General features: G+C 45.9%; 1 protein-coding gene across 1 annotated transcript; it reads right to left on the bottom strand.

Moving 5' to 3' along the window:
- Positions 1 to 56,034: 56,034 nt before the first annotated feature.
- LOC138259375 (microtubule-associated proteins 1A/1B light chain 3C-like) lies at positions 56,035 to 112,200 on the bottom strand. The gene is made up of 4 exons (XM_069207068.1): positions 111,520 to 112,200; positions 100,650 to 100,705; positions 73,576 to 73,682; positions 56,035 to 56,746 (listed from the first exon to the last, which is right to left on the bottom strand). Exons 1-4 carry the CDS (start codon positions 111,581 to 111,583, stop codon positions 56,587 to 56,589), a joined length of 387 nt encoding a protein of 128 aa, XP_069063169.1. The 5' UTR covers positions 111,584 to 112,200; the 3' UTR covers positions 56,035 to 56,586.
- Between the last annotated feature and the right edge of the window lie 31,979 nt (positions 112,201 to 144,179).

Below are 144,179 nucleotides of genomic sequence, written 5' to 3'. Positions count from 1 at the left end.
AATGACATCAACACCCTATATCAGGTGTGCATAATTATTAGGCAACTTCCTTTCCTTTGGCAAAATGGGTCAAAAGAAGGACTTGACAGGCTCAGAAAAGTCAAAAATAGTGAGATATCTTGCAGAGGGATGCAGCACTCTTAAAATTGCAAAGCTTCTGAAGCGTGATCATCGAACAATCAAGCGTTTCATTCAAAATAGTCAACAGGGTCGCAAGAAGCGTGTGGAAAAACCAAGGCACAAAATAACTGCCCATGAACTGAGAAAAGTCAAGCGTGCAGCTGCCACGATGCCACTTGCCACCAGTTTGGCCATATTTCAGAGCTGCAACATCACTGGAGTGCCCAAAAGCACAAGGTGTGCAATACTCAGAGACATGGCCAAGGTAAGAAAGGCTGAAAGACGACCACCACTGAACAAGACACACAAGCTGAAACGTCAAGACTGGGCCAAGAAATATCTCAAGACTGATTTTTCTAAGGTTTTATGGACTGATGAAATGAGAGTGAGTCTTGATGGGCCAGATGGATGGGCCCGTGGCTGGATTGGTAAAGGGCAGAGAGCTCCAGTCCGACTCAGACGCCAGCAAGGTGGAGGTGGAGTACTGGTTTGGGCTGGTATCATCAAAGATGAGCTTGTGGGGCCTTTTCGGGTTGAGGATGGAGTCAAGCTCAACTCCCAGTCCTACTGCCAGTTCCTGGAAGACACCTTCTTCAAGCAGTGGTACAGGAAGAAGTCTGCATCCTTCAAGAAAAACATGATTTTCATGCAGGACAATGCTCCATCACACGCGTCCAAGTACTCCACAGCGTGGCTGGCAAGAAAGGGTATAAAAGAAGGAAATCTAATGACATGGCCTCCTTGTTCACCTGATCTGAACCCCATTGAGAACCTGTGGTCCATCATCAAATGTGAGATTTACAAGGAGGGAAAACAGTACACCTCTCTGAACAGTGTCTGGGAGGCTGTGGTTGCAGCTGCACGCAATGTTGATGGTGAACAGATCAAAACACTGACAGAATCCATGGATGGCAGGCTTTTGAGTGTCCTTGCAAAGAAAGGTGGCTATATTGGTCACTGATTTGTTTTTGTTTTGTTTTTGAATGTCAGAAATGTATATTTGTGAATGTTGAGATGTTATATTGGTTTCACTGGTAATGATAAATAATTGAAATGGGTATATATTTTTTTTTGTTAAGTTGCCTAATAATTATGCACAGTGATAGTCACCTGCACACACAGATATCCCCCTAACATAGCTAAAACTAAAAACAAACTAAAAACTACTTCCAAAAATATTCAGTTTTGATATTAATGAGTTTTTTGGGTTCATTGAGAACATGGTTGTTGTTCAATAATAAAATTAATCCTCAAAAATACAACGTGCCTAATAATTCTGCACTCCCTGTATAGCTACAGAAGACATGTCTTTTGTGAACAAATCCAAGTGAGATGACGTGATAAAAATATATTAATATAGCCCATTGTCATTAGAGTAGTCCCATGTTCCAGTGCATTTCATCTCTTCCTCAGGGGCAGAACAATTGAGTAGGTTTGCTGTTAGTATTTAATCTCCAATTTTGTTTTTATGCATCATGGCGTTCTACACCATGGTTTTGCACCTCGTGCCCGGGAAATCTTTTCCATCAAAATCTATTCACATTACACCAGAGCAAAGAGCATCACTGGTATTCTCTAGGCATGTTCCTATCAAAGATTTTCTGGAGAATTAAGTGTGCACACCTGATGGCATTTTACAAGTACTATGCTTTTTGTGCTTCTTTTAACCTCTTGACTGTTGTGACTTTTCCACGCACAGTTCTGAGCTATTTTTTGTGGTCAAGTCTGCGAGAGCATGCACTAGCTTATCCGTCTAACTTGCAAGACACTGTTGTTAACTTAGAAGGGCTTGAAGCCCAACTGTTGCTTACCATTTGTTGGATTGCATAGCTCTCTTCTTTACAGCCTCCTAATTCATCACTGCAGGCCAAGCATTATTTCCGTTCCTGTCTGTGGAGCAGGAACCAAGCACTGATTGCTTCAACTTGATCTGTGCTGCTACTCCCAACGTTATTGAGGTACTTCTTTTTGATTTCTAGGACCTGCAAACAGAAGGCATATCTGGGAAAAACATGCCCAGCAGGACAAACAAAATTGCTAAGTTTTATTTTCTGTAGTTAACTCTTATTTTGCCAAGTCTCCTTTTCTCACTTTGCACTCATGTATTGGTTTGGTTTTGCTCAGGGGCGCTGGTCTCATAGCATGACAAATATTTTGTTCTAAGTATTGAATAGCAACATTTGCTTCTTTAAGATGTGTAATTTCCAGAAGTAGGCTTTAATACCCCACTCAATCCAGTTGACCCCCAGACCAATCCAGTCAACCACACTCCAATACCCCACCCCACCTCACTCCAATCTGCCCCACCCCGGTACAAAACAACCTGCTCCAGTCCCAAAAAATCTGCTCCAGTTAAAATCAATCTGCCATGCTCCATTTAAAAACAACCTGCAGCACCCCAGTTAAAAATAATCTGCCCCACTTCTCTCCGCCCCATGCAAATCCAAAATAATCTGCCCTACTCCCATCTAAACTAATCTGCCCTACTCCCATCTAAAACAATCTGCCCCACTCCAATCTGTCCCACTCCAATCTAAAACAATCTATTATTTTCCTATCTAAAACAGTCTGCCCCACTCTAACCCAAAGCAATCTACCTCCCTCCAATCCAAAACAATCTGTCTCACTCAAATCCAAAACAACTGGCCTCACTCAAATCCAAATCAATCTGCCCCCCTCCAATCCAAAACAATCTGCCCCCTTCAATCCTAAATAATCTTCTTCACTCCAATCCAAAACACCCCACTTCAATCCAAAACAATCTGCCTCACTCCAATCTGCCTAACTCCAATCCAAAACAATCTGCTCCACTTCAACCTGCCCCAAGCCAATCCAAAACAATTTGCCCCACTCCAGTCTAAAGCAATTTGCCCCACTCCAATCCAAAACAGTCTGCCCCACTCCAATCCAAAACAGTCTGCCCCACTCCAATCCAAAACAGTCTGCCCCACTCCAATCCAAAACAGTCTGCCCCACTCCAATCCAAAACAGTCTGCCCCACTCCAATCCAAAACAGTCGGCCCCACTCCAATCCAAAACAGTCGGCCCCACTCCAATCCAAAACAGTCGGCCCCACTCCAATCCAAAACAGTCGGCCCCACTCCAATCCAAAACAGTCGGCCCCACTCCAATCCAAAACAGTCGGCCCCACTCCAATCCAAAACAGTTGGCCACACTCCAATCCAAAACAGTCGGCCCCACTCAAGTCCAAAACAATCTGCCACACTCCAATCCACCCCACTCCAGTCCAAAACAATCTGTCCCACTCCAATCCAAAACAATCTGCCCTAATCTAATCCCAAACAACATGCCCCACTCCAGTCTGCCACACGCCAATCCAAAACAGTGTGCCCCAATCTAATCCCAAACAACATGCCCCACTCCAATCCCAAACAGTTTGCCCCACCCCAATCCTAAACAATCACCCCACTCCAATCTGCACCACTCTAATCCAAAACAATCTATCTGCCCACTACAATATGTTCTACTCCAAACCAAAACAATCTGCCCCAGTCCAATGTGTCCCATTCCAATCCAAAACTATCTGCCCAACTCCAGTGTACCCTATTCCAGTCTAAAACAATCTACCCCTCATTAATCCAAGACCATCTGCCCAACTCCAATATATCCCATTCCAAATCCAAAACAATCTGCCCCTCTCTAATCCAAAACAATCTGTCCAGCTCCAATCCGCTACATTCCATTCTGGTCCACTAATCCAAAACAATACGCTCCACTCCAGTACGAAACAATCTACCCACTCCAATTCAATCCACCTAGCCCCAACCAGTCCACCACACTGCATCCCAGTACACCCCACTACAATGCAATGCACCCCACTACAATCCAGAACAATCTGTCCCACTTCTGTCTGCCGCACTTTAAACCACCCCACTCCAGAAACCCATCCCACTCCAGCACACCCCAATCCTGTCCATCCCACTCAATCCAATTCAATTAACTGCATTCCAGCCCACTCCACCCCATCTAATCCACTCAATCCAGCCCACCCCTCTGAACTCCAATCTAGTTCACCCCACTCCAGTTGAATCCACCCCACTTAAATCCAGTCCACTCCACCCGACTCCCATCTACGCCACACCACTCCAATCTACCCCACACCACTCCAGTGTACCTCACTCCAATCTACTCTAATCCCCCACACTGTAGTTCAGTCAATCAGTCCACCCCACTCCAATCCAGTCCAGTCCATCAGCCCCCACTCCAATCCACTCAAGTACAATTCACTCCACTGTAATGGACCCCACATTAGTCTAATCAACCTCACTCCAATTCAGTCAACCCCTCCACCCTACCCTACTAAAACCACCCCACTTCACCCATTTCCAATCCACCCCAGTCCTATCACTCCAGTTCAACCCACCCACACCAGTTCAATACACCCACACCAATTCAGTCCACCCCAACCCAATCTAATCTACCCCAATCAATCCAATCCACCCCACCCCAATCCAACCCACTCCATTCCAGTCTACACCAGTCCACTTGACGACACGGCACTCTGTGACACCAAACTCTTCTCCCCTCAACTTTACGACACTCTACGCCCCCTTACTCCACTCTACAACACTACTCCACTCTATATGACTCCATGCACCACGTTTTACCCATGCTAAACAGCAGCCAAACTGGTGTACAACATGGCAAAAAATACATTGCCAAGCCAATGGCTCTTGTGTAGGAGAGACCTACTGGCTCTGCCAATGCTTATTGCTATCTAAAGTACTTTGCACTTACACCTCCATAACATTTGTTTCCACATAAGGTATTCACAGCAAATTTGTGTCCTTTTTTCCCAACATCATAGGGATTCTAAAGGAGCCAGGGTTTGGAGATTCACCTGGAGGGGGCTCAGAAATAGCCAAGATATAACTACATTTTGGGTTTTTGGGGGTAAAATGGGAAAAAGTGGCCTGAAAAGGCCTGTTTTTATTTCCATAAAAATGCCTTCAAATAAAAGGTGAGCTGTGCTAAAACCACCATCTTGCCAGCTTTATTGAACATTCAGGGCTGCATCAAACAGAACACTTTTTACCACAGTTTTGGCATTTTTCTGTTGTCTATTTTTTCCTAATTTTCGTGATTTGTAACCTACTTCCAGTTTTCCCCCAAAAACTGTTTAAATACAAAAGTAATTAAAGTATAAAAAAAACACATTTGTGACTACGTTCTCATCTGTAACTTCTTGCCACGAAGGCCAGTTTACAAAAGCAATAAACTGTTATGTCTGTTAGACCCTTCTGGCCGTGTGGACATATATATATATATATATATATATATATGTATTTTTTTTCCAACAAAATGTTCTCCGCAAAATGTTCTTTGATTTTTGCTTCCTTCTTCTGTGTAGACTCTGATTCTGTGACTTGACCGTCTCACTTCTCCCACTGAAGAAGGAACTACTTCCTGCACTGAGCGACAATAGTACTCAACTCAGGGGAGTTGATTGCATGACACACCTTGTCAGGGTAGGCATCAATAAGTGGGTACCCATAAGTGGAAGATTCCTTGACTTCACAGTCTAATTTTTTGGACTGCCTAGAGTACATTCTAATCAGTTATATGACAGTATTAAAATATGACTACTGTAATGAGATTATTGTTTGTGTTTCAAAACAAACTTTTAACATGTTATAACAGGTTTATAAGAAAAATGTCTGCTTAATATTAAATCTGAGAGACCCCATCAATGCATGAAGAAACCTTATTGGTTACCCTATGGAATGTGGGAGTTGTAAAACCAATGTATGGGCCATAGACTCTGCTATAAGCACCTAGTGTTCAAAACAAATGTAATATCTGACATCAATTGTAGATCTTCAGATCCTTAGAGTAACTGTAATTCTCTACTCCTGTGCTCATATTCTTCAGCGAATAGAGAACCCACTCTGTTCCTGTAAGTAGGTTTATGATTCACAACCATCTCATCTTATTTTCCCAAAATCTAACTTAAAACAGAGATGTCCTCATCCAAGAATTTCAATTAAATCAAAATATTTATTGTAATCACTGTGAATTAGTCTTGCTCACAGTAATGCAAAACACGGTTCAACATAAAATGGCTCTCTCCATACAACCCCAGTATCTTCTCATCTTCAAAGCCCTTTTCTGGATGCATTCTTATTAATTGTTAAACTGAGTTTACACTAGACTAACACATGCCAAAGATCTGTTGAGTACCTTATGAGGGAGTGACATCTCTTACTAGCAGAATATGGAAGTCTAATACAAATGGATACGGGCAGACACATTCAGAAGGCTGGCATTACATCACATGTATCCTCAAATCTATAAAGGGTCTGAGACTGTTCTATAGATCTTCAAGATGCATGCTTTCATATCCCAATAGCCAAAAAGCACAGGGCAGTGGCCTGTTATCATCTCAGAAAACTCAGAATATTCATCTATCTGTAACTAGATGAGTGGCTTATAAAGGCGTCAACGCACCAACAAGCTCAACAACAAAATTATCAAGTTGCTACTTCTACTCTGAGCCGATTAGCTCTACACATCAATCACTTAAAAGTGACCTCATCAACAGTATAGTTTCTTCATTACCTAGGAGCAGCTATCAACACCATAAAGGCAAAAGTGTATCCTTCGGAGGAGAGATTTGTATCCGTATATCTGAAATATCAGTCTCATGAAAGTTTTCCATCCAACAGTGAGACAACTTTCATCTCTTCTGGGCTCAGTGGCATCCTGCATACTTCTGACAGCAAATGCCTGGCTCCACATGAGACTCCTACAAGCATGTCTGGAGCACCAGTGGAGTAAATACTCAGGCAATCGGGAAGACAAAATCACCTTTTCTTATCAGTGAGACAGTATCACAAATGGTGGTGTCATTCAAAAAACCTCCTACGAGGAATACCTTTTCATCAGGAGCTTCCATTCTAAACAATAATGGCCAATGCTTCTCTGTGAGGTCAGGGAGTGCACATAGTTCACTTTTGGATGCAGAGAATGCGGTGCATGAAGCATCTCAACCTTCTGTAACTAAACTGTTCATATGGCCCTGAAGTTTTTCTGGCCATCCTTCAAGACAGTCTCCCTCCTTGCTCAGACAAACGACACAACAGTGTACTTTCCACCTAAAAATACAAGGAGGGATATGGTTCAGAGCCTAAACAATATGGAATTGGTTGCTGGCTAGGAACCTAAGGACCACTGCAGCCCATCTACCGAGCATTCAGAATACACAAGCAGATTCCCTCAGCAAGTTTCTTCAAGAAAACCATGAATGGGTACTAAACGGAGTGGATCAGTTGTTCACAACGTATTCTGCGGATGTGTTTTTTTACTTATATAGCTCTCATTGCAACAGCAGATAATAAAAAAAAGCCTGGACTTAGCATCGAGGTTTTGCCAACCAGGGACAATGGGAAATGCCATATGGATTGACTGATACTGATTCTTTTCCACCGATACCCTGATTCCAGCAGTGATCATCAGGCTGTCTTACTCAAAGGTCAGAATGATAGTGATATCTCAGGAGCAGCCCCAACAGTGGTGGTTCACAGATCTGCTTCACTTGTCTGAACAACCACACAAGACTGTCGTACACACCAGACCTCCTTATTAAACTCAGAGGCCAAATGGTTCATCTCAACATTCCCTCTGAGTTTGACAGCATGGCTTCTGAACTCATACAATATGGACATTTACATTTGCTACAAGAGTGCATGGAAATTCTGAAAGAAGCTAAACGTCCATCCACACAAACTTTATTATTCTTTCAAATGGAAAAGAATGTTAATCCAAAAACATGCCAAAAAGAATATTAAATTCCATACTTAATTTGGCCAAATCAGGTTTACAATTTTCTCTGTTAAAATCCATTTGGCAACTATTACCGCTTACAAAAAAATGTCCTTCACAAATCTCTTTTTTCAAAGTCCCAATTACTAAGGACTTCTTAGAGGGCATCAATGTGCTGTCCTTCTCCTCCTTGGCAGTTGAACGTTGTGCTTTCACATTTCATGGCAGCTCCTTTCGAACATCTCCATGAAGCCTCATTACAAAATCTATCTTTGAAAGTAGCTTTTCTAGTCGCCATCACTTCGGCACATATATTTAGTAAGATTCAAGCTTTATGCTGTAATTAACTATATACAATGTTTCATAGCAATAAAATAGTTTTGAAAATTCATGTGAAATTCTTGCCCAAAGTAGTTTTGGATTTTCAAATCAGTCAAATCATTACCATACTGATTTTCTTTCAGAATCCGTCAACTCCTGTGGAAAGATCCCTTCACATATTGGATGCGAGACAGGTCTTAATATTTTATTTGGACAAAACTAAAGATATTCTTAAAGCAATACAATTGTTTGTAAATTATGGCCCTTTAAGTACAGGTTTTGCTGTGTCTAAACAATCTATACCTAAGTGGATAGTTTCTTGTATTATGCTGCGCTATCGGAAAACTAACAAAGCTCTGACCTGTAAACCAAAAGCTCATTCTACCAGAAGTAAAGCAGCTACTGTTGCTTTGATGAGGAACACTCCTTTTGCAGAAATCTATAAAGCAGTCACATGAAAGTCTGTTCCCACATTTATGAGGCACTGTAGCCTGGATTCAGATGCTAGAACATATGCTCAAGTAGGGCAAGCTTACTTAAGGAATCTCTTTGCTTAGCTGCTTCTTGGATTATATTTTTTGCTTCAACTGTGCTTTTTAATGACAGGCTTGCTACTGTATTCAGTGCTTATAATTATGAATGGAGATCCCCTGAGAGAGAAGGAATGGTGTCTTACCTGTAATCCTAATTTTCTTTCGGGGGAATGCCTTTAAAATCATAAGCAACCCACCCTCCTGTCTGGTGGGAAAGACAAAGATGCATAATAGACATTCTAAATTTTATTATTGAACATCTCTTTTGCTCTGTAAAAAAAGAACTGAGGTAACTGGAAGACTGTCAGCCCTTAACCCCTTCGCTGCCGGGCCTTTTCCCCCCCTCCTGTGCCGAGCCTTTTTTTTGGCTAATTGGGGCAGTTCACGCTTAGACTCTCATAACCTTTTGTTCACATAAGCTACCCACGCCAAATTTGCGTCCTTTTTTTCCAACATCCCAGGGATTCTAGAGGTATCCAGACTTTGTGGGTTCCCCAGTAGGAGGCCAGGAAATTAGCCAAAATACAGTGAAAAATTCGTTTTTTTTTTAAAAAATGAGAAAAAGGGGCTGCAGAAGAAGGCTTGTGTTGTTTTCCCTGAAAATGGCATCAACAAAGGGTTTGCGGTGATAAAATCACCAGCTTCCAAGCTTTCAGGAACAGGCAGACTTGAATCAGAAAACCCAATTTTTCAACCCAATTTTGGCATTTTACTGGGACATATCCCATTTTTAAAAAAATTTTTGCTTTCAGCCTCCTTCCAGTCAGTGACAGAAATGGGCGTGAAACCAATGCTGGATCCCAGAAACCGAAACATTTCTGAAAAGTAGACAAAATTCTGAATTCAGCAAGGGGTAAATTGTGTAGATCCTACAAGGGTTTCCTACAGAAAATAACAACTGAAAAAAAGAAATATTGAAATTGAGGTGAAACAAAACTGCAATGTTTCTCTACGTTTTACTCTGTAACTTTTTCCTGCAATGTCAGATATTTGAAAGCAATATACCGTTACGTCTGCTGGACTCTTCTGGTTGCGGGGGTATATAGGACTTATAGGTTCATCAAGAACTCTAGGTACCAAGAGCCAATAAATGAGCTACACCCTGCAGTGGGTTTTCATTCTATACCGGGTATACAGCAATTCATTTGCTGAAATATAAAGAGTACAAATTAGCTATCAAGAAAACCTTTGTATTTCCAAAATGGCCACAAGATAAGGTGTTGAGGAGCAGTGGTTATTTGCACATCTCTGAATTCCGGGGTGCCCATACTAGCATGTGAATTACAGGGCATTTCTCAAATAGACGTCTTTTTTTTACACACTCTCTTATATTTGGAGGGAAAAAATGTAGAGAAAGACAAGGGGCAATAACACTTGTTTTGCTATTCTATGTTCCCCCAAGTCTCCCGATAAAAATGATACCTCACTTGTGTGGGTAGGCCTAGCGCCCGCGACAAGAAATGCCCCAAAGCACAACGTGGACACATCCAATTTTTTGACAGAAAACAGAGGTGTTTTTTGCAAAGTGCCTACCTGTAGATTTTGGCCTCTAGCTCAGCCGGCACCTAGGGAAACCTACCAAACCTGTGCATTTTTGAAAACTAGAGACCTAGGGGAATCCAAGATGGAGTGACTTGTGGGGCTCTGACCAGGTTCTGTTACCCAGAATCCTTTGCAAACCTCAAAATTTGGCTAAAAAAACACATTTTCCTCACATTTCGGTGACAGAAAGTTCTGGAATCTGAGAGGAGCCACAAATTTCCTTCCACCCAGCGTTCCCCCAAGTTTCCCGATAAAAATGATACCTCACTTGTGTGGGTGGGCCAGGTGCCTGCAACAGAATAAGGCCCAAAACTTGTAGAGATAGAGGGGATAGCACAGCGAGTTGATAAGGACATATTCTTCTTTTATACATCTTTAGGCTGACTCTGCTTTGGGGACCCACACAAGTGAGGTGTCATTTTACTTGGGAGACTGAGGGGAATGCTGGGGAGTAGGAATTTCGTGCTGGAGCGGTGATCGTACAAACGAAAGTCAGGAAAATATGCTTTTTTAAGCAAATTTTGAGGTTTGCAGCGGAGTCTGAGTAAGAAAATGTTGGGGGATCCACGCAAGCCACACCTCCCTGGACTCCTTGGGGTGTCTAGTTTTAAAAAATGTCTGGGTTTGGTAGGTTTCCCTAGATGAAGGCCACACCAAGGACCAAAAACATAGGTGCCCCCTCCCCCCCAAACACAGGTAGTTTTGTAATATATCATTTTGATGTGACCACATACGTCTGTGATGTGCCAAACACTAAAATTGTGAAAAGAAACGCACTTAGGTTATGTGAAAAAGACCCCTCACCCACCAACCAAGTTGGTGGCATGCTTCATCATCGGGGTCCCACCCGAGGCACCTAGCGTGTCACAGGTGTGCTGCAATGCTTGATTACAGCGGAGCAGGTTTTGTCATTTTTACCACACATACTGGTTGGATTTGGCACGAGGGTGAGTGTTGGTTCAGTGGATCAAATTGTATTAACAAGAGATTTCACAAAAATGAAATGCACTGTTAATAACTGAAAGGCAAAAAACTGAACCAATGACTCACAGTTCGTGAGCTGTAAAGCCGCGACAAGGCACCAACCGCTTTACAGTCCATTCACACACCTTTCATACATGACATGCACAAGACCATTCACACCGCCAGCCATGGGCCCAGCACATTACAACACTCACATCGACAGACAGCGCCACTCAAGGGCCCATCACTTACATACGCCCACATGCCTGATACAACAATCACACCAGCTGATGGGAGTGGGTGGACTGGTGTTTGGCTGGCAGTGTGTTGCAGTAGCCAACAGCAAGTCAATATGTACACTATGTACACCCTCAGCCAAGCCCCACTCCACAAACAATGGCATCACTTTTTTTTTTTTAAACAAAGAAACCCCTAACTAATTAGAAATAATTACAAAACTACAAACACAAAAGCTCTAAGTACATGACAGAAATGCTAACCATGAAACTGAACACATGAAAATACAAAACAGACATGAGTTTACACTCATGGTTGTTCCCAGTAATTCTTCTGCGTGTGGTAATTCTTAAAACAACCACCCACACACAGCCCAGGCTTTGAAGGACAATCTGGGCAGTACATTCGAGTCTCCCTCCAGATACCTCTTCGAAAACACACTCTACATTTCTTAGCTGGAAAGTCTTTTTTGGGTGTGGGAGGAATGTGCTCAGCAAAGTGGTGATCTTTCAATCTAGCCACATCCTCCACCACTGCTTCTCTAGGAACTCTGGCCTGTTCCACCACAATAAGTCTCTCTATCACTTACTCCTGAAATTTCACAAATGTCATCTTTGACTCTGGAGACCTATCCTTAAACACAATAAAAGCATTAAAAGTTGCTAAGTGGAAGGGGTGAATTGCTAACTTCTTATACCAAACGTAAGACTTACGAATAGCAGTATAAGGTTCCAACCTCTGATCAACTCTATCTACACCTCCCATGTGCTTATTATAATCTAAAATGCACACAGGTTTGCACACTTCAGCAACCTGGCCCCAAACAGTCACGGGGGAAGTACTCTCATCATGGATGGTACTTAGCATGTAGACATCCCTCCTGTCTGAAAACTTCAAAGCTAGCAGCTCATCATTCCGCAAGGCACTGCACTGTCCCCTCTCAAGTTTTTTACAGACAAGCTCCATTGGATAGCCTTTCCGGTTACAACGAATTGTGCCACAAGCAACAGTGTCCACTCTAAATAATTCCTTGAACAACTGCACTCCAGTGTAAAAGTTATCTACATACAAATGGTGACCTTTGTTGAACAGTTGTCTACCAAGTTTCCACACAATTTTCTCAGTAAATCCCTACCAGTGTAGACACAGAAATTATACACATATCCTGTACTACTTTCAGACAGCATATACAATTTAATTCCACATAGTGCCCTCTTGCTAGGAATGTACTGCCTAAAAAACAAACGACCCTTGAAGAGGACCAAAGACTCGCCCACAGCTATTTCTTTGCCTGGAACATAGACCTCTGAAAACCGATCTACAAAATGATCAAGGACAGGCCTAATCTTAAAAAGATGGTCAGAATCAGGGTGATCTCGTGGCAAGGCTAATGCATTGTCAATAAAATGCAGCATCCTAAGAAGAAGCAAATACCTATTACTACTCATTGTTGCAGGAAATATAGCTGTTGCCATCAAGGGACTAGTAGACCAATAAGAAGCCAGTGACGGCTTCCTTATCAACCCCATCAAAAGAGTCAAACCTAAAAACCTTTTCATCTCCTCCAACTTTGTGAGAATCCACTGGGAAGCTCTAGAGTGCGGCCTAAGTCTAGCACTGTTGTCCCTCAAATACTGCTCCGCATACAAATTAGTCTGCTCAACAATCTCTTCCAAAAACACATCATCCACAAATAACTCAAAGAAATTGACAGTCAAAAAGTTCTCAGTATTGACTCTACACCCCGGGAGACCAGTAAAGGCAGGCAACTCTGGCTGCTCCATGTTTGGGGCAACCCAGAGTTCAGGTCTTCTAACGGGAAACCTCTCAGCCCCAGGTTGCTGCTCTTTTGGCACATCAGTGTCATCTGAAACAGGCCCTCCATCTGCACTGAGTGTGGGTTCCTCATCAGAAGATTCCTCTCCGGCAGAAACTTCACTGCCAGAATCTCTCACTTCCTCCTCTGCCTCAGATGCAGAGTCCGTCTCATAATCATGATCAGACAATGACTCAAAAAACATACCAACCACCTGCTGAGCGGTCATCCTGCGGCTAGCCATGATCTTTCCTACGAAAATTAACTGGACAAATGCACCACCAACAACCAGCACTGTGTAAGATAAGTAATAAAGTGTAGCTTTATTAGTAAGAGTTATAAACTCAAAAACTATACCGCTCACTTGCCTGAAAAAGCTTGAATCACCAGCAACTACTCTGCACAGACACAGCAATCACCAATGATATCCCACTGAAAAGAAAGAAAGAAAAGCAAATTAGAAATAAGACAACACAAATATAATTGTGCACAAATCTAAGGACAATTTCACACAAACCTGCATTTAGTACACCACCTACAAACATGTCATTCATGCATGGCAACAATACTCCTTTGGAGTAAATTGTTTTTACTTACCTAAAACATGCAACTATGCAAACCGCGGGTCAACCATTGCCAAAACCGCAAGGAGCCACAGCAAAGAAAGCAAAAGCTTTGAACTAGAACAAAAAGGAGGAAATAAATTATCACAAATGCAAATACTTCGTCAGTTGACAAACATCCCACCATCAAGCATTTAGAAATTGGTGCCTAAGTGGATTCTGCCATAGGGGCAGATGGGCCTACTAAAAAATAGGCCTATCTGCCCCAAGGAGGGCAGAAAATACCTTTAGTAGTGTGTCCCCAAGGGCCCACCCCCAAACAAAACAAAAACCACACACACACACTATCCCTGGTGCCTACGTGGCTTCTGCCCCCCTTGGGGGCAGATGGGTCTAAAAGAAATAGGCTCATCTGCCCACAAGTTTTTAATAATGGTTCAATCTTTTTAAAATATAATTTAAAGTAATTGGCCAATGTAGCCTACTTTGTAGGCTGCAAAACATTTTAATAAATGATGTTCTAACCTTGGCCTTCCTGAAGTAAGGTGAATGTCTAAACTTAGAGAGATTTATTTTAAAGAAGTGCTCTGGGATCTCTGCATGTGAGCAGAACTATTAATTGCTTATGATTTCAGTGGCGATTTCTCTTAGAGAGAACTAGGTTTACAGGTAACAATCCATTACTTCTAGAGCAGAGGTCTTCAAAATGTGGGACGTACCCCCCCACCAGGGATACGTAGATGGTTTCCCAAGGGAGGGCGCAAATGCCTCTGTAAGTACATTTAAATGAAGATGGTCTGGAAGTACAGCCCTGTTTATTTGGCACATTTCTAGGCTGTCTTTATTTACATGCAGCTTTTGAAATGCATTAAAAGGTATGGGGAAACTGTGATCCTGAGTGCTGAGGGTGTAGTCAGTGAGTGGTGGTAGGGTCAAAGAAGTGGCTAAAAAGAAAAAAAGAAAATAGTCCAAGTATTTCGTTTTTTTCAAAGTTAGGTGAAGGTAATGAAAATAATGTGCAAACAACTTAAATGAAAAATAAATGCAAATTAAACTAACTGGTGGTAAATGTACTCTTTTAGGTTATGAAACCTCAGTTGGCAAATACCATCACTGCAGATGTCTGTCTGTGTGTGTGTGTAGGAAGCCTGAGAGACACATAATTGAACTGTAGTTGGCACATGCAGGAATAGTGACCTTTGTATTTATAGTGCTACAAGGTCCTATCCTGTGATAGAAAGAACTGTTGATGTCATCATTTTAAAATAGCATTACACACAGTCTAACCTAGGCTGCTGCAAAACGATGCAGTGTATGAGATAAAAGTAGTTACAAATATAGTTTTTAGCAATAAGTATTCACAGTCTAATTAATGTAAACATTTTTATAAGTATCTCCATTATTCCAGAACTCAGCTGACAAAATCCCTACATTACCTCAAAAAGCTTTAAGCAGGGTCACAGGAATTATGCAGCAGGAGAGGACCAATTTATGTGACAGCGTTCATTAAATTATACAGCAAGAAAAGGTAACTTTTGCAACGTATGGGTTACATTTTGTGGTCAGTATTTCTTAAATATTTTGGTATGTTTACTCAGGGTAATACTGTCATGGGAAATATATCCCGTCGTTAATAACAGTTAACACACAAATATAGCAATAAGCAACTAAAAGATAACCACTCGACCTTTGCGAAGGGCCTTCCACTGCTTCTGAAGACATCGCCACATTTTTAGTAAATTTGATCTGTTTGAGCTCTATTGATTTTGTCAAAGGGATGGCCCAGAAGAGGGAGCACAGTGTGGGGCTCTTTTTTTTTGTTTTTGTTTTTTTGGTTAAGGCCAGGTGGGAAAGAGGTGAAAGCGATAGAGGAGATAACTCCAGACTCGAGTGGCAGGCTCTCACTATTGCAGCAGAAGCAGATGGATTGGGGTCTAGGATTGTGAGGGGCTCACAACTCCCCAATTATGGAAAGCAACATTTTGGGTCAGTAACTGTTTTTGTTGATGCATTTGCTGTTTTACACGTCTTGTATTTAGTGTGGTGTATGAGCTATACAAAAAGTACCCTGAAATGATCGGCAGCCATGCCTCTGCTCTCAGCCCTTTTTCTCCCGCTACCCCAATCCATGGCATAAGGCTTTGGAGGGGGTAGGGGTGGTGGGGCAGGGGGCTACTTCAAAACATTTTGGTTAGGGGGATTAGAACAAAAATGTGAAGACTTCTGTTCTGGAAGGGTGTTCAAACAGACCCTGGATCTAGGAGACCAGCTACAATCCAGGCATCTTTGTGCTTTTCTACTGCTGCCACCTCTCGTTGTTTGATGCTGCTTTGCTTTTGCAAATACTATTTTGGCCAGATGGATGGCAGGGATCTCATGGGTATTTATCTATGTAACTATTGGCTTACTAGGTTAGGTGAGGCTATAGCCATGTAGCTTTGAAGTCAAATGTACTTTTAGTAGGCCTCCTAGCAGTCAGGAGTCAAAGCGCCACTCATCTGATCTTGTCACAAAATCAAGATATAACAGAATCCATGTTTTGCTACCAGTCGGTGTCAAGATGACAGCAATTAGCAATATCCTGTTTCTGATGGATACAATTACCTGTGGACTCCTCACCTTATGAATTAACCCAGTGCGCCAGCATTCGGCGGAAACTTTCTTCCAAGCTCTTTACGTCAATGAGGATGTCACAATTGCACGGCTTCGCACACAATTCGGTTTGACTTCATCGTAGAAATAAGAGGTCCTCGCCGGCGTGCTGACGTCCATTCCCTTTTTTCCATGCCTTCGATACTAATGGTTTTCCCTAGCTCTCGAAAAGCTACTGTTTCGAAGGTGTCTTGTTGTACTTGTTACAATGTCTCCACCTAAGAAATCAGGTTTTAAGCCTTGTCGTGAGTGCGGGGGTCGTATGTCAGTCACGGACCCTCATGAAGACTGTTTGTGGTGTCTGAGTTCGGACCACGATGTGGAAGGGTGCGTGTCTTGCCAAAGGATGAATCCAAAGGTGTTAAAGGAAAGAGAGGCTAAGCTTTTCTTAGCAAAAGCGAAGAGAGGACGCAAGAGTCATCGGAGGTCCAAGACAAGGGACTCTTCATCTCATAAATCGTCGAGATCATACAAAAAACGGCGCCGGCACGATTCTCAATACCATTCTTCTAGAGATCGATCTCTATCTCCTTCGAGACGATGTCGTACGGTGTGGGAGATCTGCCCGACTGTTACTCCCCAACCTCAGAGTCCTCAAGCTTCTCCGGTGCCATCACTGATCGAGGTGGTCGAGTCCCCGGCGAGTCCTCCGACTCACTTATCACCTGTGTTGGTTCAGGAGCCGGTGGCACAGGTTTTGGATCAGACCCAAGCGCTGCAAAAAGAATAGAGGTTTCCTTCCTTCCAGACTACGGGAGCAGATCCAGCGGCTTTTCTAAATGCTATGTTCAGCATTTTTAATAAAGCTATGGCCCCTACTGGTGCACCGGCTGGTCCCACGGGTCTGTTAGCCTTCTCCTTGGGTTCGCAGCCCCATAAAAGTCGTCTCTGTTTGTGCCTTCCTATCAGGCTGAGCGTGCTGGTTCGGCGCCGAGGACGTCGCCTCAAAATATGCCGACGCCGCAGATGGAGTCAATACCAGTGACGGATGGGTCCAGATCGGGACGGAGTGTATCTTCATCATCTCCTAGGCCGCGTCCATCTGTGTTGAAGCCGGCATCGACGACTTCGGCTAACTGTCTCTCGATGCCGAGACTGGAGGCCAGACTGAGATCAAGGAGGAGAGCATTGAGGCTCTTGGAAGAGCAAGAATACATGCAACAGTTATTGTAGAAAGCTAGTGGACTGGATACCTCCCCTGAGTGGGATCTTTCATCTCCGGGTGAATTTACGGAGGAGACAGCATCCTATCACTCTGTCATAAAGAAGGCTGCAGAATTTTTGGAGATTCCTTTGCCATATTCGGAAGTAAAAACAAACATTTTGACTGAGGTATTACATCCTTTCGACGGAGCCCATGTGCCCTTTCAATGATGCTCTTACTGAGCCTATTTTGGACATTTGGAGGAAGCCTGTTTCGTCTCCAGTGGTGTCCAGGACTGTAGCAAGGAGGTACACAGTTGCTGCTGGGGATCCTGAATTTTTATCCCAACATCAGACTCCTGAGAGCTTGGTGATAAAGCCTTCTTGTTCTGCACCTGGCTCCTTTCCTGATACTCCATCGGAAAGGGAGTCCAAGCGAATGGCCAAGCAGCTAAAAAGACTTTCTCCTCTTGTAGTATGGCCCTTAAGTCAGTAAATGCTACCTGTGTGCTGGGTAGATATGTTCATGCCCTGATGGACACAGCTAGAGCTGTGGTGCCTAACTTGCCTCAGGATATGCAGGGGCAGTTTGATGAGCTCCTTTTGGACACCCAAGCTGCGGCCAAGCAGGTCATCCAGTCTGGTTACAGCTAACTCAGTAGCCAGAGCAATGGGTATGTCGGTGGCCACCAGGAGACATGCGTGGCTAAGGTCTTCTGGGTTTTCAACAGACATCCAAACAACTTTATTGGACCTCCAGTTTGACGGCAAAATGTTGTTTGGGTCCAGGGCTGAGCTTTAGAACATTTCAAGGTCAGGATGGCGACTGCAAGGTCATTGGGGCTACAGGCTTCTGCATCTACTCCCTTCAGATCCTTTCAGAGATTTAGGGGGTTTGGTCGTGGATCCGCTTATCATGGAAGGCCTCAGACCAGCACTCAACAGCCTGCCAACCAACTCTATAGATCTTTTAGATGGCAGAGGAGGGTTAGGACACGAGGAGCCACCCAGCACTCCGCCTTGTCCTTTTCCTCTGGGGGAATCAATCAATCAAACAACAGGGAAAGCAGCCCTAGTTTTCCATCCATCTTAAGTCATGCTTCTCCCATAAGGGGCAGGATATTTCACTTTCGCCACGAGTGGGCGTTAGTCACATCAGACTCTTGGGTTCTAAGTATTAAGGGGAAAGGTTATTCCCTCCCTTTTCGGGAGTTTCCCCCCTCCTATCCCTCCCCGTCATTTGTTTTGTTCAGAAGAACATCTCCTGTTGCTGCAGCAAGAGGTTCAAGTCCTTTAATCAAAAGGTGCAGTGAAGTTGGTTCCAGAGCTGGAAAGGGGTCAGGGATGTTATTCAAGATATTTCCTGATTCCCAAGAAGGATGGTCGATTGAAACCTCTCCTGGACCTGATGATTTTGAATTGGTTCCACAAACAGGAGAAATTAAAAGTGCTGACTCTAGCGCAGGTGCTTCTGGCGTTGAAAAAGGAAGACTGGATGGTGTCTGTCGACTTGCAGGATGCTTATTTTCATATCCCCATTCTGAAGTCACACAGGAAGTATCTCCGGTTTGTGGTGGGGTCGCAACACTACCAGTTTGCAGTCCTTCCTTTTGGTCTTACTTCCGCACCTCGAGTCGTCACGAAGGTGATGGCGGTGGTTGTTGCAGACCTCAGAAGAAAGGGAGTATCTGTATTCCCTTACCTGGACGATTGGCTGATAAAAGCCAATTCCCCAGAACTTGTGCTGCATCACCTGCAAATGACAACACAGCTGTTGTTCAACCTGGGCTTTACGGTAAACGTGCCCAAGTCTCACCTGGAGCCCTCTCAGCACCTCCTGTTCATAGGGGCAGTACTGGATACAACATTGATTCTGGCCTATCCTCCGCCTCTGCGGATTCAGGACATTCAAGCGTTGATTCCAGTGTTTCAATATGGAGCGGTTGTTCCAGTCCTCAAGGTCCTGCGCTGCTCAGTTTGTTTGCTTCTTGCATTCTGTTGGTCACTCATGCACGTTGGCACATGAGGGCTCTCCAGTGGTGCCTCCGCAAGCAGGGGATCTCGAAGAGTCAATAACTATCTCCAGAGATGCTGCAACGGATCTACGATGGTGGGCTGCAGATGGCAACCTTTCCCAAGGAAGGCCGTTTTGTCTACCACCTCCAGTGGCCACGATCATAACGGATGCTTCCACTCTAGGGTGGGAAGCTCATCTGGGGGACCTGGAGGGCAAAGGTCATTGGTCTCCAGTGGAACAGATGTTTCATATCAATCTGTTAGAATTGCGGGCGATACGTCTGGCTCTCAAGGCCTTCCTCCCATCCCTTCGCAGTCAGTCAGTTCAGGTCTTGACGGACAACACTACCGCAATGTAGTATATCAACAAGCAGGGAGGAGTAGGGTTGTACTTTCTCTGCAGAGAGGCTCTACGGCTCTCGTCCTGGGCTCAGGACCATCGGATTTGCAGAGTAGCAAACCATCGGGCTGGGGTTTTCAACGTACGTACGGTCTCAGTAGGCATTTCCCGGCCGATCACGAGTGGCGTCTCCATCCAGACCTGGTTCTTCACATCTTCCGGATGTGGGGTTTTCCACAGATACACCTGTTTGCCACTCGAGAGAACGCACACTGCCCGTCGTTCTGCAGCCTCCAGGATCCGGTGCAAGGAGCATTGGGGGACGCGTTTCAGATGTCTTGGTGCACCCATTTACTTTGTGTTTTCCCCCCATACCCTTGATTCCTCAGGTTCTGAGGAAGATTCACCAAGACCGGGCCCAAGTCATTTTAATAGCTCTGGATTGGCCAAGAAGGGTGTGGTACTCCAGACTTTCTCCAAATCCCATTGTGCTCTCCGCTCCATCTCCCTCACAGGGCAGACCGCCTCTCGCAGTCGCAGGGGCAGGTTGTACACCCCCACCTCCAGGGCCTGCACCTACATGCCTGGAGATTGAGCAGAGCAATCTGAGTTCTTTTTCTCTCCCTCTAGGAGTGGTGGATGTTATTTTATCAGCCAGGCGATTCTCCACCAAAACTGTCTATGCCAACAGATGGGCAAAATTTGTTAATTGGTGTGGAGAGAGGCAAATTGATCCCTTAAAGGCCCATTTATCTGATGTTTTGCTTTTTGCACTTTCTTTAGCACAGAAGGGTTGTGCAGTTGCGACTGTGAAGGGTTACTTATTGGCGCTGTTGGCCTTTCTGTGCCTTCCTGATCAACCTTCCTTGTTTAAATCTCCTATAGTTGTCAGGTTCTTGAGAGGCCTGACTAACATGTTTCCTCCCACTCCGTTTCTCATGCCTTAGTGGGATTTGAATTTGGCTCTTTTTTAATGGGTTCACTGTTTGAGCCTATTCATTCTTGTTCATTGAGGCTGTTAGTCTTGAAAACAGTCTTCTTCATAGCTATCACGTCAGTTAGGCTCCAGGCTCTTAGTGTCAAACCTCCCTTTACATCCTTTTATGCTGACAAGGTGGTGTTGAGAACCAGGGTGGCTTTCCTTCCTAAGGTTGTCACTCCCTTCCATATGGGGCAGTCTATTACTTTTTCATCCTTTTTCATCCTTCTTCTCCACCCTTCAAAGGAGGAAGAAAGACTTCATCGCCTAGACCCGAGAAGAGCTCTGAGTTTTTATATTGAAAGGACAAAAGACTTTTGTGTGGATGACCAACTCTTCGTTGGATATGTGGGCAAGATAAAGGGCAAAGCTGTCCACAAGAGAAAAATATCCAGGTGACTCATTTGTGGCATAAAGATCTGTTATTCACTGGCAAAGAAGGTTCCTCCTGAGGGTATTAGAGCCCATTCCACCAGGGCTAAGTCTGCCACTTCGGCCTTGGCTTCTCTCAACACTCTCGCAAAGCATTATTGCTTGGATTCGGAAGTTAGGAGGAACGGCCATTTTGCAAGTTCTGTGTTGCAGGATTTCTTGGTGTGACTGGTCAGGCACCCACCTCCGAGTGTGATACTGCTTTCAGACTTTATTCATTTTTTTTCTCCCTATTTCTTTATTTTGAACTTAAGAAGACACATCCATGTTATACATTAAATAAATTGTTCAGCTGCAACACATCAATGCTTATACGTGGGAGTTGTCACATATTGCGTTACACATGATATCCACTGTAATAAAGTTGTACATATCAAAATGACTAGTGTATACCGATTGGATTCCTACACTGGTATATGTTTTAGAAGACACTGGATAATATATTTATTCCGTATTATGACCAAAGAATAAAATAGCCTAAAACATAACTAAGCTGAAATTAGCTAGGTGTGCATTTGGGGCGCGAAAGCAAAAGAAAGAGCATTCAGGGCTTGTGCCAGTCCGGCGGGCAGGAAACCCAAGAGGCCCCAATATAGGTGGCAAAGGGGGGGGGGGGGGGGGCGGCGGGGACAGAGGCAGGGAGAGAAACCCCCACCTCAACTATCAGATTATACAGCCGGCTGTGGACCGAGCAGGCTCTCAACACCTTCAAGAAGTGCCGTCCAGTCTGGGGGGGTCGTGAAGCCGGCCCACCCGACTATGAGACGATAATAATAAGCGTTGTTCTGCAAGTATTCCGTTGCGAAGAACCACAACAACCCATCTCGACACCGGGGGAGCCAACGCAGACTTCAGCACATTGCTAGGCATCTTTTTGCTAGTATGAGTGCTAAGTCCAATATTTTATTCATTGATTTGTTCTTAGGGGTTCTATGTGTTACTCCAAGCATATAGTTTGCCTTGTCGCGCTGCGTGTTTCTCTTTGTTATTTTGTTTAGCGTCCCAGTTATCGCTTCCCAATATTCAACTCCACGGGGGCAGGTCCACACCATGTGTAAGAAATCTGCATTCCCATTGTGGCATCTCGGACATCTATCTGCTGCCGAAGGGAAAATCCGTGCCAATCTCGTGGGAGCGAGATATGTGTGATGTAAATAATTAAATTGTATGTACTTGTAACGGGCATTCACAGAGATAGTTTTCGGAACCATGCGGGTTCCCATTGTGTATCTGTAAGTTCCACACGGAGCGCATCCTCCCAATACGCTCAGAGCGATGTTAAGGGACATCTAGCCTCCATAGGTAGAGCTTTATAAATGTTTGTAATGGCCTTCCTCTCACCCTCATGTGTCAGCAGCGTCTGAAGCAATATCGATGTACCCGGTTCCCTAGGCAAAGTATCCCAATGGACTGCCGCTTGTCTGGTCACCGCCGCGTATATCATGAAAGTCCCCGGTGACACACCGAAATCGTTCACTAGGTTGTCAAATGCGACCAGCATGTTATCTTCAAATAGGTCTCCCCATTCCACTATACCTGCTACCTCCCAGGCTCTCAACGACGAATCATGCAGAGAAATAGTGCTACCCGGCACAGCCCGCAGCGATAGCTGTGGTGCATATGGAAATTCCTGTCCTGATTTACGCATGAAAACAAACCAGCATCTCCTAGCAGTTTTCATTGATAAATTACTACCACGGACAGACCTAGTAGGGTGTGGTGACATTAACCAACCTAAGAGACTACCTGAGCTTTCTGTTTGACATGTAGAGGATAATTTGTGCAAGTTGTGCCCCGCCAACCACTGCATAGGCCACTGGAGTTGGGCCGCCATATAATAGTGCTCGAAATTCAGGGCCCCCAATCCACCCTCTGATGTAGGTGCATAGAGCTTGGACAATGCCACCCGACTTCTACCTCTGCCCCATATCAGTGCAGTAAGAAGCAAACTCATCTCTGTGAACCACTTCCATGGGAGGTAAACAGGGAGAGCCGAGAAGTGGTACAACAGTTGCGGGAGGACCAGTATCTTAGCAATGGCTAGTCTACCGTTCGGCGAGAGCGGAGGGAGTTCCAAAATTGTAATGACGATCTCACCCCCTCCAGTACCTTGCCTATATTGGCATCTAGTAAATCCTTTTCATCATGGAGTATCCTAACCCCGAGGTATTTAATAGTGTCACATTCCCACGACAGTGAAGTGTTGGGCAGTTGTACGTGTTGGGCCATAGTCAGGGACGTAAGAGGGAACAAGCAGGACTTCTGCCAGGAATTAATCCATTCTGGTTAGAGTGCACCAGGCCAGAGATTATGGCAATAAGTCTCTCTGCTAGTATACGATTTAAGATCTTGTAATCAGAGTTAAGCAATGATAGCGGACGATAGGATCCCAGTAGTAAGGGGTCCCTGCCCGGCTTGGGGAGTACCACCAGCGTTGCCTCCCTCAAAGAGGCCGGGTGGATCCCCCCCATCGTAAGCTGCATTATACATTTTCAACAGTTTAGGAGCCAATGTTACCTGATATGTGGCATAAAATTCAATCAGCCAACCTTCCGTGCCGGGCATCTTCCCCCGGGCCATGCCAATGATGACCTCCTCAATTTCTGAAAGCTGAAAGGGAGCCTCAAGTGCCTCTGTATCTGCAGGGGACACTCTCGGCATATAAAGGGGGCACAGAAACTCTTCTGCCACTGCGCCTCCCCCCCCCCCAAATCTCCGAGGCTGCGTACAGAGGAGAATAATATTCATAAAATGCTGCATTGATGACCACCTGTGTGTTCAGTAATTGACCATTCCCGCCCCGTAGTGCTGTAAATGGTGTCTGGGCACGCTCTGAGCGAAGCAGCCATGCCAACAGTTTGCCTGCTTTGTCACCCTCTGTGTGTTTGTGAGTTTGGTAGTCTCTGTAATTTAGCTGGGCCAATCTATCCATGCCTGTCTATGGGCGATTTGCACTTGCGCCAAGGACACTACAACCCCAGACCCTTAGGAAGAGCTGCTCATAATGTTTCAGCTGATTCTAAGTCTCGGAGCTCCCTATGCAAGAGCAGCGCCGTTCCATAATTTGTTTTAATTGCATGGTCTCTCAGTACAACCTTAAAGGCATCCTACTCGATCCCTGTGTCCAACGCAGTATTCTCATTAAATTCATAGTGGGTTTCGATGTGCCCTCTCAAGCTCTCTCTGTAAGCAGTGTCTTATAATGCCATAACCGGCAGTCTCCAAGTTGGTATACTCGGAGGACTGTGGCTCCATTGTATCCCTACCTGCAGGGGTGAATGGTCGGATAAGGCCTGCCCAAGGTATTCGGCACTGGAGACCTTTAGTAACGCTTCTGGATTACATTAAACTAAATCAATCCTAGTGTGTAGAGCGTGGAGGCTTGTGTAAAACGAGTATACCCGGTCGGCCGTATGCAGATTATGCCACGCGTCGTGCAAATATGAGTGGCCAACAGGCGCAACTAATGTGCAAGCACAACTGACAGGGCTCCCCGCAGCGGAGGGTGAGACCTATCTAATTCAATGCAAGGTGTGCCATTAAAAATCGCCTCCCTAGTAACATGGTGCCGCCGCATTAAGGAGAAGGGACATGGACAGAGCCTGTAAAAATAAGGCCTGGTTAGCGTTGGGGGCGTATAATGAAACTAGTGAAATCTGTGACCCATCCTGTGTCCCCTCTAAGATGACCTAATGCCCGTCTGGGTCTATCTGAGGTCTTTGTATCAACAACAGTTCCCCAGGGGCCACCCATATCAGAACACCCCTAGCATATTTGGAATATGTGGTCCCAACCAATGTCCCTCGCCATCGCTTGCGCACTTGTCTCATGTCCGGTGCCGTGAGATGTGTCTCCTGAAGCAAAGCTACCTGTATCCTGTGGCGACGCAGGAACTGATAAACCCTGTGACGATCGCCAAAGCCCGCCAGTCCCCCAACATTCTATGTTATAAAAGAATATTGTGCCATTTAATCGGGAGGTAATATTATGGGACGGAGCCAGGAGGTGCGACCATGTAATCAAGCAACACTGGAGAACAAATACCACCCCATCATACGCCGCCCCCACCACAGCCCCCCCCACCCAGCCCAGAATCCATGCCGCACACTCATGCAATTCCAGAAATCCAACCAACAAACCCATGAAAAAAAATATATATATAACATTAAACAACTCTTCCCCAACTGAACCAAGAACTGAAGGTCAGCCAATAGCACTGAAATGCTTCTACCAAACAAAAACATTATTGTTCACTTATGAATACACAGAGGTGTAAAATGGGGGGTGGGGGAGGAAGCACAGTCAGTACAAACAAATTGCAGTAACCTGTAGTACTATGACTAAGACCAACAAAGTAGCTTAATCCAACCCTTAGTGAAGCTGAAATTGACAAGCCTTTCAATTTATCTATGCGGGTTCGTACCACGCCACCCAGGTGCCGCATGTTCTAGAGCACTTCTTCTGCAGTCTGCGGAGTCACCTTCGGGCCCCCGCCCAAGGCCGCCCTGAGCTGTTCCTCGTCCAGACCTGGAGGGGTGGGTGGGTGGTCTTATTCTGCTGCCCAGCACTTTCCAACGATGACGATGCAGGGGAGCCCACTCTCAGTTCCACTTCTGCGCACAGAGGCTTCAGTTCCATAGTAGCTTGCTCCACGGTAGGGACCGCATGAATACGCCGGGCTCCCACAGGAGGATTCCCCCTTGACCTGCACCTCCGTGGTTGAGGGGGTAATGAAGGTGGTATTGGGTCTACACTGCTGCTTTCTAACCATGCCCAGGCCTCCTCTGGTGTGGCACAGAATATAGTGTTAGTGTCTGCTATGATTCGGAGAGCCGCTGGGAACTGCAGCGCGTATCTAATGTTATGTTCTCTAAGCAAGAGCTTCACCGCAAGAAATGAGGAGCATTTGCTTTGCTCTTCAAGAGTATAGTCAGGATAAATGTGTACCTGTGCATTGTTGATTCTCCAGGGTCCATCAGCGCGCGCTCTCTGCAGTATGTGGTCTCTGTCCCTATAGTTAAAGAGTCTAACCACCACCGGGCGAGGGGGGCCCCAGGCAGAGGGGGACCACCAGGTACCCTATGCGCTCTCTCCACTTGTAGGGCTGATTGGGACAGCCACTGCTCCATGTATGGATCCATACTGGGGCCCCCCTTCTGCTCCGGCAGACCCACCACACGGATATTGTTGCGTCGGGATCTGCCCTCCTGGTCCTTGAGCCGTTGGCGCAAATGCAGAACCTCCTTCTGCAAGTCCCTGAAGTGTTTGGTGGCGGTCTCCAGAGAGGGGACAGCTCAGATATTGTGCCTTCAGCGGAGGTGAATTGTTCTTTCAGTTTCTTGTGCTCCTCACGCATGTGGCCCACATTGATATTCAGGGCATCTATTTTAGGTTCCAAAGTGGATTTTATACTCTGTACTGCATAAAGGATGTCCTCAAATTTCTGTATATGTGCCTCCAGTATAGCTGTCACCAAAGAATCCGGAGGGGCCCCTGCACATGTGGATCCCGCCCCGCCAGGCATGGTCCATCTGATTTATTGCGCCCCATTTCTGTGAATGGTGATGATGATCCAAGCCACAGACCGCTACTCTTGTGGGGCAAGGCATGCGCCGCACATCCGGGCCCTGCCCTATAGGCCAGCAATCTGTGCTCCGTGTGGCGACTCGTGCCCTTGTCTCAATCCCAGGGATCTCTAGATGACAGGGTCACCCCCCTCCACGGCACGCTCAGCCCCAACAATCCAAGCCGTATTGGGGGGGGGGGAGGGGAAGGAGTGCAGTGAAGACCCTGATACGCTACCCGCAGAGAGCGCACCACTTAACGGTTGCTGCACTCGGCTGCAGGCCGCCCACATGGCCTGCACTCTCCTCACCGCAGGCTGCAGCACGAGCCAGCACCCAGGCAAGGCGTCCCCGGCGCACCGAGCGCTCGCACGACACTGGGGCAGGCCCCGGTAAGTTCCACTGCCTTCAAAGGCCCCCCCGGTCCCTCTTTCCGTGGTCGGCCTCCTCCTCCAGGGGCCGGCTCGCCAGTCCGCAAAGCCCGACCCAGCGTTGGCGCGCAGGCCCGAATCCATTCTCCGGTCCGGATTTCCCTTGGCAGCGGCCGCACAACTCAGGAGCCGCGGGGCAGTAATCTAAGCCCCAGGAGACATGTGCCGTGCGGCTGCATAGTCCGGCTATCACGATCTTTACAGGATAGTAATCGGCCTGGCGCGGAGACGGATTAGACGTCCGCTCCGTCCGCCATCTTGGCCATGCCCCTTCGGACTCTATTCATAAGGTGAAGAATCCACAGGTAGTTGTAGCCATCAGAAGAACAAGTTACTTACCTTCGGTAACGCTTTTTCTAGTCGATACAGTAGCTACCTGTGGACTCCTCACAGTCCCACCCGCCTCCCCGTTGCCTGTCTGGTCATACCAAGATTTCTTTTGTTATATATGTATATACGTTTTTAAGTGTTGTTATGTAAGTAAATATTGTGTTTGTATTGTATTTGGATTGGTGTATATATATATATATATATATATATATATATATATATATATATATATGTGTTGTTTTTGTGAGGTCGGTTTTCACCTGCTTGCCTCAAAGGCACTTAAAAAATGGTGAAACTGACATCAGCACACCAGAGAGTAACTCTTATTGCTATGATGACATCAGACGGAGTCGCATGCAGAGCCATGCGATTGTGACATCCTCGTCGACGTGAACAGCTGGGAAGAAAGTTTCCATCGAATGCTGGCGCATTGGGAGAATTCATAAGGTGAGGAATCCACAGGTAGCTGCTACTGTATCCACCAGAAAAAGCGTTACCGAAGGTACATAACTTGTTCTTCAGGTAACTGTCTTGTCAGCATTTCATCACTGGTGTGCCTAAGTACCTTGAAGTCTGAAGTACGAGTTACTGGCTTGAGGCGGTCATTTTGTGTCCTGATTTGGGATACTTGCAGAAAACCAGAGCCAACCAAAGTGCAAGCTCGGTTTGAAGTTCAAAGTTTTCCCTGGTCTTTGTCTTGATCTTGTCCGTTGTTTTGAGGCACGTAGGGCGGATCAGTCTTGTCAGAACTAGTTAAGGTCATTTGTGTAAAAGAACGAGACTGGCCAAGCCGCACTGGTATTTATACCAGTTGACTTCTTACACAACACAGGGAAGAGGATGTGCAGTGAAGGCTTTTCCTCAGTAGGGATGATGGCCCGCCCAGGCCAATCAAAGCACTCCAGTTTCCTGGAGAGGGCACTGAGCTAGTGACGAGGCAGGATATTTCACGTACCGTGGATGAAACAAGCCTCCCATAACCCTGCCATTTAATGTACATCTCTCATAGCATTTCGAATGTATACCAATGCCTCTGACCCCACAAGTTCGAAACAAACTACATACATGAGAAAAGGCAAAGACTCCATACATAGGGCACTGCCTGGACCTTCAGAGGGCGAGGCCAGTAAGCAGTTTCTACCTGCGATGCAGGTACAAATGACTACTGATAAAATATAAACAGTTTCCACTAACCTTTAGCTCCATCATAACTGGCGGGAGGGGCCTCTACAGTTCGGAGGGGGGGTGTACTTTTGTGTTCATCCTTTCAGCACAGAAAGTTAAACTTGCATAATTCTACCGAGTAAACGACAGACTGGAAAGCTTATTAGAATAACAAAGTAGGTCAGAACAGTGAGCAGGGAAGGGTGGCACGACTTTTTCAGGCCAAGCAAACGACCTTTATCCCAAGTCATAACATTTGCCGTCTACTTTCTAACCCGACTGAGGGAAACTTGCACATTGCATGGTACATCACAAAAGGGAATGTCATTCCAGAGAGACTGTTGTGAAGGAGCTATAATGGAAGTATTCCAAGCTGCAACAGAGAGTGCTGAAATAGCTACAAAGTCACTCAGTCGGCTCAGCTTCAATTTAAAATGATCAGACTAAATATCTCCCCAGCAAAGAATACCTTATACAATAATTACAGACGAAAGAATGCATTGTCAGCTTCTTAGCGTAACTCAGAAAGCCTCTAAAAGACCAACCAGCCTGTTTCCCTGTTGCAAGCAATATTTACTGACTGCAAGGAGAGAGACATATGAGACCTCCTCCCTGTCTTTAGATGACTGTACCTTATACCTATCCCAGAATCCAGTCTTTCACTAAGGCATTTAATTTCGGGCATGGCAGCCCTTTAATCCGTTGGTTGTGGTTCGATTTTTGCTTGTTTGACAGTGCATCCTGTGTCGTTGTTGTGTTTGTTTTGTCTTTTTTTTCTATCCACAAGCTCGTTGAGGAAATGGGCTTAGCTGTCTGTTCTTTGCTGTAAGCTCTACATCACTGGACTCTGTAGGAATCACGCCTCCCCATTCATCTATCCCTGGTTTCTTTCCCTGTTGCAAGCCATCTTCTGAAGATATTTCACTAATGAATTGCTTTCAATATATTCTAATCCTGTAATGTTTTGGTAGCACCTCCCATTTCTGCAGTGAGCCCTACTAAACTTGTTGGTCCTGTTAATGGGGCAGATTTTAAGGATGTTTCCTGTGGTATATTCCCTGATTTGATCAGTGGTCGGAATTCCCACCCAAATCTTACCCTCTAATGCATCTCAAATTTCTTCCTTTCTTCTCGCTTTCATCTTACTTATTCTTTAACTACTTTATTGTCAACTGGATTACTGCTCCCAGGTGGGCACCATAGACTCTTAAGAGTGGTTCTGTTGATTTCCTAGGTTGCAGCATCACTGCTCTTGGGTTGACACCGTAGACCATTCTGAGAGTGGGGTCTGTGTGGTAGTAGCATCACTGCTCTTGGGTGGACTCTACGGTCCTGTTTAAGTTGGCATACTGTGCTCTTAGATGGATACTATAGCCTCCGTATACTGATGTCACAATGGAGCGGTGCCCAAATGCAGCCTGCTTGTTGACAAATGCCTATTAATTCAGTGGTTGTTCGTGAAGTTGTAGTCAAAAGTAGCTTGCATGCCAGCCCCTCCATGATGACTTCATAGAGCAATTAGTGGTGGTCATGTAGCACTATTTCTCAATATGGTTTTAACTTAATTTTTGCAAAATGAATCCAAAGATTTCTATCATACAAGTGGTTTTATTGAACCCCAATGGTTTTGGTATTTCCTGACTGATTGACGAGTATTGTATCTGTGGGTGGAATCAATCTACTCTTGTTAAGTTGTTTACTGCCACTCCTAAGCCTACAATAAGCCTACCATTAGAGGACCAGAGCTTTCCACTCTTTCAAGCCCTACTATTAGATCAACTTACAAATCAACATTTACTCACTATGTTTTATCATAAGAAAAGCTTCACATGCATGTAAAAAGGAAAGTATCGAATGAAACTGTGTCTCTGCTTTGTGAAGTGTACAAGTGCATCATGAATGTGCCACAATATGATCAGAGGACATCTCTGAATTATATAACCCCAAAATACTTCTCACATAAACCTATCTATAAAACACACTCTACCAATCGTGCATGACGAATTGAGTAGCTACCTTCTCGCCTCCCTGAAAGTGATGTTAGGAACATTGGTGCAAGAAAGGGCTGTAGAAAAACCTACAGTTTACTACTTAAAACCAAAACCTCTGGTCCCTTTTTAGAAGCTCAACTCTGAAAGTCCGTTGCACTGTTCTTCACGCTGGAACAACCTGGATTTCATAATAGCTCAGCAGGCCGTTGTCTTCCAATTTGCAAACAGCATCTAGATTCCTCGATTACCCAAGACATTTTTAGGTCGAAGCCTATTAGAGAGCACAGCTGTCTGGTTTCAAAGACTTCTAGAGTACATTCTGAAAGCTTCCTGAGAATGCATTGTGCCCATTGCCTTTGTGGTTTGTAGCTCATATTTGGTTGCTTTCTTTTTGCTGTCTATTTGTTTTAGGCTTTTCAGCAGGTCTTTGTCCGTCCTGTGGAGCATAGTTTGTTACCAACTCTCCGACTCACTTTCTGTGAATAGGTCTTTACATTTTGTTCTCATCTGTTCTCACTTGCTGTGCATTTAAAGACTGAGGTCAAATGTCAGGCTCTGTTTTCCAAAGAAACTTGGGCCCTCATTATGACATTGGCGGTAAATCCCAGTTACCGCCATGCTGACTGCCGCCAACATACCACCGCCTCAGCGGATATCCGTTCACCATATTATGACACACACACACACACACACCAATCCGTCACTATTCAGCCACACATACAATTCCGCCACACCAAAGGTCAGTGATAAACTGGCGGTATCAAAACCCACACAGCTACGCCAACAGAACGCCCACCACATTATGACCCACAAATCACCATGGAAGACATTCAATGGCGGTAAACCATTGGCGGTACATACCGCCACGCTCAAAATACACACACACATACAAAACACCACCACATTGGACAATTCAAACAACACACACCTGACACCCATACACACAACACCCCCCCCACCACTATAAAACACACACCCACATTGCACACAACCCTTTACAACTACTAACCATTGGCACAAGACAGACACCACGACCACAGACAAGACCAGAGCCACACACCACCATCACCTGCACACCACATCACACACCCCAACACATCATCCTACACACCCTCACCCACACAACACCCATGGCACCACAAAGACACCCCCGATTCTCAGAGGAGCAGTTAAAAGTCATGGTGGAGGAAATCATCAGGGTAGAGCCACAGCTATTTGGAGCACAGGTGCAGCAGATATCGATGGCAAGGAAGATGGGGCTATGGCGGAGGATCGTGGACAGGGTCAGCGCCGTGGGACAGCACCCAAGAACCAGGGATGACATCAGGAAGAGGTGGAACTACCTACGGGGGACGGTACGCTCCATTGCAGCAAGACACAACTCGCTATACAGAGGACTGGCAGTGGACCCCCACCTCCTCCCCCACAACTAACAACATGGGAGGATCAAGTCTTGTCAATCATGCATCCTGCGGGCTGGCGGGAGTAGCAGGTGGACTGGACTCTGGTAAGTAAACTCTTTACCATCACCCCCATTACCTGCATGCCATCACATACCCTCACCCTCACTCCCATCACTCCACGGCCTCCTACACACCTCACCATCAAATATCAGTCATCCCAATGCCAAGCCCTGAATGCCATACCAATGCATGAACACCACTCACAGACCTGCATGGTCACCTATCACTAAAGCATGCATACTAGAAAGCATCAACTAACCCACCACATACCAACTTACACAAGTGAAAGCTGCCAGGTCAAATACAACCAAACAGGGCAACCCACTGATGCACATTATGTCACACACAGAAACAATAACACTGTATTTACATCTCCACAGCAACTCTGGTCGCCTGGATCTGGATGACCAACCTGGCCCATCAGGGACCTCTGGACAGTTGGTTACCCAGGCCCAGTCACACACCACCACAGAGCCTCCCCCATCAGGAAACACCACCACAGCACCCACCCAGTGTACTCATACCTCTGTCCCCAGGACACGTCAATCAGCAGTGTATCCACCACTACAAGGACCCCAGGCTACACCTCGTACCCAAGACAATGAGAGACCTGGGGGGCAGTGGCAGTGGGCACAAGGTTCAGGGGTCAGAGGCACAGGACAACAGGGACACTGGGAGGACTGCTGTGTGCCAGGGGGAAGACAGGCCCAGGGAACAGACTCTCCAGGAGGCACTCACGGAGATCCTGGGAGCATACCAACATTCCCAGGATATGCTGGGCCAGATTCTGGCCAACATGCAGAACAGGCAGCTGCTGGAGGGACCGTACCAGGGGATCAGGGAGGACTTGCAGGCCATTAACACCACCCTGGTCTCCATTGCAGGGGTGCTGGCAGACATGGCCAACATCATGAGGGAGGCAGTCTTACAACAGCGGGCCCCTGCCACTAGCCAGACATCTGAACTGCCTTCCACCTCCGCTACCTCTAGTGGACAGGAGACGCTGCCACAGGACCAACAGGCTACCAGCACCCCTCCCCCTGCAGAAGGAGAACCACCCTGCAAACGTTCCCTGCTATCCAGATAGAAGCCAGAGACTACTGCCAAGACCTCGCAGGAAATGAAACTCTCCTGATTGTCACACTTGTGTCTCACTCTGTCACCCTTTCCACCTTGAACTGCCATTGCTCCCCTTCCTATGTCCCCTTGGAAAATGCACCTGTGCTACAAATAGACTGGAACAATACCCGGGACTTTCCTCCATCATCACCCCAGCCCATTGCACTTGCCCCTCTACTTCGTAGCACTTAAATAAACACCCTTTGAAAAAATACAAGTATGGAGTATTTTAAACTTATTTTATTATGTATTCGTTTAACCAGGTTCAAACTTTGCAATTCAACTGTACAGTAATGTTCAAATAGGAAAGACCTGTAGTTGGTTGCAGTGATCACACCAGGAGCGATAGTGGGCGCATCAACACCTGCAAAATTAGTTTCCAAAGGGTACATTGAGTGGGCATAGACGTGGGAAATAGCATGCCAGTGACAAAGATAAACCATAAAATGACAATGAAATATGAAGTAACACTGTCTTACCTGTGTGTCATTGGAAGTATTGTAGAATCACTGCAGTTCTGTTGTCCTCATCCTCATTGTCCACAGGGTCCACTGCTGCCACATGGCCATCTCCAGCCTCCTCCTCCTGCAGAAAAGGCACATGGCGTCTGAGGGCCAGGTTGTGCAACATGCAGCATGCCACGATTATCTGGCAGACCTTCTTGGTTGAGTAGATGGAGGCACCAAAACCTGGCCTTCAGGAGGCCAAAGGAACGTTTGATAATCCTTCTTGTTCACCCATGTGCCTCATTATAACATTCTTCTGCCCTTGTCCTGGCATTCGTCACAGGGGGTCAGTAGGCATGATAGGTTTGGGTAACCAGAGTCACCTGCAAATATCGAGGGGCAAAATTTAGCCCACACTATCCCATATGTCCCACATCATAGCCATACCCCAACATATACTGGGTGGGAACCAGGGCTCCTCACCTATTAGCCACACCCTGTGCCTCTGTAGTTGGGCCATCACATTTGGGATGCTGCTACTCCTCAGGATAAAGGCATCATGCACCGACCCGGGATACTTAGCATTGACCTGGGAGATTTACTGGTCTGCCAAGCACACCATCTGGACATCCACTGAGTGAAAACTCTTTCAATTTCTGAACACCTGTTCATTTTGCCACAGGGGTAGACAAATGAAATATGTGTACTATCAATTGCCCAAATGATGTTGGGGATATGTCCAATTGCATAGAAGTCAGCTTTTACTGTGGCCAAATCCTCCACCTGGGGGAAAACAATGTAGTTGCGCATGTGTTTCACCAGGGCCGACAACACTCTTGTTAGCACTATTGAGAACATAGGCTGTGACATTCCTGCTGCCAAGCCCACTGTCACTTGGAAAGAACCAGTTGCCAAGAAATGGAGCAGATAGGACTTGCACAAAAGAGGGGATCCCAGTGGGGTGACGGATAGATATTAGATCAGGCTCCAATTGTGCATACAGCTCCGTGATTATGGCCCTGTCAAGTCTATAGGTGAGGATGATGTGCCTGTCCTCCGTTGTTGCCAAGTCCACCAGGGGTCTGTACACAGGAGTATGTCTCCATCTCCTATTCATCCGTGGCGGTTGGCAATCTAATGGGCAAAAGAGTGAGGAGCTGGTCACAAACTGTACATCGTAGCCACAACAATACAGTGCATGATGTTAAATTTTAATGTATAAGTGGCATTTGTCGTGTATGTCCAATTTTGAACTGTGACACACTTATTATCCATTACCCCTCCGCCCCCGAAATGGTGTCCGCCTGTCCTGTGTGGAGGTACAGGTGGAAGTGAGGTAATTCCACTGACGCTCGCTGTGCGCCGTTGTGGTAGGCGGTCGGGGACCGCCGTGCAACTCCTCATTGGTTATTATTGGGCCCTATGGGGTACAGTGACCAATGGTGATGTACGCAGGCGGTGACGCTATGCACTGCCGCAGACGTGACCGCCATTTCCTATCTGATCACTCACTTGCTACCGGACCTTCAACAGGAGAGGACCTACACTGCATGTGCTGCTGTGAGCTGTGTCTGGAACCTACCATGGCTTGTGTGACTGGGGAAAGGGCCCCTGCCTTCACCTCGGCGGAGTTGGAGCGACTGGTGGATGGGGTCCTACCCCAGTACAGACTGCTGTATGGGCCTCCAGACCAACAGGTGAGTACACTGTGAACACGATGCATGGGGCGTGAATGCATAGAGTGGTGTGTGTGAAGGCCTCGTGTAGGAGGGGTTGGATCGATGTCCCCTGTGTGGCGTGCAGCTTGTGTGCTGGGCCCTGTGTGTGTGCAGATGGAGATGTGAAGGGGTATGGTGGTCCATAAGTGTAACAGGCAGGACGGTCTGACTGATACCTTTTCCTGTGTGTATATCTCTGCAGGTCAGCGCCCATCAAAAGAAGGGTATATGGCGTGCCATCGCCAAGGACGTGCGGACCCTGGGGGTCTACGGCAGGCGGAGCACCCACTGTAAGAAACAGTGGGAGGACCCCACCCACTGTAAGAAACAGTGGGAGGACCCGAGACGTGGGCACGGGGGACCGCGGAGGCCCAGCTGCAGATGGCCTCCCAATGAGAAAGTGGTGCCCGTCAAACCCTGACCCCCCTGAGGGCCCGCATACTGGCAGTGGCCTATCCGGAGCTGCATGGGCTCTTGAGGGCATCACAGCAGCCACAAGGGGGTGCGTACAGTTCCCATCATTACAACTTAGGCATGGTAGGGGGGTACCGGGGTGGGGGATGTGTGTCAGTGGGTGCCCCTAGGCCAGGCCTGAATTTACAGAGTAGGCCCCATGCGGGGCAGGGTTCTGAAGTGATAATCCTGCTACCTAGCTTGTAGGCATCCACTACTGGTCAGGGCAGTGTGGGTCCCAGGTGTGCTGCAGTTGGCAGTATGTGTCCCTCCCCATGCCCTTGTGGCTAGCATTATTACTGGTAGTGCATTGCTTTGTGCGTAGGGCTGCTCCCTGTGTGTGACTGTGGTGTGTAGGCCAACTGTGGTGTTGGTGCAGCCATTGACCAAGTGTATCCTTTGTCTCTTCCCCCACTTTTTGTTTTGTCACCCTGTCCTTATGTGCATTAGCATCATTTGGCAGAGGAGCAGCGGCACTGGCGACGGAGGGAGCTGCATCCTACAGGACCCAGGAGGCAGAGTCCACCGACGGTGAGGGCACCAGTGGGACGGAGGGCGATGGAAGCTCCCTGGTGGTGGCAGACACTTCTGTGACTACCCCAGCTACAGCTACAGCCACCACCCCCGTACCAGCACCGCCCTCCAAGCAGCCCCTCAGCGAGTTGCCCGTGTCCGCTTACCCAGGTGGGTGGGCTCTCCTTCGCCCCAGGCACCTCAGGCTCTGCCCCAGTTAGCCCTGAGTGAGGAGGCTATTGACCTCCTGCGATCGATCTCTGTAGGGCAGTCAACCATTGTGAATGCCATCCAGGGGCTAGCAGCCCAAATGCAACAGACTAATGCATTCCTGGAGGGCATTCATACTGGCTTGGCAGCCCAACAGATCAATCCAGGCTCTGGCCTCCTCTCTGATGACAGCCATTGGCCCGGTTTCCCCCTTCCCCCTCCAACTTCCTCTTCCCAATCCCATTACCCTCAATCCCAACCTATCCCAAGTACACAGGCAGACGAGCATGTACACAAGACAACACACAAGTGGCACAGGCAAACACAAGCACCACACATCATCCCACAGGCACTCACACAAACACCATCCTGATTCAGAAATACCAATATCTACTGCCTCCACTGTGTCCCCCTCCTCCTCCACCTCCCTCCCAGTTCCATCTACACTCATACCTGCATGCACTACACCATCATCCACTACCAGCCTCACCACCACACCTAGCAGAACACACACCTCAATTGCAGACACCACTACAACAGCCATGCACACATCCCCTGTGTCCTCTCCCACTGTGTCTGTCCCCCCCCTCCCAAGGTACACAAAGGCAAGCACTCAGACACCCAACAGCCATCCACCTCAACACCATCCAGCCCATGCACCTGCACCCAAACACAGCAGACAGACACCTCCTACAACCACTCTTTCTTCCTCCACTCCAAAGCCTTCTCCCTCTTCCCGCCCCAGTGTCCCTAAGAAGCTTTTCCTCTCCACCATTGACCTCTTCCCTACCCCTCCCCCTGTCCTTAACGTCTGGCCAGGGTGCCAATAACACAGGCAAGCACCTCAGCCACCCAGTCCATTGGACCAGTAGTCTCCACACCCATTTGTGGTGGGAAAGGATCCAAGGCACCAGGCAGCCTCATAGAAAGTGTGCTTGACCAAGCTGCTGCCCGGAAGGGTAAGTAGCCTGGCCCAAGTGCTGCCAGTAAGGGCAAGGAGCCTGCCCCAAGTGCTGCCAGTAAGGGCAAGGAGCCTGCATCAGCAGGCAGGAAGGGCAAGGGGCCTGGTGCAGGGACTTAGTCGGAGCCCCCACCACCAACCATGGTTGTGCAGCCAAACGAGGCTGCAGGGGATCGGCTGGAGCTCCCCCCGCCACCACCACCACCAGCAGTTGGCAGCCGTCCGAGGCTGCAGGGGATGGGCTGGAGCTTCACCCACCAACAGCAGCAGCAGCACCACCACCAGTGAGCAGCCAACCGAGGTTGCAAGGGATGGGCTGGAGCCCCGAGCCCCCCGCCCTCCAGCAGCTGCAGCAGCACAACTACCACCACTGAGCAGCTGTCACCACCGGCAGATGGTCCGTAGTTCTGCCTCCATGGGCTGCTGTGCGGCCTGCCCCATGCAAATCCTGTGGGAATGACACCCAGCTGAGAGACTGTGACCTTGCACTCCCCAGGATCAGAAGCGCAGGGCACGATGCCCCCTCCAGAACCAGTGGGTAAGCCACCCACTCACCCCATCCTCCCCAGGAACAGAGGCACAGTGCACGATGACCCCTCCAGAACCAATGGGTAAGCCACCCACTCACCCCATCCTCCCCAGGATCAGAAGCACATAGCATGTGGGCAAGTCACCCACTTGAGACTGTAGTCTTGCACTCCCCAGGACCAAGCACAGGGCATGTGGGCGAGTCACCCACCTGAGAGACAGGAGCTTTGCACTCCCCTGGACCAAGCACATGGCATGTTGCCCCCTCCAGAGCATGTGGGCAAGTCACCCACTTGAGAGACTGTGGCCTTGCACTCCCCAGGACCAAGGACAGGGCATGATGCCCTCTCCAGGATCATGGTGGTGTAACATCTGCCGGCTGAGGTGTCTCTCCTCCCCATCCCTGTCCCCCTGAGGTGCCTGCCTATTTTCCAACTGATACCCCTGCAGTGTTCTCTCCGTGTTGGTGCCGGTGACAAGTGGGGCCTTGGACTTCGGCCTGTGGCCCATGCACATTGAGGACTAGGCAGTGTCCCTTGAACTGTACATATGTATGTACCATTAGATAGATTTTTCGTATTTCTACTGTATTTATATTATTACACTCACTTTCATCAATTCCTGTGGTCCTTGCGTTATTACTGAGGGGTACAGGGTAATAATGTTTCATAACTGCATCTGATTGTGTTTATGGTTGGGGGGGGGGGGGGGGGGGGGGTGTTGTGTGTGTGTGTGTGTCACTTCTTTTTTCCTCCCTCCCCTGTGTGCTAGGCAGCTGTACTCACTGGGTCGTCTTCGCCATCGTTGGTGTTCGTGGTGGAGCAAGACGTAGAAAATCATTAGGAGGATATGAAGTTCAGGCTCCATGGCAGCGTGGTTGTTCCCTGTGTCTCCCAAGGTGAGTCCTTTCCCTTCTGTGTTCTGTTTCCGCCAGGCTTTTGATGTAGTTGGTACTGCTCCGGAAAAGGTGGCGGATTCGTGTCTCTTAATATGGTGGGCAGAACATTGACTTCCGCCTCGTTGTATGTGGCTATTGCCGTGGTGGCTGTTGTTTCCACCCTGGCAGTCGGTGTGGTAAAGTGGCTGTCTATTTGAGTTCGCACCGCCACGGTCATAATTTGGCAATAGTTACCGCCAACCTGTTGGTGGTATTACCGCCACTTTATCACCAACTGCCAGGGTTGTAATGAGGGCCATGGTGTTTACTTTTCTTTCTCTAACTTCATAGTGAGAGGATTTATGTGACAATCTTGCTGGGTACTGAAGGTGTGCGAGAGGTAAGGCTGTTATTTTTTTCAAGGACATGCTAACATTTAAATGGCTGTAAATAAAATGGGCAAATGTTGGACTATATCAGAATTTGGAAAGCAAAAATTAAACTCTTTTTGTAATTCTGAAGTGTGTTGTAAACACATTTTAATACAATCAAACCAATACACTAGGTGATGCCCTTTCCACACATTGTTTGTGCGCTGTATAGTTATATCAGTAACATTGTATGTCTGTGCAAATGTAATGGTCATTTAAATTGAAAATGTGTTGTCTAATGGCAGTGCGCTACCATGCATACTTCACTCTACGTAATTCCACAACACGCTACTCTTCTATTCCACTCTGCTTCATTTTACGCCACAACTCTATTCTGACACTAATCCACAATCTACTCCAAACTACGACTCTCTAAACTACTTGACTCCACGCTACAATAATCCACTCTACGATACTCTCCTCCATTCCATTCCTCTCTGCAACACACTACTCCACTCTGTGCCACTCTATGGTACTTCACTCTACAACTTGCAACTCTACACCCACCCACCCACTCTATAAAACTCCACACAATACACCACTCTACCCCTTTCCACTCTCCGCTACAACACTAAGTTTTAGCCTGTGTAAACAGCAGTCACACTTTTGTAAACATGGCTAAAACACATTGGCATAGCTAATTGTTCTTGCATAAGAGAGACCTATCCACTTTGCCAATGCTTGTTTTACTTTTCACTCACTCGCTTGGTGACAGGAGCAGCCTCACAGAGGTTGAATTGCTCAAAAGGAGCACAAATACATTGATGCCTCAGGCCCAATCTCGTCTCCTGGTAGAGGGTGGCGTGTTATGAAAGTAATTAAAATGTCTTCGCCTGCAAAGAAAAAAAAAAAAGATCTCTGGAGTTCTTATTAACACAAATAGTAGATGGGCTCCTCAGATCCACATGAAAGCCAGTGCTGGTGAGGTGGTAAAGAAAAAAAGTTGTACATCCTATAGAGAAGGCTGTAGTTAAATTGTTCCCCTTTGAACAGCTGCAGAATTTACTCTTGCATGTTTTTCTGTTTGATAGCTTCCTGGCTGGCTGAATGAATTTCAGGTCTTATTCTAAGTTAAATCATACATTTGGGTCTAAAAAAAAAAAAACAGATGAACGGTAAGGAAACTGGCCTTACCTGTGATCTGGGGATCTATTTGTTTTGAAAGAAACAAGTTAGGCGGACTACAAGCTTGAGTGTGTCCAACTGTCAGATCTGGTTGGGCAAAAGGTTAACCACATGGAACATAGAAGTAACCATAAGCGCACGGTCAGAGTATTAAAAACCCAACCATACTGCACCTTAGTGGATTTAAGTTACTAATATTAAATACGTTGTAAACAGAGTTGAGCTCAATAACCAAGCTGTAAACAGATTAGTTCATAGCTCCATTATGACTGACTCACTGGACCTGTGTAAAACGTTTGTATCACTTGCCTAAATTGCATATAATTTTCGGCATTTCGCATTGTGACTTATATGTGAAATTTTCCTAACTATGCCTTTTTTACATGGTCGCCTAATGAAAGGCCATTCAGGTAAAAAAAAAAAAATCTGGAACAAAGCAAACAAAATATTTTGTTTAAACAAAATGTATCCTTTCACCAGAAGAGACTGGGGGAGACCATGGCGGGCTGCGGCGTCCGAGCAGCGCGCTAGGGCACTTCCGGTTCTGGTTCCTGGGGGGCGTGGCAGGACGGGGCTGCCGATCGGACTGCGGTGACAGGCACACGGATGTGCGCACCGCGATTTTTTGGGCCGGAGGCAGGCTGGAGGGCAGGGGGCTGTCTGGTGGTACCGGGCCGCACTGGAGCTGCGCCAGGTGCGGAAAGGAGCGGCGCGTATTCCCCTTCGGGGGAATAGCGGTAGCCGCAGCTACATTAGCGGCTCCACTAGCGAAGTCACAGAGAAGGCAAGGAGCACAACCTAAGGGGACATTAGAGAAGGGGACCAGGAAAAAAATGGTGAGGCAGAGTGGGGGGGGGGGGTGCTGATACCCCCTCTCCCCCTTTTTAAAAAAAAATTTTTAACAAGAGTGGAGGGGACTGACCAGCTTCAGGTGGACAATTTGGAGGTGACATCAGTTGATAAGGGGGGTTTAGGCAAAAAAAGGTCTAAATCCAAATCTGGTGAAGGAGGAAGGATTGTTGTGAGGAAGGTGGGGGAAAGTAAGCTTAAGGGGAGAGACAAGTTGATTCCCTCCCTAAGGTCTTTTTTTAAGGTAAGACTGGAAGTAATCAAGCTTACCTCCGGTCAGGCTAGAGCGGTAATGGAGGTTACCACCTTGCAGTCGGAGGATGCTTTTGGTGAGGACAGGGGGCGGGTGGACAATAGTATGGTTGCGCCATCCCAAGCAACTGGTGGAAGCAAAGAAGGAGCAGGGATGGAAAAGTCCTTCCCCCCGCCATTGTTAGGGAAGGAACAGATGGCCTCATTTCAAGTTCAGAGCCCAACCGTAGCGGCCTTAGAGGCACAAGATCCTTTGCCTAGGGTGGTGGTCGAGGAATCCGCTCAAGCCGTTCCTGCCCCCTCGCTCTCTCCGAGCTCCTCGCTGGAGGCATTGATTTTGTCCATCTCTGGGGATGTAAAGAAAGGTTTTGCGAACTCAGAAGTAAATCAAGGGGAGATAAGAGAGGTTTGTGCAATTTTAGAAAGAAAAATTGATGGTGTAATGGAGAGAACTCAGGCTCTTGAAGAAGCTATGGGTGGCATGAAGGAGGAATTGGCTCAACATAAGGGTGAGATTGATGCATTGAAGGGAAGCGAGCAGGCATTAAAAAATAGGATTGAGCAACTGGAAAATTACTCAAGAAGAAACAATTTAAAACATTTGAAAGTGCCTGAAGGTACAGAAGGCAACGATCTCAAGGCCTTTGTGGTTTCGTTAATTAAATCGGCAGTCGGACTGGAGGAGACTGAGGAGGAAATTGGAAAGGAAATACAGAGAGTTCATCGGGACCCTTTCAAGATGCGGATGAACAGTAGTAGACCTCGAAAATGTTTGATAAACTTTTTGACATATCAGATGAAAGAAAAGATCTTATCTAGAGCATTGAAAGAAAAATCTTTAAAAGTGAATGATGTTGTTTTTGAGATTAGGTCTGATTTATCTAGGGTTACTATGGACAGGCAGTGGGAGCTCGGGAAACGTTTGGAGATTTTTAAGTCTCTGGGGGTCCCGGCTCAGTTGAAGTTTCCAGCCTTTCTCCGGGTCATGTATAACAACAAAATGTATAATATTAGAGATAGAAGTGAGGCGGATGAATTATTGGAAGTAGTTAAAGTTGGGCAGCCCCCAAAATAATGTTGTTTTAGTGGTTTTCGAAGTTTAAATTCCCCAGGAGCACGGGAGCATTCTAAAATCTTGGACCAATATGGTCCTTAGTTGGGGGGGGGGGAGGAGGTGGGGTAGGGTGGGGGCTGGGTGGGGAGAGCGGAAAAAAAGAAAAAAGTAGTGCCTCATTCAACCCAGTTATTTGTTTCGTAAGATTTGAAAGATAGCTAGTAGGGAGAGAAGCCAGGAGGGCGAAGAACATATCATTGCAAATTCTTTCTTGGAACGTTAATGGCCTGAGGATGAGAGGGAGAAGGGAGCGAATATTACAGTATTTGCATGATTCAACTGTGCAAATCTTAGTCTTGCAGGAAACGCATTTAACAAAGGCGGAGTGTATTAGCATAATACAAAAGTTGAGGTGGGTTCAAACGTTTACATGTACAGAGCACAACTATCATACTAAAGGTGTGGCTATTTTAGTTAAACAATCACAACAGGGAAATGTTGCAGTTTTGGAAGTAAGATCAGATACAGCGGGACGGTGGGTGATAGTTAAAGTACAATTTGGTGGTCGTAATCTGGTTTTAGCAGGGTACTATGGCCCCAATTGCGATGATCTAGAACCCTTAAGGCGTCTTTTTTCTCAGCTTCTTGAATTCTCGGACCCAGTTATCCTGATGGGTGATTTTAATGTTGTGTTAGATAATTAGCTGGATAGGCATAACTGTAAGTCACGAGGCACGCCTAAATCGCAACAATATTTAAGGAGGATGATGAAGGAATTTGGCTTGTGCGATATTTGGAGACAAAGGGTGGGGAATAGCAGGGAGTTTTCATTTTTTTAATAAGAAATATAGGCATGCCTCTCGAATTGATTAGTTTTTATTAGATTTATGTTTGAGAGAGGACGTGAAGAACATAGTGTATTTGCCCTCTCACTTATCGGACCATTCTGCGGTTGTGCTGGATATGAGTTTCCCGCAGAGAAGTCTTAGTAATCGGTGGACGATTGATCGTTCTTTATTACTGGATCAGGAGGTGCTGGCAAAGTTGCGTAAGGAATCAGAATTCTTTTTTTGTGTAAATATGGGATCCACCCCAATATCAGTTGTATGGGATACGTTCAAAGCGGTTATTCGAGGGGAGATTACGAGTAGCTCTATCCAGAAACGTAAAGTGTTCAGAAATGAGATTAATTTGATAGAGCAGGAAATGCGAAAGTATAAAGTCGAAATAATAGAATCAGGTGAGACAGAGGCTTTGAGGGCTAGCTTGGATGGGTTGAGAAGACAGTTGGAGAAGGTATTACAGGGAAGAATTCAAAGGAAATGTGAGGCAAGCAAATTGGCACATTTTGAATATGGGGAAAATGCTGGGAAGTTGTTAGCCTGGAAAGGCAAAGCAGATCGTGTTAGGAACTTTATCAAGGAGGTTGAAATGGAGCAGTCAGGAGAAAGAAGAACGGATGATGCGGCAATAGAATCGGCTGTTCAAATTTTTTTTACACAATTGTATTCGGAGGAGTTAGAGGTGGGGGAAGGTATGGTAACGGATTGGATGGGGTCCGATCTATCTTTAGGTATATCATCGCAGGAGAGGGAAGCATTGAATGCCCCAATTACGTCAGAGGAAATTAGGAGAATTCTGAATAGTAATAAGTCTGGGACTGCTCCGGGTCCGGATGGTATCCCAGTGGAGGTATATAAGGTAATAGGGGATTCAATAATCCCCGTTCTGACAGAGCTGTTTGGGGGGGATTTTGGAACATGGCAATGACATCCTTCTTTCGTGGAATGAGGCGGTTATTTCATTAATTTTGAAACCTGATCAAAATCTGGCGAAATGTGCTTCTTAAAGGCCTCTATCATTGCTGAACTGCGATTATAAATTATTCGCTAAAATCTTAGCGGATAGGCTGAGTAAGATAGTTAATAAATTGGTGCAACCAGATCAAAAAGGTTTTTCCAAAGGTAGATATTTGCATGAGTTAACTTTTGAATTGATTGGGGCAATAGATATGGCTACAACTTTTGGGGCACCATTGGCAATTATTATCTTAGACGCAATGAAAGCTTTTGATCAAGTAAATTGGAATTTTTTTAAATCAATGTTGAGGCGGGCCAACTTAGGATCAAAGTTTTGTGGGGTTATTGACCAGATTTATACAGCACCTTTTGCTAAGATTTTGGTGAATGGGAAACTTATGGGTCCCATTACAATTTCTAGAGGTACTAGGCAGGGTTGTCCCTTGTCCCCTGTATTGTTTAATTTGTATATTGAACCATTTGCCAGAAAAATCAGGCAAAATCTCCTCATCCCTCCCTTTTGTTGCAATGGTTGGGGAAAAAAAATCTCTTTATATGCAGATGATCTGCGGATATATACTAATAACTTGCCATTGGCCTTTAGTACAGTTAAAGAACTGGCTGAACAATTTGGAAGGATATCAGGTTACCGGATTAATGTGGGAAAAACAGAAACTATGCAATGGAATATGGAAGTAGAGTCAATACCAAGTAAGCAGGAAATACGGTATTTAGGCATTTTAGTGACCCATAATCTTAAGGATTTAGTGGAGAGGAATGCACGAAAACTGTTACTTGAGTGTAAAGCTATGCTACAAAAATGGGCATATCTCCCTTTGACGATTTTCAGGAGGATAAATTTAGTTAAGATGTTCATTCTGCCTAAATGGAATTTTGTGTTTGCAGCAATTCCTCTGGCAATGCATAAAGGATATCTGGATAAAATGCAGCAGGCGATAAGTAGTTTTATTTGGAGTTCAAAGGGGCCAAGGATATCTTGGAAGAAATTATGCAGAAGAAGGGAAAAGGGAGGATTGGCTTTACCAGATTTGGCATATTATGCTTGGGCTTTCTTATTCAAGAACTCAAGGATGCTGTTTGTATGCCCAGATGGTTCAGCAGTGGGCGGAATGTATAAGGCAATGGTTTCATCTGTAAAAGGGGCCTCAAGGCATTTTCTTTTTAAATTTGGTGACCCTAAATTTTTCAAAAAAGTTACATTGAAAGTGCTGCAAGGACTGGCAAGGAGTTGGTATCAGCTGAGACAACGTCTTGGTGTTCATTACTATAGTTATCATGCGCCTATTTGGGACTCCCCGGGCACCCCAGAGTGCTGTAAAGATATTTTAGCACTACCACTCAAAAGGGCAGGGGTGGATAGTTGGGGTGAGCTCTCTCGAGAGGGTACTTTACTTTCATGGGAAGAGTTGGTACGGATAACGGATGGATCCCTGTCTAGGTTAAAGTATTTACAGATAAGAGAGTGGGAAAAAGAAATTAAGGGGGGTCTGGGTGTGGTAAGTTCATTGGAGGATTCTTTTCTAGAATTCGCGGTCTCTGCCCCTGTAAAGAAGTTGGCGGTTTGGTATGGGAAATATTAGAAACCCTTGATGGGAATTTTACCCTACCGACCAATCTATGGGGTAAGGCCGTGTCTGGTGATAAGGTTGGGATATGGTGGAAGAAGTCGTTGTTTACTCTTTATGAAGTAGTGAAGCCAGCCCCATTAAGGAAAAAACATCTTTATACTTTACACAGAGCTTATATCTCGCCGGCAAAACTTTCTAAGGTTAAGAATGGAGAAGTGATCAAATGTTTGAAATGTGGTGGGGTAGGAGCAACGGATATTCATATGTTTTGGGATTGCCCTGTTATTCGGTTGTTTTGGGAGGAAGTCTTTGGGGCAATATCATCTATGTTAGGCAAGAAAATTCCTGTATCTCTCCCGTTGATTATATTCGGGCAGCTACAGGAAGAGGGTATATGGAGTAGGATGAATAATGTTAATCGTAAATTTTTGTTTTATGTAATTGTGTTGGGCAGGAATGAAATTTGCAAAAATTGGATGAAGGAGCACCCCCCGAGTTATATGGATTGGCCTAATGCAGTTCTCTGCACTTCGAATATGGACTTGAAATGCAGAACTTTGGTTGCCTTTATTAAAATATGGGAGAGTGGTTTGAATTTTTTTCTTTTTGAGAACTGGCTGTCTTGAGATTATTTGAAATTGGTTTGTTGTCCAATGATTATTCACCGCTTGCCACTCCTGCTGGTTTGCTTAGGCGAACCAGGAGACATAATGGTGCACCCCCTGGTTAGGGTCCCTCTCTTATTTAGAGGGTGAGAAGGTTGTACAAATCAAGAGGTGGCTCAGAATGCGGGGCTGAATGAGGACAAAAAAAAAAAAGTCTCCTTTCATCCAAAACGAAAGTGTAGATACAATTTTCACTAAGACATAGCACTAAACACTATATTTCCATTTTGCATATTTTTTCCATAATTAAAACAAACTGCGCAAATTTCACACACCCCTACTTGTCACATATAAGATATAGTTTGGGTAAAGACAACACACTATAACACACCTTAGTCTCCACACTAGGCATGTATACCAAACCTGTTACAGAACATGAAACCTCACAGTATTCAAAACCTAGGAGGTGCCACTGACCTCTACAAACCACACAAATCTGCAGCCACATCTGAAACATAAGAGAATAACAACCTCCATTAGGTCAAAGCCATTAGGTCTCGCCTACGCAAGATGTTTTAACCATGTTGTTCACCGGCGTGGCCACTGTTCAGCATGGCTAAAAATGAGTGCCATAGAGGAGAGGGGAGTGCTGTAGAGTGGAATGGCAATGAGTGTAGTAGAGTGTTATAGACTGACATGGCAGAGAGTGTAGTGTATTGGAGTGGCATAGTGTGGAGTCGCATACAGTGGCAGAGAGTAGATTGGACTGGTGTAGAGTGCATTGGCATAGAATGATGCAGAGTATAGTGGCATAGAGTGCATAGGCATTGAATTCAGCGGCGTACAATGCAGTGGCTTAGATTAGAGTGGTGTGGAGTGGCGCAGTGAAGTAGTGCAGATTTCAGTAGCGGTTAGTGCAGCGTTGTAGAGTGTCAGAGCGCAGTGGTGCAGAGTAGAGTGGCGTAGAGAGCAGTGGCTGTGCAGTTGTGTACAGTGCATTGGCATAGAGTGCAGTGGTTAAGAGTAGAATGACGTAGAGTAGATAGTTTCTGAATAGAGTGAAGTGGCTTAGAGGGGAGTGGCGTAGGGTAGAGTGCTGATGCATGGTGTAAAGTGGTGCAGAGTAAATTAGAGTGGCGTGCAATGGATTGGCATAGAGTGCAGGGGCATGGAGTTGATTGTTACAAAATAAACTCCACTGATGTGCAGCGTATTGGCAAACAGTGCAGAGCTGCATAGTGTACAGTGGCGTAGAGTGGGGTTGTGCAGAGTAGATTGGTGTGGCCTAGACTGGAGTGGTATAGAGTGCATTGGAATGGAGTAGAGAGGCATAACGTTAAGTGGCGTAGACTGGTGCAGAGTGCAGTGGAGTGGTGGTATTCATAATGTGGTTGCTCACTGCCATTACAGACACCACATTTCCAACTGAAGTGACCATTACATTTGCACATACAATGTGTGCTGCTGTGGCACGCCCAAAGCAACACCCATTGCACGCCCCTGCCACGCAAAGTGCTGTGTGTGAAGAGGCCATATTTACAAGGTGGCATTAAGCCACAAAAAGTGGCTTAACACCACCTTATAAATATGGCGCAGTGCATAGCACCACTGGAGCATTGCTAAAAGTGACGCTCCAGTGGCGATAGGGCCTTGTAAATCTGGCCCTATGAATGTATACCTTTACAATTTGAAGCTTGCTTGTTCTGCTGAATATTTGAATACAATGTAGATCATCTTTAGTGAGCGCTCAAATGTAGTCCACTGCGGAAAAACCTAATGCATGTCACAAGAAGGTTTAAATGTGCAGGGTGTGTTAACTTTTCCAGCCATATGAGGATTTTAGGGCCATATGTACAAACACATTTTCCCATAGACACAGAATGGGTAAAACCCTTTGCTACATCTGGCCCTTACTCTCTACAATGGGTACTAGTTATGGTACAAACTGAACTAATTAAGTCAACACATTCTAGTCAGTTACTGGTTCTCTGGGACCTACATATTCCATTTCCTTGGTACCCAGGATTAATAATTTTCCCTCAGTACTCCAAAGCACCAGTGCCTGCGCAGTGACCTATTGTAAAACTTGTGAGGGACAGCGTGACTTAAGGATGGGCATTCTTTCTTATTTGATATCCATGGAATTTATGTATCCCATGTCAGTACTGAAACGACAAGCTGAAGACCTAGGCAAAGGTTTACTATGAATTATTATGGGTGCTCGTGAGACACTCAAGCGCACATTTACTTTTCACTTAATGCAGCACAACTAGGGAACTTGTTGCATTGTGTTAAAGTGAGCAAGGATAAATGCTCCAAATTTACAAAGATATGGAGCACTTCTGCTCTCATTGTGCTGGTGCTCTGTGTGCTGCCTAGTGCCAACGCAGGCATTTTTGCACTATAGTGGAAGGGTGCCTTGTGTTATAGGCAGGATAGTTTTTGTGCAGGAAGGGATGCTTTCCTGCACAATAACAATCCTCGGAGACCTATTCCTCTTTCCATGCAAAATGCAGCACACATGGAAAGAGAAAGTAACTAAAAGAAATAAAGACATTTCTCCTCGTTATGCCTGTTGGGCAGGCGCAACTCTTAGGTGCTAAATCAGGTTTACAACTCTTTGTAAATCTGCGGGAGTGTCAGAATACATGGGTTGGTGCCTAGGAAAGTCCATGCTCCACCCATGTAATGCCTACCTGACACAAACACAAGGCAGCGCTATGCGCCGTGTTACTTTGTATTTACTGAACCACACAAAGTGGTTTTGGTAATTGACAAAAATGATTTTGCATTGAGGCTGCGCCACAGGAGTGAGGCAACCCTAATACAAAATCGTTATATCTTCTCTTACAGTAGTATTGCGTTAAGAGCCTTATCCCAGTGGCTTCAAAAGAATGTTCCTCTTACTAGTTTGTACATTTGTTTGGGTTGTGGAATGTTCTGAAGCGTTTATGTGGATTGAATCACAGTGGGGTGAGAGTAACGCTCTCAAACCATTGGATCCTTCTTTACCATGCTGCATCACTGTGGATGTCAGCAAGGTAGGCTTAGAGGCAGTACCCACTCAAAAGAAGGGGGAGTTGGAGTAAACTTTTGCATTCGCCTGGAGGGTTTTGTGTTTGATGCTGAATTACAATATTCAGTAATAGAGAAAGAGTTGCTCGCATGTTGGTGGACAATTGAAAAGTTCCGCTGTTCTGTCTGGGGTAAGTGACTCTGTCTACAAACTTATCACAAACCTTTGGTATTAAATCTTGGATGGTGGTAAATGTTGTACGCCAAGGATTTTGAGGTTATCTACTAAACTACATTACCAGTTTGATGTACTCGTTGCTGGTGCAAGAATGTCACAGCTGATTTTCTTTCCTGGTTCCCCAGTAAAACCAATGATTAGGATAAAGTTGTTTTGGCAGAACGTATGGATGAAGATTTTGAGGATTGTTTAGTAGCATCCATTGAGGTACCTAGGGTGAGAGTGTGTTCTGAAGAATTATTGAGAGTTACTTTAATGGAGGACCAGGCATTACAACAAGTGTTAGATTTTCTCAAAAATAGTTGGTCAAGGAAGAAAGTATTACCTCATGCTTCAGCCTTTTTTTCAAAAGTTTGTGAGGAAGTTTCCACAGAAGGCATCTTAATAGGTTCGACCACTTAGGTTGAGATGTGGCATAATTAACAATGTTTATGAGGGACACCTCGGTTGGACCCTCACCAGACTGCGCATTTAAGATTTTTTGATCGCCTAGGATTGACGCAGACATTGAAGATGTGCAAGAAGGTTATGGTGTAGGTGCTTCAGCAGACAAAGGTTAAAGAGGTAATCCCTCCTTTGACATCCATTGAGGCTCTGATAAGACCTTGAGCAAAATTGGGAATTAATGTTATGGGCCCCTATGATTCTTTACCTGGAAGTACCAAATTTATTCTGGTACTAATAGATCACTGTTCCAAGTGACTGGGGCTTACATTTGTAAAAGAACTTGGTCAAGCTCTGTGGTGGAGTTTCTTAGAGCTTTTTTTGAGGGAGGGGTTTCCAGCAGTTCTGATTTCATACAATGATACCCAATTTGTTAGCAGGGAATTTCAGAATTTCCTGGAATCATGTGGAATTAAACATCTCAAAAGCTCCTCATGTCATTACCAGTCTAAACTGTTTAATTAAGAGAACGAACTGAGTTGTTGGGGAATATATTAATGGGCAAAAAGTGAGAACTAGGATATGATAAATGAGCCGAGGACATCAGCGGCACAACGCACAGTAAGTTAGGTGCTGAGCTGTTCGAGCAGTGCAACAGATTTCTGCGTAGGATTCCTTTGTGCAGCACTACCCAAATGTTTCTAATGTCTCCAGATAGAGGGATTATGGTATTTCGAAACTCATAGTATGTTGAGAAGGCCAACATACCCTTTAGTTAAAGTCTAGGACACACATGTTCATTATCTGAATGCAGTAATCACAGGTCCCCATGAAGTAGTGTTATTTGAGAGCTGAACATAGGTCGAGAAAAAAAAAAAAAAAAAAAGTAGGGGCTTCTGGGGGATAGAATCATGTTTTTGTGAATGTTACAAGAGTGTTTATGCGCCTCTAGAGTCTTGACTAGTTCACTAATACTTATTGTATGTTGTTTTACATGAAACGTTAAACAACAAATGTTTTATTGCATATACCTTTCTCAGTTCCTACAGTTATGTACAATATCCAGTTAATGTACACTGTCCTGTTCGTATGCCATATCATCATATAATGACACGTTACCCCAATGCTCCTCACCTAAACTGAATCACCAGTAGACTGATTAACCTAAACCTTTGGTCCACAGAATGCAATCTTCAGTAGCTCTTCCCTCCTAGTGGCACCCTATGCTCCTTCTCTGTGTCCTCCTGTGGCCTCCACCGCTCTATATAGTCCCTGCAGGTTGGGATATGGGCTTTTCATACTGTTACACCCATTTTTTAATTTCGATCTTCATTCTTCCTCATGTTAACATTTCACTCAACCCAAGACCAACAAACACTCATTGGCTGGGCAACGTCGAACTCCACAATAAGCAGTACCCCCTGCAACAATACCAGTAAAGAAACCATTTAAGGCACAATCACATACACCTGATCAAATTGACACTCCATCTCTTAATAACGATATTGTCTACTGCTAACACTTAATGAATGGAGTATGTAGATCAAGATACTTCTTCCTTGTATATATCTTCACTATTACTCCTACACCAAATCATGCAGAAACACTTAACGCCTATAATATGGCCAAAAGCTCACTAAAAACATCCTGTCCCTCATTACAAAAGGTATTAATCACAATGTTAAACGCAGGAAAATCCCTGACTATTGTGAAAAACTCAAGGGTGACATAATCCTCCTAGAAGAGACCGAAATAGGATCTGCTGAATTCAACACAGTACATCACCACTGGATACATAGCTCTTCCTTCTCCCCTGCCTCCAAGGACAAAAACCTGAGTAGTTACCCTCATGCCAAAAAAGCTGGGCTCTCAATTATAGACAATCAACAATACCAAAGAGAGATGTAGGATTGTTCTGTACTTCAGTAATTAACCAACAGTTTACATAATTAACATTTATGCCCTGACTGCTGACGATCCACAATTCTGGATAACCTTGAATAAAATACAAATAAAAAACTCAGCTAACTACCAAACAACTCCGGTATAGTACTTGCTAGCGACTTTAATCTATCCTGAGAACCCATATTAGATATAAACTCATCTTGCCCTCATAAACCAAACAAATCTCACAAACAAATGATATCTTTGTAAAAAGCATTGTCTTGCTGATGTCTGGCACCTCCACAACAGATAATTTCACCTTTTATTCCCACCCACACAACACGCTATCAAGAATCAACTACATACAAATACTTATATTCACACCTAATACCTCCTTCCCAGCCATCAAACCCATACTTATGACTTGTCATGCATGCATCTCCCTAGAACAGCTAGCTTATAACAGCCCCAAAATGAAACAATGGGGAATCAGTCAAGAGATCATTCAAGATCAGACCCTCGGACAAAATAGAAACAGCCATTGACAACTACTTCAGTGAATCCAACATCCAAGAAACCCTCATGAGATCAAATGGGATGCAACGAAAGCCACTATAAAGGGTCAAATAATGAATATCATGTTGAAAAACAAACAAGAGATTACCAGCAAGAGGAGGAATCACTGTACCTCGTGACTCAAAAGACTTTTCGAAGAAGAACAACTTGCAACCTTCTGGACCCAACACTATATGGCAGACGTATGCAGAGCAAGTGTATCTACAACCACACATGCCATCAAACAAAGAGTTGTGAACAAATCTTTTCCAATTTGTTTCAGAGCAGGCCCAGATTGTGGGCAACTGGGCATCCTTTAAGTTGAATATACTTTCCTGAGGAAGACTTAGGTACCCAGATTGTAGGACACAAGTTCTCAATCACAAAGATGAGCTGCCTGGGATCTGGATAGCTCACTGAAGTGAAAAGGTCCAGACTGATGGGGGAGTCCATTGTGCGGACGGACTGACATCTCCAGGAGAGTATAGTACCAGGGTTGACAGAATGACCATCAGTGACCTTTGAATCCTCACCATCTGTGGAAGCAGTGGGAGAGGTGGAAAAGCATAGGCAAATGTACTGGACCATTTCATTCCTAAAGCACTGTACATTAACTGTAGGAATTTGGCTGTGATGTTTAAGCATGTAGTGTTTTCTGGAATGGTGAACAGGTCTATCTGTAAGGGTGCACTATGTTGCAAGGGCCTCTGTGAGGCTTGGGGTGTATTTCCAACTCATGGACTTGTTGGCACATCCTGCTGTGTGGGTCTGCAATGTTATCCACCCCGAGAGAGATATGCTGCCATGAGGTTGATGCCAAAAGGCCCAGACTAATGGAGGCAGCTGAGGGCAGTGTGTTCTACCCGGCTTCTGTAATTCGTACATGGCAGTCATGTTGTCGGTCTTTATGACTATTTCTTTGACTTCAATAACCTCTAAGAAGGCTTTCAGCGCTAAATCGGATGGCTAGCAGCTACAGGTGGCAACTCTGTTGGCACCCTTTTGAAGGAGGCATGCATTTCTTCCTGAAGGAAGGAGAGCTGTTCTTTGCTGAGTGTGTATGTGTGGGGTGGGATGTTGGCAGAAGGGTTGTGTGTAGTTCAAGACAGTAGTTGTGTTCCACTACAGTTAGGACACCCTTGTTGGATGCAATCTCCACCTCAAGAGAAAAAAAATAGTATATCCTGACCCCAGGAGGGGACGAGTGGGGCAAGTTAATTTTTGGAGCTGGCATCTCCTTTGCTGGAGCCACCTTTACCCTTACCCCTCTTGACCTTGTAGGGGTCTTTATTGTACCCCTACCAGCTTGCTTGTGCATAGAATGCTGCTCCCTCTGGTATGAGTGCAGCTGCGTGAGCAAAGTAGTATTTGCTTCCTCTCTGGGCTGCTATTTGCACAAGGAACCCCTATACAGATTGGTTTGAGGCACCTCCATTGACTTCGGTATCTCCACATCTTGAGTTTTTCCATCATCATGTCAACCTGGTGCTGAAAATGTGCTCAGTGTCAAACAGGATGGTGAAGAGATTCTGCTGAACTTCAGACTAGAACCTGGAGAATTGGATATGCAGTAATCGGTTGCTCTAACTGCCACCCTTTTGCCCGCTGTCAGTCTTCTTGCTTTCCTTATCTGAAGTAGAAGCATCACTGGTGACCAGGGCAGAGGCACGCTCCCCCTGGGTGACATGCATGTCAACTTTGTGAAGGGCTAAAGCCCTCTGAATCACCTCATGATAGGCTGTGTTGTCAGCCAGTGAGAATCTCCCTGGGGTCACCTGGGGGGATCCACGTTATAGTTATCCCAGGGATTCTCAGTAGGGCCTTAGCCTCTGTGCTGGTTTTAAGAGCAAAAAAGGTGCAGGGGCTACTTGGATCTAAGCATAAAAGAGGGGGCTCCTGTGATGACTGGTGGAGACAGTGGAGGTGCTGTGCACGGGCATAGTGGGTGAAGTGGGGGTGTGGTGCAGAAGGCAAAGGTAGACAAAGAGGACTGGTTGCCTTGTGCTTCTTAACTGTCAGACCAGGGGTGGGATCTTCAGAAGACGGTTCCCACTCAAAGGCTAGTCTCCTGTTTTGAGAAAGGGTTTCCAGAAGGCTGTGGTGGAGGTAGTTGCACCATCATTTTGACTAACTTTGTGGCTAAACAGGGTGCTTCTGCCTGGAGTCCAGTTCTTGTTGGAGTCTTTCGAAGATCGGAACTTTGATGTCCTCATGCTTCAACGGAGGTCGGCTTCTGAGTTGAGGCAGGTTTCAGCATCAACAGGGTCTTGTGCACTGGTGTAAGTCCCCTACAGCCTGTCAACATACTAACAACTATTTAAGGTCCTCCAAGCTAACAGGCAGAACATGGCAGTAGTGAAAGGAACTGGAGGCAAAAGGGCTGGGAAAGAAATTAAGTGTATTGAGTATACATACTAATGTACCTAAATAAATCCAGCAGGGGTGTAGACTGCTTTGCAGACACTGGACCCCCACCCAACCTTTCACAAAGAGCTCCCATTGGAAAGTTTAAGGAAGTATTTTACAGCTGAAAAGTACACTCATTCATGCGATTTCTCACATTCAATCCTTTATCTCATGTAAGCATTCTATATAGACAGCAATACTTGGTGATTTTCTTCCAGGTAGGTAAAGCCAATATGACCGGCTTTAATGTAATAAATAGCATTTGTGCATGCAATGCAAATTACAAGTGTTTGAGAATGTCGGTGTGTAAATGCATTGGCTTATTATAGCCAGATCTATTGGCTTTGCGATCTTTGCTTAAATGAGCAGCGACGTAAGTCTCTCTTGAGCATTGCTCCAGGACAGACGTTGTACTCAGAAAAAAAGTTGTGAATCTGCACTTTACCAGAAACATAAGCGCAATGAATGTAGTGTGCCAACCTGAACATCCCACCAGTCTGGAGGAATGGTGGATAGAATGAAACAGTAATCGATGCAAAAAGCAGTGGCAACCCACTACAAGAAAGCTATTTCTAAAGAGCTCCTCCTCACCACAATTCCATCATCTAGAACCCCCTCAGTGAAATGAAGAATGAGGGACGTATGAAAAACAATTTATTCAGCAAAAACACTTGATTTAACATTTGCATTTTATTTTTAAAAAATCATTTTATCCTCAAAATGTCCTAAAAAGAGGTGTTGAAAGTTGGTTCAGATACATGACATGCCCCACTGCGCTCCAGCAGGGAGCAAGTGCTCCTGCACAGAAGGGGCAAGACGGAAGATTACTCATGATAAAAGGCAACAAAACCCTGTTAATTCCACCCACTCACACTCTTCCAACCCAAACCCACTATTTGTCCGGCAGACTTCCACAGTTCCTTTAGAGCCAGCGCTCATGCCAAAAAACCAAAAGGAAAAAAAAACCAACAAAAAAAAAAACAGTCCAGCTGTTCTGAATATAGGTCCATCTTATTCCACGTGGCTCTTGGAGGGTGGCGAGTGTGTTCTCTCAATGAATGGGCAGGGAACTCCCGCCTCTCCTGTTCCTCCATCAACTCACCATAAATGGCGGATGGGGAAGGCGTACAGGCAACGACTCTGCTGACACAAGAAAGCTGCTTTGTGCCCACTGGACGATTGTGCATGGCATGTTAGCCGAATACTTCCTGCGAGGCATAGGTGAGGTATAGGAAGCCGTCCTCGTCCCGGTGGGAGGCGTACACCTCTGCCATGCTCATGCTGACTGTAGGTAGAGTGCGGCCATCCAGCAGGAAGTAGAAGGCGTGGGCGTGGCCGAGGGGCATTCGACTCCTGCAGATAAAGTAAAAGAAACCATTACAGAACAGGAGTTAGAAGGGCATCAGTACTGCAGAATCGCGGCAGAGGCAAGACCGGAAATGGCGAAAGATGTTAAAACATCAGCACGAGAGGGCACGGGAAACAGTGGGAGCCAGTGAAATTATTTAACTGCAAGGAGGGGACTGCTTGTTTATACTCTACTGGTCATCTGCCCTTTCCACAGTGAAAAAGCCACCGTGCTTTTTCTTAAGTGAAAAGCGCTTCTTCATCAATTAGAGAGTTTGTGTGGATGGCTGAGCGAGTGAAAAGTCAACAGTAGGGTGGGAGTGACATAATGGATGTATGAAGGAATGGGGAGCGCTTGCATGAATTGAGATAAATACAAACAAAAAACGATCCAATTATCTGTATTTTTTTTTTTTAAACAAGAAAAACATGGAAAGTGGGTCTTCTTTTGAGTGATTCTTGATGGTGTTCGTCATGAGGCTGGGTCATTCGCTGTGTAGACTGACAAGCAAGGAGTTAAAGGCACGCTTTCCTAATTTACCTTCAAACAGTTGCAGACGTGCACTGTACTAAAACGTTAATGTCATAGGAGTGTTTTGCACATGAACGTTGCATTGTATATGTATGTTTTTTTCTTTTATCACTAAAACCCGAGAGGCTTTCAATTTTAACTTTGTTAAATAAATTGCAGGTGCATCTTGGATGGGTAAATAAATGTGGACAATTTACAAGCTTCAGGTTAATCTTTTATAATACACAAAACAAATACAGATAAAAGAGCAAAATATAAATATGGATAATTACAGAGAAAAATGTATAAACTTACATCACCACAACAGCAGGAACTTTTTTTTGTTTTATAAACATGGCAAGAATTACCATATTATGACAGTGCAAGCCTGGGTGGACATCTCTGCTTCACAAATACACACAATTGCTTAAGAATTATCACTATGTCTGATTACATTTGTTTTATCACTCCGTAATCTGTAGTACACTCATTACTCATAACTAAGTTTTTCATATATTTGCCTCATTGCACAATGATTGTTACAGCAAATTTAGACTTTAACCCATCACTCACTGATCTTTATAGAATGTTCAGAATTGCACCACTGGTCACTAATCTTGAATTTATATTATTGTTTGCAGCCAGAAATCATCAATGCCGGCCAAACTTTGCACAGTCACAAAAGTCTAAAGCTGGTACAACATCACATGTACATTTAGGGAGGTACGGTTAACACCATTGTTCGCAGCCTAGTGTCCAGACACTTCTATAATCTCACTGACTAAATACAGTACACACTGGGTATCAGTTGATGTCATTTAAAATCTGGTAGAGCCCCTCCTGTCACAAAAATTATCAGATTGTGACAGTTTATGCTTTATGCTACTTAATGTATTAACAGTTCAACAATGAAGCTGCACTGACAGTCAATTTAATTGTGCATTTGCTTGTATTTCAGAGCTCGCCTTAGGTGGTATTTGATTTAAATTATGCCTTGGAGGGATAAAACTGATGTATTAATATCATTTAGACTCTAGAGCATATAGAAAGGATATTAAATTTCTAACGAGTAATGAATTTAAAAAGTGTGCAAAACTAAGAAATGCACATCTCTGTTGTATCAAATGAAATGCCTTAAAGCTTTTTGTTTAAAATTAAATGTATTACTCATATTAGGCAAACTTATAAATTCAACATTAATAATACTTCACTATTACATGTGTTTTAATAAAACATTAATTTATTATTATAGTTTTCTTGTGTTAGCATGAGTGAGGCCTGTTGAGGTTTATATTTAATGGCTATGCAGGAAATGCTGATTAAATTTCATAATGCACGTTTTCTTTCAAACAGTTTCCCCTTGAGGAGGCTAGAAGTTGGTAATTGGCTCTATTGTTTAAGGATAGAAAGAATGTAGCGCAGTGCCCTTGAAAAAATGCGTTGTGGAACATGGACTGATATTGTATACAATTTGATTCAAACTTGTGGGGAGTCACACAGATGGAAGATGTTCCCTTGACAGACGTGGGAAAGTATTGAACTGTTTCAACATGGAGTTGTGTGATCGATTTCTATTGGATGATGCCCCTTCAACGTGACATGGACTAATCTCTTCGACAAATCAGGATGCGTTGGGAATTCTAATCAACAGATGGACATTTGGATATTTGTCAGAGAGATCTCCTGATGATAGCAGACACCTTTGCTGCCACCTGATACTTTCCTGAAGAAGAGTTCTGGAATACTGCGCCCCTGAGAAAGGTATCTTCCTCTCAACCACTGCCTTTTTGAGATGCTCATTTAGACTTTTAAACCTTTTTATTTCCCCTTCAGAAGACTCTTGATCGAGCTTCTGATATGCGGATGCTTTCCCTTTTTACTTATTTTTTGCCTTTCTTAGTTAGTAGATTACAATGAGATTATCTTTTTCCAAATTATTTTTGCCCTTTTTATGCTTTTTGTCCTTTGCCCGCATGTGTTCCTCTCCGCACAATGTATTTCCCTGAATTTGTTATTTGTAGGGTTGACCTGTGCCAGCCAAAGATTATGGACTCTGCTAATCTGAAATCGCCTGATTGTTAAATATGAGCAACAGCCACCTTCCGTTGCTCAGATATTCTTGCTTACGATATGTATCATTCTTCTTGAATGCTTAGTTTTGTTAATGTTAGTTCGCCTGAACTCAGTCGCCTTGGACGACCCTTGGTGATTATCTATCTCTATAATTTTGTTTTACGAATAGTCAACATGACTGAGCTTATGTTTATAATAAAATCCCTTAACTTTATTTCCGACTCAAGTTTTCTTTCCGTGGCCACATTGGTCATGGAATTTAAATTAATTGGGTTTGTACTGAAATTGTGTTGATGGTTTCTACCACACTATTTACTGGGTCCAAAGATTAAATCAACCTTATAAGAGCATTAATTCCTGTACAGGATGAAAATGCTGCAGCAGAGTTAAGAGCTTTCTTGGCTCGTTATAAGTGGTAAAATTATATGATTTATTTCTTTTAAAAGAAGTGCTCCAGCAGGGGAAGGGGAAAAGGGGACACTAAAAGCAGACTGAAATTAAATGAGCAACATAAAGTCAATTTCTTGCTCTCATTAAGAAAATCTCAGCATTGGTTCAGGATTAAAAAACAATTCAAACCATTAAAAATTTGTTCTGGAAAAAAACAAATCGTTTTCAAACCAAGCTTGTTCCGCCTCAGGTACAAGAGCAGTGCATGCTGGCAGAAAGAAGCAAAGGCAGACAAGCAGCGGGAGAAGCCCAGCTGATGCTGCTACTTCTGTTGACACCCTCTATGCCAGAAATATCCCTTCAGGCAATCATCACATTTAGGCCTGTCGCTCCCTCCTTATACCCAGACCGTCCTGGGTCCTAACAGTGGTCATGGACAGCGCCACAAATGTTACAATGAGACACTGTATAAATAAGATGGACGTGTAGGAAACTGGCCCCTTGTTTTCAGTAACCACCCCCCTCCCCTCCACCCACACGTTTTGCCTGGGATTCCATGCTAAATTGTAGAGTGTGCTGGGACCCTGATAAAAAAGGCTCCAGCACCAGTGGTACCAAGGGCTCTGACCAGGGAAGGCCCCTATGGGCTGTAGCATGTACTGTGCCACCCTAAGGAACCCCTCACCAAGCACATGCACACTGCCATTGCAGAATGTGTGTGCTGGTGGGAAGAAAAACGTAAAGTCAACATGGCACCCCTTCCAGGGTGCCACGCCCCCAAACCACTGGCGGTGGTGTAGGTAAGTCACCTTTCTAGCAGGCCTTACAGCCCTAAGGCAGGGTGCACTTGTACCACAGGTGAGGGCATAGACACTGTAGGGGCATATTGCTCATGCAGCTAAGTCCATTCTTTGACATTGTAAGTGCAGCTTGGCCATATTAAGTACATGGGCTGGAAGTCTGTCACTACGAACTCCACAGCCCCATGATAGCTTCACTGAAGACTGGGGAGTTTGCTATCAAACTTCTCAGTACAATGAACCCACACTGATGGAAGTGTTGGATTTATTGTAAAATACACACAGAAGGCATCTTAGAGATGCCCCCTGTACATCACCCAACCCTTTGGTGTAAGGCTGACCCAGTCTATGCCAGCCTGCCACTGACAGACAAGTTTCTCACCCCCTGGGGTGAGAGCCTTTGTGCTCTCTGGGGTCAGAAATAAAGACGGCTCTCAGTGGAGATGCTTCACACCTCCTGCCCCCACCCTCCCTTGCAGGAGCTATAACACTTGGCGGGGAGTCTAAAAGGCTCAGGCCTCCTGTTAAGAGTGTCCCAGGGCACTCCAGCTAGTGGAGAAGCCCACACCCTGGACCAAGCCCCACTTTTGGCAGCAAGTCTGGTGGGAAAATTAGAAAAAACAAGGAGGAGTCACCACTTCTGCTGGGTCCACACCTAATGTGTCCAAAGCTAAAGTGACCCCCCCCCTTTTTTGCAGAATCCTCCATCTTGTTTTGGAGGACAGTGACTAATAGGGTTAGGAATGTGCCTCCCTTCCCATAGGGAATGGACACAAAAAGGGTGTAGCCACCCACAGGGACAGTAGCCATTGGCTACTGCCCTCCGACCCCTATAAGGCCCCTAAATATAGTATTTAGGGGCACCCCTGAACCTTATCAAATTCCTAGATTTTATCTAGATTCCTGGTAACCTCAATAAGAAACAGAAAGAAGCAAGAAGGTGGTTTGTTAAGCCAACCTCAGCAGAGAAGACTCCAGACACCAACGGACTTGGCCCCAGCCCTACTGGCCTGTCTGCAGCTTCAAAGACTCCTGCACAAAAAAGGAGACGCATCCTGCAGGATCTGCTACCTCTACAAACCCACAGAAGATTGCCTGCTCAGCAGAGGACCAAAAACTCTTGAGGACATTGGCCCTGTCCACAAGAAACTCCAACAAGGACTCACTCCAGAACCGCCACGGATCTGAGAGTCCTGCCCACTCTGCACCCAATGCCCACGGCCCATGTCCAGGTGGCCCAACGGCCCAGAGCAGGTCTCCAGGCGATTCCAATCTTGTGTCCGCATCCTTGTCCAGCCTGTGGTTTTCTGGAACCGACCCTGTGGATGCAGTCTGCAGCATCTTTTGTGACACCACCACTCCCTCTCCCTCCCCCCCCCCCCCCCATTGAAAAGTATTGGGTGCCCAGACTAGTGTTTGCACCCTGCACCCAGCACCCCTGTGCCTCTGAGGGTGTGTGATTGGTGCCTATCTTTGGTCCCCCCCTGGTGCTCGCCTACACACCCAGGTCTGCTCTCCGAAGACTTAGGTACTTACCTGCAAGCAGATCTTTTCCAACCACCCCCAGTCCTCATAGGATTCCATTGCAAACCTGACGCCAACTTTGACATCTGCACCAAGCTGGCCCCATGTTGCTAGTGGTGCATTTTTGGGGACATCCTAACCTCTGAAGGATAAAGTCATATACTTACTTGTTTTCTGTGCTAACACTCTTCTCACCCTCCCATCGCCCCCGGACTCCTATGGAAAATTCCACTGTTAACTTCTGAATTAGAAAATTGCTAGTTGTAAACGGTCTTATCTGCTAAAACCAGACAAGGTACATTTTATACATATGCTTAATACCTACTTACAACTGTACTTACCTGCAACAAAGTTCTTCTGGTTCTAGTAATAAAAAAATATATATATATAATAATTGTTGCCATATAAATACAATTGGCCTGAAGTTAGTCATTGAGTGTGTGCCTCATTTCTTGACTGTGTGTACAACAAATGCTTTCCACTACCTTCTGATAAGCCTAACTGCTTGACCACACTACCACAAAAGAGAGCATTGGTATTATCTACTTTAGCTTTTATTAAGCTTCTGGGTAGCCCCTGGACTCTGTGCACAATATATCTCATTTTGATATAGTATATACAGAGCCAGCTTCCTACAGGATGCATTTGGGTAGAAGACAAGAAAGACCTGCAGCTAAGGCTAAGTTTATGGGTGCATGCTTATTATATTACTTTCAGGAAAAACTGTCCAATGGACCTCTAAATTTGACACCACCATAGAGAAAATATAATCATAGTACCCTGAAGAAGGCTGTTTTCTGGTGCCTGTTTGTGAAGGCCATCTCGCTCGTTAAGTGGACCTGGTAACATTGATTTGTTTACCTGCATTTCCTCAGTAACACAATTTGTAATAATTGTTATATACAAGAGGAAATGAACCGAAGCAGAGAGCATACACATTACCGTATTTGTCCACAACGCTAAGCATTTGTAGTGGAGCTGCAGACTGGTGTCCATTTTCCAATAGTTTAACCCCTTCTGTGTGTTGGACGGCCAGGAGCCGTCCGATACTACAGTGCTCAAGTGTGTCAGACGGCTCCTGGCCGTTCGACCTCATGCCACTTGAAATCTCTCTTATGCAGGCCCCATAGGGACTGCTTTTAGAGAAAAAAAGCCCCTGGAGATGGGGGTGGGGGTTTGGGAGAGAGAGATTCCCAATCTCACAAGACAGTTTCTTTTGTTTTGGTGGAATGAAAGATAAGCGCACACGTCGCACCAATGTCATTTCACTGAAACTGAAAGTAAAATAAGCCAATTGGCTAATTTCACTTTCCCTGCCTCAGAGCTCAGGGGGCTATCTCAGCCCCCTATCCCGCCCCCCCGTCCCCTACCTCAAGCACAGAGCCAGATGAGAGAGGGATCATTGGAAAGGGGGAGAATCTCCCCTTTCCAATGGTATTCCTCTGTAGTGGATACCTGCTTGGGCTATTGTCCCAGTAAAAAGCCAAAACTGTGTTGAAAATGTTGGTTTTTCAGTTCTAGTCTGCCTGTGCCTGAAAGCTGGGAAGATGGTGATTTTAGCACTGCAAACCCTTTATTGATGCCATTTGCAGGAGAAAACAAACAGAAGCTTTCTTCTGCAGCACTTTCCCCCCATTTTGCCAAAAACAATGTTACTGTATTTTAGCTAATTTCTCAGTCCCCCACAAGGGAAATTCACAAGCCCTGGGTACCTTTAGAATCCCCACGGTGTTGGAAGGAAAGGACGCAAATTTGACGTGGATAGTTTGTGGACAAAAAGTTAAGGGGGCCTAAATCCGAAACTATCCCAAGTAGCCCAAAAAAAGGCTTCGCACAGGGGGGTGGGAAGAGGCTTAGCGGCGCAGGGGTTAATTAAGACTGCGAAAAAGTGGTTAAGCACATTTGGATCAATATACATAATTACTGTAAAACGTATTGTGAATTATTAAAATATATTTGTTTACAACATTACAAATATTGGGTAGTACAGATTTTTTTAAATGATTATTTTTTATTTTTTACAGCAGTATAAATGCGCTTCCAGCGTGCCAAGAAAGTTTTTGTTGTATTTGTTGTGTTGTACAGATCGCAGGGTCAGGCTTCACTTGATATGGTGCCACTTCAGCTTAAAACCTTGGAAGTGGAAACAAAAACTCAGATTGTTTGTAACATGAAAAGCCGACGTAAATTGCTTCATTTTATTTTTGAACCCTGCAATTTGTAATCAGCATCCATTTTGTGTCGCTGCTCTGGGTATCTGAAATTGCAGCCGACGGTTGACATGGTGGAAGGCTGGAGGGGAGTCAATTAACGAATGATGCTAAATAATGAAGTCGGGGGCCCACATGCAAACCTACATGTTGGAACTTTGAGCGGCAGGAAGCCTCCATGGGCAACGTGGAGAAAAGCGGGCAACGCTGCTGCTAATCGGACTGGCGGAAGCTTGAACTGAAGAAAATAAGTCTAGAGTGAAAGTGTGCAGCCATGGAACGGCATCATTCCCCTCTCAAGAAAATAAAACAAACTCATTCGTAATGAGCTGGTGATAATTTAAAAAAATAAAATGGTTGGGCTTAGCAGTGCTTTAAATGGGCCGGTACTCTCCGGGTACTGAGTACCGGCACTTTTTTCTTTTGAGAGGGAAAGTACTTGCACTTCTCCAGAAAAACGTAATACTTTTCATTGGAGAGTACCGGCACTCCTCAGCAACAAGAAGGTACTCCGATACAGAGTCCCTACACTTTTATTTTTCCATTTCAAGCACTGCAAGTAACAGATCAGACCCACGGAACCATATGGAAACTAGAAAATACACAATATGTTTGTGCCCTGCCACGTTTAAGGTTCATCACAGTCCCTGCAAGGCCTGTTTACCTAAGTTGTGCTGACATGCTGGTGCGAAAAAAAAAAACTGAAGATGCAGTAATTACAATAATATGCGGAAGAGCAATATCCCTACTGGACTGCTCCCGCGAAAGGTCAAAGGTGATGGTGCAAAGAAATTGAACAAACCTTGCATTTCACATATTACAGGGGATCTGCACCGCTATAGGCGCGCACGGGTTCCAAGGCAGCTAGACAAATCATGCGCCGATATGAAATGTTGCTGGAGTGGACCTGCTTATTGCTTTTATCAATGTTTTGCTTTTATCAATGTTTGTTAACTTAGAAGTAGGTGTGTCTGCTATGTAGATCCACACTAGTGACATCCACGCATTTTAATTGCATGCTGTCACTGTCATTATAAAGAGGAGTGCGGATGACAACACGTGGACAGACCCGGACACGCCGTCTCACTTACCAGAAGGCAGTAACTGCCTTGGGGGTGCAACACAAAAGGGGACAGCGAGAAACAACTGGAGGGCAGAAGCCAGGAACGGGAATGCAGCAGACTGGAGGCTCCTTTGCCCACGGGGACTGAAGACGGAGTGGCCGAGTATTCAGCACTCCACCCCTGCTTCTGATACACACATCGCGGACATTGTAGATTGTGAACATGTGTGTGATAAAGACGTGCGACAAGATGCATACAGCGTCAACATGAAGAGGGAGAGGAGACAGGTCAGGCAGCGAACAGGGACGGGGATGGGCAGACACCAGGATATATATATATATTTTTTGTATTCTTTCACTTTGAACTCAGAGAAAGAAAAGTAAACAAGTGCCCTCGGAAAACAGCGTCTGACATTTGGCCTCTGTTTTTAATACACTGCAAATGTGACGAGAGAAGTGTATCCGCCAACTTGGAAATGGCAGGCACGTCATTTCACCTGGATATGTCACCTAATGCACTGGCACAGAGTCATGAGGCACGCTCCACATTTTACTACTCAGCATCTGCAAAAAAGCATAGCAAATCAAATAGGGCCAAATGAAGTGACATATTGCTTTTATCAATGTTTGTTAACTTAGAAGTAGGTGTGTCTGCTATGTAGATCCTCATATTTTTGACCTAGGTCCTGCAAGACGAGGCAGTATCAGTGTTATCTACCCACAAAAGTTTAGAGGCTGCTTTGTGTGTCTTAACACTTACGAGCATTTATATTTTTCCGACGTTAGCATTCATGGAGTGTCAATGGCTTCAACACACTAAAGGAAAGGGGTGCCATGGACCCAGTTACCTGCAAGTGGGGGCATTGGGATTGCCAGAATATGGGGGAGGAGCAAAGTCCCAAGCAGGAGGCAGATAGGCGAACCACCCTTGCACCAGGTGGCACGAAACCTGCAGCTATCACGGCCATTATCCCTACGGCGTTGTTGGCTGCATGGACAGCAGAATCTCGGTGTCTGCCACAACGAGACGTGTGCGACACAAGGGAGCAAGTTAGTGATTCAAACCAGTTTAGAGGCAGACCATGTGTCTCACCGACAAGCAGGAGTGTTTGAGAACGGACAAAGTGTAGATCGTATACCTCGATAAGGGCAATCCACACCCTAAACCCTCATGTAAATCGGAGTATATTAGAATGTCAAAACTGGATTCCAAAAGGCGTGTTTTTGTTTAGCTGCGAACATTGATGTCCACTTTTGGGTGGCGATATTTGACAGTGAAACATTTTGAAATCAGATTTAGAAACGCCTAAAATGTGCCTGTTTTGCGTAAGTGTCTCCCTTTCAGCAACACCTGCATGAGGGTTTGTTAAAATAATACCAATACTATCAACATGAACTTCGACCATTTAATACAAGGACCGTGTGTGCAGTGGTATAGCAAGGGTGTCATAAACCCTAATGCAAACAAGGAAAGCCCCTCTCCCACCCTCCCCCCGCCCCCTAGATTGGGTATAAAAGCCACTTTAATTGGTGTTCATTGGGCCACCGCACCCCTGGGTTCCGGTGCCACTGCACTATTGATAACTACTCCCTACACATGTGATGCATATGTAAACTCCAGAATAAAGCGCGGGGCGGCTCTTGACATTTTAAATGCACTAGTGACATGGACGAAAGCAGGAGAAAGGACTGCTGGAGGCAAAGTGGATTGTTGCTTCACAAACAAGCTGCTGCAGCCCTTGGTGTGCCTGGCTCTCCTAGAAGGAAAGGGACGTGCAGCCCTGCCAAGTGTCAACCAACTCGTATTAGAATAACGCATATCTGGGCATTTTCTTGTATTACCGCGATGCCCGAGATTGTCACGCAAAAGAACCGGTTTTAAATGCAGTAAAACCTGGTTACAGTTTCTCACTTTGCTAGCTAGGTAAGATCCGAGTACTGTTTATCAAAGGCCACAAGGTGGCGCTGGGAAGCAACAGAAGATATAGGATTCTCGATTAATCACGATATTTCTATGGTTCCCTCGTCTTCGTCGCTTGCGAGAATGTTTCACTCAGTCGTTGAAATATCACTCATAATTACACTGAAGTTACGGGTGACACACAGCAATCGGAAACCTTGGCAGCTACGAACGTGGATTCCATCCCTGCGGACACAGCAGCGCGGACCAAATACAAACCACCCTATACGACCCAAGGTGGCGGATGAGGACGACATGCAGCCCCATAGGGAAGAACCGATGTAATAGAACGAAATGAACCCGAAAAATTGTGCCTGCTCCTTCTTCAAACGGCAAACACGGTCCTCTGCAGCAGCCATGGTCACAGACGAGATGAGCAACCCGCTTCCCTGCCTCAGATCACATAGAAAACTTCAAAAATTTAGTCTGAAGCGTCTGGACTATTTCCCTGATATTTTGGAATTAGGTTTTGTGAGGTTGACGGCCTGTAATGAAACCTTCCCGTATCAGTTCGACATGTGTAGCATAACATTTAATAATGTTTTATGTGATGCTAAATCAAATCAAATCAAATCATTAACATTTATAAAGCGCGCTACTCACCCGTGCGGGTCTCAAGGCGCTAGGGGGGAAAGGGGGGGTTATCGCTGCTCGAACAGCCAAGTCTTTAGGAGTCTCCGGAAAGCGGAGTGGTCCTGGGTGGTCCTGAGGCTGGTGGGGAGGGAGTTCCAGGTCTTGGCCGCCAGGAAGGAGAAAGATCTCCCACCCGCCGTGGAGCGGCGGGTGCGAGGGACGGCAGCAAGTGCGAGGCCAGCGGAGCGGAGGGGGCGGGTGGGGACGTAGAAGCTGAGGCGTCTGTTGAGGTATTCCGGTCCCTTGTTGTGGAGGGCTTTGTGTGCGTGGGTGAGAAGACGGAAGGTGATCCTTTTGCTGACTGGGAGCCAATGCAGGTGTCTCAGGTGTGCGGAGATGTGGCTGTTGCGGGGTACGTCGAGGATGAGGCGGGCCGAGGCGTTTTGGATGCGTTGCAGGCGGTTTTGGAGTTTGGCGGTGGTCCCGGCGTAGAGGGTGTTGCCGTAGTCCAGGCGACTCGTGACAAGGGCGTGGGTCACGGTTTTTCTGGTGTCGGCGGGGATCCAGCGGAAGATCTTGCGGAGCATGCGGAGAGTGAGGAAGCAGGCGGAGGACACGGCGTTGACTTGCTTGGTCATGGTGAGAAGAGGGTCCAAGATGAAGCCGAGGTTGCGGGCGTGGTCTGCGGGGGTCGGTGCGGTGCCGAGGGCCGTGGGCCACCAGGAGTCGTCCCAGGCGGACGGGGTGTTGCCGAGGATGAGGACTTCCGTTTTTTCAGAGTTCAGCTTTAGGCGGCTGAGCCTCATCCAATCTGCGACGTCCTTCATACCCTCTTGTAGGTTGGTCTTGGCGCTGGCGGGGTCCTTGGTGAGGGAGAGTACAAGTTGGGTGTCGTCGGCGTAGGAGGTGATGATGATGTCGTGCTTGCGTACGATGTCGGCGAGGGGGCTCATGTAGACATTGAAGAGTGTCGGGCTGAGCGATGAGCCTTGAGGTACGCCGCAGATGATCTTGGTGGGTTCTGAGCGAAACGGAGGGAGGTAAACTCTTTGGGAGCGGTTAGCGAGGAAGGAGGCGATCCAGTCCAGGGCCTGGCCTTGGATCCCGGTGGAGCGTAGGCGGGTGATTAGGGTGCGGTGACAGACGGTGTCAAAGGCAGCCGAGAGGTCGAGGAGAATGAGGGCGACTGTTTCACCGTTGTCCATCAGGGTTCTGATGTCGTCTGTGACTGAGATGAGGGCGGTTTCCGTGCTGTGGTTGGTTCGGAATCCGGTTTGTGAAGGGTCGAGCAGGTTGTTGTCTTCCAGGAAGGTGGTCAGCTGTTTGTTGACGGTCTTTTCTATTACCTTGGCTGGGAAAGGTAGAAGAGAGATGGGGCGGAAGTTTTTCAGGTCGCTTGGGTCAGCCGTAGGTTTCTTTAGTAGGGCGTTGACTTCAGCGTGCTTCCAGCATTCGGGGAAGGTAGCAGAAGAAAAAGAAGAGTTGATGACGGTCTGGAGGTGCGGGGCGATGATGTCGTCGGCTTTGTTAAAGATGAAGTGCGGGCAGGGGTCCGAAGGGGCGCCGGAGTGGATAGAGTTCATGATGGATTTGGTTTCTTCCGTGTTGATGTGGGTCCAGTTGTTGAGGGTGATGTCCGGGGAAGCGGGTTCAGTGGTGTATGGTTGGGTCTGGTGTCCGAAGCTGTCGTGGAGGTCGCTGATCTTGCGATGGAAGAAAGTGGCGAGGGATTCGCACAAATCCTGTGAGGGCGTGACGGCGTTGGCGCTGGCGCTGGGGTTGGAGAACTCTTTGACGATGCTGAAGAGTTCTCTGCTGTTGTGGCTGTTTTTGTCTAGTCTGTCGGTGAAAAAGTTCCTTTTGGCAGTGCGGATCAGGTGGTGGTGTTCGCGTGTAGCGTTCTTGAGGGCGGTCATGTTGTCAGCGGTGTGGTCCTTGCGCCAAGCCTTCTCAAGGGCACGACAAGTTTTCTTTGATTCTTTGAGGGTGTCAGAGAACCAGAGAGGTTTTTTGGTGTTGGTCTGTCGATGCGTGCGTTTGAGGGGAGCAAGGTTGTCAGCGCAGTTGGAGATCCAGTTTGTGAGGTTGAGAGCTGCGTCGTTGGGGTCGGTGGTGAGGGTGGGTTGGTTGGCGGCGAGAGCGGAGAAGAGTTGCTCTTCAGGGATCTTGTTCCACTGTCGACGAGGGATGGGTTGAGTGCGGAGGTGGGAGGTCTCGCGTCGGAATGTGAAGTGGACGCAGCTGTGGTCGGTCCAGTGTAGGGCAGAGGTGTGGCTGAAGAAGACGTGTTTGCTGGCGGAGAAGATAGGGTCGAGCGTGTGTCCGGCGATGTGGGTGGCGGTGTTCACCAGTTGTTTGAGGCCGAGGTTGGCGAGGTTGTCAAGCAGGGTGGTGGTGTTGGGGTCGTTGTTTTGTTCCAGATGGAAGTTGAGGTCGCCTAGGAGGATGTAGTCCGGTGAGGCGAGGGCGTGCGGGGAGATGAAGTCGGCGATGGCGTCGCTGAAAGAGGCGCGAGGTCCGGGAGGACGGTAGACGATGCTATATTCAACACATAGGACTTGCTGCATGTTAACATGGCCACTGCTGGTGTACAGAACGCACCAAGGTATTCTTGGCAGTTAGGGCCCAAGAGACAAGCATGCTCCATACTAATGAAAGCCTTTCAATGTTGAATTATGTATACTCAGTTGTCAATTATTTTCGGTTGTCCGCATTATTAAGCGGGAGGAGTATTTTTTCCACACTCTTAGTAGCAGTTTGGGTTTAGAGTGGGCTTAGAGTTGTTCTGCATCCTCGAACGGCTTTGCATTGCTCCATTTTATAGGAACTTAGAAGTGCTTAATTTGTGCTCGTTATTCCCGGTGCAAAGCGCTGGCACTTATTTTTGAGGGCCAGCGCTCATCTTTCTACCTTAAGCATTAGCTGCAAGCAAAAGACACATATGGGAAAGACGGGGAAGAGAAAAACGAAAAAGCGTCACAAAGGGAGAAAGCAAAAAGCTGCAAGAGTAAGCTGAAGGGGCAGGGAGTGGCTGTAAATGGATTGGAGAGGCTCGAGATAGGTTTAGGATTACTCTGCCTCAGTATTCTGTGTTCGCACATTTAATTGCAGCAGCCAGGCTTTTTAAGAGGAGTGCTTTGAGCACCGGAACGTTTTAATGTAAAATTAAGCACTGAACTTAGACACGTAATAACTGTGGGTCTGTGCGCTTTTCAGAAATCTTAAGGAAAACACTATTTAGCATTCAGTTTCATTCGAACAACATGTATTATTAAGCACTGTACTGCAACACATTATATGTTTGGAAAACGCAAATATATAAAAAAAAAAAAAAAAAAAAAAAAAAAAAAAATTAAAGTCAGAGCAGACCTCTCTTGGTTCCACTGACAATCATGTAAAACAAGCATTGGCAAAGCCAACCTGTCTCACCTATGCAAGAGCTATTGACTTTGTCAGTCTTTTAGCCATTTTGTGCAGCACTACAGCTGCCGTGCACCATGGCTGAAAGTCAGGAAGTTAGAGTGATATGGCACAACCAAAGCTAGAGGCGCCATATCGTTTTGTTGCTGGCAGGATGAAAACGGCCAGTTAAGATTTTGAACATGTTTGTTTTTCTTTTTTATTAAAGGCACAGCTGTACAGCTTGACTCAGCCTTCTTTAGATCTAGTATTCTTCAGACCCTTTACTATGTGGCTTCCATGATGCAATGACATCATGGGGCTACACCCAGTCACCACACATCTATCCTTCCCACAAGATAAGGAGCAGAGATACAGACAGAAAGAGAAAAAAATGGAAATATAGTAAAACCTCACATTGTACAAAAGTTATGCTTTTTCTTTTTTTTTTTTTTAAATGTTGTGACCTTAGAAACTGTCAAAAAACAGATAGTGGTCTGGGTTCAAAACAAGACTTCCAGCGCCCCCTCCCAAACACAGACTATGAACTTTTTCATACTCCAAGCAAGCTAACATTGCCCCATCAATTGCAGAGTATCATTTATCAAGATTCTTCAGTGTCCGAGAAGCAAATCAACTGACTTCACCCTTCCCTTCTAATTAACTTAGAAAGATCCTTAGAACACAAGAACTGCCATCTACTGTGACAATTCAACACTTTATTGCAATGTGTGAGCTTTTACAATGATTATCTTCAAAGGCATACGGACATTCCGAGATCCACATATTTAGCATTCTTTCTCAAAAGAGACAGACCTAAAGTATTCAGCTACTCGTGAACATTTTTTTAAGACCCTAGTTGGTAGTTATCCTTGCAAGGAGGAGCCTTCATGATGAAATTGTACTAGGTTATTATGGTTTCACACCACCATCATATAACTCATACCCCAAAGACACTACAGCCTTCATTGTGAACACAGTTGTCTTTCTGAAGTAATAAACGCCTTTCAATTAATAGCCTTAGAACAGTCTCTACAGCATTACCATGTCCTTCCATGTATTACCAAAGATAAAACATTGTCGGGAAAAGCTACAATGTTTTTTTCATGCCTAAATACATCAGAAATAACGGAGAAAAACTATGGCAGTTTATGCATACAGCAAAATTAGTATGTCCCATCATGCAACAAACTCCGCGAGATGAGAATAGTCAGGATGTAACACCACCTTATGGTATGTGGCCCTCAGCTCCAGTTTGAAGCATACAATTTTGACTGACCCGCGCTGCCATGGTGAGAACATCAGTCTTCTATAGAGAATGACTTTAAAGGCAGATAACCTTTTTTAAACTCCTAAGGTCAATGCACATGCATAGAACACCTATTCTTTTGTGAGCCAGAACCGCTGGTAAAAACCAAATGACGACACCTGCAGACTCCGATACCTTGTTTGAACATTTTTTATTTGTTTGCACTGTTCTCCTCTAACGGTTTGTGGGATATTTCTCAATTTATGTTTGATAAGAGAACAACCTTTCTTGACCTTAATGAAGTGTGAAATTTGTAATTATACCTAAACTGTCCTCAAACACGTTATTATACTTCTCCACCCAGTGGCCAATGACCTTCTCTTCAACCAGAGAAACATGTACCTATTCCTACTGGCCTTAGTGTCATATTTAATTGGCTTAATGCATTCACCAGAGTATATTAATATATATATATATTTGCCACACACACTTTACACCTGTTGACCATTTAAAAAAAAAAAAAAAAAGTTAACTTGGCAGAAAAATGGCACAATCATCCCTACTGCCCTCACGGGATACGCTGGTCACACCTAATGGTTGCAAAATGTTAGGTTTCCAATCCTTCTGAAGTATCACATGAAAATATAGTGATTCTTGCATCTACATCCACCATTATGTCATTTTCCTTCTTATCAATAGTGACTTATCTTGGTGTCGACACACCCCTTAAGTTAAATTGTTTATGCCACTGCACACTGAATCACTTTCGCGAGTACGTATCAGTTTTTAGATAACACAATAGTAAAACATGTTTCTTGCACTTCTGCAAACCTTGATAAAGTAAAGTCAGATTTTTAGGGACTAATTTGAAAAACATAAGTTAAAAATTGGGCCTTTCATTTATTCTTTTACTTAACACACACTCAAATCATGATCCAGTCAACACTTTTGTTGAATGAGGATCCCTAACTTCCCCTCGGCCACAAGACCAGATTCAATTCTGGGCTTTCCCTCACCCTTACCTACGACAAGGTCACAAAACGCCAAAGGTAGTCTTTTGCGGAACTCTATTCATTGACTCACCTCAAAATGGCCATGAACTGCCCCACTGACATATCCTTTGGGACCAGGAACTTGGTCTTGTCCAAAAGTGGCAGGAATTTCTCTTTGTGGAACCTCTCTACAATGACCTGAAAAAGGAGAGATGGAAGGAGTCAGACGTGCAGGGGGTTAAAAATCAAAGAAATAGGCTGGGGCACCAAGAACCTGTAAAGACCAATATCAATATATTCTGATATGCTAGAGGAAGAGTGCCATACCAGCACAGCGTACCCCAATTTCACAACAAAGCATTTGCCTGCCCTTAAGTGGGTGCCCATAAAGTACCTATCTTGTGTGACCTGATAACCCAACTGTAACACCCAAGGCTAGTCCCTTTCCCAAATTTTTAATCAACAGTATTTAATTACACTAACACAAGCTCAGCTACCATGGATTATTACCTAGGTTGCTTTCAGAACCTAGACAGCAGACTAAAAGTCAGATTCCATTGTACCCAGACACCTTAGGTCCTCAGCACTGGGAAAGGAATTTTTAATCTTCAGTTTCTAGCTCTTCAATCCATCAGAACAAAGCATTATGCCCAACCTAGCACCTGTGATCATCTAGGTGAGAGTACCACTTGCACCATAAGACTAAACTGAAAGATATCTTTCAGCTGTGTTAAATGATCTCTCATTAGCTTTGATTGTGAAGGAAAGTAGATTATTAATTGGGGAGGACAAGTGTCTGCCTCAAAGGATAAGGCTACCTCCTACCAGATGTCATGCAACTTAAATAAAATAAACCTTTAGAGATTATCAGGCTTAACTCACAAGCAATGTGTAGAGTACTTAAACAGTGCATACATATTAGAACAAAGACACAAAACATAAAAGTAACTCCACAATTAATTTTAAAACAAAGAGAAAATTGTTGAGTAAAATAAGATCAAAATGATAAAAATCCAACAAGGTCAAACAGATATGAATTTCTAAAAATTTAATTGAAGATAGTGAAAAGTTTTCACTAGTTCCTGAACTTTCATCTGATGCCCCCAAACAAACACAGGAGTACACTTCTAAGGTCTTAAGAGAAGGAAGGCACTTAGAGAATGTCAAGATGTATGGCAGATGCCAACAGCAAAGAACACTGGTCAGCTGGGAACTTTAGGGAAAAGGCCTCTTGCAACTTATTGTGTCCCTGTAGTCACACAGGTCAGCCAACTCCCACATTTATGCATGGGTCGAATTAGAGGGTGGTCCAACTCTGGCCCCCCCTAACCAGTGCTTTAGAAGTTCCTGGGAGCAACTTTACCCACTTTTCAGCAGTTCCCGTTTGTCCTACCGCAATCAGCCCCACAGTGCACCCTTTTTGAAAAATTCAAGATGAGGAAGCCCTGCTCTCCTTGTGCAGAAGAGCCTGTCTCGCTCACTCAGGGTGTGGCCACGGCAAAGGGCAGTCTCCTCTTCTGTGGTCACCTAAGCCCAGTTCTGAGGGTAGCTATCCTCCCATTGGGTTTGGTGCCAGCCTGAATACATAGACAAAGGCTAAGGCATTTCCAGGTATCATTGTACATTTACTTGCAACAGGGCTGGCCCCTTTGAAGACTCAAGTTACCGGCACACTGCCACTGGTGTTCCTGTCAGGAGGAACGACACCATCCTTCTCCCCCCGCAACCCCCCCCCCCCCCCCTTCCATGCCATTGTCTCTGCTCTGGGAGCACTTTTGCACACCTTATTCAGGCCAAACTCTGGTTTCCCAGCTGTCAGACAATAATACTTATTAGCCTCCTGAAGGTTCAGGCAGGGAAAAGGTAACTTTCTAAAAGTTGCTTTCCTGTCATAGCTATAAAAAAAAAAAAAATTAAAAAAAAAAAAAAGAACACACACACACACACTTCACCTTTGGATTTTCAATACCTATTAAATATACGGGTTATTTTTTTTTTCTAACTGGTCACATTCCCGAGGTAGCAGTATTATTTTAACCTGCCTCTTATTCTAGCCTTGGCTGTACGCTTGTCCATGGAAGGAAGAAGTTTTAGTCCTACATGATTGAGGCCACTTTACTATAGCTCCTTTTGTGTCTTACCCACACAGAGTCCTTCCTCTAGGTAGTATTGCACATGCAGAATTTGGGAAGGTCCTTCTTTACCCTATGCAGAGATGGATAAAATCCCAATCCTAGGATTTAGGGGGGGGGCATAGTCATAGCAAGGGGCACCCCAGAATCAAGCTTGGTAGTATGCCCAGTTATGGCCTGTCTACTTATTGATGCGGTTGCTGAGACAACTATTATGAATTTTAATGCTTTGCTAGTTAATAGGTAATAGATTTCTTGCTACTTGGTGCACACATGCTCTAAATAAATTAGGGACAACTGTAAAAAGAAAACAACTGTAGGCGTGAAAAGCACAAATATATCTACATAGATCCAACAGTGGAAGAGAACAAGCCAGAATACATAGATCACAGCCAAAGAGAAGAGACACACTGAATACAATATTTGTTCCCTATGGTAACGATTTTACCCACAGAACCCGAACCATTCCCCGAATTGGAAGATGCATACAAGTCCTTAAAAAGGTTAGCATACCATTTATGTGGTAGAGAAACAAAACAAGTATCCCAAAATAATCAGTGCACAGGTAGTTGCAAGTAGCCAACGGCTCTCCATCCCTTCCCGCCACTGTCAAAAATGGTGAAGATGTGGATTGCTTTGTTTGGATTGCAGTCAGCATTCTTAAATATCAGATAGAATATTGCAGATTTTGCGAGGACAGTTTATACAACTGTTCATGGAACTGGGTGCAGATCCCAGTGCCTATGGTTCACTGAGTCTCGCATGATCCATCCATCCATTATATGGAGTAAAGCTGGTTTGTGTTGACTTCACATTATCTGCCCAATTATTCTTCAAACCCGCTTAGGAGCTATTGCATTATGTGCTACAGTGAGTCTCCCTCCTAGCCCATTCAGCACCATGATGGGGTGGAGGCATGCCACACAGGGACATTTACCCCAGGTGGTAACCACAAAGGTCCTAGAACTTCCCTTTTAGTGTTCAGAGTGAGTGGCATGCATTGGCACCCAGATGTTTTGGGCCTCATGCATTCATGTCCATTGAGGGCCCAGGTGATCATTCCAGTGCAAGGTGTCCAGACCAAATACCAAGAGGTCTGGTGGGTAATTCAGGCTGAGCTCACTGCATGCGGTTAGATAAGCAAGCAAGGCCACGTAGGAGCATTCTTCTTAAGAAATATTTTTAGTGAGATATCTAAAAAATCGGGTGGATGGTCTTCTGATGGGCAGTGGCAGAGGCTATGAACTCCATTCCCGGCAGATCATCTGTTGAGGGATGGAGGCCCAAAGCCTTACTCAACAGAACAGTGGGGCCTGAGAAAAGAACCATTATGTGGAAACTTTGCAACAATATGTCCAGTCCTCCATGTAAATGGCATCTAGCAGTTTGTGAATTCAGCGACGAAGCCTGGACAGCTGGAAATGAGGAATTTATTTCACAGACTACTAAACGACTCAACTGATGTAAAAGTCACTGATTAGAGACGGGTGCAGTAGGAGCTCAACACCGACTAGGACATCAGTGGTACCTAAATGAAGGGCACTCATCTGAAACAGCCAATAGCAGTTAGTGGGGCACACACAGGACTGGAAGCACCGACCCACCCCAAAGCTGATGATTGGTGCAACACAAACATGGCAAAAGAGATCCAGGAAGGATAATAAGGAAAGCGAAGGCCCTGTAGAGACTCAGGACGTAAACTCGGAACTGAATGCTTAAGTGGATCTCTCTAGCCCTTATCCTTGTAATCACTACAGCTACACCATCATGGGGCCACAATATTTAGGACACATTCATTGTATGTTACATGCGCACACCGTTTTGACAAATCTCTGTGGAGAGGAGTGCCTGGTAGATTTGTTTAGGAAAACATAAAAAAAAAAAATATATATATATATATATATATATATTTATTTTTATACTGAGCTGTGCTGACTCACATTTAAAATGACAATCTTCTCCCCCAGTCCCACCAAACTGGTAGGAGCGAAGGTGCATACTCTCGTCACAGTGGCCAATTACGCTATTTACGTTTCTCACCCTAAAACGGGGTGTAAAGTAGTGTGCTTCTGAATGGCCTCAATTTGAAGGAGATCGTGGTTAACCTTTCTGCTCAAGTCCACCTAAATGACAAAGGCACACGCGCGTTACACGGAGCGCTGTACCTAGTACCATTTCACTCAGTAGCCAATACAAAGACGAAAGTGGTTTCCACATTGATTAGAAGAGGGAGACGATCTGAAGTGGAGCCCACAATACAGAAAGCCACATACCGGGCAGCTCTGAAGATGGATTAATCACGCTGGCTTGAATATAGGACACAAATGATATTTATGAGGTATTCTTTAATAAATAATTCTCCCTTATCGAGAGCTTCATGAGGGGTAATTTAGTACTAGGAGAATATTGGAATGTAGCTCCGAACCTCTTTGTGGGCTGATCAGGCTTGGCTAGTCGTTTTGCGAGACCTCCTTTCTTCCATAATTAAATGCATAAATGATCTTGACGTTATCAATTTATGTAGGACTCAACATCCAAATTGCTACCTTTTATTTCAACACCCACACAACCTCTTGGAAAATATATTTCTTCCAAGTATAGTGAACAACCTCTCAACTTGCAAAATAACAATGCAACTGGTCAGATCAGGCACCAGTGACAATATAATGTGACCTATCTAGAAAGAAAACATTCATCACCAGCAGCACATGAGTTACACATCGCATTTAGAAACCCAGCCTGCTACCCCTAATTAGGGAAGTCCTATAAAAGTATTTCACAACAAAAATGTTTTAGAGGAGAATACTCCACACTACTATTTCTTTGTCTGAATGTATATGGGCAAAATTACGAATCTAGAGCAACGTATATTCCACCTTAAAACAGAATATGAACAAACATTCTCCTGTGGAGTACACACACTTATAGAAAGCTAGAGGTGAACTGGAACCGTTTTTGCTGAGAGAAAGTGTCCAGAAAATGATTTATATGAATCAACTATTAAGAGAGGGGAAAGTATCAGATACTATCGAGTTACAAATTTCAAGCCTCGCAAAACTGCAGTGCAATCAAAAATAATCATGGGAGATTGGGATGGTGGGAGCGGCGGGGGGTGGTTTGGGAGAAGAGGTCGGAGGAATTAAGTCAACTCCGGAAGATGTAGGAGTACTAATCTGACGTCTAAAAGAAAACCTGAAACACCCTGGGAAGCGGACCAACATGGGTATTTCCAGATACAACAATTCAAGAGAATACCTCAAAAAGTCGAGTTCTTATAACTCGGGAAAAAGTATTATAGGTGATTAAAGAAAAAAAAAAAACTACGAAAAAAACAAACAAACAAAAAAAAAAAACACACCAACAATCAGACCTCGGATCCTAGTGGCACCACAGCATTATTATCATATGTTTAAAGACCTGTTGATGGAATCCCTGCAGCAAGAATACAACCGTTTCTTAACCTGGGGGAGACCAAGACAATGATGGAATGTGAGACCACGTTAATTCTTAAAACCTACAAGGACCTTAAGTCCCCCAGGGTCACGCAGCCGTACTGCCCTTTTGAATACCAATGGAAACCTCTATACATGAATACTGACATCTTGTGCTAGATTTATTATCACAATTGGGCTTTATAAAAACACAGACAGGCCATGGGCAATCTCATTTGTCCCTCAACCTCAATGAGGTCACTATCCATGAAAATTCACACATCTTTCTTCTCTCAGTAGACGCACAAAAAGTTTGAGACAGGGTAGGCTGGAGGTTTCTCTAAAAGACTATATATATAAAAAAAAAAAAATAGCTTTAGGACCTCACATTCAATCATATATCTTGATATGTGATGCAAGCCCCTCCACCACGATCGATCAAGGTATACATTGTAAAAATAAGATACTTAACAGTAACCAGGGCCACCTGAATTATTTGGTAGGGAAGTGACAACATAGGTGGCATGGGAGCGACAAATTATGCAGTTTAATGCGCCACATTCTGGATAGTTTTACTTCATTTTTTTTCAGGTCACGTGTGCAAGCGCTTTGACCTGTTCTAAGTATTGTGGGCTTTTAACCATGCCCACCTCACGTCCATCACTTTCATTTGTTCGTGGGCTTACCCTAAAAAAAAAAAAAAAGTCCTGCCTTGGGGCCATTTGATTACCACATTGGACACCGACCCTGTTACAGGGATAATTAATTGCACGTTCACTGATATACTTCAGTGTGGGTGAACAACTTTTTTCTTTTGTCTACGCTCCGTGGCTGTCATGGCGCTCACAGTACGAACTCGATCGGCAATACCGTTTTTACATTATATGCACTATGATCCGCTTAGTACACATTCTCTGCAGCAGGCATATTAACCCTGTGCGCTACTATATGACAACTCCAAGCTTCCATTAGACAAAAGTATGTTCTCTTGGCTGCCATGGCACTCAGAGCGCAAACTCGATCAGCGGGATAGGTTTTACGTAATATATGCACTTTGATCAGCTTAGTACACATTCTTTGCAGCAGGCACATTAACCCTGTGCACTACCTTATGACGACTCCAAGCTTCAACTAGACAAAAGTACGTTCTCTCTCCAGAAACACCAAAGTTATTTTGATATTTTTACATTACATGCACTTTGCCTAGTACACGTTCTTTGCAGCTGGCACATTAACCCAGTGTGCTACCATATGACTCTAACCTTCCCTTAGACAAAAGTATGTTCTCTCTCCAGAAAGAACAAATTGCCAGAGTTATTTTTACATTAAATGCACTTTGTGATTTGCAGAATATATGTTCTTTGCAGCAGGCACATTAACCCGGAGTGCTACTTTATGATGACGCCAAGCTTCCACTAGACAAAAGTACATTCTCTCTCTAAAAATAACATAAAATCGAGATATTTTGACATTTTTACATGATATGCACTTTGATCTGCTTAGTACACGTTCTTTGCAACACATTCATTCTGGGACTTGTAGTTTTATAACATGATACAAGCTGGAAATCAGCCCTTGGAGTAATATTCGTAGAGTTGTCCAGCTTCCTAGTTTGATGCGTGATTAGCTCATTTAGTTTGTTTGTGCTTTGCATTCTGGGACTTGTAGTTTTAATTTGATAATGTGATACAAGCGGCTAATACAAAGCAGAAATTTGACTAAATGAACTACACACGCTTGAGTCTGAAACTTGAGCTGTTTGTGCGTATATTTATAAAAATAACCTTGAGGAGAACTTACAGTTGATTATGCTGTACAATGATCAATATTTTATAACTAATATTTAAGCTCAAGACTGACTGAGATCATTAATATCACACGGGTTGGCTCTCCGTAAATATCATGGGTGTTTTCTTCAACTCCCCAGACCGCAGTAAAGGGGCAGTGATCCAGTAAGTACGCATTCTTGGAGTACAATTATTTATTCATTGCCCCGTGGGCAATGTCATCTTTACCAACTGCCAAGTAAATAGGTATTGCACCTGGGAGTAGCTTGTGTTTTAGGGGCCTTGTTTAAAAAAATATTCCAGTAGGCCTACTAGCCCTTTAGGTATATGCAGGGCCACTGGAATTATTTGGCAGAAAGGACCAAAATATGTGGCAGGGTTGACCAATTAATTGGCAAAAAACAGTCCAGTTATGCATTTACAATGCCAATAGCTCCAACTCAAGTAAATGCGATACCTATTGCACTGCAAATGGTTGTTACATTTATTACACTGCCTGGGCAAAGGTTACACCACACTAAACAGTTTAGTAACCAAATATAGCAACAGAAAAGTGAAAGTCAACATTTGTAAAGGGCCTGCCACTGTACAGCAACACATCACTGCATTTTTAGTTACTTTTGAATCATTTGTGCCAGAATTTTTTTTTATTTTTTTTTACTATCTGCAAACTATGCCGCATATGATTGGATTATGTGGCAAATCCATAAGTGTGCAAAAAATGCAGCAGCTGCACACAATCACGTAATTACAGTGGCCCCGACAGTAACCAGTGACTCGCGACGCAGATGAACAATGACCCAGGCCATGGAACCACTTACACAGAAAATGAATATAAATACTGGGACTTGAGGAATAAAGGTAGGATCGTCCATCTTTATATTAACACTTTTTTTTGTAGATGATGTCAGTTATGAAGCATAAAACCTTACACAATTGCTACAAATTGTAATCCGAGAACTAAACAAATTCTTATGTGTAATGGGTTTTAAGATACATAACTCAAAAGCTACAACTCCAAGTGTCCTGAAAAATCTCCATGCCCTCGGACACAAGGTGGATTTATGGCTTCACTTCAGCTAGAAGTCCTTTGGTATATTTGTTAGTTAAGTTCTAATGGAACAAGAATCTTAATAATTTATTTGAGGTCAATATCCCCATTTATTGGTCACCCGGTTTATCTAACTAAACCATTGGGGAAATTGGAAATCTCCTAGTTCAGCCATATAGCATGCATAAAGATGAATTTGCGCCTTATCTTTAACAAACTCTACCCCCCTCAGTCTTTTCAACAGAGGTCCAGCAAGAAATGTGTTAAAAACCTAAAGCTTCACATGGCGAAGTGGAGCACCAAGAGGGGACATTCCACATATAGAATGCTACACACAAGCTTCAAAATGGAGACCTATGATAGACCTCACTAACTCCCAAATCCAACAACTCCGGGAACATATGTGGGAGTACTCCAAACCCCTACATGTCCTTCCATGGCTACCCCCTAGGAGTGAAGGAAGGAAACGCCTTTTAACATTCTACATCTGCCACACTACAACACTGGAGCTCAGAGGTAAGGAGGGTGGAGTCACTATCTTTCCTTCCCCAATGTCACCAGTTCTGAACAATCTGGATTTTGTTCCAGGCTGACAAAAGAGGGAGTTTATAAAATAACCAGACCAAACTTAAGTGGTAGTAGTGGGCTAGTTTGAAAAAAGGGCAGCCCAGAACAGTAGCCACATGGCAATAAAGTGACAGCTCTGAAGTGGGGGACCCATGCACCTCTTATCAAGGGGTTCACTGGGCAGATCAGGAATAAAGAAGGATTTCAAAAACAAAAGTCTTGACTGCAATTGAATCGTCATTAAAAGACCTTTATATGAAAAAAGGCTTATCTATGTTATAGACTTTCGGGCCACATGCTTTTAAGCCCTCGGGTGTAATAGCATGGGAGACTGAACTGGGAGAAGATATCAGCGAAAAACCTTGGTTGAATACCTGCTCCGCGGCCGCTACCACATATTTAGGTACTAGATGGAAATGGTTATAAAATCATTTTCCATGGTATCTGACCCCTGCAAGACTTCATACTGTGTTTGGCACCCTTGGGGACTGTTGGCGGAGAGAGGGACAGAATATGCGTGAAGTATGGTGTAGACCTTCTGGTGGGAGTGCTATCTCGAAAGAGAATCATAACTGATTTTGGATCAAACGCTGACTCCTGGTTTCTGTTTTTTGGAGATACAGGGGACATTTCAGAGTACCCAGTTGATCACTTTAACAGGAAATCTTCTTACTCACATGCTTTTGGTGGCAAGTCTAACGGTCGCAAACTATTGGAAACTAATAACCACCCCCCACACATGAAATTTTAGTGGACAAAACTGGTCAATTTGTGTCATGGAAATACTGACTGCAATAGTGCGAAACAGACCAGACAAATATGAAAATTTTTAACAAATGGTGTGGACTTTATCACACACAGTAATTACCGGGTGCAGTGAACTCCACACAACTCTAACATAGGTTTACTCAGGAAAGTCCGGCCCACTCATAACCTGGGCTAAGTGTAAAAACAACAGCAATGTGGCAACACTAGTGTCATGCTGGAATGTTTGCATTACATGATTTTCTTTCAAGAAACGTTATTGTTTTTTTTGCAATAACTATCACAGTATCACTTGTCGGATAAACATAGAAGTAAATCAAGGCAAGCCAGACACATCAGTCTAGTAGGCTCAGGATCATCTAGGTCTCAAATATTAGTAAACGACATAAGTGACAGTCGAAAATCAGGCTTACACATTGTAGGAAGTTGGCTCTGTATGTGCTATTTCAAAGTAAGGAATAGCATGCACAGAGTCCAAGGGTTCCCCTTAGAGGTAAAATAGTGGTAAAAAGAGATAATACTAATGCTCTATTTTGTGGTAGTGTGGTCGAGCAGTAGGCTTATCCAAGGAGTAGTGTTAAGCATTTGTTGTACATACACATAGACAATAAATGAGGTACACACACTCAGAGACAAATCCAGCCAATAGGTTTTTGTATAGAAAAATATCTTTTCTTAGTTTATTTTAAGAACCACAGGTTCAAATTCTACATGTAATATCTCATTTGAAAGGTATTGCAGGTAAGTACTTTAGGAACTTTAAATCATAAAAATTGCATGTATACTTTTCAAGTTATTGACAAATAGCTGTTTTAAAAGTGGACACTTAGTGCAATTTTCACAGTTCCTGGGGGAGGTAAGTTTTTGTTAGTTTTACCAGGTAAGTAAGACACTTACAGGGTTCAGTTCTTGGTCCAAGGTAGCCCACCGTTGGGGGTTCAGAGCAACCCCAAAGTCACCACACCAGCAGCTCAGGGCCGGTCAGGTGCAGAGTTCAAAGTGGTGCCCAAAAACACATAGGCTAGAATGGAGAGAAGGGGGTGCCCCGGTTCCGGTCTGCTTGCAGGTAAGTACCCGCGTCTTCGGAGGGCAGACCAGGGGGGTTTTGTAGGGCACCGGGGGGGACACAAGCCCACACAGAAATTTCACCCTCAGCAGCGCGGGGGCGGCCGGGTGCAGTGTAGAAACGGGCGTTGGGTTCGCAATGTTAGTCTATGAGAGATCTCGGGATCTCTTCAGCGCTGCAGGCAGGCAAGGGGGGGATTCCTCGGGGAAACCTCCACTTGGGTAAGGGAGAGGGACTCCTGGGGGTCACTTCTCCAGTGAAAGTCCGGTCCTTCAGGTCCTGGGGGCTGCGGGTGCAGGGTCTCTCCCAGGCGTCGGGACTTAGGATTCAAAGAGTCGCGGTCAGGGGAAGCCTCGGGGTTCCCTCTGCAGGCGGCGCTGTGGGGGATCAGGGGGGACAGGTTTTGGTACTCACAGTATCAGAGTAGTCCTGGGGTCCCTCCTGAGGTGTTGGATCTCCACCAGCCGAGTCGGGGTCGCCGGGTGCAGTGTTGCAAGTCTCACGCTTCTTGCGGGGAGCTTGCAGGGTTCTTTCAAAGCTGCTGGAAACAAAGTTGCAGCCTTTCTTGGAGCAGGTCCGCTGTCCTCGGGAGTTTCTTGTCTTTTCGAAGCAGGGGCAGTCCTCAGAGGATGTCTAGGTCGCTGGTCCCTTTGGAAGGCGTCGCTGGAGCAGGATCTTTGGAAGGCAGGAGACAGGCCGGTGAGTTTCTGGAGCCAAGGCAGTTGTCGTCTTCTGGTCTTCCTCTGCAGGGGTTTTCAGCTAGGCAGTCCTTCTTCTTGTAGTTGCAGGAATCTAATTTTCTAGGGTTCAGGGTAGCCCTTAAATACTAAATTTAAGGGCGTGTTTAGGTCTGGGGGGTTAGTAGCCAATGGCTACTAGCCCTGAGGGTGGGTACACCCTCTTTGTGCCTCCTCCCAAGGGGAGGGGGTCACAATCCTAACCCTATTGGGGGAATCCTCCATCTGCAAGATGGAGGATTTCTAAAAGTTAGAGTCACTTCAGCTCAGGACACCTTAGGGGCTGTCCTGACTGGCCAGTGACTCCTCCTTGTTGCTTTCTTTGTTCCCTCCAGCCTTGCCGCCAAAAGTGGGGGCCGTGGCCGGAGGGGGCGGGCAACTCCACTAAGCTGGAGTGCCCTGCTGGGCTGTGACAAAGGGGTGAGCCTTTGAGGCTCACCGCCAGGTGTCACAGCTCCTGCCTGGGGGAGGTGTTAGCATCTCCACCCAGTGCAGGCTTTGTTACTGGCCTCAGAGTGACAAAGGCACTCTCCCCATGGGGCCAGCAACATGTCTCTGGTGTGGCAGGCTGCTGGAACTAGTCAGCCTACACAGACAGTCGGTTAAGTTTCAGGGGGCACCTCTAAGGTGCCCTCTGTGGTGTATTTTACAATAAAATGTACACTGGCATCAGTGTGCATTTAATGTGCTGAGAAGTTTGATACCAAACTTCCCAGTTTTCAGTGTAGCCATTATGGTGCTGTGGAGTTCGTGTTTGACAGACTCCCAGACCATATACTCTTATGGCTACCCTGCACTTACAATGTCTAAGGTTTTGTTTAGACACTGTAGGGGTACCATGCTCATGCACTGGTACCCTCACCTATGGTATAGTGCACCCTGCCTTAGGGCTGTAAGGCCTGCTAGAGGGGTGACTGACCTATACTTGCATAGGCAGTGAGAGGCTGGCATGGCACCCTGAGGGGAGTGCCATGTCGACTTACTCGTTTTGGTCTCACTAGCACACACAAGCTGGCAAGCAGTGTGTCTGTGCTGAGTGAGGGGTCTCCAGGGTGGCATAAGACATGCTGCAGCCCTTAGAGACCTTCCTTGGCATCAGGGCCCTTGGTACTAGGAGTACCAGTTACAAGGGACTTATCTGGATGCCAGGGTCTGCCAATTGTGGATACAAAAGTACAGGTTAGGGAAAGAACACTGGTGCTGGGGCCTGGTTAGCAGGCCTCAGCACACTTTCAATTGTAAACATAGCATCAGCAAAGGCAAAAAGTCAGGGGGCAACCATGCCAAGGAGGCATTTCCTTACACACATTCACTCCAGTATCAAGTTCCCCACCTAGTCACATTCATTCAATCTCCAGGCATCCAACCCTGACTAATGCCCCTCTCCCCACCCAAGTGTGATGTGTATCCTAACCAGCTTTCAGGGAATCACTAGTGAGTGGGCCTGTAAGAGAGGACTACCTGCGTGGTATTTATCAAGGGTGCAGTCTTGTAAGGAGACCCAACTAGGAGGGGACCCTGCAGCCCCCGCTGCTCTTCCGCATGAGCCACCAGTGCTTACGTTGTGCTTTCTGCTGGCTTCTGATCCAGCAGCGTCTTAGAACCTGGGTCTCGCGACTGTCAGTGGGTCCATGAGGCAGAACACCAGTATCATGTGCGCCAGGAACACTTCTCCACCCTCTGTAAGCCGTCCCACCACCCACTGCGTCAGCCATTGCAATTTGGCTACCAAATAATAGAACTCCAATTCCGGGGACGTGAGGCCTCCTGCCAATGTCACCCTCTGATGGGAATATAGAGCCACTATTTGACGTCTGGTGCCCCAGAGGAAGTTTAGGATTAGCGAGTCTATGGCTCGAAAGTAAGTCCGGGGAATCCACACTGGTAGAGTCCCAAGGGCCTCCCATCTCACTACCGACAGTGGGAGCGGCGGCCAGAACTCAGTACTGGCTTTAAGAGCACGAATTGCTCAACCCACATTGCCCTCTAAGAGGTCTCTTGTGCTATGATAAATGTGGACTCTTAAAAATGGTAGACAACAGAGCTCCAATTGTTGGGGCCCCAACCCTTTCAGAGGTAAACTAGTGGACCGCACAGGGAATAAACAGGATTTATTCTAATTAACTCCGAGGCCAGATGAAGTACCGAAACAGCAACATATGCCAGGAGCTCCATTGCCAGTGCGAAGAGCAGGGGTGATAGGGGCTAACCCTGACAGGTGCCTCTCTCGGCGTTGTAGCTCTCTAAGATCCTGTGCCCTGTTCTAACCCTGCCTGTGAAATCTGTATATAGTAGCTTAGTCCAGGAAATTAACCCCTGACCCAGGCCACATTGTTCTATTAGACTATAAAGTGAAGGCCATTCCAAAAGTCAAATGCCTTCTCTATATCCATGGCAAAGATCACAGAACTGGCATCTTCATCTGCAGTAGCCTCCAAGATCTCAAGGAGCCTGCAGATATTGTGAGCTGTATTGCAACCCGGGATAAAGCCCGCTTGATCCCAATGTATAAGGGCAGGCATGTCGGAGTGTAGTCGGGAGGACAACATTTTACTCAAGATTTTGTAGTCTGTGTCCATTATGGAGAGAGGGCGGTAGGCTCGTGTGTCAGTGGCTGTCTTACCCAGTTTCAGCAACGGCACCATTAGGGCTTTCCAGATGGACTGAGGGAGCTGTCCAGTGTTTCTCACCCACTTTATATAGTTCGGTCACCTTGGTGGCCAGTCTCTCACCATAGGTGGAAAAAAATTCCACCAGAGACCTTCTGTCCCCAGCGTTTTGTTCCAGGCCAAGGTTTTCATAGCCGCATTCACCTTTTGTGTGGTAATATCTCTGCTCAGGTCTTCTCCCACTTCAGGAGAGACCACAGGCAAGGCTAGAGGCATTAAGAATGCCTCTATCAAGGCGGCAGCTGGCAACCCAGGACTGCTGTACAACCCAGTACAGTACTTCCTGAATTCTCGGTTTAGGTCTCGCTGGCAGCATACTTTACCTCCTGCTGCAGTATCTTTTTCCACGACCACTGTATCCCCCCCACCTTTTGACTGGGTTCACTAACCACGCAAGAAGAGTCCCCATCCGGTTTCCCTCGGCATGGACTCGGACCCTATATTCCTAGTGATCGAAGCAATGAAGCCTTTCAGTGGGCTGTGCCACTCGCACCTTGGCACCCAGAACTTCAGGCTGTACCTCCGGATGATGAGGCTTACATCGTTCACACTAGTGCAAGGTTGCTTCTGCCTGTAGGAGGTCAACCAGGAGGGTCCTCCGTACTCCCACCGACTCAGCTATGTAACGAGCCCAGAGTACTGCTTTAAATGCCTCCCACTCTAGCTGCAGAGTAGAGGCTTATCCCGCCTTATCGTCAAAATACTGCTCAATGGCCAATCCTCTAGTGTCGCATAAGACCGGGTCTTCGAGAGCTTCTGGGTGCATCTTCCACATAGGGATTCCAGGGCGTACCCTCCCCCACACCAGGCCCAACATCAGAAGATATAGTGCTGGAGAGCTACTCTGTGGAAAGTACCCGTTCATGAAGCTCAGGTGTACATAAAAATGTGTCCAGTCTCACATGTAAATCGTGGAGGGTGGAAACGAAGGAATAGTCCAGAAAGCCCGGGTTATGTAGACGCCAGGAATCCAGCAAGCCCCTCTCCACTTGCAAAGCAGAAAACACCCAGGCTACTTGTGGCACCGGCATATCCCACAGGGGTGTATGCGAGCAGTCCTGAACATGTCCGCTACACAATTATAGTTGCCCCCCAAATATGAACAGAGCCTGTTAAGTGGAAAGCCAGGGTCTTAGATAAAGCCACAAAAGGTGGCCTCCTGTTGGGCCCATACATACTGCCAATCACAGCATCCCCACTGTTCAGTCGTCCAGTTACCACCACATAACATCCCACCGGATCCACCACCTGGCACCTAAGTTGGAAAGGGACCCAGGAGCAGATCCAAATGAGTGCCCTTCTCACGAAGGACAAATAGGTAATGTAGTACACTTGGCCGCTCCATTGATGCTGAAGGGCCTCCCCTTCCTTAGCAAGAATATGAGTTTCCTGCAGTAGTGCTATGTGTACTTCCCTTCTATTCAGATATAAGAGACTGTCTCTTGTGCATTGTGTGCATTTTCCTTATGTTGCAACTGAGTATTTCATACAGTGATGGAGTCATCATGTTTGGTTCTTGCAGTGGTCTAGTAGGTCCCTTATATCATTTAACAGTCGACCTGGAGTGAGTAGTCCCTCCTCCCTAAGTGTAAAGGCACCGTTTGGGATACACACCAACCCAAGATCCCATTCAAACAAAACAACACACCTCAACACTCCCGCCTCCCCACGAAAACTAGGGCCAAGCCCCCCCAGCAAAACCATTAGCCGCGTTATTCTAAAAAAAACTGCTCAAAGGCCAATCCCATAGTGCTACATTCGTGGGAAGACCTCCCTTGATATAATGGATCACTGTGACAGTACCTCAACCCCCTCCCCCAGGTCTAAACAGACACAAACATTCAATCACATACCCCCAGAGAAATAGTCCTTACACCAATCACATGAAACCTCAGAGCTCTGCTAGGGTGCCAGCTGGGTCAAAATAAATAAACTGCAGTGCATGGCGTGACTACAAGTAGTTCTTCATCTGAAGGTTCTGGAGGACTATCACTGCTCGAGAGGTCAGAGGCTCAGGACCCTCCAGCCCCTACTTTCCCTCCCCCACCAACAAGGGCGTCTCCAGACCCTTTCTACTTAGTCACCACATCCTTAGTTGCTTGTCGTCGTTCTCTGTGTGCTTCTGCATAAGTTGGGGTCTCCAGTTGCCTCAATCTCTTGCGTTGAACTTTTCTGAGCTTTTTGCGTACTTTCCAAGGCGAATCCTGGCTTGGTCCTGCTGGCAGATTTGCCTCATTAAATTCCTTGCCTCCTGTGGAGTTTGGAAGAATGGTGTCCCCTGCCGAGTGATTACCAGTTTACGAGCAAAAAATATCATGGGGAACTGCACTTCCATCTGGCGTAACTGATGCTTAGCTTCAACAAATGTGGCCAGTTGCTTCTGAATGGTTCTTGTGAAGTCTGAAGATCATGATTTTATTGGTATTCATCTTGAGGTCCTCTCTCTTCCTGGCTTGGGCCAGGATGTGGTCACGATCTCTGAAGTGAAGAAGACGAGCCACCACAGGGCGTGGCAGTGCCCCTGGTGGGCGGGTGCTCGGGCTGGAACCCTATGTGCCCTCTCCAGGGCAAAGAAGGGGGATAAGTCCAATGGGGCCACCTCCTCTGCGTCCAATGCATCCAGATTTTGTTACTTCTCTCACGGGGCCCCAATATCACGTGGCAAGTGTCCATCAGGCAGGAGGGGAGACAGTAAAGGGGGGGAGGGGGCAAGGGGAGGACCCACGCATGAAGCCAGCTGGCCCCCAGTCTCCCAATCTATGGGGGAGCAGGTGTTCCAGTTAATGCTGGAGGGGGAGCAGCCAAGACGATAATACTCTGAAACCTCACATTGGATGCGGGCAAAACAAAAGCAGTTGAGGGGGTCAGGAGCAATGCTGCATTGGGGAGGTCCCCTCCCCAGCCAAACTCCAGGTCAGATGGCAGAGGGTGATGCCGTATGCGGGGCCCCCCCATTTTCACTGTAAGGCCCCTAGCTGCTGTGGTTCCTGGCAAGCACTACAGCTGAGGGCTTGTCAGGTTACACAAGGGACCCACAATAGTCTCCTCGTCTTTGGGCCCCTGCACTATGCATCAACGAGCTGTTCCCATTATTCAGCTCACAGGGCAGAGCCGTGCCCCCCCCCCCCTTTCAAGCACCAGGTCCAGTAGAATAAGACTCTTACCGGGCCCCCAACAGCACCTCAGGGCCTGCCGGTCCCCACACCTCTGGGCTGGTCCTGTAGGATGAAAGCGTACGGCAGGTCACGCGATGCTCCCAAGGCCTCGTATTTAGGCCCAACCTTACTGTGCACCCCTCTGCGGGCACTTGTGGCAGTCCTCTGACCTTCGCCACCATGCAGTGGTTCCTCTGCACCAGCCCTCAACTCCAGGAGTTGGAGGCCCAGCCCCCACATCAGTGCCATCTTCATCACAGCTATCTGCAGCCCCTTAGTGACGGGCAGAGGTCCACCAGGTGCACCCCACTTGCAATCTTCTTGCCTGGCTCTTCTGCTGCTTGGTCGTGGACTCTCACTCAGGGCCCAGGCAGGCCCACAGGCTCCTGTGGCGCCATCTTGTCCACAGCAAGGCCTGCAGTCTTGCAGCCCACTACTATCGCTGAAAATAGCCCCCGATGATTTACTGCCCCTCTTCAGGGGTGTTGCGCACTATGGGGGGGAAGAGAATCCTCAGCAAACCTCACATTTTTCCCACATTTCTGTGTGGGATCACCGCACCGTGACAAATTTCCTACCATCCAACTTTCCCCTCAGTCTCCCGGTAAAAATGATACCTCACTTGTGTAGGTGGGTCAAGTGCCTGTGACAGGGAAGAGCCACAAACATGTCAAATTGAGGGGGAACCAAAGCGAGTCCAAAAGGGCAGTTTGATAAAAACATTTTTAGGCGGACAAATGGGGCAGAATTATTATGCGTATAGATGAGACATTGCTGGGTGATAGGAATTTTGTGGATTCCCGCAGATTCCGAAAGGTTCCATCACAAAAATGTGGGGGAAATGTGTGATTTCCAGCAACGTTGGAGGTTTGCAGGGCATTGTGGGTAAGCAAATTGTGTGGGGTGCATGTGAAGAACACCAACCTGGACTCACCCAGATGTTTAGTTTTCAGATGTGTCTAGGTCTTGTGATTTTTTTTTTTACATGGCAGCGTCCCAAAGTCCAAAAAGTACAGCCCTCGCCATTCCAAGTGGGACGATTTTCAGAGTTAGACAAGCTCTCATGGCCCAAATGTAAAACCAAAACCCAAAATAATCAAATGTCCTCTTCCTTGCCGTGGGATAAGATGTTTTAGTGTGCAGGGGAGAGCTGAAAGACCGTTAGGGTGGGGGCATAACCATACTCATACTGGTTGGTAGCCACCACCCCACTATTTTTTTTATTTTTTTATTTCCTGGCATCTAGTAGGCTTTCTGCCCCCCTCACCCACCCCCTAGGTGTAATTGCCCCATCTGCCCACCGGCAGAACAACTTTGGCCCCAATCTTCCCTGGTCTCCGGGGGGCTGTCTGCCCCCCGAGGGGGGGGGGGGGGGGGGGGCAGATGAGCCTTCCAAAAATAGGCCGATCTGCCCCCAAGGGGGGCAGGTATGGCCAATAGTAATGTGCCCCCCATGGGGAGCGACCCTTGCCCAAGGGGCTGCCTTCCCCCCCCCAAAACCAAACACACTCGCCAATCCCTGGTGTCTAAGTGGTTTCTGCACCCCCGCGGGCAGATCGGCCTAACAGAAATAGACCGATCTGCTCCCAAGGGGAGGAGAAATGGCATAAAATAAATTTCCCCCCAAGGGAATAACACTTGCCTAAAGGGGTTGCTCCGCTTGCATGAAATTGCTATATCCATCCCTAGTGTTTCTGCCGGCCAAATCAAATAGCCCGATCTGCCCACAAGGCAGAAATGGCCTAGAGTTAGTTTTGTCACCAGGGGAGCGACGACCATTGCCTAAGGTGTCACTCCCCACCTATAGAAATAATAACACAAATAGAAAAATACATTTTAAAAAATCAATTAAAAAAGATTCCTGGTGTCTAAGGGTTTCTGCCCCCCCCCCGTTTTGGGCGGGGGGTGGGGGGAGGGAAATCAGCCTAATTATAATAGGCCAATCTCGATCTGCCCCATCAACAATTGATGACGCCTTCCCCGCCCCCACCCACCGTGGTATCATCAGATGCCACAGGGGGGCAGAGTGGAAGGGGAAGCGATTCCCCTTCCATCCCTGCCCAGGGGAGAGTGGTGCTTGGCCATGAGGGGGCCCAGAGGAGGACAAGCTGGTCTCGTCCTCGGCACTGGGCAACCATTGTCGAGCGCGAGACCAGCTCGTCCTGGGCACCCAAGGGGTTAAGCTTTAATTCCTGATCTGAGAGGAGTAGTTACATCATGTTTAGTAGCACTGGAATGGTAATAATAAATCCTCTTTACTGGTAAAGTCGGATTTATTATTACTATTTTAGAAATGCCACATTTATAAAATAGACATTTTTCTGCACAGTCTGCCCTGTGTGCCTACAGCCTATCTCCAATCCATATCTGGCTGGGGTTAGGTGACAGTTACACTTGTGCATTTCCCTTCAGGCACCCACAACGCAGGATACTCAGCTACATCTGCATTCTTCTGAATACTGATGGGTCTTTCGGATGAGGAGGTTGGGAAAGGCTCACACTTCTCAAAGGCTAGTGACCAGAGCCCACGCAAAGTGGCGGATTACCCCCCACTGATAGTCTGGAGCCGAGACTGAGCTGACAGGGAGACCTGTGCACTGCAGAGCAATCCTTCATAGTCCTCCTCCACATCAAAGGCACTTTCTACTATAAGTACTGGGCCTCTTGACCCACCAAGACAGTACACTATTTGTTGGTCCTGGCACATTTTGCAGGGTTTTGCCCTCTTCCTTGTATCTTACTGACACGTTTTGTTGGCTTTAGGACTCTTTGCAATGCTAAAATGCAAGTGCTCTCTGTCAAAAATGGTATAGGCAATTGGTTTACCCATGATTGGCGTATTTGGTTTTCCAGTAAGTCCCTAGTAAAGTGCACTAGATGTGCCCATGGTCTGTAAATCAAAAGCTACCAGTGGGCTTGCAGCACCGATTGTGCCACCCACATGAGTAGCCCCATAAACATGACTGACCTGCCACTGCAGTGTGTGTAGTATTTACTGCCAGTAGGACCTGGCAAGTGCACCTACTTGCCAGGTGCAAACCTTCCCTTTTTCCTACATGTAAGTCACCCTTAAGGTAGGCCCAAGGCAGCCCCATTGGTATAGTGAAGTGTATTTAAAAAAGGTAGGGCTTGTACTTGTGTGTTTTACATGCCCAGATAGTGAAATACTACTAAATTGGGTTCTCACTATTGCATGGCCTCCCTCTCCCATAGGGTAACGTGGAGATTGCCTTGAAATATCTTTTAAGTGTAGTTGCCCATTAGGAGCAGATCGGGATATGGAGTTTGGGGTCACAGAACTCACAATTTAAAAATACATTGGTTTTCAGAATGCAAGTTTGAAAATGCCACTTTTGAAAAGTGTGTCTTTTCTTGCTTAACCATTCTGTGCCTCTGTGTGGCTGCTGAATACATGTCTGGGTCAGATTGGCAGTTGGGCTGTTTGTGAATTCACCCTAGATAGTCACACAAAGAGAGCTGAGGTGTGTCCTGCATTACCTGATGGGTCTTCCTGGGCCAGCGTAGAGGGGAGAGCGGACATTTGCACCTAAATAGGGCTGTGCCTGTCCTTACACAAAGCCCCCTGGAGTGCGCCTGGGGCCAGGGCAGGAAAGGCAGGGTCTTGTGCACTACAAAGACTTTCCTTTGAAGATTCAATCAATCAATCAGTGCATTTATAGAGTGTGCTACTCACCCGAGAGGGTCTCAAGGCGCTGGAGGGGGGTAGGGTGGGGTGGGGGGGAGGGGGGGGAAAAGGGAGGGAGATACTGCTACTCGAAAAGCCATGTCTTGAGGAGTTTCCTGAAGGCGAGATGGTCCTGGGTAGTTCTTAGGTGTGCGGGGAGGGAGTTCCATGCTTTGGCCGCCAGGTAGGTGAATGATCTTCCTCCGGCGGTGGTTCTGCGGATCCGTGGGACGGTGGCGAGAGCGAGGCAGGCTGAGCGGAGCCGACGGGTGGGCGTGTAGAACGAGAGGCAGCTGTTGAGGTATTCGGGGCCCATGTTGTGGAGTGCTTTGTGTGCGTGGGTGAGGAGCCTGAAGATGATACTCTTGTTGACGGGGAGCCAGTGCATGTGTTTCAGGTGGGCAGATACGTGGCTGTGGCGAGGAATGTCGAGGATGAGGCGTGCGGAGGCGTTCTGTATGCGTTGTAGACGTTTCTGAAGCTTTGTGGTGGTGCCTGCGTATAGGGTGTTTCCAAGTCTAGTCGGCTTGTGACGAGGGCATGGGTAACTGTCTTTCTGGTTTCGGTGGGGATCCATCGGAAGATTTTTCGGAGCATGCGTAGGGTGTTGAAGCATGATGACGAGACAGCGTTGACGTGCTTGGTCATTGTGAGGAGGGGGTCCAGGATGAATCCGAGGTTGCGTGCGTGATCCGAGGGGGTTGGTGCGGTGCCTAGCACCGTGGGCCACCAGGAGTCGTCCCAGGCGGAAGGGGATTGTCCGAGGATGAGGACCTGAGTCTTGTCTGAGTTCAGTTTTAGGCGGCTGAGCTTCATCCATTCCGCGACGTCTTTCATTCCTTCCTGTAGGTTGGTTTTGGCGGTGGTTGGGTCTTTGGTGAGGGAGAGTATCAGCTGGGTGTCGTCGGCGTAGGAGATGATGTTGATGTTGTGTTTGCGTGCCATGGCGGCGAGGGGGCTCATGTAGATATTGAAGAGGGTTGGGCTGAGCGAGGATCCTTGGGGTACGCCGCAGATGATCTCGGTGGGTTGTGAGCGGAAAGGAGGGAGGAGGACTCTCTGGGTTCTGTCGGAGAGGAACGAGATGATCCAGCCTAGGGCCTGTCCTAGGATTCCAGTGGTGCGGAGGCGGGTTATTAGGGTGCGATGGCACACGGTGTCAAAGGCAGCCGAGAGGTCCAAGAGGATGAGGGCGGTTGTTTCTCCGTTGTCCATCAGAGTCCTGATGTCGGTGACTGCGATGAGGGCGGTTACTGCACTGTGGTTGGCTCGAAATCCAGATTGGGATGGGTCGAGCGAGTTGTTAGCCTTGAGAAAAGTGGTCAGCTGCTTATTGACGGTCTTCTCGATGACCTTGGCCAGGAAGGGAAGAAGAGAGATGGGGCGGAAGTTCTTCAGGTCATTGGGGTCTGCTGTGGGTTTTTTCAGGAGGGCGTTGATTTCTGCGTGTTTCCAGCTCTCGGGGAAGATGGCTGATGCAAACGAGCAGTTGATGTTCCGGAGATGGGGGGGCGATGACGGAGTCGGCTTTGTTGAAGATGTGATGGGGGCAAGAGTCCGAGGGGGAGCCGGAGTGGATGGTGTTCATGATGCTTCTGGTCTCTTCTGAGCTGATGGGGGTCCAGGAGCTGAGTGTAGTGGTGGGGGCTGCTGGTTCGGTGGTAGGGGGCGGGGTCTGGGGTCCGAAGCGGTCGTGTAGATCTGCGATCTTTTGGTGGAAGAACGTAGCGAGGGAGTTGCAGAGTTCTTGCGAGGGTGTGATGTCGTTGGAGCTGGCGCTGGGGTTGGAGAGCTGTTTGACGATGTTGAAGAGTTCCTTGCTGTTGTGGGTGTTGTTGTCTAGTTGCTCTTTGAAAGATGTCCTTTTGGTGGAGCGGATCAGCTGGTGGTGTTCACGGGTGGCGATCTTGAGGGCGGTCATGTTTTCTGTGGTTCGTTCCCTGCGCCAGGTTTTTGAGGGTTTGGCAGGATTTTTAGATTCTTTGAGGGTGGCCGTGAACCATGGGGGTTTCCTGATGCTGGTCCCGCTTGGGGGGGGGGGGGGGGGGGGGGGGGGGGGGTTTGAAGTAGTGTGAGGTTTTCGGCACAGTTGGTGATCCACTGTGTGAGGCTGTGGGCTGGGTTGTTGGCGTCAGTGATGTTGGCTGGAGGGTTTTGGTTCAGTGTTGAAAGGAGCTGCTTTGTGGAGATTTTGCTCCAGCGTCTGTGGGGGATTTGTTGTGTGTGATGGTGGTGAGTCTCCCGTTTGAAGGTGAAGTGGACGCATCTGTGGTCGGTCCAGTGTAGTCCGGAGGAGTGGCTGAAGGAGACGTGGTTGCTGGCGGAGAAGATGATGTCGAGTGTGTGGCTAGCGGTGTGGGTGGGGGTGCTCACCAGTTGCTTGAGTCCGAGGTTGTCGAGCAGGGTGGCTGTGTTGTTGTTGTCGTTTTTCTCCATATGGAAGTTCAGGTCCCCGAGGAGGATGTATTCTGGTCAGGCTAGGGCGTGCGGGCTGATGAAGTCTGCGATGGTTTCGCTGAATTGGGCGCGTGGGCCCGGGGGTCTGTAGACGAGTGTTCCTCTGAGGGTGGTTTTGGGGTCGGTGTGGATCTGGAAGTGTATGTGTTCGGCAGCGAGGGGTGTGTCTTCGGTGGTGGTCGTGATGTTGATGGTGTTCCTGTAGATGATGGCGATTCCTCCTCCGGTTTGGTTGATGCTGTCCTTCCGGGCGATCTTGTAGCCGTCGGGGATGGCTATGGCGATGTCTGGGGCCGAGGAGGCGTTCATCCAGGTTTCAGTGATGAAGGCGACGTCTGGTGCGGTTGTGTCCAGGAGGTCCCATAGTTCGATGGCGTGCTTGTGGACAGAGCGTGTGTTGAGGAGGATGCACTTGAGGTGGTTGTTGTTGCGAGGGCCGGTGGGTGGTCTACAGGATCGGAGGAATGTGTATTTGCAGGCTTGATAGGTGAAGGGTCCATGGGTTCGTTTAGGGCTGGCTTGGTAGCAGGTGGCTGTTCGTCCGGTGTTGAGGGCGTCGTCGTCGTATCTTAGTCGGGTGCTTTGAGTGCGGTGGGGGCCGGGGTTCTGGCGCTGGGCGCGGTCCAGGCACAGACGGGCTTGCCTTTGGCGCGCCTTTGGCGCACCCGCTGCGCGCAGCCGCACAGCGGCCGCCATAAGAGGGAAGGTGGGGAGGAGGGGTCAGCTGGGAGGTAGGTCAGCGAATGGGAGCGGGGGGGGCGCACGAGTGGCAGCGGCGGGAAAGAGCGCAAAAAGAAAATAGGAAAAATCAAAGAGGAAGACGCCAAAAAGGAGAAAAACGCTGGAAAAACGTAGCAGGGGCCTGGGCAGGCGGAGCTGCAGGGAAGCGACCTACCCAAGGGTCAAGGGTCGCTGTCTCTGCCGCGCAGCGGCTGCCATAAGAGGGAAAGGGGGAGGAGGGGGTCAGCTGGGAGGGAGGTCAGCGAATCGGAGCAGGGGGGGCGGGCCGCACGGGTGGCAGCAGCGGGAAAGAGCGCAAAAAGAAAATAGGAAAAATCAAAGAGGAAGACGCCAAAAAGGAGAAAAACGCTGGAAAAACGTGGCAGGGGCCTGGGCAGGCGGAGCTGCAGCGGCGGGGAAGCGACCTACCCAAGGCAGAAATTAAGTATTGGGCCTCCCACAACTTCAGAACACTTCTGGACTGAGGACATTCTGTCTGCAAGGAAGAAGAGCTGCATGCTATAGGAGGAACTGCCAATTTGCATGTTGCTTTGTTGTGGTAGCCTGCTGCTTCTGTCCTGGGAGCGAAAGGACTGGACTATGCTTCCTACACCCTGCTTTTCAAGGTTCTCCAAGGGCTTGAACTGAGCTTACCTCCTTTTAAGAAGTCTCAGGGACATCAAAGACTTCATCTGCTAGTGCCTGAGAGTCCTGGCTTGCCTGGTGGTGACAAATGCAGTCCCTGGGCCTTTGTGGTAACTGGTGTCCAGAGGCAGAAAATCCATGATTGAATCACCGCGGCTGAAGATCAACACATCACTGGGCTTGTGGCAGAAGAATCGACGCAGCGCCTGCCTTGCGGCATAAGAACTGACGCAGCGCCTGTTCCACAGCGGCTGTATCATCCCTGTGCGTCTGGATTTTCCCACGCATCGTTCCTGGACATCATTTTTGCATCAACCCCACACCGCAGCAAGGAACCAAGACTGCGTGACCGGAAACCAACGCATCATCTGTCCTGCGAGGAGAGAATCGACGCATCACCTCCTCTGTCAGTAAGGGACAGACGCATCACTTCTCCTGCACAATAAGGAACTAATGCATCGCTTTGTTTTCCATGGCCCCACCTCCTCTGCGGCCCGCATAAACCTTTGTTTTTGATACATCCCGGGTACTTTTGGTTAAATAGAAACAAATCATTGATTCCTCTGGATTAAGACTCTTTGCAATTCTTTAAAAGTGACATCTTTGTTTGTGTGTGTTAGATTGTTGTTGTTTGGTCTTGTTTAACTCCGATAAATATTGGCTATTTTTCTACACTGGTGTGGAGTACTTTTGTGGTGTTTTCACTGTGCGAGTGTGAGTACACAAATACTTCACAGGTTGCCTGTAAGATAAGTTTGACTGCTTGTGCCAAGCTACCAAGGAGGTGAGCAGGGGTTATCTTAGCTGTGTGACTCCCTTACCCTGACTACAGTGAGGGTTCCTATTTGGATAGAGTGAAAACCACTGCCAACTAGAGACCCCATTTTTAACACTACTGGGCTACGAAGAAACTCTGCTGGAGTAAATGTTGCTTCACCAGGAAGATTGCCACTCTGCTGTGACTGACTGTTCCCAAAGAGCTGTTGCCCTGTGGTGCTGTGCTGCCCTGCTGCCTGCAGACCTCTGCCCTGCAAACTGAAACCTAAAGTCCCCTCCAGAGTGACTTTAAGGATTTGATCATTTGCTGTTGTGCACCACCTACTTGGGACAGTGGCACTTCAGTCTCCTCAAGACCTGCCAAGGACGCATTGGAGTCCCGATTCCAACCCTGTCATTTCACTCTTCTTGCCTAAACGAATTACCATAAAGGCTTTAAAAGAAGCACAGTTAATTTAAGCACTACTTTAACAGTTAATCATGTAAAACATTAATATCTTGATCTACTGATTGTCGCTTTGGTCTTATTTGATACAGATAAATGTTTTCCTTTTTTCTAAAACCCGTCTAAAAACAAACAAAAAGTGTTTTAATGGTGTCTTCATTAAATTTCTGTGCTTTGCCTTTACAGTTAAGACTGACTGCTGTGCACCAAGCTACCAGAGAGTGAGCACAAATTAATTTAGGATGTGTATCGGACTTACCCTGACTAGAGTGGTGGGACCGTTTCCACTTGGTCAGGGTGCAAACCTCTGCCAACTAGAGACCTAATTTTTGACAGTAGTGGGAACTCTGTAAAAATGGGTGGATTCCCCGCCATTATATTACAAGTGCATTATAGTCAAAAGGTACTGTAAATATAGTACACACCATCCTACGAATTTTGACAAAGTACCATAACTTTCAAACTCTATATAAGCGGAGCATATATGCAAAAATGGCAAGAGACTCACTTTTCTGGTCTGGTGCATATTGCCCTATGCTAATCCTATTCTTAAAAACTCTGCTCACCTCAAATGTCTGCTTTTCTAGCAGTTTTAGAGTGTTGCAGGTCTTTTTTTAAACAAAGTGCTCGACACCTAAAACTTGTGAACTACCTCGAGATCCCTACTTCCTTTCTCGCCTAATTCATGAGCCACTCTACACCTGAAAAGGGTATTGCTTTGATTGTGTGTGTGTATATATATACACACACACACACACACACACACACACGTTCACTACCAGAAAGACATGATTACCCCCAATTTTTCCCCACGAATGACACAATATTCTTATGCAACACCCATGGATCCAAGAATTACCATATACCTGGTATAAAGCATTCAAAGAAAGGGATGCAAATACAATATCCACTCACCAGCTGCCATATGACTGCCCCTCTGGATTATCTACATATGCAAGGCCTCCAATCCCCATCAATTTTAAACAAAACACTCTATAATTTTGTGTACACTATAAAGGTTCAAAGATTGGCATATTGAAATCACTCCCTTCCTCCCCAAACATTAATATACTCACCGGCAGTTTAGAGGGGAACTTAGAACGCATGCCAACCACTTCCCGCTTCCTGGTGGCTGAAAGAAACAAACAAAACAGGTTAGACATGGAGTGGAACACAATAGGGAGGTGAAGTAAATTTAACAACCACGCTAAATTAAGTATAGTATGACATAAAACAACATCCGCTAGCATAACAATATGGCACACGACTCTGCTGCATATGTAGTGCAACCAAACGGTTTTTCTCATCCATAACCTACAATGCTGTAACAAAAAAAATTGTAAACTTATCATTTTTCGATCTTTGTGGCGGGTGAATGGTGTCCAATGGGGACATGGCGAATGTTTGGACAAAATTGTACCTACCTTTGGAAACACTTTTGTCCAATCTCTGAAAGCCTTTACATCAAGTACCCTTATGATATACCCCAAATGTTTATTGGGCTAGCAAATGGAAATCCAGGATCTGCAAGCCAGCTACAAACTACTCCTGGACTACTTTGTGTTGATTGTGTCGCCCTAAAACCTGAGGCATTGCCTATAGTACCCATTTTCTGTCAAGCAAAAACAATGGCTTGAACAGCTGATACCAACCTCTCGCCTCCATGTTTTGTTTTATGCTGCCACAACAATAATAATTTTAAAAAGCACCTGTCCTTATTTATGCAATTTAAATTTAGATCTCAGGGTCATGAACGATGATGCTAGCCTTAATACATCTCTGCGACAGACCAAAAGCCCATGGAAAGAGTGAGGAATGGGAGTAGCATTAGCTTGTCCAGAAAGGTCTGTCAAGAACTGTGCTACAACATTCAGCACCACTTAAAATCAGTGAACTATTTTTGTACGGGCAATGTAATAGGTGGAGTTGCCATACACTAGCTTAGACTATTGACACTTGCCATACGGAGATGTGATCCAATGAAAGGAAACACTCAAGTGTTTTCATTGTATTTTTCCCCTTCAATTTTTCAAACTAGCCAAACAATTAGGTACAGGGTACCATAGCCAAAGAGCAGTTACAGTCAATGTAGATAGCAAAACTGCAGACCGCTTTGGGGAGTGGATGGCCCATCACCTCTGGTAAGAAACTTAATATTCTAGGTGGAGGTGTTCATTTAGGTCACAAAGAGGCCATGTTAGTGGGACTGACATTATAAAAGTAGAAGACATCCACCACTGAGTGGAATCAGTCTAGAAGAGTATAAAAGCCTCAAGACCAACAGAGTGTTAACAGCGTACAAAAAGCTACCTAGGCATGCTGGCCACATTTACCTAAAGATGTGAAATAAGAAAGGAATATATTATAGATTACCTACTGGCGCCTGCCAGTAGGTAGTTATAGTTTGGACCGAGTTTCCTTAGGAAGAGTATTTTGCTTTATCAATAACTTTGGTGCCGCTTGGTGAATCTTCACAAAAAAAGTTTCAATAACATATACTTTAGTCAACTCAGCTGCTGTCTTGAAATTTTCGGGGTCATCTGTCAAGCGGGGGCTGAGAAACAAAGGGGGAGGAATCCCACAACGTATTTTCCCCATATTATTTTGAACACGACTCCAGCCCGAACCGCTGGACAGAATTACACCAAAGTTTGCAGAAAGCTAGCTCTTGATCCAGAAAGCATGCTTTTTGTGATTTGGTGTAAATCCATTCAGTAGTTTTTGAGATATTTGAGTTTAAAAAAATATAGATATCAGGGATGCGGATCCTCTGCAGATCGAACTGTACCTTTGCTGACATTGGATTGGCTGCAAACACTTCAACAAGTAATTATTGGCAGCCAAGCAGAGTCCCACAACAAAAATAAAAAATAAGGCCCACCACCTCCCATGGCCAAAACATTCTTTTTTTAATTAGATGCAGAGATGCAGGCAAGGAAAGAGATGAAACGATTGCTCTTGTAAACAGGGGGCTGCATGTTTAGCAGCTCCCTGTGTGCAAGAGCAATGCCAGCTCCTGCAAGAGGCGGGCAGCCGTTTGAGACGGAGGACTTAGAGGCTCCTCCAGCAGTCCCATTGCCAACTGGTTGCCCTGGGGGCCACCCAAGAGAAATGGCCAGGCCCCAGGGAATGGGGTCCCTGGGGCCAAAAATCAGCCCTGGGAGGTGGCCAAGCAGCCCCCCTCCTCCATTTGTTTCTTCTCTCCTAGTGAGAGAGGAGTTCATGGGTCTCACTTTAAATTGCTACAAGTATGCAAATGTGCAAATCAACTTGAAGCTCTGCCAACTTTGCCCTGCACCATCCACCTTATTATTAAGCAAACTTCTTTCCGCATTTTGCCAGGATGATGGACACCTTACCAAAGCGACCCCCAGTGCGTTTGCTGCTGATTTTGGTGGTGCGTTCTTGGAATCGGAGGACATCTCCACAAAACAAAGACTAACGTATGGCATATGGGTAAGAGGAAGGACCATGGGTTGGTGGAGATTTACGTCTTTGTAGTCTTGCTGGCCTCTCTATAGGACTCAAGTTACTACATACTTATAGATAAAGAATCACAGGCACAGTCATATTCCCAAAACACACACAAAGTCACTTGTGGCATTTCCTTGTGCTCTACTAGTCAGCTGTGGTGTAGAACACGTACTGGATATTTAGCCAAGGAGGCAGAAAGAACTCCACCTGGGTAGATATTTTGTGCCAAACAGTGGACTCTTGGATGAAAGGGCAGATGAGGGTCTTTTGTGGCCAAGTCACTCACACAGCTACTGGCACACCCACTCACAGGCATTCATGCACCCACTCACAGACCCACTCAGGCTAATGCACACATTCACAGACCCACTCAGAGACTCATGCACTCACACAGTTCCACACAGACACACCCACTCAGACACTCATACCCACTCACACCTAGAGACTCCCTCTCACACCCCCTCTAACACCCAGATTGACCCTCTCGCACCCAGACACTGTCACACCCCGAGACACTCTCTCACACCTATTTTTAAACACATAAAATTAAATTACAAAACCAAAGGTAACAGGGGCGTTATAGTTAGGTTCTGAAATCACTTGCACAAAACCATAGAAATTCAGTAGTTATAGTTAGTTATTTCGTGTTAATTTAGCTTGTGCCTATGGTAACTATAACTTATGCCCTCGCCTTGCACTGCTATTTACCCCAGTCATTACAGCACTCATGACAACTTTTATAAACATCAATAAAAATACCAATGAAACATTAGCAGTCAAATTATTGAACTAAAGACTGTACATGGCGCAAGTTATAGTTAATTGAAATAACTATGACCACTAAATTTCTATGGTTTTGCGCAAGTAAATGCAAAACCTAAGTATAACATCCCTGTAACCTTTGATATTTTAATTGAATGTATATCTCTCTCTATATCTCTATATCTCCCGAGGGCCTCTCTCTATGGACTCCTAACTGAAAGAGGGTAGCATGACCCACTGTTTCATGTCTGTTCTAAATACATTGTACCAAATCAGGACTGTGCCATGAAACCAGGTTTTGGCTAATCTGGCACAGTGGATACTTCCTCAGTTTCAACTATCCTCCCACCTTTCTGATTATGTTTTCTTTCGTAATTTTCCAACTAAGATAGATTTTTTTAAAGCAATATACAGTTATGTTTGCCTGGACCCTCCTGGCTGCGGGGATATATAGGTCTTGTAGGTTCACCAAGAATCCAAGCTACTCAGAGCCAATAAATTAGCTGCATCTTGCAATGGGTGTGAATTGTATACCAGGTATACAGCAATTCATTTAGCAAAATATAAAGGAGTGAAAAATAGGTATCAAGAAAGCCTATGTATTTCCGAAATGGGCACAAGATAAGGAGTTTAGAAACAGTGGTTATTTGCACATCTCTGAATTCGGGGGTCCTTATACGAGAAAGTGAATTACAGGGCATTTCTCAAAAGTCTACTGATAAAAAAAAATGGTACCTCACTTGTGTGGATAGGCCTAGTGCCCGCGACCGCCCCAAAACGCAACACGGACATCACATTTTTCCATTGAAAAATGATGTGTTTTTTGCAAAGTACCTAGCTGTGGATTTTCGGCTGTAGCTCAGGTGGCACCTAGGGAAACCTACACATTTATGAAAGGTATACACCATGGGGAATCCAGAATTGGGTGACTTGTGGGGCTCTCACCATGTTCTGTCACCCAGAATCCTTTGCAAACCTCAAAATTTTGCTAAAAAACCTGTTTGTTGCACATTTCGGCGATGAAAAGTTCTGGAATCTGAGGGGAGTCACAAACTTCCTTCCACCAAGTAGGTGTAGTAAGTGGGTTTAAAGCAAATTCCTGGTGAAATTCGACGGACACTCCACCGTATCCGACTGAAAGCACCTTTCCATGCCACAAAGGATGACAGGGTATACATTTGAAAGCAACTTGAAGCTCCGTATCTATGTGAATTGTTGGCGACTTATGACTTAAAATCTTCTCCAAAAATCACTGCAGTTATTTTGCAGTTTTATATAGCACAAACTTGGCCAGCAGGCGTCAAAGCGCTTTACAGGAGCGCCAATTATATTACACAAGTGCAGATTTATTTATTGGGGTGATCAAGAAGATTAAGTGAATTGCCCAGCATCCCGGGATGTTGAACTGACACTGAGCTTGAACCCTGTTCCCCAGTTACAAAGGGACCAGATTTGGCGCTATGCCACATTTCGGACATCTGTTGACAGAGTATTAATTACAGTGGGAACGCTTTGGATAACATGGACCCCGAAAAAAAAAAAAAGAAAAAAAAAAAAAAACACACAACCACAAGATTAAGTAAAGCATGTGAAATGCAAATCAGGAAGAACATGGTTACATTAACCATTTCACACTTATATGCTGGTTGAAAAAAACCTGCAAAATTTACCATTCTAATGTGCACGAAGCAGGGGAAGGGGGCAGTACCACAGGCTGTCTCTAGATGTCCCTCAGGGCCTCTTTTGGTTTTGGCTACAGAAGGTACCGCACCCTGCAATCTTGAATTCCAAACATCCCCAATGACATTCAGGCGCTGTGCATTTGTGTTATGAGGTAGGGAAGAAAAGATTAATATGCTGGCTGAAAGAAAAAGAAAAAATAATAAGTAGCAACATCCTGACATCTCCTCGCTGTTGTTACTAAGAAAAAGTTGGAACTGGATGGAGGGGCGGCTTTTAATCAATGTGACAAGCGTTAATCTATGTAAGCACACTTTTTCATCCCATGCATTCAGTGGTTGAAACATACTATTATATGGTAAGCAGTGCACATGAGAGGGGGTTAAGGGAAAGCGGAAAGAGAGGGGAATGCTGATTAGTAGGTGTAGGAAGTGGGATAAGCACATTACTTTGTGAAATTACCAACATTTAAGTATTTACACATAGAGAGGGAGAATATGGACGCGTTTTTGCCTGCGTGTAAAAATTCCTGGTGAAATCCGAAAGACACACCGCACCATAACCAACTGAAAGCACCTTTCTACACCACAAAGATTGACAGGGTATACATTTTAAAGCAACTTCAAGCTCGGCATCTATGTGAATTCTTGGTGCTGGATGACTTATGGCTTAAAATCTTATCCAAAATCACATCGGTTTTTCTGCAGTTTTATACAGCGCGAACTCAACCAGCAGGCATTGAAGCACTTTCCAGAAGCACCAATTGTATTACACAAGTGCAGATTCATTTTTAGGGGGGCACTGGGAGATTAAGTGAATTGCCCAAAATCACGGGATGGTGAACCATCGCTGATACTCAAACCCTGTTCCTCAGGTACAAAAGGGAGCTCGTTGGTGCTATGCCACATTTGAGACATCTGTTGACGGAGAGCGTTAATTAAAAGCTGAAACACTTTGAATAGCAGGGCCAAAAAAAAAACCTGCAAGATTCACTAAGGCATGTGAAATGTAATCAGGAAGAGCATGGCTATGTTAACGCTTTTACAGTTATAATATGCTGGCCAAAAAAAACTGCAACAGTTACGGTTTTAATGTGCACAAAGCAGGGACAGGGTGCAGTACCATAGGCTGTCTCTGGGAGTCCATTGGGACCTCTTTTGGCCACATAAGGAACTGCACCCTGCAATCTTGAATTACACACATCTCAAGTGACGTTCAGGCACTGTGCTAAAGAAATTAAGTGAGGCGTCTGTTTTGTGAAAAGTTTAAGCTGTGCATTCGGGTCATGAGGGAGGGAAGACAAGAGTAATATGCGGTCTGAAAAAGAAAAGAAAAAATAGTAGTAAGTAGCAACAACCTGGAAAAAGCAAACACTCAGAGAATGCTAGATCGACTAAAGCATGTAAACTGTAAGCAGGAACAACATGGTTATGTTAGCTGAGAACTGCAAATGAAAAAGGAAGCTTAGCTGAACATGGGCAGGAAACCAAGAAAAAGAAAGCCATGCACGAAACAGATAAACATGACAAAGCGTAATTATGCAGTAGTTAGTCCCTGCTCCCAAAGAGAACAAGCATTTGCAATGCAATGGGTCTTGCGTTTACTTGAGTTAAAGCTATCAGCTTTGTAAACTCCTAACCCGACTTTTATTGCCACACAAACTGAAAAGTAAAATAGTTTCCCATAAGCGAGCCAACGGCTGCCATGAGCACGAGGCAAACACAAAATGAAACAGACGTTAGCTTGCAGTGAACCATATCGGCAAAAGGGCAAATATCCATGTAACAAAGTTGTCCAGAAACCATGCTGAAAACACGGAGCCTTGCATGTTTTCAGTAGTTGGCCGGTGCGCTCAAGGAGAGCTCAACACTAGAAAAGGCATGACGTATGCATGCCTTTCACAAATAAAATGAAGCTAATTGTAAAAGGCAAGCCCACAAACCAAACAAAGTGATGGGCGTGTTTACAAGTCCTTAGAGAGATAACAACAGGGACAGAGGGCTTTGCGCTCTACCCTAAAAAGAATGAACAAAGAGGCATAACTGACCACTAGCAAGCAAGGATTTTTAAATGACACTGAAACAAACAAAAAGAAACGGCTTTAAGACCAAAGCAGTATACAAGAGGGCATATGCTTACGCTCGACCTAAAAAGGGAAGAGATTTGAAGTCTGCAGACAGAGTGAGAGAATGAGATAGAGTGACCACCTCACTCCAGGTCATTGCAGGCACTGTCTCCAGTCCTGAAGTTTTTAGCTACAAATCATTGTTTTAAGGCGTGTATGTCCAGTTAGTTCACAGGAAGCAGAACTTCAACACTGAGAATCCATTAGTTTAACACATAACTGCTCAGAACCAGAACAGTCTATGAAATTACCTGGAGAAAGGTGGTCACCCTAGAAGGAGGTGAACTGTGAGAGGATGGACAAGCAAGAGTAGATACAATATTGATTCATGCCACATGTTGCCTCTAGCCTGAGGCCCCAGAGCCACATTCTGTGTCAAGGCCTGCTGCCAATGGGATTTATGTCCCTTTTCCTCATGCAGAGGCACTTGTAATGTATTTGCATCGCAAGGGTAATATCAAAGTATGCCAGTAATCATTACATTCCATGTTAACTAGGAGTGAGAAAAATCATAATTTGATTTTGTGTCATTATGTGAAATGTTGCTAAAAGCTAAACGGGCATTTAGAGCTGTGTTATAGTGTGAAGTATGTCTCATTTAAGCGCTGTATTTTAGCATGAGATGTGTGTTGCTTTTGGACACGGTGAGACATTTTGAGATAAAATGGGTCAAAAATAAATCACAACTTATTAAGACTTTTCACTGTGTGAAGTGGGACATGTCCATGAAAAGTGCTGCTTCCATCAGAAGCACATCTCCACCACCCTTGATTGCCTCCTTCCCCAAAAAGCAAGCAAAAAAGAGAAAGCTTACTGAGGTGGCCACCGCTGATGTACTGGGGTACTTTTGCACTCCTTAATAGACATTGGCTACTCAGAGCCTCTAAAAACACCTGAAAAGCCACTATTCTGCAGCGGTGTTCAGCTGTTTTCCCTCCTGCCAGGATATTGATTCTTTATTGGGTGATCATGAGAGGAGAGCCCGTATTGTGTGACATGAAGTGGCATTATGAGAGTTGACAGGTCTGGGGTGTAGCGACGTAGAATGGAATTGGGTTAGATTGAGTGCAGTGGGGTAGATTGGAGTGGGGTAGATTGTGGTGAGTAAAATGGGCTGCAGCAGATTAAAGTTGAGTGGGGGAGATTTGGTGGAGTGGGTTTGATTGAGTTAGAGTGGTGTAGATTGAAGTGGGTGGATGGGTAAATTGGGCTGGGCGAGATTGGAGTTGGGTAGACTGAAGTGGAGTAGATTGTAGCGAAGTTGGGTTGGGTAGATTGGAGTGCATTGGAGTGGAATAGGATAGAGTGAATTGGAGTGGGAAGGAGCACAGAGCGAACTGAGGTGTGTCGTGGAGTGAATGGTGTAGATTGGAGTGGCGTGGGGTGTCACAGATTGTCAGAGTGAAGGGGCATGACAGAGTGGAGTGTCATAGAATGGAGTTGTGTAATGTGGAGTACACAAGGTGTTTTGGCACAATATTACAGACAAAACATTTTCATTTGAAATGACCATTACATTTGCACTGAAATATTGATTACTGCACACGTGTGCAAATTGCATAACCTAGTTTATCGATGCATTTTGATCATATTCAGGTATTTGTTTCCACCAAACTTCAGAATTATACACCCACACAAAAAAAAAAATGCTTCAGTGTACTCATTCTGAAACATAGGTAAAAAGAACAGATGGTGGACAGGTGGGGCGGCCCAAAAAAAAAAAAAATGTGGATTGAATGGAGATCTTTTTGACTGGGGGTGAATGTTTGCATTGTTCAGCATTGCTTTCATCTTCTGTTCTTTTTGCCTATATTGTGATACATCAGCCAATTTGTGTTTTTTGTTGTATGCTAGGAAAAAAACATCTAACGTCCTTTCCTCTTACAAAGGTACTCAGCAGAATTGTCACATAAAATTCTCTCAATTTGAAGTCACAGAAAGAAAAATCAACACCAAGCTCCCTGGAAGAGAGAGCCTGATATTCGACCTCTGTCTTTGAACACATAGCAAATGCGACAAGATAAGAGCAAGATTTAAAGGACTATTTACTGTATTCTTCCACAAACAAGTTTGGACAACAAGAGGGACGAACTCAAGCTGGACTGTCTAAAGCAAATAAAGCCAGCAAACAGAGGACCAGAAAAAGTGAGTTACAAATCACAAAGTCAATGGTAAGCAAAGGTGGAATACATTACTAGGTAAGCTTTCTGAATCTCCCCAAGATCCTATTAGCAAACCAGACAGGTGTGCTGCCTGGCAGACTAAGACCTTTAAAAGCCTCAGAAGTGGAGGAGGACACTAGACCGAAGAAGCAGTGGGCCATGGGATGATCGCTAAAGCAGTGGTTCCCAAACCATGGTCCGGGGACCCTTGGGGTCTGTGAAGCCTCCCCAGGGGTCCGCGACTGCTTAGAAAATTAAATAATATTAACAGATTAGGTCCCCAGCTTTCAGTAATGACTCACAGAAGGGGGGGGGGGGGGGGGGTCCTCGGATTCCAATAAGGATTCAGTGGGGGTCCCTGGGTTTTAGTAATGGTAAAGTGGGGGTCCACAGAAGTCAAGAGGTTGGGAACCATTGCGCTAAAGAATTGCGCCGAATGAAACGTGCAAGGAAGAAATTGTACACTCGAGGAGAGAGAGTAGCACAAGCAAACCTGGACAGAGGCTAAGCATACCAGCTGGCGCAAAGAGCATCGAACCAGCGGACAGAGAAGAGAGAAAGCGAAACAGAGAAACGAGCCAGTGAATGAGAGAGAAGGGAATCAGGAGAAGTAAGCAAGAGAAAAGCAAGAGAGAGAGAAGCTAGTGATTAATAAATGTAGGCGCGTCAGTCAAGGCCCGGGACAGGTGTCTGGTTGTGGCTCAGTCCGAAGTCCTCTGGGAGTCCTGGGCCAAAAGCGAGTCATATCTAGTAAATTCCAGAATCAAAATAAAATTTAAAACAAAAAACAAAAAAAAAACACTTCTCTGCTGCGCCCGGCGGGGAGGGCGTGGGGTTGGGCACTGGAGAATGATGTGATAAGAAGCCGAAGAGGGGGAAAGAGGAATAAAGTGACAACCTGTATTTGTAGAGGGATAAGGGAAACGCGAGCAAGAAATACCAAAGAAAGAGTTCGAGGAAAAAACATAAAATAGAGAAGTAGCGGAGCATACTGAGTTAGCGAAAAAGTAAGATGGTGGAAGAGATAAAGGTGGAGAGGGGAGAAAAGGATGAAGCCACGAGAAAAAACGGAGGAAGATCACAAGAGACAGAAAATGAGAAAAATACAAAGCAGATCGCAATCTAAATAGAGAAAGGGAGAAAGCAAGAGAATTCAAAGTGATTTTTTTGTACCTCGTGTTTTGACTCTTCGCATTAATACTATGGCTTGTTCACTTGAACTAGTGGGCGAGGCAGAGACTGAGATGTTCTATTACACTGTGTATGGCTATCAAGTTGTACAGTAAGGTAAAAGGGGCTCTTTTGGGTACCTTGCCTGGAGAAGTCTTACTAAAGATAAACGTTTTCAGGGCAAGTGCCACGCAACAGAGAGAGATTCACTGGAAGTCAGATGCTAAAACCTCACTAACCATAGTAAGCAAGTCTGCAGATGCTAGCGCCTGTTCATAGTGCAGGTGATCTATAGGGAAGAGTCATTCACAGCGCACCTGAAGCACGGCAATGAATTTAACAAAAACACGTTTTGAAAGCCACACTTTGCAGAAGTTCTGTTGAGTCTGATGGGAAGAGGCAGTTAGCTCTCTACTGCTGGGGGCTCTGGTGACAGAAGGAAAACGTGACAACTGTGAAGTGGGCAGTGCCGAGGGACAGAAGGCAAAAAGCACTACGTGTAGAACGTGGGACTAAGAGAGGAGCAACCAAAAATACGTCTGTTTGCACATAGCCTACTCCCTTTAGACTCACCCAGACACTTCCTCTCCTTGAATGGCAGGTTGGTGTACTCTAGGCTCCTATCCACGGGAGGCATCTTCACTCCTGGGGAGAAACGGACTCGGGGGTCTCTGCAGCAAGGGTGTCCGGCTTCCAGGATGCACCCCTCGGGGTGGGTGAGAAGTCACTCTTTGGGTTCGTTTTCGTGGAGGGGGCGGCGGTCACTCTCGTCTTGTGAGTGTCAGTTCCTGGGTGTGGACTCGTGGCCGTTTCAGTCCTGGTCTTTAATGTAGGGCTGAGGGGAGTCACTGGCGAGGGAACCGCGGGAGAGAGGAGGGGTCCTCCTCGATTTCGAGAAGTGACTAGTCCGGAAAAGACAAACTTTTAGGGGACTGTGAAAAAAAGCAGCTCAATCCTGCTGTTCGCAATAAATCTCTCCCCTTTCCTCTCCTCCCACGTCGTGCGTGCTCCGGCTCTCCTCGGGGCAGCTTTAATAGCCCCCTCCGTCAGACACAAGCAGAGAACCGACTCAAACCGGCCACAGCAGCTCCGGCCCCAATAACACCTTCCCCCTCCCTCGAGCGCTGCTCACACCAGGACCTGCACGCACGCACTGACCACTGCCGAGGAGACCGTCGTAGGACCTCCCTCCCCTCTACCTACTGGTGGTTAGAGCCCACCCTCGACCTCAGGCCCCGCCCACAAATAACCTCCAACCTGGGCCGCGAGCAACTGCCCGAAACCCCTTTCCATGCCTCAGCCCTTCCCTGACACACATGACCCCACCCTCTGTATAAGCCCCTTCCCATAAAGATAACCTCACCCTGGACTTCAGCCTCTACGCCTGCAATACAACCCTAACCATGACCTGCAAATCAACCCAGGACATCAGCCCTTCCCCCCTAAACACTGCCCCTCCCTTTGATCTACTATGGGTCTGTGTAAGTATTCGGGCGTGGAGGATAGCCCGTCCCCTACTTGTACCATCACCCTGGACGCACCCCATTCTACTCCAAATATCCCTCCCTGGACCTAGACTCCCTCTGCTCGTTTGTGCAGGGGGAAGGCTGACGGAATAATTTATCAACTCATCCTTCCTCTTGCACATAACCCCTGCCTGGTGACAACTTATACCCTTCCTTCTGGAGCTAAATTAGTTCTAGACCTTCGCATGTCTCAAATGCAGAAATCTCCCTGAATGTAAGCCCTTCTACTCAGCCCACTTTGAGTATGATGACCAAATCGCCCCATGTCATTGGGACGCCTCTTTTCCATTCCTGGACTTTGCTTTTTCAAACCATTATTAGATGCACTGGTCCATTTGGCTCTCTTGAAATTAACCAAAACTACAATTCCCAGAATGCATTGATATGTAAAGTCAAAGTCCAAGATTGGAAAAGTTGTGTCCCACTGGCACCATCTGGTCACCCTAGAAGTGACCCTTATCTGTAACTCTAGCCACTGGCAGCCGTCGCGGGGCAGCCCCTGCAGCCTGTGCTGCACTTGTTTGTGGCAGTGTGCATCACAGCATGTTATAGCTAAATCACCTCCCACCCCAGCGATGGGCTGGAGAAGTTGGGGTGAAGGGTCACTGTTTTTCTTTTCTCCGTGTCTAAATTGCCGACGCTTCATTGCTTTTAGGGAGCTGGTTTTCCAAGGAGTGTTATGGTAGAGCATTAGCAGGAGATGCTGACATTTGCATCTCAAAGGCTATGCTGCCCTCTCTCACTAGGATGTTTAACACATTATTGCCTACAAGAAAAAAACTGTAAAAAGCTGTGAACAAAATTTTTTAGTTTGCATCTCACAATATCGCGCTTTGACTCTACAGCATATATACCATCGTCTGTTGTTTTTTTTTTAGCCAACAGTGTGCTGTATTGTGGGATTTGTAGTTTTGCTTTTAATAGTTTCATTCTGGGATCAAAACCCCAGCGTGCAAAGTACTGATGGTTTAAACACCAATATTTGCAGGAGGTGGAATACATGACATGGAGCCACTTGTCAGCTATCTTTTAAAAAATTAACAAGGCGCCCACTGCATAAAAAAAAATGATTGTTTAAGACATAAAGCCAAAACTAAATTCTGCTCACATATTTTGTGAGGCTTCATTCTTTCACTCACATTAAGCATTAAAACAAGCGCTGGCAATGTGGATCGTTTTTTTATTATGTGGAGTGAAACATTGTATACAGAGCTTCACAAACAATAAATGTACAACAATGAACAGCCTCACAACGTTTCCTAACACAAATAATACGTTGAGGCTCAGTAGTAGCAGCCGAAAGAACATCACACAATTCTCTCTCATAGAGTACAGCACAGGTAGCTAACATATTAAAGATGGAGTGAGGGTCTTTAAAATACTTTTGTATAGTTTTCATAAACAGACCTAAACATACAGGAAGAACAAAACTCCTGCAAAAAATACCTAAACATGTTATACAATTATCCTTTTTTTATTTAATAAGATGAGGCCACAGCAGTGGAAACACCTCTCTTCATACAACTGCTACCTCTGGGCAGAAACAGTTCAAAGCATCCCTCCTTCAAAGTACCGGTACTGCCAGGGTAGCATAAGCAGGTGCTAATCGGGCAACAGCAGTGAAAGCTTTTGTTTCCCACAGAATAGGGATAGCCTGGCAATAGCAAAGCAAGCAGAATGAAATAAGTGCAATTCTCAATTTCCTCAGAACAGATCCAGCATCACAGAGTTGTGCAAGCTTTCATCACTCACAGAGCATGAACGGTTGAGGCATGAGTGACATGTAGGTTACAGGTAGATGTCTGGAACAGGTGTTTAACGTACCGAGCATAACATAGGTGGATGAGTGAGTGACGAAGGAAGCACTGATACAATTATTATTTAGATTATTTTTCACGTGGGCACCATGAAAATCTTCCTGCCGTCACTCTGACACCTTTTCTCGTTGATTATTTTTTTTCCCACATATTGAGAAGTTGCAGTAACCTTGTAGGTAATTGCTCTTTGGAGCAGCCTTTCCACAGTCTAAGTTACTATGCTGTAGACAGGCAGACAGGTGTCAACCTTTTTTTGAAAATATTTTAAATGCACATGCATCAGGTTTGTGCAATCCCAGCCTCAGTGTTGCACCTGTTCAAAATGTTGAGGGCCATCTGTCCCCAACAGTCGCGCCACTACCACTCTCCACTGTGATACTGCACAGCACATTACCCATAATTACCAGACACCACACCTTTGTTAGTGAAAGAAAATTGGCAGCTTGGTATTGCACATTAAGATCAGCAGTTCACATTCAGAATCTAAATCAGTAATAATGAGCCAGTGAACAGTGGACAATTATAATTTCGTCTTCACTCACCTCCGGGAGGACAGCCTAGAGCAGTGGTTCCCAACCTTTTGACTTCTGTGGACCCCCACTTTATCTGTAACGGAGCCCGGGAAACCCCACTGAATCATTATTGGAATCCAGGGACCCCCCCCAGTGAGTCATTACTGAAAGCTGGGGACCTAATCTGTTAATATTCTTACATTTTTTAAGCAGTCACGGACCCCCTGAGGATGCTTTGCGGACCCCCAGGGGTCCCCGGACCACAGGTTGGGAACCACTGGCCTAGAGGAAGGAGAAACTGAGTTGCAGGGTGAGTTTTCCACTCGTCAGATGGGATAGTTTTGTTTGATGGCATGAACACAATTGCCGGAGATGTGTTACAGGGAGAGCCTGGTGCGTCTTACATACCCCCCATCGAAGGGCAGAACTTGAGGTAATATGACTAGTTCTGGGGCGTCATGGAACCTTCACAGACAGGAGAAAGGAAGGCAATTTGCCGTCTCTTCCAGGAAACAGGATTGCTATAACAAAGTGTATAACACACATTTTGGTGATGTGGGGGAAAGGTACATTACGTGTTCAAGTGGTGAATGGGCACACAATGTGGCATGTGTGAGTAGGAAGGACACCTTATTAGAGTACACTGATTTTGAGTTGAATGAAGGTGAAATATGTGAGGAGGATGTTTCACGAAAAGGAATAGTGATGGGCGTCCAATGATTTAGGTCATGGGCGCAGTGAGGCTAACAAAGATAGCAGATTTTGGGCCAGATGTACGAAAGTTTTGCGATTCGCAAATGGGTCGCAGCGCTATTTGCAACCTCGCAAAAAGCGAAATGGTATGTACCAATGCCATAACGGAGTTCCAAATAGCAATGCAACCCATTACCGACTCAAAAAAAATGGCGACCTGAAATTGCAACTCGCAATTAAGAAGTCGCAAATTGTGAGTCGCAAACCGAATGCACAAGGCAGTCGCAAAATGTGACTAGTCGCAAATAGCCAGTTTTGCACACCCAGATTAGCACTGATTACGAACAGGTGGTAACCAGAACCAAAGTATAAAAGAAGACCCAGAAGGCATCTGGGTTTCTCAAAATGGCTGCACTATACGTGATTGCATGGAGGAGGAGAGTCCAGGTTGCCCAGCAGAGGAGGAGGAGGCAGTGACAGGAGAGGATATACCGAACCAGGCAGACACTATTTCAACAAACTGAGGATGAGATTTATGATAAATACAGACTGAGCAGTGCAGTTATCCTAGAGCTCATTGAACTGCTGAAACATCAGCTTGAACGCCAGACAATGCGCAGCTGCTCCATCCCCACACATGTGCAAGTGCTCTGCTCACTGCACCTCTTGGCCTCGGGTAGCTATCAGAGGGTGATTGCAGTGGCAGGTGGGGTATCCCAAAGAGCCCTCTCACGATTCTTCAGACGTTTCCTAGATGCCATACTCACACACATCTCCAGATATATATATACCTTCCCAGGAATGAGGAGGAAATTAACAGCACCAAGTTGGACTTCTACAGAATTGCCAACTTCCCCCATGTAATCGGGTGTGTGGACGGGACACATATACCAATTTGCCCACCAGCAAATCTGGAATATGTGTCCCGCAATAGGAAATGTACCCACTCACGAAACATCCAGGTGGGTTGTGATGCCCATAATGTCATTACTGACATTGTGGCTAAATATCCAGGAAGTACACCTGATGCATACATATTCAGGCACAGTGGGATACACCAACGCCTAGAACGTGGGGAGTTTGGCGAAGGATAATTAGCTTTTCGCTGTGGGCAACATGATGATTATTATTGTCAACAGGCAGTCAGCTAAGTATTTGAATGTTTTGCTGCTTTTGCAGATTTATGTGTTAAAATGTTTGTAGTACGATCTGAATTTTACGTTTTTTTCATATTACAGGAGTGGAAAATGATAGGTTGGATGCTCTCTCTTACTCACAGTGGCAGAGATTCCCTGGGCCAGTACTGTTGCATAGGTTCTCATTATCCTAATGAGACTACTGGATCCGGGCAGCAGAATCACCTGTACTGCGGGGGACTGAGTCTGATCCTGCACCATGTGACACCTGTTGGCCTAATCCGGGTTTGTTCCGGCTAACTAGCAGTGCCTCATCTCCACCCAACAGCAGGGATGATTGGAGCCACCGGGCGCATGACATAAATGACTCCTCAGGGGAATCATGGTCACTCAGATCTCATCCGTTTCTCTCAGTTACATGAGTCTCACGTATGCAAAGACACTCAGAGGCAGAGTAAAGTTCAAAAAGGTTTTATTGAAGTTACTGCATCTTTGATAAAAAAGCATGTATTGTAATAATTTGGACGATGAAGCACAATAAGATTAAAAGTGTGACAAGGAGAGTAAAACACAAGAAAAACGCTACCATACTGTCACTAAGGTTTGTAAGGATAGTTCCTACCAAAGCTATGTTAGAGCTCAGCCTGTTAAGCTCTAATTCTGCCTTTCTGGTTTCCCCTGGGAAGACATCAGCCCTCATACCTGAGCAAGAGGCCTGTAGTCTACATAAGTAGCTGTAGCGAAGCAATCAGCATACCGTTGTGGTCACCTGGCTGGAATCTCCCTCTAACATACACGGGTCAAAGCAGTGTTTTTATAATAAAACAACTGATGTTCCAAGAAAGGATCCCCATGTAAGAGTATGTAAGAGTGAACATTGGAGACAAAGCGTACCACTTTTGCCGGCAAACTATCTTACTTCAGCCTTGAGAAAAGGACAGAGTGAGAGAAATGTCTTGTTTAAGAACACAGTGCTGACCTAGGCGAAGAACAGCTAGATAGAGAAAATAAAACAAGACTGCAAATGTGGCTAATGTTAAAATAATAAAACAAAGCTGAACCAAATATATCTAGATTAAAGTGCACAGCGGCAGGCCTAGTTTTCTAAAATAACACATATAAAGCAATAGCTAAAATGGCTACACAACAGTACCATGGGCAGGCAAGGGGAAGACATCAATGCTGGGGCACCCATGGACTGTTGGATGGGCTGCTTAATGGAATTGGTCAGAGGTTCTTTGTCTGAATCCAAGACTGAGTTTTTTGCTTTGGGGCTATGAGAAGGACTGCAGAAGAGGGTGCTGAACTGCAAAGGGCAGATGTGGTAACTTTATAATGTTATTGATTGGAAATGGTTGTAGGTGACTATTGCAGGTAAATTGGCAGGATTAGCCTTTTTATGGAATCTTTATTTGGGTTATGAATCATCAGCGGGTGAAATGAGGTGAAGGATATCAGAAGGTTGGGTACATGAAAGGGGAGCTAGAGGAAAGGGTTAAGAAACCAGTGATGTTAGGTGCCGTAAAGAGATTGATTGGTGCCCTTTCACAGCTTTGTAAGGATAGGAAAGAGTGCCTCCTTTTTTTTCCAATTGATTATGCTTTGGCTCTTTTTTTAAGCTTTTCGTGTGCCAGAGATAGTGGGGTTCAAGAAAGAGTGTGTATGAGGGGTGATATTTTCTTTAGGGATGATGGGGTCCATTTATCTGTTATAGGAATGGAGGTTTCTTTACTCCAATTGTAAAATGCATTGCATGCATTATTGTGGGTGCCTTTGTAGGCAAAGTGGATATGGGGGACAGAAAAACATTGCTAAGTTTTTTCTGGTGGCCTTTTTTTGCACTGGTTTGAAAGATCTTTCAAAGAAAGTTGGTTATGTTGAGACCCAAGTTCGAGAGGCTCATGTTAGGGTGTAGAGGGGCAATTTGGAAGGCAAGAGGAAATTAACAGGTTTAGAGCATAGGCAGTAGTGTTTGGACGGGAGAAGTTTGGCTTGAAGAGTTTGTATTTGAATTGAGTATGTTAAGGGCTCTTTAAGGGAGGAAAGGTGGCTGGTAGGTTAGTGTTTAGTGAGGCTGAGGTTTAACTAGAAGTTTGCACCTATTTCATTTTAGCGACCCTTTCCACATAGTGATATTGACCCATGTGGCTTCTGGCAGTGCCATCCCACCAAATGTGGGTGTGGGGTATGGGCGATTTTGAGCCCTGACCCTCTGGGCTTCTCAGATGGGCAAAGTGGTCCTGTGACCTCAGGAGCAACCACTGACAGATAACATAGAGGGACCGGGTGAGGAGCTTCAAAGGAAAGAACAGTTAGGATTGAGCCCTTCTTTGTTTCCTATATACCGGCATGCCAGTCTGCAGGGACATAGCAAACTTTCTATCCCTCCCACCCCTATATTAGTGACTTTCAGAAGCATTTTTTCTGGGTTGTGTATTGATCAGGTTTGGAGCTATTTGGTAAGACAGGTTGCTACTTCATTGCTGGAGGAGTTGTTCCTTTGTTGCTGATGAGCAGGTGCATCTGGTTATAGGGTGGCTTTTGGACAGGTTTTAAAATTCTTTCAAGGAAAGTCGGTTATGTTGAGACCCAGGTTTAGAAGCACAGAGAATTGGAGGGAGGACAATTTGGAATCGAAAAGGAAGTAAAAAATGTCAGAACATATGCAGTGATGTTTGGATGAGGGAAGCTAGGATTGAGGAGCTTGTGTTTGAATTAGTCATGTTAAGGACTCTTTAAGGGAGGGAGAGTTTGTTGGTAGGTTGTTTGATGTCGTTAGTCTGTGTTTAATATAGTTTGTAAGGCATACTGCAAAAGAGTTGTTTTACCTAACGTTTGCACCTGTTTCATTAAAATAGCCATTTCAACACTATAATATTGACTTGTGGTTTCTAGCTGTGCCGTCCCACTCAAACTGTAATTTGTACATGCTATCCGGGTAAAATATTTTTAGGCCGAGCCTAGATAGCGCTTGCGCTGTTGGTTAGTGACCTGTTGTATATACTTTGTGGGCTTCACCTCCGCCTATTGCTTTTCATTTGTCTATTTCATTGTCCTTTAAACATCCTTGCTTGCTAATGGGTAATCCTTCTTTTTTGTCATTCCTTTTTGTCTTTTTTTTCCTCCCACAGAGCACCAGCCATGTACTGTATCCTTACGCTTTGCTTGTTTTTCTGTTCGTTTGGGGGACTATTTTATTCTTCCTTTCCTGCACATGTTTGCTGTTGCCTGTTTATTTGGTCACTCACATCACAGCCGCCAACTTCATTGTAATCAAGCACTTCCCTCAAGTGTTTGCTGTGTTTTCTTTATGATTTATGAGCATGGCACATGCTTCACGGATGCCATCCTTCACATAATGTTCTTTTAATTTATGCTTTTTGGGGTTGAAATTGTGAACATGCAGTTCCCACTCACCGCACCACATGCTTTACGGATGCAGTGCTTCATTTTATTCCACCACTGCGGCCACTTTGGGAGATTGTGCATGTTTCTTTTGCTTTAATCTTACTTAGTTCCTAGTGTAGCACCCCATAAGAGTGCATCCTTTTTCAGACCGTCTCCTTCAGTGGCACCACCACCCCGCTTGTATGCTTTTTTAATGTAGAGCAAAATCTGCCTGAAGGCACAGAAGTTCTTCACATGAGTACTGTAGTATGTTATACGAGGTCAGTTTAATTTATTTTTTCATTGTTTCTTGTCCACACTGCCCTGGTGGGCACATTTGAAAGCAACAAAAAAAGGGAAAGTCCATAAGAGGAGCGCACTGCCTTAGTTTCTCTTAATTTGCTTTGAAACCAACTTTTTGTGTTAATTCTTAGGGTGGCCTGCAAGGACTATTTCCTGTTTCTCTGCTCTGCGGCTTGACATGTTGGAGGGTGGAATAAAGGGGCCGGTTTGGAGACTGGAAGTAATGGCGGAAATATGAACCTGGAGTTGCTAAGTAAGGATTTTTAGGGATGAGATATGAGCCCATAACACAGTCCCGTGGTGCCAACATTTTATCATAAACCAAGCCTGTGTTTTGATAGTCTGCATTGATTGTCCCGTGCTGAGGGCTAACCTAACTCTCATTTATAACGTGGCAATTTAGCCACTACCCCATCTCTCTTGAAAAGCAGGTGCTGTGTACGAGTGAGACAGCACACACGTTTTTCCAAATACTGGTTAATGTTCTCTGTAGAACCACTTTCCTTTAGCACTGTACAACCGGCTCAGAATAGCACATTAACCACTCCATATGATTGTTTTGTAATATATTAGGTTTGGTAGGCTATTGATCCTATGTAATCACTACACATAAGAACAATTCTGAAGGAAAATTAATGAAAACATTTTAAAAAGCAGCACAACTCCAGGCAGTCTCAAAAGTTTTAATAGAGAACAACACTTCCAATACTGAGTGAATGAGAACGCTATTGGAGGCAGATAGTATCTGTGAGGTAGCATATACTCCATACAAACAAGAATTGCACCAAAAGATTCCTTGAATCTTGGTCACCCATTTTGGTCGATTGATGAAGTCTACACGTCTCCTTTGATACCACAAATGTTACATGATGCCCACGTTTGCTTATATGTATCACTGCATAGATATGCATGAATTTAACATTATAATTTAGAAACTATACTAAATTAAATGGTTCTGGTGTTTTAATGGTCGTGTGTACCAGCACATTTTAGAGAGATTCTTACTCTTAAGTAGAACTGCTAGGCTTTCAGTGGGAAAGTGTGCCTATTCCTTAATGACATATTTATCTTTATAGCCAAAACAGAACTGTGCAAAAACAGCAGTTTTAAACTATCAGCTAATCCTCGATGGTTCAGTGAGGCAGGACTGTCCACAGATCATTCTGGTAGTCCCAGATTGGGCTGCGAGTGTTTGGCTTTGTTCCTTTACACCTTTCTCAGTTTCCTTGATCAGCCCTCATTATTCCAATGACCTATTGTGATATATTTTTTGGAAGAGTATTTCACTTATGTCCAGCCTACACCCGTCATTGTTCTGAGTAGGACTTTAATTTGGTATTAACCTTCCTGATGTGTAGCCCCTTCAAGCACCTTAGTAGACTGTACTCAGTAACTGCTCACAGTGCGAGCATTTGCCAAGCTGAGGCGGTATTCTATCGGGAAGTGTTTGCAACTTGGATTCCCCTTAACCAGGTAAACCAGTGCAGAGCCTTTATTGCTTCCCTTTCTGTGTCTTGACATGTAATGTATGTAATTATTGTTTCCCTTATGTAGTGATCCGTTAATCTGTATCTAGGCTTGTTTTTGCTCCGATGTGGTGTAAGAAAGTAGCCTCTTTTTAGCATGGTTACCCCCACTTTTGGCCTGTTTGTGAGTGTGTGTCAGTGTGTTTTCGCAGTCTCACTTGGATCCTGCTAGCCAGGACCCCAGTGCTCATAGTTAAAACCCTATTTGTCAGTGTGTTTTGCCTGTTTCACTGGGATCCTGCTAGCCAAGACCCCAGTGCTCATAGTTTGTGGCCTATGTGTGTGTTGTCAGTAATGCCTAACTGTGTCACTGAAGTTCTGCTAACCAGAACTCCAGTGCTTATGCTCTCTCTACTTCCAAATGTGTCACTATAGTTTAGTGACTTCATATTCCAATTCCAATTGGCACACTGGGCCCCCCTTATAAGTCCCTGGTATATGGTACCTAGGTACCCAGGGCATTGGGATTCCATGAGATCCTTATGGGCTGCAGCATTTATTTTGCCACCCATAAGGAGCTCAGACAAACCTTTCTTCAGGACTGCCACTACAGCCTGAGTGAAATAGTGCACACACAAATTCACAGCCATTTTCACTGCACGTAAGTAACTTATAAGTCACCTATATGTCTAACCTTCATTTACTGAAGACTAGGTGCAAAGTTACTAAGTGTGAGGGCATCCTTGCACTAGCAAAGGTGCCCCCACGCTGTCCAGGGCCAATTCCCCAGACTTTGTGAGTGCGGGGATACCATTACACGCATGCACTACATATTTGTCAATACATATATACACATAAATATACATATATGTAGCTTCACAATGGTAACTCCGAATATGGCCATGTGAGGTGTCTAAGATCATGGAATTGTCCCCCCATTCCAAATCTGGAATTGGGGGGCCCATCACATGCATCCTGGGGGCTCCACCATGGACCCCCAGTACTGCCAAACCAGCTCTCTGAGGTTTCCCCTGCATCCCCAGCTGCTACCACCTCACAGGCGGGTTTCTGCCCTCCTGGGGTCTGAGCAGCTCAGTCCCAGGAAGGCAGAACAATGCATTTCCTTTGGGAGGAGGGTGTTACACCCTCTCCCTTTGGAAATAGGTGTTACAGGCTTGGGAGGGGTAGCCTCCCAGAGCCTCTGGAAATGCTTTGAAGGGCACAGATGGTGCTCTCCTTACATAAGCCAGTCTACACCAGTTCAGGGACCCCCAGTCCCTGCTCTGGCGCAAAACTGGACAAAGGAAAGGGGAGTGACCACTCCCCTGTCCATCACCACCCCGCGGTGGTGCCCAGAGCTCCTCCAGTGTGTCCCTGGTGTTAGCCATCTTGGATTCCAAGGTGTGGGGACACTCTGGAGACCTCTGAGTGGCCAGTGCCAGCAGGTGATGTCAGATACCCTTCCTGATAGGTGCATCCCTGGGTAGGTAGCCAATCCCCCTCTCAGGGCTATTTAGGGTCTCTCCTCTGGGTGTTTCCTCAGATTCAGCTTGCAAGACTACTCCAGGAATCCTCTGCATCCTCTGCTTCAGCTTCAGACCGTCAGGTCAACTGCAGACTGCTCCAGAAACTGCTGTAACTGCAACAAAGTATCCAGGACGACTCCTGTGACCAGCATTTGCAACAGTTTACTAGGTGTGCACGTTCTGAGGACTCCATGTCTTCACCCTGCACCAGAAGAACCAAAGGAATCTCCTGTGGAGTGACGGAGTCACTTCCCTGCATCTGCAGGCACCCTTCTGCGACGACGACCGGTTCCCTGGGACCCCTCTCCTGATGAGTGTGCTCCCTGGAACACAGGTGGTGGACCGACGTGACCCAGACTGTCAAGCTGTCCAAATTTGGAGGAGGCAGGAGCTTGCCTTCCCGGTTTGTGACAGTACCCCTGTGCACTGCGTTACCTCCAGCTCCTTTGGCTTCTGAGCACTTCTTCCAAGAATTCTTCGTGCACAGTGTAGCCCAGGTCCCCAGCACTCCACCCTGCGACGCACAACTCGCTGAGTTGTTCTCCGGCAGCATGGGACCTTCTTTTGTTGTGTCCACCAACCGCACTTTGAATCTTCTTTGTCCCAATGTCCTGGGACTCCAGTGGGTGTTGCCTGTTCCTCTATGGGCTCTCTCCAGTGTTGAGAGCCCCCCCTGTCTCCTCAGTCAGAGTTTAGACCCCCAGGTCCCTCCTGGGTCCAGGCAGCGCCATTTTGATGCGAACCGCAAACTTGCTTGAACCAAGGCTTGTTGAATGAATCCAGTGATGCAAACAACCTGCATCCAACAATTCAACGTGGGACATCTCCTGCACCACACAGAAACCCACAGCCATCGTCTTTGGTGCTCTTCTGCACACTTCTTCTAACCGGAGAATCCACGTTTGCACCATCTTCTAGGTTGGGAGGGGCTCCTGTCGTTCCTGGAATCTTCTGCTACTTCTGGACTTGGTCCCCTCTCTTCACAGGTCTTCAGGTCCAGGATTCCACTGTTTGGTGATTGCAGTCTTGCTTGGTTCTTGCAATATCTCTTACCACGACTTGTAGCGTGTCCTGAGGAAACTTTCAGTACTTTACTCCTACTTTCCTGGGCTCTAGGGTGGGGTACTTTACTTACCGTTGGTGTTTTCTTACACTCACAGCACCCCTCTACACACTACACTTGCCTAGAGAGGAATTCGTGATTCGCATTCCACTTTCTTAGTATATGGTTTGTGTTGCCCCTTGGCCAGTTGCATTCTATTGTATTTTCTACTGTTTGTACTATTCTATGACTATTTACTTACCTGATTTTAGTCTCTAATGTATATATTGTATATAATACTTACCTCCAGAAGGAGAATTGCCTCTCAGATATTTCTGGCAGTGTGTCACTAAAATAAGGTACCTTTATTTTTCGTAACACTGAGTATTGTCTTTTATTGTGTATAAGTACTGTGTAACTATAGTGGTATTGCAGGAGCTTTGCATGTCTCCTAGTTCAGCCTAAGCTGCTGTGCTACAACTATCTCTAGACAGCCTAAGTTGCTAGAACACTGCCTACATTTCACTAATAAGGGATAACTGGACCTGGTATAAGGTGTAAGTACCTTAGGTACCCACTACAAACCAGGCCAGCCTCCTACATTGGTGGCAGCGGTCGGATAAGTACTTGCAATTGCTTTACCACTTTGTTACTGGTGCTTTTCACAAGAAAAGTGTACTCCAATACTTAGAGCTATACACAATTGTAACTAGTAGTCATTTTTCACTGTCTAAAAAGTTATTTAACACTTTCTAAAAGTTTCTAAAATGTTTTTCTTTTCTCTAAAAAGTTAGGCCAAGTAGTTTGCTAACTTTTTACTCTTCTCCCTAACCTCTTTCTTTCACTATGTCTGTTGTAGAGGCTACCCCCAGGGTTGTAAAGAAAGCTTATGAAAACTTGAATTTCAAAAGTTTGAGGGATCTCTGCTTAAAAGAAGTTTAGCGATTGGGAAGAACCCCAACAAGGAATTTCTCTTAAATCTCCTCCTGCAGGATGACCAGGAACATACCACTGGTAAGGTACATCCAGAGGGGGAGGTAGAGGGAGATTCCACCCAGGTAGATTCAGGAGACCATTCCGAAGATCCAGGGGAGGGTCCTTCCACAGTTCTTTCCATGAACAAACCTCCTAGTGTAGCTGGTAGTGGGAAGGGGTCACACACAGGTAGGGCACCCTTCACACCTAGAGGCCAGGTAACTAGAGTTACTCAAGTTAGGGAACAATCTTCCTCTGCCAATTCCCATGTCACTTCTGTCTCAGAGGTGTCACACACATCCAACCCTGAGGACCAGTCCCTAGATAGGGAACTCAGAAAGCTGAGGTTGGAAGAGGCCAGACTGAGGCTACATCAGCAACAGTTGGCCTTAGACAGGGACTCCCTGGCTGTGAAAAGGGAAAAGCAGGGGTTGGGGTTAGTTCCCCATGGTGGCAGCAGCAGTAGTTTCAGGAACTCCAATGTTAGGGAACATACATTTGATTCCAGAAATCTGCACATGGTTGTCCCCCCTTACAAGGATGGGGATGACATTTACAAGTGGTTTGCTGCGCTTGAGAGGGCCTGTACATTTCAGAGGATCCCTCAAGCACAGTGGGCTGGTATCCTGTGGTTGTCTTTCACTGGTAAGGGGAGAGACAGACTCCTTATTGTCAGGGAAGATGACTCAGGCAACTACCATGTTCTCAAAAGTGCACTCTTGGATGGTTTAGGCTTAACCACTGAATAATATAGAATCAAGTTCAGAGACCCCAGAAAAGAGTCTTCACAGGATTGGATAGACTTTGCAGACTGTTCAATGAAGGCCTTAGAAGGTTGGTTAAATGGCAGTGAGGTGACTGACTATGAAAGCCTATATAATATAAATTTGGGAGAGCTTATACTTAACAACTGTGTGTCTGATTTGTTGCACCAATATCTTGTGGACTCAGATCTGGCCTCTCCCTAAGAATTGGGAAAGAAGACAGACAAATGGGTCAGAACAAGGGTGAGCAGGAAAGCTCATACAGGAGGTGACAATGACAGGAAAAAGAAAGATGGTAAAAAATCTCAGGACAAGCATGGGGATAAAAGTAAGCACAAAGATCCTTCTTCAGGTCCAAAACACTCCTCTGGGGGTGGGGATAAATCACCTTCCTCTTTCTCTCACTGTACACACAATATAAAGCCCTGGCGCTATGTGTGCAGAGGTAAAGGCCATTGGTCAGGGGATAGGTCCTGTCTAGGTAAAGCTCCTGAGCCTACCACCACTTATATATCAAGCTCTAGTGCCCCTAGAGGTAGTGGTAATAGTGGTGGGACTACTGGCAATAGTCAAACAAAGGGTGCAGTTGGGTTCACTTTTGGGTCCATCAAGAGAAACCGGTGTAGGCACTCCAAAGACAGTTTCTGTCACAACTGGTGGCATTGGCCTTGCCACCTTAGCTGCTTGTCCCCTTAACATGGACTCCTGGGACTCCCATGGGTGTTGCCTGTTCTTCTGTGGGCTCTCCCCAGTGTTGAGAGCCCCCTCTGTCTCCTCAGTCCGAGTTGAGACCCCCAGGTCCCTCCTGGGTTCAGGCAGCGCCATTTTGATGCGAACCGCGAACTTGCTTAAACCAAGGCTTGTTGGACAAATCCAGTGACGCAAACAGCCTGCATCCACCAATTCGACGTGGGACATCTCCTGCACCACGCAGGAACCCACAGCCATCTTCTTTCGTGCTCTTCTGCACACTTCTTCTAACCGGAGAATCCACGTTTGCACCATCTTCTAGGTTGGCAGGGGCTCCTGTCGTTCCTGGAATCTTCTGCTAGTTCTGGACTTGATCTCCTCTCTTCAGAGGTCTTCAGGTCCATGAATCCACCGTTTGTTGATTCCAGTCTTGCTTGGTTCTTGCAATATCTCTTACCACGACTTGTAGCGTGTCCTGAGAAAGCTTTCAGTACTTTACTCCTACTTTCCTGGGCTCTAGGGTGGGGTACTTTACTTACCGTTGGTGTTTTCCTACACTCCCAGCAGCCCTCTACACACTACACTTGCCTAGAAGGGAATTCGTGATTCGCATTCCACTTTCTTAGTATATGGTTTGTGTTGCCCCTTGGCCAATTGCATTCTATTGTATTTTCTACTGTTTGCACTATTCTATGATAATTTACTTACCTGATTTTAGTCTCTAATGTATATATTGTGTGTAATACTTACCTCCAGAAGGAGTATTGCCTCTCAGATATTTCTGGCCGTGTGTCACTGAAATAAAGTACCTTTATTTTTGGTAACACTGAGTATTGTCTTTTATTGTGTAAAAGTGCTGTGTAACTATAGTAGTATTGCAGGAGCTTTGCATGTCTCCTAGTTCAGCCTAAGCTGCTGTGCTACAGCTACCTCTAGGCAGCCTAAGCTGCTAGGGCACTTCCGACATTTCACTAATAAGAGATAACTGGACCTAGTATAAGGTGTAAGTACCTTAGGTACCCACTACAAACCAGGCCAGCCTCCTACATGTGGGACATATGTAATCTTTGTCTTGTTTTATTATTTGATTTTAGAGCTAATTACCTGTTTTTTTCCCCCCATTTTAGTGGGGATGAAACTTTATCTCATTCGAACCATTCTATGGTCCTTGTGAGGACTCCATCGATATGCAGCTTACACAGGATAATGTGCTGCTTTGTTTCACACTTATGAGGTCAAAAGGCGAGACCTATTGGATATCCCAATTCTTCTTTAACATTTTGGTATGAAAGGGGGAAATTGTTCTTGACAATAACCCCCAAGACTGCCCTGCAACTAGTCCGGCTCTTCACTGCAACCTGACCCCCACTCTAACAGGACACTGAAGAGCAGGGCAGTCATCTGTTTATCACAGAAGAGGGGGCGGGGATGGCATTGCAAGTGCAGATGGACTCAATGGGCACATTGACATAGAGATTCTTAAGAAAGCTCCTGCCCCACACAAAGAGGGAATTAACTTTGTTAAAGTGTTTGTTCTGAACACCAAAATACGCTCTAGGATAGTTGTATGTACTCAACCGCTTTGCATCTACAGTTTTCTATCTAAAACGCCACATTCATACTGTCACCACATTTGGGAAGTGCATCTTACTTGCTACCGCTACCCGGCTTGCTTTGTACACACAAAGAGAGAACACGGGTCCAGCAGTAGCAAGAGTGCCTGAAGAGATACTAGAAAAAAAGCAATGCTTTTGCATCAAAGAGCGGCAGTCTTCAGGTTCAGCCTCAGAATAAAATGCACACCTCAAACTCTTCCTAGGCCTTGGGCTGAGGGGGATATTGTCCTCACTTTAAAATTAGTGGTGGGGCTCGGTCCATGCTCGTCCACCATCATGCCCTAACTGCAGTGATCTCTTCTGTGTTTATTGTGCTGCGCCGGGTTGGAACCCTGACAGAAAGAGTGACACACATGACAATAAACACAGAAGAGATCACTACAGGTACCCAGAAACCATTGCTGCTGCAGAACTATCCCATCACAGCGTTTAGCTTCTATCTCGATCTTTCACTACTCCAATGTGAAAACACTCTCTATCAAGTGAGCCTGGGTAGGGCTTCAGACCATATTATTTCAGTCAGCCCAGCTAGATGGAACAATGTCACCAAGACTTGACTCATCTCATCCAACAAACAAACCTTCACCAGCTTCATGAGTTTGTTTTCCCTCTGGTGGATAACCAGTATCTTGGGGGGGTCTGGATTCCAGTGGGTTCAGGAAACCTCTCTGCTGAGCCTTTGAGATACATTAGTACCCAACAACCAAGACAATAAGTACTTCCTGCATCCACTGATCTATTGAGACAAAAGGAGGTAGGAGAGTGTATCAAAGACTGAGCATAATCTCCCCATTGCTTGTCTACCAGGGGACCACCTGTCATAGGACTTAGAGCGCTTAGACTCCGACCTACCATTCCTCATAATGGCATCTTCTCACATAACAGCCGGTGCCACTGTGAACGCTGCCCCGAAGTGAAAGGAATGAGTTCCAAAAATTCTGCATTCGCAGCCATCACACACTAATGACCATGTACAAAACTGCCTGAAACTGGAATCTGGTCAAAGCGGCTGTATTCTCATACACAAAAAGAGAATCTGCCCCATCGACCCCCCTGGCGTCCTGCTCTAATATCCACTAAGCATGCATACTGGACAGCTTTAGAGATTGCTCAAGTAAGCCAGCCTCACTATCTTGCCTTTGGCAGACTAGTCAGCCTTGGGTTTCCTCAGCCTAATCTTCATGAAGCTGTCCCACAGTGTGACGTACCCATGTGGCCAACCCTAGGTAGGGTTTTTTAGATGGCAACACTAACTCCCCTATCCTTAATACCCCAAAGCGAGCTAGTGCGAAGGCCACCTGGAATAGTAGTTTCTCAAATTCCGTTGCACATATGTTCATTCATGCCCCCAAGAGAAATTCTAACAACCTGAAGTTGATGGGATGCATGGTATTGTGCCGAAAACCCCCTAACCTGCCCTAGCCTTTCATTTCCGCTGTCAGATAATACCCCTTTTAGGCATTCAACCCCTCCCCTCCCCAATTTGGCGAACAATATTACATTTGTTAAGTGGGTTCGTGTCCATCATGTTAACTTCTTGGTTTTGTATTATGTCCAAATCACAAATGGTTGTACTGCTGCCAGCATATCAGAGCTGCATTAAGATTCCCAAAAACTGCCACTGGCCCAATCGATCCAGACATGTTTTTTCCCTAGACTCAGGGAGTGACAACTGCCCAACTAGCTCATGGAGATTGGACTGGTCAGTGCCTATTATTGTTCCAGGAATGGTGTCATCATCTGATTTGCTTCAGAGGCCAACTCCCTGAATCTCTGCCAAAGAAAACAGGACAATGCATGTAATGTTATGTTATGCTAAGCCGATATGTAGAGCACACTGCCACCGTGGAGGATAGCCTGGTGCGGAGTAGGTGTGAGTCTTAGCACACCAAGACCTTAGTGGGGTTACTCAAAAATCCAGGTTTTCTGATTCTTGCAGAATTCAAGTGAGGTGTAGGCTTTTATGTATAGCAGCAGGTCGTTCCATTATTTAGGAGCGATGTAGAAGGTTCGACTACCAAATCTGTTTTTTTGTAAGCATGGGATTTGTTCAAGTAGGAGTCAAGATCAGCAGGGGCGTCTGGAAGGTTTGTGAAAGCAGATGCAATTGTTGAGACATGCTGGACCAGTGTTATATAGTGCCTTGAAAGTGTGGGTGAGGAGTTTAAATTGTGCTTGTTTGTGAATGTGGAGCCAGTGGATTTCCTTCAGGATGGTGTGATGTAAGTATGGCGTGGCATCGCAGGTGAGAGTGATTTTGGTTGCCAAATTTTGAAAGGTCTGCAGCCTTCTGGTGCTTATTTTTTTTAGTGTTCCCATAGTCCAACTTGCTTGTGACCAGGGCTGCATGACAGTTTTCCGGGTGCGGATGGAGCCATTTGAAAATCTTTCTCAGCTTCTTCAGGGTATGGAAGCATGAGGCGGTGGCGGCACTGACTTAGGCGGTCATGTCAAGTTTGCTGTCAATGATGATCCTGAGGTTCTTGGCATGGGTGGTGGGGGTGGATGTTGGACCTAACACTATTGGCCACCGGGTGGTGTCCTACAGTAATGGGCTCTTCCCAAAGATCACATTTTCAATCTTGTCAGTGTTCAGCTTTAGAAAGTTGGTCTTTATCCACTGGGCGATTTCAGTCATGCAGGCATTGAACTTGATCTGGGTACTGGGCATTTTGTCTGTGAGGGACAGAATGAGTTGCATGTCATCAGCGTAGAAAAGGATGTTGATATCATGAGAGTGGGTGATGCTGGCTAGAGGGACAAGGAATGCATTGAAGACAGCCAGGCTCAGGAAGAACCTTTGTGGGATTCCACAGTTGAGTTCACGCCTACAGTCAGGTGGGTCTTCTACGGGCAAAAAGTTCAAGTGATCCACCAAGCCCTGGACATCTCTCAGGGTTGCCTATTTTCATCTCACCATCTTTTACTTTTTCCTTATGGGCCTTGTCTTGGGGAGCCTGCAAACCCCTACCGCTGAGTCCGTCTTGATTCCCAAGTTGAGGCATGTGGCTATGCCCATTGCTTTGGTTGTGACTATCAGGATACTAGGGGATTCTACCAAAACCTGGAAGGTCACAAGGAGTCAGTGCATTCCCTAGATTATGGATACTCGCGAATATTCTCCCAAGGGCCAAAATCTTTGGTCTGTGATCTGGCCAAGGGCCACATTGATGCCAGGAGGGTGGCAGTGGGGGCAGGAGAGGAGTTGTGATGCGGGGTAGGAGGGGAGCCATGGACGTTTGGTACAGAGCGGAGGTAAGGTGGGTGTATGGGAAGCAAAGCATATACATCTATACATCTAGTGACAATTGCACAATGTTAAATCAGAAAAACAGGGATTAATCTTGACTTCACCAAAGTGTGTGATCCTAGGCAATTGCTTTGTTTCACTTTCCCTTCCTTATTTTCACTATCACATATAAACGTACCTTGAAATACATGACTTCAGGGTGTGCACTACAAAACCTTCTCCGGTGTTTGATTTAATAAACTATAACATTGTTCATGTATAATAGGAACCCATGCACCCAAAGAGTGCACATAACAACTAACTTGTGTCTTAGTTCATTATTGGCTTTGTTGTCAGGGTGGGGGGACTTAATGTTTCTAAATTCATGTTTGAAAACTATCACTTTCAAAAAATACTTTTTAGTGCAGTAACATAATCTGATGTACTAAAGTGAAACGGTTCTGCATGTTAATGAAATAACAATTTTGACTCTTGCTGCAAGATGTCTCTAAAAATGAAGGTGTTCTTAAAGTTAAGCGGCACAGGACTCCGTCTTACTGCTTTTCTTTATCTAATAATATTAACACAAAGGCTTGCCTGTTTATTTAACATCTTTTTTATGTTAGTGCTGAGTCGAGTAAACAGTAGCCCAGTGCTGCTCTTGACCAGGGACCCACATGTAAAGGTCAGGAGGGATGCATGCACTCCCCTCGGCTGTATTTTCAGCATCACTGCCCTAGTCCTTGGTTACCCAATGAAGGGGAAGTCATCCAGGTAGTGGAGCCCCCCCAATTCTCCCTGTGCGCTCTGTTTACTGCCCATTCCGTGGAGGGGCTAAGCATCATGAAGTAGGCACACATCCCAACGGCATGAACATTTTAAAGTAAAAGCATCCCTCAAATTGAAAATCCAGCGACCAGAAGCTGGCAGTAGTCTGGAAGCATACTGAATATCTTCATTGGCTGTGGGCGCTTATTGTCCCCCCGCCATTGCCATTGTCTGCTGCTTTGTCGACCGATGCATACAAAACTGTACACAACTGTTCGTCTAGCACATCACTGATTGATTCACATTCGGGGAAGAAGATGTAATGGCAGTATTGGCTCTATTCTTTCTTAGGGATGATGCCCAGTGGGGAAGTGATGAAATCAGCAAAAGGGAAATCCTTGATAGAACATTGTGTCTGTAGGAAGCTGGCTCTGTATATACTATATTAAATTGAGATCTAGTGTGCACAGAGTCCAGGGGTTCCCCAGAGGCTTGAAAGGGGCTAAAATAGATAATACTAATGCTCTATTTGTGGTAGTGTGATCGAGCACTTAGACTTATCAGAGGGTAGTGTTAAGCATTTGTTGTACACACACAATCAATAGAAGAAACACATACTCAATGACTTAACTCCAGACCAGTGGTTTTTATAGTGCAAAAATATACTTTCTAAGTTTATTTTTAGAACCACAAGATTCAAGTTGCAGGTAAGTACCTTGAAAGTTTTGTATTTCACATAGGTATCGACAGTACTTTGTTTGAAATTGTAAGTAATACAGTTTTTGAATTATTGGCAAAAAGCTATTTTAAAAATGGTTCAATTTTCAGAACAGTTCCTGGGGGGAATAAAAATAGATCTGTTTATAGGTAAGTACAACACTTACATTCTCAGTCTCTGGGATTTAGGAAGTCTACCGGTTGGGGTTCAAGTTAACCGCAAACACCGTCCACCAGCAACACAGGGCCAGTCAGGTGCAGAGGTCAAAGTAGAGCAAAATTACCATGGGCTCTTATGGAGACAGGTGGTACTCGGAATATGGTCTGCCAGCAGGTAAGTACCCGTGACTCGGAGGGCAGACCAGGGGGGGTTAGAGGAGCACTGGAGGTGCCACAAGTATGCACCAAACACACACCCTCAGAGGCACAGGGACAGCTGTGTGCAGGGTGCAAACAGGACGTCCTGTTTCCAATGCTGGTCTATGAGGGGACCCCGGGGGTCACTCAGAGGTTTCAGGCGTGGTCTGGGGGGGGGGGATATCTTGGGCACACCACTGGTCGGACAGGGAGGAGGGCCACCTGCTGAACGATAAGGCACAGGGAGTCAGTTTCTCCAAGGCCTGGGGGCTGCGGGTGCAGTGTGTTGTCCAGAGCTTGCGGTCAAGGGGGGTCCTCGGAATTCTCTCTGCAGGTGTCATCATGGAGGGGTCAACCCAGGTTGGGCACTTGCTCCCAATCGCCTGGGGACCCTCTCTTGCTGGGTGGACTACCTGGACACGGGCCGTGGGCATCGGGTGCACAGGGGTCAGGACTCACGCGTCTGGAGTGAGGTGGGAGTCCGTAGTTGTAGGTTTCTTCAGACAGAGCTGCTGTCCTCAGGAGTTCTTGGTCCTTTTGCGTGCAGGGCAGTCCTCTGGAGTTGGCAGAGGTCACTGGGCCAGCTGGATGCGTCGCTGGTCTTTTTGCAGGTTCTTTGAAGCAGGAGACAGACCGGTAGGGCTGAGGGCAAAGCAGTCATTGTCTTCCTTCTTCTCTGCTGGGGGTTTCAGGTCAGCAGTCCTTCTTCTTCTTGTAGGTCGCCAGGAATCTGGTGAGCTGGGTTCAGGGAGGCCCTTAAATGCTTGATTTAGGGACGTGTTAGGGCTCAGAGGGCAGTAGCCAGTGGCTACTGTTCCTGAGGGTGGATACACCCTCCTTGTGCCCACTCACTTGGTGGAGGGGGGCACATTCCTATCCCTCTTGGTCTCTGTCCTCCAAACCAAGATAGAGGATTCTGCAGGGAGGGGGTCATCTTAGCTCTGGACACCTTAGGGTTGTTCCTGGCTGGGATGGTCACTCCTCCCTGTTTTCCCTAATTTTCCAACCGAACTTGCCACCAAAAGTGGGACTTTGTCTGAGGGGCAGGCATCTCCACTAGTTGGAGTGCCCTGGGGCACTGTAACCCCAGGCTTGAGCCTCTGAGGCTCACCGCCAGGTGTTACACTTCCTGTAGGGGAAGGTGTGAAGCACCTCCACCCAGAACAGGCTTTGTTTCTGACCACAGAGTGCACAAAGGCACTCACCCCATGTGGTCAGAAACTTAGCTGAAAGTGGCAGGCTGGCACAGACCGGTCAGACCTACACTAGCAGTTGGGCTACCATACAGGGGGAATCTCTAAGATGCCCTCTGAGTGCATTTTCCAATAAATCCCACACTGGCATCAGTATGGGTTTATTGTGCTGAGAAGTTTGATACCAAACTTCCCAGTATTCAGTGAAGCCATGATGGTGCTGTGACTTTCATAATGACAAACTCCCAGACCATATACTCATTATGGCTACACTGTACTTACAATGTCTAATACTGGACTTAGACACTGTAGGGGCATATTGCTCATGCAGCTACGCCCTCACCTGTGGTATAGTACACCCTACCTTAGGGCTGTCAGGCCTGCTAGAGGGATGACTTACCTATGCCATAGGCAGTGGTTTGTGGGCATGGTAACCTGAGAGGGGTGCCACATCGACTTGGTCTTTTTCTCCCCACCTGCACACACAAGCTGCAAGGCAGTGTGCATGTGCAGAGTGAGGAGTCCCCTAGGGTGGCATAGTACATGCTGCAACCCTTAGAGACCTTCCCTGACCACAGGGTCCTTGGTACCATAGATACCTTTTACAAGGGACTTAACTGTGTGCCAGGGCTGTGCGAATTGTAGAAACAAAGGTACAGTTTTAGGGAAAGAACACTGGTGCTGAGGCCTGGTTAGCAGGGTCCCAGCACACTTTCAATCAAAGTTGGCATCAACAACAGGCAAAAAGTGTTGGGGGAGGGTGGGTACAGTGCCCTTCCGAAAAATAGTCCTTTCCCTTCTCAATCTTAGTCCTCACCATTTCCTGGAGTTGTCTTGCAGACTTTAGATTTGTAATAGACCTGCTAGTTGCAAGTTCGCTGCAAGGGATCTTAACACCGTCCTGAACACTGTCATCAAACTCTCTTCTTTGCCTTGCCTGTGGTACTGGCTCAACGGGGCTATGGGTGCTGGCAGTCTGATGGATGAAGAGGGTCAGCCGAACAAACCACCTTCCTTTTCACATTTTCCCCCGGACCCCTTTAACGGGGCTCACCTTACTCATCTACTCTTCTTGCAGTCCTTTGTTGCTAGGTTCACACAGCATTTGCTGCAAATGTGCTTGAACTTGCAAGCCTCTCGCCGGTTATATTTACCTTCTCAGGTTCCACCATGTAACTCCCTCGTTGTGGCACTCCCACTCCCTGTGAGTTGAGAAACCTTGATTTGCCCTCTGGCCTCCCCTTGTCATATCTGCGGCCCTGCCCACTGTAGACAAAGGGCTGCTCTGGTTTCTAAACGGCCTCCCTGGAGGCAACCATTTTGGTGGACGTAGCCAGAGACATTCACGCGGTTCTGTTCTGGTGAGGGCCACACATGCATCTTTATAATGAGATCTTGATCACACTGCGACCATGCATAGCCCCATGGTCACCATAGATGGTTGTCGTGGCTGGGGCCATAAACTGTATCATCCCTCTGTACCCAGTTGCTCTGCACCCACCGTCCCCAATGTGAACCTTTAGGGGGTGGGACTAAGGAAAGGAGGTTACCTACCTCGCCGCCTGCCCCACCCACCCCACCCCACCCCCAACGGTACGGGCCCTCAGCATAGCTACAGCACTACCCTTCAGTGGCCCTGCTTTCCAGGCCAGGCACTGCACACCCAAAACACGCTCTGAGGGCCCGCATCCTTGTAACATACATCTAGGGTCGCCAGGGTGCTGCGTGTCAATAGCACATGATTTTCCAGTCCTAATATTTACGTTTACAAATTATTGTGTTCGGGTGAGTTGGTTGAATACAATAGAAGACAAAAAATGATAGCTGGCAAAGATCGTTAAGTGAAAGCCAAGGATTGGATACCAGATATCATGAAGTCATTTGGTATTTTCTCGGTTGTTCAGGGACGCAGATGTGGTAGCAGCACTACAAATGACAAATACACGCTACATTTATTTTTTTACAGTTTTATAAAGCGCGAACTCCACCCGAAGATATTGGAGCGCTTTACACGAGCACCGGTTACACTACACAAAGAAACATTCATCATTTTGTAGGCACTGGGAGATTAAGTGATATGCCCAGAGTCGCAGGATGTTGAGCCGAGGCGGAGAATCGGTCCCGATTCCCCAGTTTCAAAGTTTGTAGCTCTGGTAGTTACACATCCTCTGCCCTATGATGAGACCAGGTAAGGGTCGCTGGAATTACACATACAAGTTATGTGGCAAGAAAATGCGCATTATGTGGCACAATGAGGCACATTTTGCGTTAGTATTACTTCATTCTTTTGGAATTTTTCCACGTTAACACTATCTGGGAAAAGGTTTCATCTCAACCCTTTAACACCCAAATACAGAAATTATAAATAAGCAATAGAATGATGACCAGTCATCCTTTGCGAAGGCCTTAGCCTTCCACTGTGCAGCAACACGTCTTGATGTGTTTATCGTTAACCTTTGCATACCTGTAATTATGCAGAAACGCTGCAGTGGCAAACTCGTATAATTCCAGTCGTCCTGGCCCAAGTTGCCCTTAGCACATGAGCCTGACTCTCCATGTAGTTCCTCTACCCTTTTCCTAAACTACTACTCAGGGGAGGCCCCTCCACGAGAGAAGAGCAGCGTTGCCCCGCTAAGAAAAATGCCCCAGGACAGAAAAATAAAATGGTAATAAACTTTGTTTATTACGATATTATTTTTCAATGCCCCATTCTGAACCGAGTGTCAGAACGGGGTGGGGCAAGTGCTGCTGAGTTGCAGCAGGGAGCTGTGCACTTGTTTAAAGCGCGCATGTGCCTTTGGCCGGCAGTCTGGCGACGGCCAGCCTGACATACACACTTCAAACATCTCTAAACCAGCTGTCTTAAGACAGCTGGGTTAGAGAAGGCACAGGCCTCCAGGGCTCTGGTGAGTGCTGAGAGAACCCACTTCCACCAATCCTGACTTTGCTTTCATTCTGGTTATCAGCATGAAAGCAGCACCAGGATTGGCTAGTGCAGTTTCCTGGGTCCTGTCGTGGGTTGGACCCAGGAGAGAAGGAGAGATGTCGAGAGGAGGACGTCCATCCAAAGGTAAGTGCATTTTTTTTTCTTTTTTAGTTATTATTATTGTACCCCCCTCCCGCCCCTCCCATTGTAAGTAAGAGCCAGCGGCCGCTGCTACTACTCTGATCTTCATTCCCACAGTGACCTAGGCTCGTGGTTCATGCACATAACTGTTAATTTACTCCAGCTCAGAAGCCACTCCTGTTTTTCCAGCTGACAATTAGCTTGCTGGGTTCTTTACGTCCTTACTTTGATGCTTCGTCAGGAGTAGTAAGTGCTACATAAATACAATTACAATTACTTCTAAAGGAAAGTTCTAAACTACATGTCCCAGCATGCAAGTTGTTCTGAACAGGAAAAATCATAACTGTCGAAAGAGCGCCCCCATGACCTGGGGCAAGTTAACAACTATGTATACTTAAACCCAGTTCTTTCCTCTGCACAGGATTCCAGCTTGGAGAGCTGGTCACCCCATGCACACAACCCTTTGGCTCCTTCCTCTTTGGGCACTTTATTCCGGGGAATTCCCACACCAGACTTCTGCCATGACACATTCTTTGGCCGGTGTGGGGGTAGGGTGCTACACCTCCCTAATAAATAAATTTTCTAATAAATAGTTGGGCACAGATGCTTTCAGTGAGGTATGGTGAGACATCTGCCGGATTTCACCTGGACTTTTCACGTACATTCAGACAATAACGTGCACACACTCGCTCCCTCCCAGTTTTTAAAGTCATCAAAAATATTGGTAATTTTACAAAATATTGTGTTTTCTCTCATTTAGTACCCCTCCCAGTCTACATTACTCTCACTTTCCCCTGCCCCTTAGCAGGGCGGACTTTAGCACTGGTGGTGCCTTGGGCGACAATCTTTTTTGACGCCCCGCTCATGGTCTCCTCTTTGGATTCCATCACAACCCTCCTGCAAAAGTGCCCCTCATCTCTCCATAGCCCTTCTCCCACATACATTTCATTTGTTTTAATGCTCTGGTAAGGGCTTGTTTTATTAATCCACTCAGCTATCCACATAAAATACAGATCTATTCCTTGCAGCAGTCATATTAACCCTGTGCTCTACTTTATGACAAGTCAGAACTGCCACTGGACAAAACTCTGATCTCTATGTGTCAGCAACATTGATCACAAGACTTGACATTTTTATTGTTGCCGGACAGCTTGTGCACATGGAACTTTGCTTCAGGCGCTTTCAAACTGTAAGTTACTGCTAAACCCAGCGCCCCCTCACCTAAGGTCAGCGCCCCCCTCCAGGTCAGCGCCCAGGGTGGCCGCACTAGTCGCACCCCCCTAAAGCCGGCCCTGCCCCTTAGGCAACTTCCATGCATCCTGCTAGTTCTTGTATAATGTATTTAAAAATTATGTTCCAGCCTGATTGTCGGAAAATCTGAAGCTCACCCACCCCTTTAATTTTACTGACCAAGCTACGCCCCTGTTTGGCACTGCACCCCAGAACACTCTTCATGACCTATGTTCGGACTTTGCTCTGTACTTTACCCTTAAACTCAGCCTAACACCTGATCCTACAATGACCCTTCCACCGACTAGGCCCCTCCTGCCACATTACAGTAAGCTCTTATCAAAGTCGGTCCCCCGTGCCTCTCAAGGGCCCACCTCCTCGTTATTAGACATTACAAGACAGCACAACGCTGTCGCTGTCGCTGTGACGCCTCCCTGCTACGAGGAGACAGGCCTAGGTACTGCCACCTCTATCTGGGCTGTAAACAGTATACATTTAATATTTCAGCTAGCCGGATGGCGGCTGGTTGGTGAGGCGAAACGAACGTGGTGGTCTGCCGGTAAGAAATTCGAATGCCCGCAATTTCGATTCAGCCCTCCATCATTACAGATCGGTGAAATGAGTACCATTAAATCGTATTATAATCCTATCTGCAATTTACACCTCTTAGCAACAGGAGTGACGCTATATAAAAGTGTGTCTATGTTATATTCGTGAGATATCATTTGTTATCTATGGGATCCATAGGCCCTATGAAGATTTTATGGTCGTGTGCGCCTTTGGGTGTCTAGTACAATGGATTACAACCTGCAGATGTTTCTATCAATTTTAATCAATCATGCCGGTCCCATGGCTGATATGGTTGCTGAAACAGCCCCATCAGCACCCCAGATCACAGTCTTTGGGGACTGCCATTTCTGGGTCACAATTTACTGATAACGGGCCCTTGCATTCCCGCAGTAACAAGCACTGGCAGAACCAATAGGTCTGGCCTTGCCAAGCATTTATTTTTTTATATATTATATAGGCATATACGAAAATGAGAAAAAAACATGTCACCTCCTTAACACAGTGGCTATATACTTTCAATACTAACTTTCAATAAAAAAAAAGAATCACTTATCCTACAGGGTTGTGCTATTCATTGTGAGAAAGTACTGTGTTGGGGGTTGCACAAGGTGCCAGAGTGGCTCCTCGGGATGTTAGAAATCATAAAGATGACTTATTATATAATCCCAGGCCTCTGACACTCAAGTTGTCAATTCATTGCCAGGTGCTTCCATGATGACACTGTTGACCTTAACCCTGTCTGAAACCCTCACATTTCCATTACCATTTCTACATTGCCTGAGTACGTAAATCATCATTGCCAGGACAGAAGCCCCATTATGGGGATGCGTAAAAACCACTGCTGTGCCAGAACTTACATCGTGCAGGTGTGAAAAACACCATTGTCATGCTTGAACACCATACAGTCCGGGGATGTAAAGCACCACTGTAAGGCAAATACCAACACTGCCCTGGTTTGCTCTGCACCTTTTGCAACACATTGCTCAGGTACATACTTCCCTGTTTCAATGCCAGAAACAAAATCTCCTGTTATATTAAGTGCCATTTCAGCACAAACATCTTTGCCAACTTGCTAACCATTCCAACTCCCATCATCCCGCCTCTCCCCTCACCCCAACAAATGCAGAAGCCTGGTCTGCAACAGGTACAAGCGGCTGCCAGGTTTGAACTGTCAGGACCGTCCAATCAAAGGCAGTGCTTTAATTGGAAATATAGAAAAGCAAGTACTGACTATTTAGAGCATGGGTACTCACAAACATTTTCCCAGGGGCCAAAATCTTTGGTCTGCGATGTGACCAAGGGCCACATTAATGCCAGCAGTGAGGGGCTTGGGGGGGTGGCGTGGGAGGAAGACGGGGGTTGTTGGTAACGAGGGTGTAGGGGAAGCAAAGCATAAACATTTAGTGGCTGAACTGCACAATGTGTAACCAGAAAACCTAGGATTAATCCCAGCTTCCCCACTTAACCAAATTGTGTGATTCTAGTCAATTGTTTATTTCTATAGCCCTCCTTTTTCTTCATTTTCACATATAAGAGGGCCTTAAAATACACGACTTCAGGATGTGCACCATACAAAACGTTGTCCTGTGTTTGGTTTAATAAACTATAATGGTGTTCATGTAAATAAGAACCCAGGCCACCCAAAGAGTGCACGTAACAACTGCCTTGTGTCTTAGTTCACTGGTCTCATTGTGGGGGGGGTGAATGCTCCTAAATCTATATTTGAAACTATCACTTTAAAAAAGAAATACTTTTGAATGCACATATATAATCTAATGTACTAAGGTGAAACGGTTCTGCTTGTAAATAAAAGGACCCGTTTTGAATTTTTAAGCGATTTTTGCTGCAAGATGTCTTTAAAATGAAGGTGTTCCTTTCTTTTACTTCGTTAACCTTTAAATAAATGATTGCCTGTTTATGTAGCCTCTTTGTATGCTAGTGCTGAGTTGGGTAAATAGCAGCCCATTGCTGCTATTGACCAGGGGCCGCATGTAAAGGTCAGGAGGGCCGCATGCGGCCCCCGGGACGTACTTTGAGTATCAGTGATTTAGAGCATCTGTTTGCTCACGGGAAGAGCTGGTATCTCCCATTAAATATAGTTAACAGCGCTGAGAAGTGCAGGTTCTCTCCCTTTCAAATTAAAGGAGTGCAGGTTCTCAGTACTGGACAGTACCTGCCCATTTAAAGCACTACTCACAGATGGTCAGAGTGACACGTTTAATATTATCCTAGAGAGAGAGGGCGAGTCCGCAGTTCCTTCATCGCAGGTAGTGTTTCATTTCTACCTCTTGGGGCCTGTGAATGAAGGGTATGCATGTGTACATGCCCATGCCCGGTAGTACCATTTTACAGGTTAGTTGCAGACCTGAGAAGTGGTGCTTCTTTGCATCACAGGAGGAAGCAGATCTGTCAGAAATGTTATTATTATTTGGGGTGAGCAACTGCCAACTTTAAGGGATAATCACAACTCTTGTGATGGTGAACCCTTAAAGTCAGGGGCATCTTAGGGATTTTGAGGGCCCTGGGCCAAACATAATTTGTGGCTCCTGCTCAGAATAGTTCTGAATTTGTTATCCATTTTCTGCTCATTCATGCCCTTGGGGGCCTATGGATGGACCATTGATAATCCTCTTACGTGGCAGCCTACATGTGGACCCTACCCTTTAACAAACAGTCTATCTCTTGCTGGCCGGCACCAAAGAAGCAGAAAGATAGCATCTTGAACATGCCTGCCGCATGTGGAACATTGGACTGGTGCCTCACCTTTCAGGTCTTTGCAAATGGAGAGTGTTCTGTTATATTTACTGCACTCCAGTCCCTGTGAGGAACAAGAACTCAGAGACTGGTGGCTCTATGTTGTGATCGCACCAGTCCAGCAGTGGCCCCAGATGGATGGTTCAGTCATGGAGGAAATAAATAATACTGCACTGCACAGAGACACAAGGCCTACCCTCAGGCCCTCCTTTGGCACAAGAGGTCTCAAGCTGAACTACACCAGAAAGCAGAAAGACTAGTGATCCTACCAAGCCTTCTAGTCACAATGTGTGGTGTAGCTAATCTATCAGCATCGTTTGGGCATACGGTGCTTTAGGGTGCTCTTGCTTACTGTACTGCCTGTGATGCGCAGGCCTGGTTTTCGGAGGCAGAGGTCTCTGATCACACTTCTGGCAGCAGCACCACAAGGTCGATGCAATCACAGAGGGAGCACTCAATGCCAATCTTTACTGCATGGCAAGTGGCATGTGCTGCATAAAGACAAAGGTCTGGGCAGTTGGCCTCAGCCTGTGAATTTTAAAAGGATAAAGCACTTTCTGAATTCTAACCAGAAGCTAATAGGTATTGTTCTTTATCCATCACTATCTCAAGTAGGGCTGTGCTGGCTTAAATAAAAAGAAAGTAAGCAAACAAGCTGGTTATTGTAAAACCCTAGAGGGTCTGGGACTGTCCTGAAACCTTAACAAAAGGCCACTTAAAGGGGCAGGCCCTGGGCCAGAGCCCACTTTGCCCATGCCGTGAAACGCCTCTGCTCAAAGTCACTAAAGTGACTAGAAGGCTCCATGTCGTGGAGACACTCCTTTTCCCTTCCTGGACTTTGCTTTTACGCACCATTTTCAGATGTGTTGTTCTAGTGGGCTCACTTAAATGAACCTAGACTACAACTCCCAGAGGGCTCAGATATGTAAGAGCCCAGTCAAGGAATGGAAAGTGATGCCATCGGTGACATGGAGCCAAGCAGTCACCCTAAGCAAGCCACTCATCTAGGTGCAGGCACTACCAGGGGGCTGTGACTACACTGGGGCCATGGTAATTTCACGGCAAGATCATGGCAGCCCACTCAGCCCTGAAAATCGCCCTCTAAACTGCAGAAATGCCAGACTGGCCAGTCCAGGCCTGCTCCTTGTGTCGATAAAAAGTGTACCTGTGGATTCAGTAGCAAATATGTATCAAGCATCCACAAACAACAAACAATTCTGTTTGTGCCCTGCGCTCAGTAGAGAAATACACCTGGACCCACTAAACAAATCACAAAATCAGAGCTCTCAGTGTTCCCTGTTCCAAGTGCCTATAGTTCAGCTAGTCCTGTTTTTTATGTTTTATTTATATTTATATATATTCTAAGTCAGGACTAGAAGTCCCAAAATGCAAGGAAAACCTGGCCTGAGTCAGTTTCTCAAGCAAAGGCCTGGGAAACGTTACAGCGCTGGAAGATAGGATTGAGATAGTATATGTTGCAAAGCATATGTGCAAGTATTTTCTGCAGTCTTTCCTTGCAGACACTTTGTTTTCATTTTTTTCTTTCAAATTATTTTTCAACAAACTTGAGAGGGTTGATGCTCCAATTGCTTACTGGCGATCTTCATTGTCCCTAGTTACACGCCTGTCACAGTTCTTACTGTGAACCCACCTTTGACATGAGAAAGGAAAGGTAGTATCAAGAATCTCTACTGACCTTCAAGAATATAAGAATTAAGCCACCAAATGAATTTCCTTTGAGTACCAGGCCTCTGACAGCCAGTGACAACAGGGAGGGTGGGCAAGTAGTAATGTCAGTGACGTCACAGAGTGAGGATACTGAAGATTACCATGGCGTTATACTTACATCCTACGTTCTTGTCCTAGTCATTCCTTGTGAGGTGAACTCACTTCTG

The sequence above is a fragment of the Pleurodeles waltl genome, chromosome 9 (genome assembly GCF_031143425.1).
Source record: "Pleurodeles waltl isolate 20211129_DDA chromosome 9, aPleWal1.hap1.20221129, whole genome shotgun sequence".
NCBI lineage: Eukaryota > Metazoa > Chordata > Amphibia > Caudata > Salamandridae > Pleurodeles > Pleurodeles waltl.
Note: the sequence above shows the minus strand (reverse complement) of the source record. Positions and strands in the feature narration are given on the sequence as shown.

What these genes read in the sequence shown, in the direction of transcription:
- LOC138259375 (XM_069207068.1), bottom strand. Translation starts at nt 111,583, where the DNA reads ATGCCTCCCGTGGATAGGAGCCTAGAGTACACCAACCTGCCATTCAAG. An exon ending in AGTTCCCCTCTAAACTGCCG is followed by an intron (nt 73,683 to 100,649) that starts GTGAGTATATTA and finishes CTCCTTTTTCAG; the next exon opens with GTCATTGTAGAGAGGTTCCA. An exon ending in CAGTTCATGGCCATTTTGAG is followed by an intron (nt 56,747 to 73,575) that starts GTGAGTCAATGA and finishes CTTTATCTGCAG; the next exon opens with GAGTCGAATGCCCCTCGGCC.